Genomic DNA, 125894 nt, shown 5'->3' with positions numbered 1-125894 from the left:
CACAAATCTCCATCAACTGCAAGATGCTATCCTATCAATATGGGCCAACATTTCTAAAGAATGCTTTTAGCACCTTGTTGAATCAATGCCACGTAGAATTAAGGCAGTTCTGAATGCGAAAGGGGGTCAAACACAGTATTAGTATGGTGTTCCTAATAATCCTTTAGGTGAGTGTATAATCTCTCCCCCTAGTCCTGGGCCTACCCCGAGGTATCCTCCCAGCTGGGTGTGCCTGGAACACCTCCCTAGGGAGACTTCCTGGGGGGATGCATACCAGATGCCAGAACCACCTCAACTGGCTCCTTTTGATGCAAAGGAGCAGCGGCTCTACTCCCTGTTCTTCACGGATGGCTGAGCTTCTCACCCTCTCCCTAAGAGAGAAGCCAGCCACCCTTCTGAGAAAACCCATTTCAGCTGCTTGTACTCACAATCTATTCTTTCGGTCATGACCCAGCCTTCATGACCATAGGTGAGGGTAGGAACGAAAATTGACCGGTATATCGAGAGCTTTGCCTTCCGGCTCAGCTCTCTTTTCGTCACAAGGGTGCGGTAAAGCGAATGCAATACCGCCCCCGCTACTCCGATTCTCCGGCCAATCTCCCGCTCCATTGTCCCCTCACTCGCGAACAAAACCCTGAGATACTTGAACTCCTTTACTTGAGGTAACGCCTCATTCCTTACCCGAAGGAGGCACTCCATCAGTTTCCTGCTGAGAACCATGATCTGGGGAAGGTTATTTAAATAATTGCTAAAGCATTGAAAGTTCACAGGACCACAGTGTACTGTGTACTGTCACAGGTAATTTTGAAACAAGTGTCCTTGGCCAATCCCAATGAAAACAGCTAATTCAATAAGATTGAGTTCTCTACTGTTTTGAATGCCTTTGACTGGTCAACAAACAGAGCAACACAGCTTAATTTCTCATCCAAGGCTATGACAACATAATTCACAACCAGTGTAGTTGCGGCAATAGAACACAGGATTGAGTCCCAGGCTCTGACTGGGCCATTCCAGGAAATGTATCTTCCCTTTTGTAAGCCATTCCTTGGTTGATTTGGCTGTGTGCTTCAAATTGTCTTCATGTTTAAAGTGAGATTCTTCTTTAACGTCATATTTTGTTATTTGGAACTATTCATTGTCCCCCCTATCCTGGCCAGTACCCCTGTCCCTGTTAAAGAGAAGCTGCCCCATGGCATGATGCTGCCACCACTACACTTGACAGTTGGTACTTTGACTTTGGTTGAAGAGCCATGTGGACATATCAAATATATATTTTGGAGTTAAGGCCATCAGACCATAACACATTTTCCCACATTTCAGAATTCAGTCAATGGTTTCATTATGCAGTGTGGAATTATATAATAAATGTATGCATTGTTTTAAGTTAAACATCTGTTTGTATTTGTTCACAGGAAGTCACATTACTGTATTGTGGAATTCAGGGAAGCCATATCTATAAATTTGGGTGTAACTGGAAGTATGGCTGAGATAGACCGATAACGTAACATCAGACAACTCGGCTGCGGTGCATCTAACAAATAAAAGCTACTCTTTTTTTCCCTTGACTTACAGGAGACATTTCTTTAATATCAAAACACTATACGAACAGCTGGATTTCTACAGCAGGGTGTGGTTAATTCCTGCCAGAAATCCCTTTACCTCCTTTAAGGTTGGTGTTGGCCTCTTGGGAGCCTCCCCAATGAGTTTTCTCTTTGCGCTGTCGTTAATTTGGAAGGGCATCCTAATGTCCTGGCTGTGCCATCCTAAAACAGTGTCAGTCCTTCCTGGTCACAGACTTTTTTTATAGTGTATAATACAACTGGAGAAGACATTTGGAGGGTTGGTACAGCATAGCTGTACAAAATCTTATTTCAGACAGAAAACGCCACGTTTAACAATGCTCAACAGTACACACTGTCTTTGCGTTAGGTTCTGTTTCTTTGGAGTAACTCACCGCCATCACGATGGCGCATACAATGGTACTAATAACATTAACACTACAATATTTTAATAGCAATACCGATGGCAATGAACAAGGTATGCCGGACCAATCCTCTGCAAAAGGGAACAGAACCAATGGGTGGTGGCTGGGTTTAGCAACCGCATGCAAGACGACAAGCAGAGTAGGAGACAGTGTACCCTGATGATTGAAATAAACAGCCATACAGTATTAGATGAGGAATCATGAGGACGTGGTAGGCACAATGCTGAAATAGCTGTGCTCATGTTGAGTTTGTTCTGTCTGCATATTGAGATAGCCATGGCAAGATATTGATTTTGTGGTCATTTTGTGGATTTTGATGTGGGCTCAGATTTGCTATCTTGTTGGAATATCCACTTAGAAGATCCCTTCTGAATGAGGCAGCCACATTTTTGTGGTTTCTCGTGGAAGAAAAATAGCCCCCTGACATCAAAGTTCCCCCAACATAGTCTCTTTTACCAGGCAGGATTACCATGAGTGGCAGCTCCTGATTTTAAGTGTTTTTTCCTGTTATCTGCACTAAAATACTATACGCAAAATGCTTTTTTGTGATGACGATAGCACTACTGTAAAAGTCTTAGCACAACTTAGCAAATACAGTTTTTTGAAGCTGTTTATTAATGCACTAAGTGTGAACTTAGGCTTTCATTTGAAATTAAAACAGTATTTTTGGTTTGATGAGTCTTCAGATTTCCACATTCGGTAAACAAATAATTACACTTACAGGCTACTGGCAAATTAACAGCACACAGCATTTATCTACTTTGTGTGTAGTAGGCAGCTCCCCTCCTTACTGAAGTAACCCACTGCTCAACCTGCAAATTTCGCTAAGCAACCTTTATTTGCATACAATAAAACAGTGTTAACATAAATGTTGCATGTTGTCTGTGTGGGTCCAGTGGTCTTGTTGAAACAGGAGTGTGCTTCACCCACCAGAAAAGCAACAAAAGCTGCCAAACTATCATCAGAGGTCTGACAAGGTTCCCTCAATGCTTTAAGATGGGACTCCAGAGAAAGTGAAATTTAGTTTTTTTGCTATTTTAATTCTGTGCAGCAATAGTGGTCTTTTAACTTAGGCTAAGAAAAAAAGGTTAAGGAGGAAGAAAAGAAACGTATTCCATTAAGCCCATTTACACTCTAGCTGGGTCAGTCTGGTAGGTAATCACAAGCCTTTCAGCGGTCGTTATGTTAACAGGAGAAACAAGTGGCACAAGAAAGATTGTGAAACAGGCTTAGCAGTAAAATGTCCAATGACATTTAAGTCGAAGGTGGTTTTGGCACCACTCAGACACAGGAAACAGATGGCGGTGAAGTAGAGATCCTCAGGTGTCTGCCGCTGTAAGTTTGTGTTGTCTCTTATGAGTTCTAAACTGTTTACCATCTTCTCTGCACCAGATGGATTTCACTTGACATGCATCCTACTACCTGACAACTCTACATGCTTTATTTCCTCTCCTCCATCACAGCTTCCTGTGGATGTTTCAGGGGAAAGAATCCTAAAATTGCTTTGTCACGCTTGATGACTGCCCAAGTCCTCTTCACATGGGAAAGGCAAATTAAATTGGTAAAAGTGTCTCCCCAAGCCACAAGTATGGCGGCCGGCTTCTGAATCAAACTCTCTATGTATAATAGGGAGAGGCCATTTTAGCCTGATTCTGGCATGAGTAATAGCAGAGGTCAGTCACCCCTGAGACTGATGGAAATGCTCACAAGGAAACATGTTGTCCTTCTCTTATGGTGTCTTTTGTTTGGGGTGAAAAGATATTTTGGTTTTGTAAGTTGTTTTGAGGGTTGAGGTCGGTAGATTATTTCCAGAAATTGTGTGCAGTTTGATGTATTGTACATCTGAGTTTGAAGGTGATATAGCAATAGGTTTTTCAACAGTGCAAACAACTATTGTAAATATTTATATAAAAAAAACATTAGTATCCAGTTGTATCCATCAAAGTATTTTGTCATGAATAATCCAATGCAATGTAATTGTAATCTGATTTCATTGATTTGCTTCATCATAATTGGCCGCTATTTGTCATGTTTTATAGTGTAGAAATCAAGAGTGAATGAAGCTGCATACTGAATTATTCATTTACTTTACGTTTTCCAATGACGAGGCCCCCTTGCCATTCCCCTTAGAAACATTTCATCATCCATCTCTTAATGTTAAACATGAACCAAAACCATTCCTGAATGAATAGGTGTATGGCAGAACGTTCCATCAAAGGAAATTTAAATAAAAAAAGTACTTGCATGGAGGGAAAACAAACAGTGATGTTTTTTAAACAAATGCTGTAATGTGTAAGTTGAAGACTAGCCATTTGCTACTCAATTCATTTTGTTATCCTACTTTTGACTGTTCAACAGAAGATTAATAACTGTACCATCCATCAACAGATGTGGATCTGTAAAATAATCTAAATGGACCCAAATTAAATCACTACATTGCGAACCTATTCCTAACCTTGCTGTCAAATACTGTGTTATTTAACAATCTGTCATTGTGATGGTGAGTTGCCAGCTGTGCCTGAGGCTCTAATAAAGCTGCAGTTCGTTACTCTAAACAGACTTTAAAAATAACTTCCCTTGGGAGCTGCTGAACTCTTTACAGGCAAATTTCAAGTTGGGAATAGACAAGAACAGCAGCCCATATACCCATGACAGCCAATTGTACATAAAACTTTTTTTAGGTGCTTTGGACAAGCCAACTTCAATGAGCAAGATTTCTCAGGTGGCAGATGGTACTTTCAAACAAGGCGTATCATAATTTTAGATAAAAGAATATTAACAAAACATTGATCAAATACTCTACTTTTTCGCAAATTCATGCTTGTCAAGACCCCTTCATCATCATTTTTTGGTAATAAAAGAACAGAGAGAAGATAAATTAGTTGTTTAGGATGCATATATTTAACACAAAGTCAGGAAAATCAGGCGTTCAAGTTGCTCTGAAGATGGTAGCAAAAACAATGAACGCTATTCAAAGCACTTTTCTGTGGTTTGAAGCTATTAAAGGAATAATTGGGGATTTTGGTAATGAGGCCCCTTTATCTTTTCCCCAGCGTCAGGTGCGCTAATGAATAACAGTTGTATTTCTGCATGCAGAATGAATAAAGTTAAAGGAAGTTATTTATACTAATGCCAGCACATAGACCAGAAGTTTTTGGTGGCTGGAACCATATATTTCTAGTCATTGCACAAATGCTAGTTAGTAATTGCCCTAGGGCAGTGTTTCCCAATCCTGGTCCTGGGGAAACCAAGGGGTGTGTAAGTGTTTAAATTGATTGTATATTATTACACAAATCGCAATGGTTCCCATGTTTGATTTTAGTGCACATTCCATTTGTTGGGGTCAGTGTCCCTTTTAATGTTTCACACTTCTATTCTTGTTTTTCCCCCTCATGAATTTCCCCTGCCCCCCTTCCATTTCTAATCTCCATGTGGAAGAGGTAAGCAGTTAAGATATTGTCCCATGAAAATCCATGTCAATCATAAATGTCAAAGCATTTTTATTAAGTTTATACGGCCACAAGCAAGGCAATACAATTGTTTTACACAATTATATTGATATATGAATTTACGTTTTGTGTCATAAATGTATAGGAGGGGAGGACAACATTTCATGTATGGATGTTGTCGCTTATCTTATCAGGTATGTAATGTGTTTCGTTTAATTGATGTGTGATGTATTAAGACCGTTCGCAAATGCACATCTATTTGCTTGATACCTTATTTTGTTGACACAACATTACATTTGTCCCTGCCCCTTTCTACTCTTCATGTGGAAGAGAGAACTTTGCATGATTAGGGAAAGACACCATTTCCTGTATGGATGTTGTTGTTTCTTTTATCAGAGAGAATAAAACACAATTAGACCAACCTTGATCCTTGAGTCATCTGTATGCCTTAAACACAACACATCGGTCGCAAGTGCATATTTTAGTTTTTGCCCTAGCAATCCCATGATTCATGATTCAAATGTTGCCCTATCACTTAAACACTTGATCGATGTAATCAACCTATCATCAAGTATTTCATTTGAATCGGATGGAAAGTGGAGAGTTGGTTGGAACGATAAATGTTCTTGCTGCAATTCATCCATCTTCTACATGGTGAATAAATTCAACACATTGCTAACAAAGAATTACAGAACAGATCCCTTAACCAACATTTAAAAAGATATTGGATAATTTAACAAGATTCTTTAAGGAGCCCTTTGTAACATTCTCACCACACAAAAGCAAATAAAATAAAACAATTATAAACAGTATTGGGGAAAGATGTTATTTGGTATGGACGACTTCTCAAATAGTTTCTTGCTGTCAGTGTATTAACGCTCAGTATATTTAGCATCTTCCTGATGATTTTTGCTTATTAATTTTGCTCCACTTGTTGTGTAGTTGCAATTCAAAGGAACTGAAAGAAAGCTCTGTAGAAAACCAAAATATAAACATAACGTATTAATGATAGAAGAATACACAGGCCAACCTGGCCTCAGAGGACTACGCACACTATTTTACGCAAATCCATCGCACCCAATTTCGTACGATATGTAATGTTACGTTAAGTTACATTACAGTGCACAACCAAAATGTTGAATACATTACAAATTAGTTCAAACGTAACATATATTAACAACGCTATTAAAAAGTATAATATGTTACAAAAGCTATTAAAACAAAATTATATGACTGGTACAAAAATATATCATACATTATGCATTTGCATGAAATGTCCAAGTCATGAGTTAAGCCATCGACATTCAGCTCTGAAAGTGGGCACCCTACTCTCTGGTCCACACAGGAATTACAGATTTGGGGGGCGAGTATCGGCCTAACTAAGGTTGCAGCAATCTGTAATAAATGCATTTTAACGTTACAATTAGGTCATCATTAGGTATCACAGCACTGGGATTAAGGTTAGGGTTATGGTTTGATACCACAGCACTGGGATTAAGGTTAGGGTTATGGTTAGGTACCACAGCACTGGGGTTAAGGTTAGGGGTAAGGTTAGAAAATGAAAAATGTTAGGCTAAGGTTTGGTTAGGGTTATGTATCACAGCACTGGGGTTAAGGTTTGGTAGCACAGCACAGGTGTAAGGTTTGGGTTAGAAAGAAAATTACTTGTAACATATTGATGATGTAACAGCAATACTCGCTGCCTCTATCAGGAAGTTCCTATTTAGAGCAGTGGGTAGAGCACCTGCCAGCGAAGCGGAAAGACCATGTTTCAAATTACGGCCTGTCCCTTTTTTGGGGGGTAATTATTCTAACATTACTTTACCTAACGTAATCTTATGAATTTGTCCGTCAAAGATTTACATAAAATAGACTAGGTTGTCCTCTGAGGCCAGGTAGCAATGGCTGATATGGACCTGGAAAGCTAGCAGTTGGCGACTTTTCTCCTCAACACGTAAGCTATGCAGCCAAGTAGCATGGGAAACTATTTTGAAGATACAGTTAGATCCGGAAATAGTTGGACACTGACACAATTTTCATAATTCTGACTCTGTATGCCACCACAATGGATTTAAAATGAAACAACTAAGATGCAATTGAAGTGCAGGCTTTTAGCTTTAATACAAGGGATTGAACAAAAGAATTGTAGGAAACGTTTAGGAATTGCAACCATTTTCATAGACAGTCCCTTTACTTCAGGGGCTCAAATGTAATTGGAAAAAAATAACATTATAATTTTTTTAATACTTTGCCAAGAATCCTTTGCAGGCAAATGCATGGAATGTATGGACATCACCAAACACTGGGTTTCCTCCTTTGTGATACTTTGCCAGGCCTTTCCTGAACTGCCTTCAGTTTTTGTTTGTTCCTGAGGAAAAAAAGAGGGGGCTACACATTATAGAGCTGTAATTCCTAAACCCTTCCTCCAATTTGGATGAGAATACCCAAATTAAAGCCCATATTCATTATTTATCTGTAACTTTAATACATTTTTGGTTAACAGCCAAAATAACAAAACTTGTGTTACTGTCCAATTATATTCGGACCTAATTGTAAAAGTAGAATTTCATTATTGTGGCAAACTTAATATAGGTGACACTCTTACTCTATCTAATGGCACAGCCCTATTCCATGTATACATCATTTTTTTTCACTTGGTTAGATGTACCATATATAGAACAGGCAAAATCCTAAAGTTTGGGGATCAACGTGTTCACCATCGCCCCCCCCCCCCCCCTTAAATTCATCAGCAGTGCATTATGGTTAGAACAAGTACGGCTCTATCCCCGAAAAAATTTCTTCCTACTCGTATTTAGAGTCAGACATAATACACAGCTCTGGAAAAAATTTAGAGACAACTCCCGATTTTCCTTAAATCAGCATCTCTACATGTATGGCAGCCATTCCATTCCAGTGTTAAATTCCAACACAGGCACACCTCAATTTACTTAATGAGGCACTGATTAGGTGAAACAAATCTAATTTAACAAGGAAAAGTATAAAAACCACTGCTGTGGTCATCGCTATTCTCGTGCAATAGGACCAGTTGGATGGCAAATACAATGCAAGTAGTACCTCCGAGGTAATTTGAATAAAACTATTCAGCATGAAAAAATAGTTAAAAGGAAAAGCTTTGAGTGAGGAAAAGAAAGGTTCAATTCTGGCTTTACTGGCAGAGGGATACAGTGAGCGTCAGGTTGCTTCCATCCTGAAAATTTCAAAGATGGCACTTCATAAGAACAAGGTCAAGCAACAGACATTTGGGACAACAAAGCTACAGACTGGCAGAGGGCGAAAACCACTGTTCACTGACTGAGATGACCGTCAACTCATTCGAATGTCACTCAACAACCGCAGGATGACATCAAGTGACCTACAAAAGAATGTCAAACAGCAGATGGGGTGAAGAGCATGACGAGGACGGTTTGAAACAGTTGTGCAAAGCTAGAAAAAAAGCCCTTCATGAATGAGAAGCAAAGAAGAACCAGGCTGAAGTTTGCAAAGGACCATAAGAATTGGACTGTAGAGGAATAGAGTAAGTTAATCTTCTCTGACGAGTCATTTTTTTTTACAAACATTATATAAAAAAATCTAGCATGCAACGTGTCATAATTATTTCGTGCATAAATTGAAGTAATCCAAAAGTAATCATATATTTTTTTTACAAAAGTGTCTGTAATCCGATTACAATATTTCAGTTGGTAATGTTACTGATTAGAGTTACTGTATTTTTGTAATCTGTTACATGTAACTGATTACTTGTAACCTGTTACTCCCCAACTCTGAACATGAGTCAACAAACCTAGAGTTAGTTGACTCAGAGTTGATGGAAACTCTGGGTTTAATATTTCTCTGAGTCAGTTACTACGGTAACATAATCTGTGAAGCTAACCTGCTAGCAGGTTTTATCCAACTTACCCTGAGTTTGTCCTACTCTTTCACTGAAACCTGCCATCTGGGCGTGTCCTTTTCTCGAAGAGCCAGCAGAAGCACAAATACACTTCAGAAATGTTGTCGATAGAGAGTCATCAGACCCCATTTGGATGTTTATCTGTTAGAGAATTACAGTTTTTCTGCACAGAATTAGTTTTATCTGAAAAATATTCTCAGCTCACGTATCGTTCCTATGATACCTGGTGGACATGCCCTCAGTTGGGAACAAATTCTTTGTGTTGCAGTTTTCTGTATACCATCGGTGACGCTGAACATATGTCTAAGGCAACCGTCTCTTTCAGGCTGTCAGAGATGTGACTGTTGCACTGAAACGTTTTCTTTACACTTTAGTAGTGTTCCTAAGTCACAGACCCCCAAGACTTATCAAAAAAGCAGTAATCAGTTTCTATAGAATGAAGCTTTGCCGTCTGGTTGACACAACCGGAGCATCGGAGCACGCACTTCCAGACTGTTTTTTCCCTCAGGCCATAAGCCTCCTTAACCAGCCACACTGATCCATGATCATACTGATCACACATGAACATTCCAAATGCTCTGATGTCTTTCTATGTATATTTAATGTACATTAGAATATTCTTTTGTATGTACCATTCATAGGCATATTACACTCATATTATATTTAGAATATTCAATACTTCTACCCATATTGTTCATATTTCCCATCCTACTCTCTTTAAAATTGCTGCTAGTTTACACTTTTTATGTATATTATTGCTATATTTTTGCTTTATATATTTCTTAATTCTTACTACGTAGATGTGTGCCATGTCACAAGAATGTCACTTTTCAGAATGACGCTGTGTTATTCAGTGCATTTGATAAATAAACTCTGAACTTGATATTACACCCACACGCACACATTATATAAATGTTTAATGAGTGGAAGACTTGAGATGCGACGCATTGACTCGGTCAGCAATTTTCTACCACGCTAGCTGACGTTCTTTTGTTACTGATACTGTGTTGTTTTTTTCTTGAATATATACTCAAATTCTGCATGTGCATTCATTAATATATCTAACTCCACTGGGAAAAAGTAAGATATTTTTCTCCTGTTGCCATGATGAATCACATTATCTGTGTTTCATTGATGAGGGCTTTTTATCTCCCCGTGCACATGCTTAACTCAGAGTTGACTAAACTAATTGTTATTAGTATGTTAACCCTGCTTTCTGAAATACCCCCGTTGAGGTTGTTCAGCAGTGCAAGTACTTGGGAACAATAATTGATATTAAATTAAGCTTTGAACCAAATATGGGTGTTGTTTGTGCAAAGGCCCATCAGGACATGTATATTTAACGGAAGCTTAGATGTTCTAATGTCGACACCTCTTTAATGAGAATGTTTTATTCTTGTTTTATTGAGTCTATTTTAACCTTCTCTTTTACTTGCTGGTTTGGGTCATTGTCCATGAAAAATAGAAAGGTTGGAGGGAATTGTTAAGTTGTGCAGTATAATTGCAGGCATAAATCTAAATTACCTCTACCAACTGTGTCAAGTCAGAGTTACAAAGAAGGCCCTGTCAATCCTTACTGACCCTAGTCACACCCTGTTCAGTGAGTTCAGGTTGTTTCCATCTGGTTGCAGATACAACTTATCAAGATGCAGGACCAGTAGATTTAACTCCCCCAAGCACCACATAATTCACACACACAAAAAAACTAAAACATTGAATTAATTTGTGTAATTCAGTAGGCCGGGACAAAAAAAACAGCAGCAGGGACAAAAAAAAGTTCTTAACTGAGTTAATTGTGTTGATAGTTGATGTACTGCTGGTTGTGCAACAAATTGCCCCTTGGGGATAATAAAAACTGCTAACTAACTAACTAACCTGATGTGATTGGTCAAAAGACCAAATAGTGGAGAAAATATCAGAATTCAACTCTCAAACTAACATGAATGATAAGATGATGTAGTACTATTGAAAAGACATGCCAAAACTCCACAGTAATAATTTCCAAATTATTTACAAAGTTCAGGTAATAAAACCATTATAAACTACATTATAGTACATTTAGACACTTATCCTGAGCAACATACATCTAATACATTCATCTTTGATAGCTAGGAGGGAGAAGTACATCATCCAGTACATAGCTGGCCAAATGCTAAAACCATATGGCCAAAGGTGTTATCAGAAACCAAGTGCATCAGAACTTCTAAAACTTAAGAATCATTACATCATAACACTCTTCAATGTGTTATACAATCAGGTGAGATACTGTACATTCAGCATTCTAAAATATACAGGTATAAATCAGCCAATAATTGCTCCAGTAGTCAGAGCAATTTTACTGAAAAGGTACAGTAAAATCATCTGAAATTGGTAGTACAGTTTTAGCAAGGCAATGCCAAGGTCACAACTACACTAAACACACTTTGTATGCTTGTGCTACAGATGTCACAGTTGGCTTGGGTGGTAGGACACAGACATAGAGCATTCAAGAAACGAAAGTAGTTGAAAAGACTCACAAGCAGCACAGCCATTGACATGAACAAAAACACACACAATGACTAACAAGAAACTCTGGAGCACGAGGCACTTATAGGGACACAAGAGGGGAAAACAAGGCACAGGTGAAAACGTTAATACAATATCAATAATGTGATTTAATAATAATGTGATAATGTGTTCAAAATGAAAGGACAAAAACAAAGTAGAACAGGCCACAAAACCAAAAGCTAAATCTAAACCGAACCAAAACAGAACAGAACAAGTGGGTAATTTAACAACTATCATATATGTAAGCAGGAGTGCATGAGGTGGTGTGGTACATGGCCAAGATACTATAGCACAGAGTTGTTATTAGGCATGACACATCACTGAGTACAACAATGCATCTTGTGGTTTGTGATATACAGTATTGCCAATATAATACAGTTACAGTTAAGCTCTCAGCCCTTGTATATTGGCCATATACAACACCCCCTTATGCCTTATTACGTACTTATAAACCAGATGGTTTGATTCCTGAAAGCTCATTGGCTTACAGCCAAGTTATATGAGAGCATATCCCAAGGTTATCTCAACACTTTTTACTTCTCTTATTGGGTTGGTAACCGGTTTATAAGAGTAACAAAGAGGTCAGTAGTTGGTAATATATTGCAAATACACCTAGCGCTGTGTTGTCCATAAAAATAGGTCTCAGCCATTATGTATTGGCCATATACCACACTATACCTGTACCTTACTGCTTACATATACCACAGCTATCAGCCAATCATCATTCAGGATTATAATATTACATAATAAACATATTTTCCAGCAAATGGGTCAAAAAGGCTGTGTTTACAAACACAGACCATGTTTGATCTTTCTTCACTCTGTAAAAGATCTGATGTGACATGAACTATCAGAATTTAACTGCTTGTATAAATGTGTCCATATTGCTGTTAAATACAACATGCATATACCCACATTTGATTTGACTTAATAAGTTTGCAACATGCAACCTTACAGGATTATACAAAAGGAAAATCTGTCATAATTTATTTTCAGAATTTACTAAATGTTTCTGCCTACTACACTATGAACATTTTGATTATGTAAAAAAAATACTACAGACTGCACACTTCTGATCTCTCTCTCTCTCTCTCTCTCTCTCTCTCTGTCTCGCCCCACCTACCACAAGTGTCACCCACTCCTCTTTTCTTTCCCACTCACTCTCAGTAAACGGTTCGGTAATACTCCTACTGCCTAGGCTAACCTACCAAAGGGCTCGGACTGTCAACGGAGATGATATCAGTGGCACTAAAACAATTGAAGATAGACTACCTGTAGGCACTGAAAAGTGTCTCATGGGTTAAATATATATATATATATATTTATATATATATATATGTATATATATATATGAATATATATATATTTATATATATATAAATATATCTCGCTATATATATTTATTTATTTAGATAAATATGTATATATATTGGTATAGTTATATATATATACATATACACATTTAGAATACGCGTAGAAGTTATAGCCAAAACCATCTTGCTGTTGGATATGCTTACAAGCTTGTTATGATACGTCGCGTGTCGTTCGTCTGCAGTGGAGAAAAGAAAGTAACAAAGGGGACGCACATGATGAGAAGCGCGGGGATTTTGCTTGGATACTTTTGGATGAAAGTTCTTGTGTGCAACGCAGAGGGGGAGCCTGGGCAGAAGTTGAATGGTTTTATTATGGTACCAACGGGTACAAACGATTCAAAAGAGAATGGAGAGAATATAATTTCGGAGGGACCGCATACAAAGGACAACTGCTGGGGTTATTTCGATGTGATGGGCCAGTGGGATCCGCCGTTTGTGTGTCAGACCGGCAGTTATCTATACTGCTGCGGAACCTGTGGCTTCAGATTTTGCTGTGAGTTTACAAGCTCGCGACTGGACCAGACCACCTGCAAAAACTACGATTCCTCGCGGTGGGTGATGACACGCAAACCGCCGTCTAAGAAAAACGACCCCTCTCACGACCCCACAAAGGATAAGACAAACTTAATCGTATATATAATATGCGGAGTTGTGGCCATAATGGCCCTTGTTGGAATATTCACAAAACTTGGACTTGAAAAGGCGCACCGTCCACACAGAGAAAACATGTCGAGGTATGTGTGTAGCCAAAACAAACCCAACTGTCCCTCTGTACAGTTAGTGTGAGGCAATAATTTGGAGACCTATTAATCTAAAATAATTAATTGTAATTATAATATCGAGTTATCAATTGCCAGCATCAATCGATACAGTCCACTCTGAAAACGCTTACCCTCACCTATATATGGGATGCCTAAACCCCGGTCATACTGATGCGTGTTGGAGTTTATCATTTTCATATCAAGTTAAACGAATAGCCTCAGACCTTTTACTGCATTGTGTTGTACAACTCAGGGCGTTCACCCAATGACCTGTGCAATATGATAGTTTGCCGCTGTATTTCCTGTAGGTTGTTCGATTTCATTCGACAATTGATATTTGGTGACCTAAATTAATTGACATGCTAGCTAAACTAGCTAAAAGGGCGCTCAAGAAAAACTCGGTGGTTGAATTCGATAAACGTTTTAGAAAATGTATGAATTGCAGCACTTCTTGAAGGACTGCATAGAAAAAACGTAAACGTCTTCTGAATTTAACTTTATTTTTAAATAATCAAGTGATGAATCAGTGTTGTTGCTAGAAAGTAAATCAGTAACAAACCAATTAAAACCACTTATATGTTTGTGTAATTATAACGAATGAGCTGCGATGCTTATCCTCTATATTATAAAGGTCGAGCTGATTTATGCTCAATAGTCGAAGGTGGTCCTACCAACAACACCTTAAGTCATATTTCTTAAAATACACATGTATGTACCTATGTTTTTCCTGTACAGTCCTTCAGAAGAGAGCTCACAATTCATAGATATAAAATATAAAGGGAACACGTAATCATCACAGCATAACACCAAGTCAGTTAAACTTCTGGGATGTCAATATGTCCAGTTAGGAAGCATACGTTATTGTGAATCAGTTTTGGTGCAAATTAAAGTGACAACAGGTGCACTCAAGAGGCAACAGCAAGACAACCCCCAAAAAGGGAATGGTTTTGCAGGTGGTGGCAATTGCTCTCTCCTTGTCATTCCTGACTGATTCTTCCCTATAGTTTTTCATTTTGCTAGTGTCGTTGTCCCTAATGGTAGCAGGAAGCGGTACCTGCAGCACATTCAGTTTGCACAGGTAGTCCAGCTCCTTCAGGATAGCACATCCATACATGCCTTCGCATGAAGTTTTGCTGTGTCCCCAGTACAGTTTCAAGAGCATGGAGGAGATACTAGGAGATGGGCCATTACACAAGGAGAGCTGGACAGGGACGTAGAAGGTGTTAGATTCAGTCCAAGTTTGATCCATGAACAAAATAAATGCAACCGGAAGTCAGGGGAGAGCCATCTTTATTCAGCATGAGTCTATGATGTTGACCTTCCATTTCTCATTTCTATCTCTCTCCAATGATTACAAAGTGGACACAGTATTTATGCCACAGCACATCCCCTCCAATATCTGTCTGTCTTCCAATCACATACGTGTATTCTATATCCTAACCTTACATGGCCTAATAGTGTCCCCTCTTATTTTTCTTGGCTCCACAGCTTATCAGGTTGTGTGGGGACCCTCAGTAGTAGATACCAACTGCTTGTGATACGGTACCTCATATAGCACAAGATAACGAACCACTCCTCTAACAAGAGAATAGAACTAAAATACATGCATATCATCAGGTACAGACAGGTTTCCTCACAATGGTATGTGCCAACCTACGGTCCATGGGTCTATTCATAGAGTCTATGACAGTCAGATGGAAAATATCCTATCAGGATGTGTGGAAACCATCAGAAATCGGGCATCACATTTCCTACCTAGTGTCCTTCGTACAGAGATCATTAATACTCTCATACATTGTGTAATTCAGCTACTTTTCATGCCCAATATTTATCAAAGGGCATCAACCCAGCAGCAGGACTGGTATCTGCTCCTTTGTGCAAGGAGGAACAGGAGGAGCACTGCCAGAGCCCTACAAAATGACCTCCAGTGGGCTACTGGTGTGCATGTTTCTGACCAAACTGTCAGAAACAGACTCCATGAGGGTGGCATGAGGGCTTGTCATCCATCTAGTGGGACCTGTGCTCACAGCCCAGCACCGTGCAGCTCGATTGGGATTTGCCAGAGAAAACCAGAATATGCAGGTCTGCCATTGGCGCCTCGTTCTTTTCAAAGATGAGAACATGTTCACACTGAACTCGTGACAGATGTGAAAGAGTCTGGAAACGCTGTGGTGAATGTTATGCTGCCTGCACTGTAAAACCTAATAAGTTCAGAATACTCAAAACTTAAGTAAATAAGTAATTACTTAAAAATTACAATTTATTGGAACTTTACAGTTAAGATTTTTTTTATTTGTATTTCAAGTTTACTGTACATAAAAATATAGAAGAAAATTATTTCCCAATATGCATTGCCCTTTCAAGTGAACTCTAGAGTTACCATCCATGACTGTATTTGTTAATGACAGAGACATGGTTATTGAACACATTTATTATCTCTAAGTTCACTTTATTGACTGTAATGAAATAGTAAACTGTGAATACCTAACATATCCCAGAAATCCTCATTTTGAATTGAGATCCACCTAGCTCATGGACTATTCATTTCAAATGTCCTCAAAATACACTGTGCTGAAAGCCCTGGTTAAATAAACTTTCAGGAAATCCCCAGGTTTCCAAAAATGAAATAACTGCTTCAGCTGATATTTCTGGAAAACCTGGGAACTTAACTAGACTTGAGCAAAGCTACCCACAATGCACTGGCTTGCAAAGGAATGCAAAATTCCTATTGAAATCCAGCAAATGTTTTGACAGGAATATTTTTTATGTAATTGTTACAATCATTTCAGTAGTGGGTGCAAAATATATGTTTGACTAAATGATTGGATTACTTTAGACAAATGTATGTGTTTGATGTATGTGTAGCTAAGATGAATCAATCATTCAATGTCCATGCAAAAAAAGGATAATAAAACAATTCCAAGATCTCAACCTGAGGCAGAGCACACTGGGAATATTTTCATTTTTAAACGTAGTGAAAGTCAGTATAACACAAAACATTTTAAGTAATTGGGAACATTTCTCTTACTTTGAGCTACCTTTAGTAGAAACATTTGAGGAAGAAACACATTCGGGTTTACAGTGTGCAACATCCTCCAGCATGACTGGTTTGGCGGTGGGTCAGTGATGGTCTCAGGAGGCATATCCTTGGAGGTTCGCAGAGACCTGTGTTCCTCCTGGTGCAGGACAATGCCTGGCCTCCTGACCAGAGTGTATAGGCAGTTCCAGGATGACGACGGCATTGATTCCATTGACTAGCCCTCACATTCCCCAGACCTGAATCCAATTGAGAACCTCTGGGACGTTATGTATTGGTACACCTGATGCCGCCAAGTAGTGCCACAGATCCTCCAGGAGCTCACTGAGGCCCTGATCTAGGCCTGTCAGGAGATCTCCCGGGACTCCATCCTCCGTCTCATTTGGAGCATGCCCAGACATTGTCGGGAGTTCATACAGGCACATGGGGGCCACACACACCACTGAGTCACATTAAGATAGATCTTTTTATATCTTTTCCATGTTTATAAAGTTCTATTACCATGTTACGCAGGTCTTTTCCCAGTTCTTTTCTGCTCCCCATGGCTCAGTATCTAGCCTGCTCAGTGCATCCCCGTGAGAGCTAACAAACCTATTGACTATTTATACACAGACACTAATTGCAAGTTAAAAAGCCAGGTGTGGGAAATTCACCTTTAATTGCCATTTTCACCTTTGTGTCACCTTGTGTGTCTGTAACAAGGCCAAACATTCAAGGTTTTGTAAACTTTTGATCAGGGCCATTTGGGAGATTTCTGTTATCATTATGATTTAAAAAGGAGCCAAACAACCGTGTGATAATAAATGGCTTCATATGTTTTCTATCCTTAAATATGATCAGTCATATTTTCAGAATCAATGCCAAAATGTCACAATTTATGCCAGGGTATGCCAACGTATGAGCACAACTGTACGTTTGAGTGTCTAGTTTGAGAAACAGACTCCTCACAGTTCCTCAACTGGCATATTCATTAAATAGTTCCTGCAATACACCAGTCTGAAAGTCAACAGTGAAGGGGTGACTCCGTGAAGCTGGCCTTTAAGGCAGAGTTGCAAAGTTAAAGCCATTTCTCAGACTGGTCAATAAAAAGAAAATATTATGACAGGCAAAAGAACACAGACATTGGGCAGAGGAAGATTGTAAAAAAGTTTTATGGACAGACAATCTAAGTTTGAGGTATTCGGATCACAAAGAAGAACATACGTGAAACACAGACAAAATTAAAAAAATGCTGGAGGAGTGCTTGACACTATCTGTCACATGGTGGAGGCAATGTGATTGTCTGTGTTTCACCGTATTACTTACCATACGGCAGCTTCTTCAGATTACCTTTACAAATTGATATCTAGAATGCCAAAGGTCTGCAAGGCTTGTAATTGCTGCAAATGGAAGATTCTTTGACGAAAACAACATTTCTAGGACACAATTATTATTTCAATTACAAATCATTATTTTTAACCACAAACTTTTGAACGGTAGCGTATATAATGTTTTACAATGGCTAAAGTTATCAATGGAAAGTGAGCCCAGTAATCCACTGTTGAATACATGCTATATTAAACAATAACCTTTTAATTTAGTAAAAAAGCATGATATCAAATTTGATTGCATTATTCAAACATTAAGATCTGTAAGGAAATATTTAGTGTACAGTGGTAAACTATTTAAACTATTGTAATTTCTAAGCACTGTTGTAATTTCCTCAGGGCACTAGCACAGGTGATGCGCCCGCCGGGTCCAGGAGAACCCTCAGAAGACATCAGCGTGCACGGACAGCACTATGAGAACATGCAAGCCAACAGGGTACCTGCCAACAGTGTCCGTAAGTGGACCTCTATCTTACAATGTCGGATTTCAAAAATAATTACCACTATTTAATAATTTGATTCACAATGGAATGTACAACCACTTGTAAGGTATGTATTATGTGACCGCTATGGGGATTATATTGCATGATCTTGGCAATTCTTACAACATCCATCCATCAAATTGTTTTAAACAATTAAACCATATCATGGAAGAATATTGACATCTCATTCTGTGCCTATGCTAGAGTAGTATTGAAAGTCCCAACAAACTCTGATTGGTATTTGTGGTTTTAAGTGATACATCTGGAAAAACAAACATTTTAGGGATTTTGCAGACACTCTTGTACAAAGTGACTTATTTTTAACCTTGTTGGTTAGTATTTGAACGCGTAATGTTTTGGTTAGTTTAACCACTAGGGCTATCTGCTGCCCTCAATTCATATTCAAAGGCTTGTTCACTAACACCCTTTACCTTTCTGGCTCGCCTTATTTAGCTGCCCCAGATAAGGGGAGGTTGTGAAAGAAATCCATTTTGGAGAGTCCTTTGGGCTGCTAAAGCAATTACTCACAGCTTCAGTAATCATTTAACACACTGGGATAATTATCATCAACTGCTGCTGACTAATACTAGTACTGTATATCATTCTCGCTGCTCTTCACCTCTCTGCGTTTTGTTTCTCTTCACTCTTTTTCATCGGTTTGAAACATGCAGGCAAACATGCAAACACACACAGCTATACACAAGCATGATGATGGACAAGCTCACTCAGACTGCCTTTTACCATCATTCACGCTAGGCTTTAGTCATTTTTATGGATTTGGACTCATGATTTTCTTGTTTAGAAGTAGGTCTAATGCATGCCTTTTGTTGTTGAAGTGCAGTGGAATGACATGTTTACTTGTGGTAGTGCATATTTCAAGCTGAAAAAGACTGTCAAAATTTGACATGAAAAACAAGTTGGTTCTGTTCTTTGCAATGGACAAATCCATCAGGAATTATAATGATAATAGGAATGTTAGTTTTCTGTCGACAATGTAAGCATATTTCAGTAGTGTTTGCACTTTTTGTTGAAAAGAAGTGATTAAGCCATCTTTTGGTGAATTAAGAGCTTCAACTTTGACTCTTGAGTGTAGCTGCCACCATCACTCCTAGTCCAAAAAAAAAGTAAAAGGTAAAGCTTGGAGCCTTTTATTTGCATGAGGAGCCTCTATATTTGCACCAGCATTTTCTCCTACCCCATGGGCTTACCACACGGATTTGAGACCCAGTTAAGCAAAAAGTTGTGCTGCTTGATACTTTACATTCTAACTCCACACAGTAGGGATAGGATCCATAACATTTCACACAATGACACTATGGATTTGATGGTGTCCATAAGTGGAGAGGTGGATTCTGGGTTATCTCTTCATTCCTTTGTCAGTTGCCATCCCACCTCTCCCTAACACAACACAATCTCTCCCAGTCAATTACATCAAGTTGAATCACCAAGGAGCTTTCTAATCTCCACTGTCGGCTAAGAAAGTGTGATGTGTTATTTAGTGTGGCAGCTAAAAAATGACAAAACTCTGGCCCAGTCTCATCGCTGAACAGTGCTATGGGATAAATAGTCTCAAAGGTGCTTACTCATCTTTACATGATGCGTCCTGTTTGTCTGGTTGGCATGTATACTTAGGTATTTTCACACAACTTAAATCTCGTTGACATTTAGGGCTTAGCAAATAGTGAATCAGCAACACAATGTATAATCTACAGAGAGGGCAATAGGCTGACATCTGCTCCACATCAAAGCACTTAATGACAACCGGGTTAAGAAGTGTACAGGCAACCTTCCCAGGCCTAGGTCAGATGGACATTATTGGTATAAAGGACTTGCAAATCCTGCAATGTGTCATCAGCCAGTCAACCTCTCGACAATACAGATACTTAAACTTGAATAGCTAAACAGATGTGCTTTTGGGGGTCCAGTTATTTGTGTAAAGTGAGTAGAGGAGGGTTAAGAACATGCATCCTTGCGGTGCTCCAGTGCTTAGAGTCCAAAATGAGCTTGCTACCTTCTTTTGTTGAGTCCTATTGGTGAGGAAATCAGTTATCCTCTAAGTTAATCTTGGAAAGTTCATTTTGGAGAGTTGTAGTAGTTCTGGGATGATGGTGTCAAACACGAGGAGGGGGAGGTTGGGCGTAAGGTTGCCTGGGGACCTTTTGAGAGTCAAATCTGCGGTAGTATTGATAGCATTTGTTTGGCAGTGCTATGTCCACTGCAACCACAGGGGTTTTGATTTGTGTTTGCTCTTCCTAATGCCTTTCCAGATAGACAAAATATATCTGCTTGTGAATTGCTTTCCAGCCTGGTGCAGTACTTGTGTTGCAGATTACTAACTCAAACTTTTTTCTTGGCCTCTCTGAAGCTCTGGGCATCATTTATTTTGCAGATATACCTGAGATGCAGAGATACATGGCTTGTTGTTACTGCTCAACACAAATGTTTATGGAATGCACATTTCTTCAAATCCCTTGATTAAGGATGGCCCTGTCAGTGTATTTTTGTGTTTCATCTATGTTGTCCTTGAATATGTTCCAATAAATAGCTCTCCCATGGCCACATCAGTCCATTTCATGCAGTGCATGTTTTACAGGCTTTGCAGTTTCATGTTGCTGTCTGAATGCAGTGATGAGTGGGATAATAACATGGCCGGAGTTCTTGTTTCAAGGCTCACTGAGAGAAAAAGTAATGTATGAAAATAGTTTTTCAGTCAGCAGAGCAAAATGTAGTTAATTGTAGTGACATCCCCTGCACCTCTCATCTGTGATGCTGTCGAGTGAGCAAGAACTATCAAACCTGTGGAACGTTTCTACCACGTAGAATCAAAGCACTAAAGTATTCAGGCTGTTCTGGAGTAAAATTTTCCCAGATCAACACACTTCATCAACTTGTGACTAGGTGTAGAAACGCCAAAACATTTTAAACATCGTGATAATGAAAGTAGCACAACATATTAACATAGTCTAAATGCTCTTGAACCCAAAGTATGCTGACTTGGCAGAGTCGCCGGTTACTACAATACTAACTGTATCAAGTAACATTATTGGAATCAACAATGTATGTTCGTTTCTCTGTAATGGAATGTGCATGGCAAAACATTTCAGACAGCTTTTTGGGGACATTTTTACCATGGTTTTGTGTATAATCTACACAAAACCGGTTTGTTAAAAATAACCCAATTAAAGTTGCTTTGATAACCCAGCACTTGCTAACTATTGGCCAAATACAGAATTAATTCTAACCAGCAGGGTTGGTTTGTGCCTTCAATCCAGAGCTTTGGGTTGAGGGGTAGACCTAGCTGCTTGGTATATTACAATATATTGCTGGGTTCAAATAACCAGTTTGTTAGGTTCTGAAAGAAACTGAGCACATTGTGTTTGGGGAGCCAGCTGCTGGGTATTTTGTTTATGTAATCCTTGGGTTATTTTAACTGTCATTCTAATTTCATTTTTGCTTGCATGTATTTGCATCCCAGGGCATGCTTCTGTCAGCTGGCAAACCAAAGTAATTGTCTAAGGCAGGGAATTGCTAGGGACCTCATGATATGTATTGCCTGGATTCGCACAGCTCTATTTTTATTGTGATTTGACGTTCTAAACAAATAGCTGACCATATGTCTAGGGCTGTCACGATTAGGACATTTTAGTTGACAATTAATTGCAATTAACAATTTAATTGTCTACACTGTAAATATTATGCTACTTTTATAGTGTAAGCCTAATAATATTGTATAAATACATCTGATCTGGAGAGGATTGTTTGTGGTGTTTGCGCTTTTGAGTGCCACCTTTATGGAGCAAATCCAGCAACTTGCCTCAATAATTGGGCTCACCTTTTTCTATTTGGCTTAAAACCAAAATGTGCCCAGAGCTATGCAGTTGTGTTTGCCATTGGAACTACCAATGAATCAATGTTGTTAATGATTGCTGTTCACAAAACGCAACGGCAAAGCAATGACAATAAAATTTACCTGTGCATCGAAAATGTTTCACCACTTTCTCTGCTGCAAATACACTGCTCAATATTAAGGGAACCTGTAATCATCACAATATACAGGGTTTTCCCTGAATTCTAAACTCAAAGGCGACCGCCTTCTCAAAATCTTGCACCGCCTCTGTGTGTCAGGCATTGTAAAACATGATTTTTTGCTCATAAAATACCAGTGAAACACTGCAGCTAATGTGATAGTAGGAGTAAACTTTTTCCATATTGCCAGTGTTGCCAGGTTGGGTGTTTTCTAATAAATTTCTAATGAGTGGGGCAATATTTTTGTGGAGTCCTCCAGAGAATAGCAGTGTACTGTCAATGAAATCTGGCAACCTTGCATACAGGACCACATGGGTACTGACATTGCAGAGATGAGTAATGTTGGGACAACAAGTGGACTTTAGTTTTCTTTTACACCCCAAAATATTTCAGTTAAACGTAACCTTAAACTACATCCAATCCACATAATTTTTGTTTTTACGTTTCAGGTGACTTTATATAGCCTAGAATACAGGCTGTTGACAACCCCGCGGCTGCACCAATGAGGTGGCGCGTAGCCAAATTTAAAAATGTGTTACGATCGGCTATCATGTTGTGAAGAGGGAGAAACCATAAATGGACTATGTCCATGCTTTTATGTCACATCAGATAAGCAAGCATCTTCATGAGAAGATGATGATATTTATAGTATTTTGATATTTTGATAACCCTTTATAAAAAGTAATGATGTGTGTTTTATCATATTTATGTAAACAGCCATTGATTGGATCAGCTCGTATGTCTCATATCACATGCAAATATGTGGTATAAATCAATATTCTGATGATATTAAATTTACATAACTTATATCTGTAAAATCCAATTATATTGTATATATTTTAATTCAGTTCGGGCCAGTAAAAATACGGGTCAGAAGATTTTAGACCAAAGGGTCAGTGAGAAAAAAAGTTAGCTTTGGACCCTGGATTTGCATGTAAATATATTATTACAATATTTACTGTCATCCTCTGTCTGTTAAAGAGGCACTGAGAACCGTTCTATAGTTGTATCTATTAAAAATTGTTAGATTCTGTCCAAGTGTGATCCATGAACAAAATAAATGCAACCAGAAGTCAGGGGAGAGACATCTTTATTCAGCATGAGTCTATGATGTTGTCCTTCCATTTCTCATTTCTATCTCTTCCATAATTACAGAGGCAACACAGTCTTTTATGCAAGTATACATAGGAGGTTGCCAGTGGTCATAAACAACCATTACACATTCCAATACCCTCCAATAAGAAAGGTTTATCCTACAACAGACCCTTGTATGGTATGTTCCAACCTATGGTCAATGGACCTATCCATATAGCCTATGTCAGTCACATGGGCAACTCCTAGCAGGAGGAATGGACAGAATGTATGGACAGGATGTGTGGGTCCCTTCAGTAACAGGCAACACGTCCTGTCTATGGTCCCTTCTTTCAGAGTTAGTCAGCACATCTGTGTTGTGTTAAGCTTCTCATGCCCATTTGCACATAGTACCCTGGAAAAATCATACTGTACCTCAAGGTTTCTTTGATGAGAGCTTTCTAATTTTGTTGAAATAATTATTACTCACGTTAATGAATTCAGGTGGAGGTGCTGACATGACAGGCGAATAATGAATCATTCTTTAAACAGACCCTTTTTCCCTTCTGTGCCCGGCCCTCCTTGAATAATTATCAGTTCATTACCAACCGGCACACATTCTGACAGGTAGGTTGTGCAAATCAAGGGCTTTGGAGCAGCAAGTGATGGGATGAAATGGGAACTTCAATGTTGTGACCTATGGCTGCTTCACAGTTGGCTCATAGAATAGTTGTTAGTAAGACACTTCTAGTCCTACTGAAAAAATATAATCAGGGAAAGGACAATCATGAAGTCCCTCGCTGTACATTGAAATACAAAATGTCATCTAAGGAGCCCAATGTTTATAATATAATATGCTGATAAGACCAATACCCTCATGAATGGACAGTTTTAATCTTTTAATCAGACTGCCTAATGGAATTTTAGAGCAGGATAATAACTTTGGGGTTACTACGGAGATGGGTTTGACCACTTGTTCTGAATATCCTTATATCCAGGCTAGCTGTTGATTAGGAAATTACATGGAGGGTTTGTTGGGGGTTCCAACACATCCACTTTAATGTAATATTTATATTAAGGCCTGCAGGGAATGGTCACAGCTTCAAAGGGGTCTTTCTTCTTCGCTTACTCTTTTAAAGAGGATTCTTTGGTCATCGTTTCACTCTCACACACACACAATAGATATTGTTGTGAGAGAGATACTAACATACAAAGCTACTTTGTCAACTGGACATTAGGTAAAATATTTTACCTGCAGGAACAACACCATAATCAATCAATCAATCAATCAAATTTATTTATAAAGCCCTTTTTACAACAGCAGTTGTCACAAAGTGCTTTACAGAGACACCCGGCCTTAAATACATGTGACCGAGCTCTCTTGAATCTATTAGCGATTAATACACTTGTTAAGCTGTAGACGACCGTGAGACACAAAAACACAGGGCACTTATTTATAAAACTAGAGAAATTAAAGCACTATAGATGGATTTCTGAATTTAGACCAAGTGCTGAAACTGCAATGGACTATAAAACAACAAAGCCTGTTAGTATACAAAGAATATAACATGTCCATTCTTCAATAAATATAATACAACTTTGATAACATAATTGCTACAGTGGCCGTATTTTACTAAATCTCAGATAATCGCTTTGATAATCGTTTGAAGTTGTTTACATCAAATGTATGAGAAATGTATGAGAAATCATCTTAGTTTTCTGGCATTTTGCCTCTTGTGTCTTTGACTCACTTATTGGCAGGTGTCAGAATGTTGTCTCTATAGGGCCCAGTCCTGCCCTGGTTCTCCTGCCATTCTGGTTTGCCTAGGATGCTGCCTCTGTGCCAGGGGCTGTGGGTGCCTGGTTGGCATTGAGTGAAATGGTCCAGACATAGCTGTCACTTTGACATGTCACTCATCAAAGATCCACCAGCCGTCAATCCTCTCAAACAGAGAGGGCTGTGCTCTAGTTTCCTCTCTTCAGAGTAGGTGGCTTCTTGCTGCCTGTGCCCTATTCCTGTCCTGTCCTGTCCTATCTGCCGCTGGCACTGTCTTGACCACACACAGTCATATCCCTCTCCTACAGACCTAGCCTGTATGAGCAAAGGGCACCTGTGGCCGATTAGCCCATTTTCTGTCTTGGCAGCCAGCCGAAAAGAACAAAGTCCTCCCTTGCTGCCAACACAAGTGCGGAAAGGCCTGGCAAGCCATTTTCCCACCAGACACAGTGTCACAGCAAACTGTTTTCATATGGTTACTCCTACCTACAGCGATGAATGGAAAAACAACACCTTCATTACCAGTTACATTCCAGATTTCTACATCACTTTTTGTATTTTCTCTTTCTTATATCTTTAGAGTGGTACTAGAAAAAGAGAATGTTGTGATTATTTTCAGACTCAGTAGTTAAGCTTCTGCCTAAGGGCCACATTTCTCTAAAAACAAATGTACTGCATACTTAGATTGTAGGCTTATGTCTGTATTACCTGATCTGAATGATAAAACCTTGTCAATCTAGCACACACAGATGATAATATTTACTCCCACTACTAGCGTACAAATGGAATATTCTCTAGTCTAAACCTCTGCATTTACTGTACCATATAGGACATGGCAATTGGCAAGCATGTTAACAAGTGTATAGTAATTCTGTTTCACATAGCTGTTAACATTTAATTTTGTTGACCAGTCATATTTGTATCTGTGTTGTGTAGACACTTGAAGTGCATGAACACCATTGACCTACCTTGAGGCATAAAGAGTAACCCTTTCACGCAAACCCCCCTTTGCACACACTCCCTCATGCCAGACTTTAAATAGTTAATAATGGTGCACTTCACATATATTAATGCACAAAATGGTAAATATGTTTATGTATATTTATAACAAATATTTATTTATTTATAACAAATAATTATTCTGTGCTTTCTTTTCAATTTCTCCCTACAATTACTGAATTATACATCCTTAAATTGCTAAAAATGGGGATTCAGTAATTAATAAGTAATCATTATGTTGTCCATTTAATATTCACTTAGCATAAGGAAACATCAATTTAATTCAATAATACAAAAGAAAAAAGGTCATACAGTTAAATAAAGAGTATAATATAGAGTATAAAGAGTATAGAGTATAATGGAGGCATTTAAATGTATTACACTTTAATTTCATGCAGGCTTCTTATTAAAACTGATGCACTCCTCTCAAATCCCAGTTCATGAAACAGTGAATATGTTTTTGTATATTTAATGTACCTTATGTAAATCATTATTCTGTGCTCTCCTTTCACTAAAGTTACTGAATCATCTAATGCTTAGTGCTAACAACGAGGTCTCTTATGAATAAGTAATGCAACATCACTGTGTTGTCCATTTAATAGCGTAGGGCAATGTACATTTCTTTTAGTGATACAGAAGCAAAATGCTTATGAAATTGATTATTACATGCACTGTCATCATGTAAATAAATAGTATATGCACTGCAGTGTAGGCAAGTAAATTAATTATATTTTAATTAAATTCAGCCTATTCTCCCTCAGCAGATGAATGATGGGAATGCAAATGATTGCTCATCTGGATGTTGCTATATGGTTAATGTATAAACTATGAAAACAGAACCTTGTAATTTGGACATTCCATCACTTGAGAGAAGGAAAAAATATATATATCTCTTGAGAGTAACCTGTTTACCAAGTTTTCCAATCTAATCAAAACAAGTATTTATAGTGAATCGTCTGCCTCAACCGCACCCAGGGTCTGGCAGTGTAGGCTCCGTTCTACTAGAGGCAAATTCATGAATATGTATACTGTAAGTGCAACGTATTGAAAGCAGGTGGAGCCCAAAGGAATAAATACAAATGTTTTGAGACAAGAGAAGAGAGGAGGCGCTATTCTTTTGTTGATTTTATCCAGTTCACCTGTTGGACTGGAATTCAGTTTAGTTATTTACCCCATTTGGTCTTGTCTTTTTACATTTTGGTCTAAACTGCCTAGTTGAGCGAGCAGTGTAATAAAAACCAGAACAACAAGGACTGTTTGAGTCCGCTGGGTGATGCAGGAACTTAGTCACATATTGGATATCATGAAAATGGCTATTTAGTATCTCCTTAAGCATTATCAAGTTAAATATTTTTTAAACGAGTCAAACATTATGCTGTGGATGGTGTATTACAGCACCCAGTTCTGAGCTGCAGAACAGGAAGGAAAATGGTCAGGAATCCCCCCTGGGTGGTTTTAAAACAGATTTACATAGTCTTTGCATGAATACAGGATGGATCAACTACTGTTGTAAGTATAAAATCATGACATAAATTCATATATGAAACAAAGAACACCTCATATCTTTATTTCCTTAACTGCTTCATTTGTTTATTGATGATTTTACTGCGGATGGAAGTAACATAAATAGGCTAATTGTACAGTAACATCATACTGCAATAAATACTACTAGTAATAATACTTTTATTTATTGAACATGAGACTTAAGGTAAAAAGCTTCTTCACAAGAAACTACAAGGTGTTATTTATCAGAAAGGTGTCTGCAGTATAGGCCTGACAAAGATCATCTGAGAAGATACACAGTGTCAGCTGGGGGCATCCAAATACTAAATATAATAAGTGCTTAATTTGGACATTGCATTGATACTTTTGGTTCCTTGAAATACGGGGACAATCGGATCTGGGCATCTCAGGCTCTGCTCACTTGGATTGCATCCTACCTGGCAGGCCACTCCTACCAGGAAACGTGAAGTGAATCAGTGTCTGCCGTGCTAACTTTTCCAACTGGTGTTCCAGGCCCTCTCCTCTCCATACACCAAGTCTCTGGGCTCTGTCATATCCTCGCATGATCTGTCTTTCCTATTACTGCTAAGCAGACACCACTCAGCTTCTTTTCCCCCTTTCCACCTTCTAACACCCAAGTGACAATAAATATATTTGCGAGCCTGGCTGACATCTCTACTTGTATCTTTGCCCACCACCTCAACCTTAATCTTGACAAGACTTAGCTACTATTCTTTCTACAGGACTTGCCCATCATGGTTAACAACTGTGAGGTTTCCTCCTTCCAGAGTGTAAAGACCCTTTGTGTGACCGTAGACAACAGCCTGGCATTCTCTGCTAACACCACGGCAGCTTCATGCTCAACAATGTTTGTAGAGTACCCCAGCAACCATCATCTAGGTTTTAACTTTCCCATGTTCTACTGTCAACCCACTTCTTCGCACACTAACTTTACATATTATGTGTATGATGTTCTTTCCAGCAATTCTTTGATTAGAATGCACTCACTAGTAAGCTGTGTGGTTGCTTCAGGTTAAAGACTAAAATGTCAATGTAAAGTGTTCAATCAATCAAATTTATTTTACAAAGCCCTTTTTACCTTAGCAGCTGCCACAAAGTGCTTTTACAAAACAATCAGTCTGAAATCCCAAGGAGCAAGCAACAACAGTGTTAACAGTGGCTAGGAAAAAACTCCCTAAAAGGGGGCAAAACTTAGGAAGAAACATAAAGGGGAACCAGGCTCTGAAGGGTGGCCAGTAATTTTCTGGCTGTGCCGGGTGAACATTTTAAGAGTACAAATTGTAGTAGTTAATGAATGCATATAGGCTGTGTCCAGAGTCTATAAAACATAATCCAGGTCAGAAGCATGACCAGATGGACAAGGAAAGGGACAATTGGAGGAGAGGAATGGTCTGGAAACAACTGGGAACGTCAGGTATTGTCTTGATCTGCAACACAACCAGGAGGACTTTGGACGGGGACAGCTACGAGTCTTTTGAGCTGGGTACTCCAGAAGTGTGGTCCAAGATCTCTTGTCCTCCTTAGTTTAAACAGATCAGGAGACAAGGACAATATAGAGAGTGCATTCCTTAGATTCACAAGGATTTACAACTCCCCTGGATTTACTCCTCGGCATATATAATATAGAAATTCTCGGTACAATTAGAAGGGCTGCATCTTCAAACTTAGGTTACATTTAGGTTGGTATGGCTTGACCAATTCATCAAGGTAAGTAGGAGCAAGTCCATGAACTGCCTTACAGATTAACAAGAAAACCTTAAAATCAGCCCGAGTCTAAACAGGCAACCTGTGTAGAGAATCTAATACTGGAGTAATGTGTCCAAATTATTTCGTTCTAGTTAAGATTGATTGATTTATCAGGGCAGCCGGAAAGAAGAGCATTGTAGTAATCTATGTTTGAAGTAACAAAAGCATGGGTTAGCTTTTCTGCATCCGTTTTTGATAAAAGGTTTCAGATTTTTCATCCAAGGAGAGATCAGGGTCGGGGATCGATAATGCCGAGGTTTCTCACAGTTAGTTTTTTGGGATACGACCATACATCCGGTGAGGTTCACTGTGAGATCTGCCAACAAAACTCTTTATTTCTTGGGTCCTAAAATGAGCATTTTAAAGCAAAAAGTTCTCTGTCATTCACTTCCTAATATCTGAAACAAATGCTTCCAAAGTAGCAAATTTTGGGGCTTCTCCATGTTTCATCGAAATATACAACTGTGTGTCATCAGCATAACAGTGAAAATGGACATTGTGGTTCCAGATGACATCACCCAGAGGCAGCATATATAGAGAAAACAATAGTGGTCCCAATACCGAGCCTTGAGGTACACTAAAAAATACCTTTGATTTGTCAGATGACGTCATCCACACAATCAAAGATTTCAGTTTGTTTTTCAATTGAACTGTTCACATCATAGGTTATATTAAAGGTGGAAAAACTTCTGAAATGATTTATCTTTGTCTCATTCTTTTACATCACAAGAACCTGGCATATGTAGACCCAAAATGGCAAAATGTTCTATAACCTTGACAATTTGTATAAAACTGAAGAAATATTTCTCTCTGAAGCCAAGACAGGGCCATAAAAAACTTTGCATCAAGGTGGGGGCACTCACATTGAAATCTTGCATATGCTGTATTCCCACTGGTGCTTTACCCAGTGTTGAATGTCGACACTAAAAACTTTGGACAGGCACTTTGGACAGGGAAGAGAGGAGAAAACTTTCAAAAGCCTTTGTTTTTACCAAATTTCCAGTGATGAAAATAATCTACCTCTAGCTCAAGAAAGGTGGGACATTTTGTGTGCATACCATCTAAATAATTTGTTTAAAACTAGCTAGCTATTTCTGAAAAGAGCTACTAAATGATATTGTATTGTGTTTGTTATAACTGCCAGCAAAGCGCCTACATACAGTACATAAAAAAACTTGTGCATACTTTAGTGCAAATTAAACCATGCCAAGACCTTATTAATGTACAAGTAGAAGAAAATGGAAAACATTAAGAAGCATTACTATCATTGATGTGGGAATTTTCCTCACTCCTTAACCCTCCATCTCCTCCCCATCTTCTTTCTCTGCTGATGACTTTGTCAACCACTTTCAAAAGCATGGTGATAATATCCGTATCTCATTCAATTGTGGGCCCACGTGCCGGACCATGCATTAATAGATTTTTCCCCACTCTTACCAGATGATGTACTGTAACTAATGATGGCTGGCTATCTGACATGATCTTTTTCAGGGCACTGAAAAAAGCATTGTTGAACTTTACTTTCAGACTTTTGCAATACGATACATCTCTAGGTTATTGTCCGTGCACTGAAGGGAATCACGTGTTCATGTGGTAAAGTGACCGCTAGTTGTCCCAGGATGCTGAGGAGTCTCCTGTTGAATGTTCTACTCTACCAGCTCTTCCTCTGCTGACTTTTACTCTCTGGTATCCATCTCCTTTATAGACAGTAATGTTGTGTGGAAGTCAGATGGGCCTCCTATCTTGCTTTGCCTCTCATTCACATAAAATAAAAGTATATTATGTGTAATAATCTAAATGTGTAATAATCTGAGATACATTTTTGTGCCTTTAATTATTCACAGAGGCATACGTAAATTCAACATTAGAAAACCCTTTTGCGATTAGAAAACCCTGATTAAAGAAGCAATAAAACTGACTAGTTGAGTATCAGAACAGCGCAATCTCTCTCAAACCAGAATAGAAAGAGTACTTATACATTAGTGTCTAATTTGAGGAACAGATGCCTCACAGGTTCTCAACTGTCCTCAACAAATTGGAGATTTGTACTGGGTAAAATGGATCTTGAAGAATGAAGGTTATCACAGCATTATGTAACACCATGCCATACCCTGTGGACGTCGCTTAAATAGGGACAATTTCCTCCTACAACAGGACAACGACCCAAAGCACAGCTCCAAACTACGATTTAGGGAAAAATCTGATGGTATTCTCTCTATAATGGAGTGGCCTGCACAGTCACCGGATCTCCACCATATTGAGCTGTTGTGGGAGCAGCTTGACTGTGTGGTGTGTAAGAAGTGCCCATCAAGCCAATCCAACTTTGTTTGGAAAGGTCATTTTGTATCTTTCAGATATATTTGTGACAAATAATCAGATATGATCAACCTCGGATAAGACTGACAAATAATGTGTAGGATAAAAACATCAGAGATAAAGTTCAGCTTGGATATGCATTCTGTGAGCCATTGAAGACCTCTAGTTTGCGGAGCCTATCCAATTGATCTGCTTTTTTAGGGAGTGATTGGCTCTGCTGATGACATCTCCTGCTCCAGTGTGGTCGTTGCAGGTTCTCCTGTGGAGAGATAGCAGGCACTCACTGTTTCCAGTAAAGACATGCTTTTTGGTTGTCTCGGTCCCATCTCCTTGCACCTGACAAATGGGTGTTTGTAGAAGGACCTTTTTTTGTATATTATGGCGGTATTGACATTTTGTATTTCATGGTAGTAGCCTCGACATTCCTAGTCCTCCCTTTCAGCCTCTCCCTTTCTTCCTGTTGGTCAGGAGAGCTCTCCCTCCATTGAGCCTGATAGTGATCTGAGTGCTGGCCGTCATCCTTCTCTCTGCCAAGGATGTGGCTAGATCAGTGCTTCTGCTGGCTCATTGCCGGTAACACCACCTTCATTGGTTACTCACGGTGTTCCCATCATGCCTCAGGGCGCTGGCCCCTTGGAGTGATCCCCAGCAGTTTTTACAGGGGGCTTCATTGGGCTGTGTTTCACATCCTAACTTTGTAGCCATGGACCCCTCCCTTACAACTGGGGGCGGGGGGGGGGCTCTGTGTAATCACACACTGGTCTGTTTACAGAGAGCTTTTTGCTATTTGTCTAGCCGTCAGCAACTCTGATGATTTGTATTGGTCCAGTGTGTCTGGTCAGGACCGACAACAGGTTTGTGACGGTCAGTGTCGACAGAAATTGTATAATGCGCTCCCCCTCTCTGTTGATGGTGGCATGCTTGTTGTGGATTTGGAGCCATCACCACCTCCTGTCACAACATTTTATCTCAGTGGGGTTCTCAGCGTAGGTACAGGTGTTCTTTTGAGAGGTATTGTGATTGAGTAGATTGATGGCAAACAATTATGTTTAATTAAATATTTAAGTCTATTTAAGTATGTGAAGGGGACTGAATACCTTCTGAAGGTATTTGTGAAAGGCATTTGTAATTGTTTACTTGGTTTGTGGCTTAAATAAAACTATTTGAAACACTACACTTCTACCTGATTTGATGGATTAATGGTGCCTTTCAGTCTTGTCTACTTACTCCCGTCTTGGAAAATGATTATGTACCCATAATTTAAATTTCCTTTATTTATATTTTTATTCTGTCAATACCTTCTGTAGTATTGTGGCAGCTATTAAGTGGGCATTCACCATCCCTGAAACTGCCACCTGTGAGTTTTCTGTCTCCTGACCTCCTTTAGGTCCTTTGGGGCCCGTGGAAAATTATGCCCACATCTGCTTACTTTGCCATGCCAGAAGGCAGGGGGCCAGTCAATTTGCCACGGTTCCATGCAGTCCTCAATTAAGCAGATGTCTGGATGCTGGATTAGTACCATTTTACAACGAGCAGTCATCACTCTTTCCAGCTGGGACCCCAGAGAGGACCAACCACCATGGGGAGCAATGCTACCAAGGATCTGAAACTATTAGCTCTGTCCATTTTCATCCATCAATCAAATAGATTTTTATCAGGGTTATTGAGAGTCATATCAGCTGGGGATAAGCTATGCTGCTGTTGCTTCTGGCAGAGACTTGTTTGGAAGAAACTAAGTTCAAAGAGATTCGATTGAGAGGGGATTAGCCCAGTGGGGACCTAGCTAGTGTAGCTTTCTAGTTTGGAGTGTTCCACGGTTAATGATTTGTACCCCAGGGCTAACATTAAGAGATGCACTAACCAGAGACCATAAAACTTGGTGTAGGAGAGAACTCATCAACTCCATTTCCAATTAGGATGTGTAATGATAATTGTAAGTGTTTGTGTGTATATTCAACAATATATTAAACCATGGAAAATGTAGATTTGTAGAATGTGGAAATGTGCATTTGGCTAGTCCTCATAAAGGGAAATATATATTTAAGGCTTAAGGGTAAAGGTTTGAATTAGGGTTTAGGAGAAAAATATTTTGAATGCGAATACATTGTTTTTTACCAAAATGTTCTAGTAAAGCAACTGTCTGTGTGTATGTATGTCTGTGCTTTTTGAAGTATAAAATAAATATAACAGGCTAGATGACTCTGCTATACAGTGATAGTGAATCAATTAAGATGAAAGCTGATTCAGTGTCTGCAAGATTACATAATTATACCCGTGTTTTACATAACAGAACCAAAAATCCCCAGGGTGTCACAAGGGTGTGTGTGGAAGTAATGAGTCAAACGCAGGGAGGCGGTTAACGTAGCTTGTATTCATTCCTTTGAACGGCACGCCAAGAAACACAGTGAACAAGCTCAAAAAACAAGCGTATAGGAGCTTGTCAGAACAACACCAAAACATAGAACAATACCCCACAAAGACGCCCAGAAACACAGGAACTAATATAGGCAACCTAATGAGGGATTGGACACCAGGTGCGTGCAATAACAAGACATGACAGTGCCGTGGGAGGAGCAGCGGCGTGACTAGAAGGCCTGCGATGACGCAAGCCGAACAACACGCCGGGGGGAAGGCGTGCGTCTCCCACGCAGGTCGTCGTTACAGTACACCCCCCCTTAATGCACGGCTCTGGCACCGCGCCCCGCCAAGAACATCCACCGCTGGCACCCAGCAACGCTCCTCCGGGCCGTACCCCTCCTACTCCAACAGGTACTGCAGGCGCTCCTGAGGTCCATTGTACGCGCTCCTGAGGTCCAGTTTCGTGAAGAAGCGCGCCCCATGCATTGACTCGATGTATTGGGATATCAGGGGGATAGGATATGAATACCGGACCGTCAGTTTATTTAACTCCCTGTAGTCAATGCATGGACACAAACCCCAATCCTTCTTCCTCACGAAAAAAAAACTTGAGGAGGCGGGCGAGGTGGAATGGCCCTGCCGCAGGGATTCAGCCACATAGGTCTCCATCGCTGCTGTCTCTGCCTGCGACAGGGGATACACATGACAATAAGGCAGCACAGCATCTCCCTTTAGGTTTATCGCACAATCCCCTGGCTGATGTGGTGGCAAACGACTAGCCATGGTCTTAGAAAAGACCAGCGCTAAAGCTGCATTTTCCAAGGGAATGTGCACTGCGGAGACATTGTCTGGACTTTCCACCAAGGTCGCACCAACAGAAACACCTAGACACCTCTCCTGACACCCCTGAGACCACCCTGTCAACACCCTCTGCGACCAGGAAATCATTGGGTTGTGTACCGACAATCACGGGAGACCCAACACCACAGGGAAAGCAGGAGAATGAATAACGTGAAATTCAATCTGTTCTGTATAGTCATAGTGAGGGGCACCGTGACGTTCTCAACTAGACCAGTACCCAGTGGTTTGTTGTCTAAGCCCGCTGTCCATAAAATTCCCAGCTGCGCCTGAGTCTACGAGTGCCTTACACTGAGAATTAGCAAGGAAATCAGGGAAGGCCACCAAAAGTGTCATGCAAGTTGCAGCGAGCTCTGACAGTATGTGTGGTCTACTTACTCGGTGTAGGGGTGTCAGGCTTCCTCTGCTCAACCCTTCTCTGTTGGAAGCAGTGGGAGGCAGAGTGTCCCTTCCTCCCACAAAAGGAGCACTCCCTAGGCCGCACCGTCTCCCTATGTGCGGCGCCTCCCACCTCCATGGGTTCAGGTCTGACGACGGGGTGTGCCGGAGGGGGCAGATCATTCCCGGTGCGTCCGCGGGTGGCTAGTAGGTTGTCCAGCCGGATCACCATGTTGACAAGCTGGTCAAACGTCAACATGGCGTCCCAGCATGCCAGCTCCCTACGGACGTCAGGCTGTAAATGGCACCGGAAATTATCTATAAGTGCCCTCTGGCTAGGCCACTCCAGGATCTTATTGTGCTTCTTCTTGAGCCACTCCTTTGTTGCCTTGGCCGTGTGTTTTGGGTCATTGTCATGCTGGAATACCCATCCACAACCCACTTTCAATGCCCTGGCTGAGGGAAGGAGGTTCTCAAGATTTGACAGTACATCGTCCCTTTGATGCAGTGAAGTTGTCTGGTCTCCTTAGCAGAAAAACACCCCCAAAGCATAATGTTTCCACCTCCATGTTTGACGGTGGGGATGGTGTTCTCGGGGTCATAGGCAGCATTCCTCCTCCTCCAAACACGGCGAGTTGAGTTAATTCCAAAGAGCTCGATTTTGGTCTCATCTGACCACAACACTTTCACCCAGTTCTCCTCTGATTCAGATTCAGTTCATTGGCAAACTTCAGACAGGCCTGAACATGTGCTTTCTTGAGCAGGGGGACCTTGTGTGCGCTGCAGGATTTCAGTACTTCACGGCGTAGTGTGTTACCAATTGTTTTCTTGGTGACTATGGTCTCAGCTGCCCTTAGATCATTGACAAGATCCTCCTGTGTAGTTCTGGGCTGATTCCTCACCGTTCTTATGATCATTGCAACGAGGTGAGATCTTGCATGGAGCCCCCCAGACTGAGGGAGAATGACAGTTCTTTTGTGTTTCTTCCATTTACGAATAATCACACCAACTGTTGTCACCTTCTCACCAAGCTGCTTGGCGATGGTCTTGTATCCCATTCCAGCCTTGTGTACGTCTACAATCTTGTCCCTGACATCCTTGGACAGCTCTTTGGTCTTGGCCATGGTGGAGAGTTTGGAATCTGATTGATTGATTGCTTCTGTGGACAGATTTATTTTATACAGGTAACAAGCTGAAATTAGGAGCACTCCCTCTACCTGGGAGCCAGAAATCTGATTGAGAGGGGATGAAATACTTATTTCACTCATTAAAATGCAAACATTTTTGACATGCGTTTTTCTAGATTATTTTGTTTTTTGTTTGTTATTCTGTCTCTCACTGTTCAAATAAACCTACCATTAAAATTATAGACTGATCATTTCTTTGTCAGTGGGCAACCTACGCAAGGTAATGTCCATTTCAATGCACTGGGGCATTAGGATATTAAGACTAAAGAAAAGAGTGCCCCCTCATGTCAGTGGAGATGATTTTGAAAGGACTAAACTAATGTCTTCTGAAGGGGCAATTTATTTCTTCATATTAATTTACATTGCTTTCTTTTAGATCATTTAATCACAGCTGGGTTGCTGCACAGCATGTGTGCACCAAAATATATTTATATTGTTGTTAAATCATCACATCCAGTCGCCAGAGTTTTAATACTCTGACACAACTCAGAGTCCATCACTCTACTGCAGCAAGCTCAAATATGGTATTTAGCCAGACAAGTGCTCTCCTACAAGTCCATTGGTTCCGGTCTATTTTTGGGCTAGTGCTTAGAAACAGAACACTTCGTGGTTCAAAGGACGTGACCTGATCTTTGAATATTTTGAGTCCACTTGGAGTTGATTTGACAAGTTCATAATCAGAAATTGGTGGGGAGTTTTCAAGGTACTTTGAGGTGATATACTGTATTCTGCCATCTAAAATTATTTCTCTCTTTCCTGTAGAGGCTAACCAGATGAATAGTGTGGGTCCAGGTTCTTCACTAATGCAAGGCTTGGGGTCTCCAACCCAACCCTACCCCTCCCTGGGACAAATTCCTAGCCCCTATGAGCAACAGCAACCTGGGATAGAGCTCAACAAGTATGCCTCACTCAAGGCTGTAGGTAAGAGACTGACACTGAATTTTTCTGTAGAAATACGAATATGGGAGTCTGCTGCTTGTCTGATTAACTTTGTACTCAAAATAACTAATTTGACTAACAAAAGAAGGTAAAATATATTGGAATCATAATTTTCAATGCATGCATTTCACAGTAAATACCATGTATTATACATACCATGCAATTTCATTATTTGACTAAAAAAGCTCTTCTCAGATTGAGACTTGAATTTTGATTGATGACATCAAACACTGGAGGGTACAAGATAAACAATTGGGTGCTTACAGAACTGTGTTGTAAAATTAGGGGGCCTGCTTAGAGAATATAATTATTGCAATAAAGCAAATGTATCAAAAATGTCATTTTCTATTTTTTATTGTTATTTTACCAGGTAAGTTTTATAAGAACACCATTTACAGCAATGGCCTGTGAGCAATTATGCTTGCTCAGAAACAGGACAATAGTTTGATGGTGTTTTTTGTCAACCGCATGCATAATTGCTTTTACCAACATTTTACATAAACATAATTGAAAAATGTCACTAGAAAATATTTGTAGAAAGAATAGTTGTTGCCGTGCAAGCTAGTTAACATTCTTTACACTTGCTATAGTAAGCCATCTTAAGCTAACTCAGTCAAACATGCAACTGGAATGACAATGATTATTTTCTTTTGTTTGAGCTTTTCTTCTTTTGTCATTTAGTTTTAACTATCTGATAATAATGTGGGATTGTACTGTTTTCTGATCTGTACAATGCTCAATATTCACTCATGGTTGCGCACAAACATATTAGTTCTAATTTCAAAACCTAAATAAACCCTTGCAGAACTAAACTAATGTTAGGCTAGGATAAAAGGGAAATAATGTGCAAGTGAATTAATACAATTTATATTTCAGACAGCATTATTATTATAATATTGTTTTAACAATATTACGGTTGACAAAGCAAAATATAATGAAACATAACATAGTGGAGTGATACCATGTGATTTTACAAAAGGGATGCAGCAGGAGATCAGCTGTGCTCAGTGAAAACGGCTGGCGGGTAGCGGACAGTTAGGTAGTGGCTTGAGTCCCTAAGCCAGCAAGTTAACCCTACTTGCTCCCAGGTTGGTGCGGTGATGATACCAGGTATAATAAGGGTAAACACACATTGTGATATTTACGCGCAGTCGTATTATCCGTTTTTATTGGTGTATGTCTACCTATACAATTCTGCGCAAAAGTCTAGGTCCACTTCAGATTTTATTTTATGGTTTTTGTCTTGGTAGCAAGTCTTTAATTTCTCAGTAAAACACTAATATACTATTATTTATAAACCCAGGCAAACATGAATTGAGTAAAAAAAAAATATTAAGGATTTCTTCAATTGTCCAAAAGGTTATTGATAAATTGTGTGCAAGGTTGTATCTAGAATATTCCAGAAATAATGACCTAATGAGTCCCAGCAAATCCCCCATTTTACATATTGAAGCAGTTTCCACTAAACACAGTCATTGTATTGGTTAACCTAGTGGTTCCTTCAGTTTTCACTGAGCTAGGAGGTTTTGAGCATGATGGATATGTCTTTGGTAAATTTCAATGTCTCTTCCTTGGCAATAGCTGGTATTTTTCTCTCCTCCATCACCTTTTCTCTTTTAATTTCTCTGTGTTCCTCCTTATGTCTCTTGCTTTCTTAAAGTATAGCTTTGTTAGGCTGTATTTTTCCATTTGCCTCTGTTTTAGTCAAGGAATCTTAGGGTCAGTCACTGAATTGATTTATGGATATCGCTACATTTTTTATTCTACCCTATTTAATTGGCAGACAATCAACAATCATGATATAATGGATGGAATCTCAATATAAATATAGCTACACAATAAATGTAGGTTAATTATCACTTATTAATTTTTGTTGAGTGTGTGTAGCTTGGAAATTTGACAGGAATGAAATTAAGGCAATTTGATTCAGAGCATTGGCTCATGTTAGCTAGTCAGCTAAACAGCAAGCCAACGAAGCATAGCTTAGATGATAAAAAAAATATTACCAGATAGTTTAGATGATCTCCATTTTTTGGACATTGAGCTGGTTACAGAACAGTTATTGCCAATTAAGTACATATCTGTGATTGTTCTACTTATCTATCATGCTTGCTTTGATTCTTTATCGACAGTTTTTGTAGAAAATTACACAACTCCTCCCACATTGCAAATACAAGGCTTCATTACCTTAATCAACACTGTCAAAGGCCTGTGCATGAACATCTTTGCAAGCAAATATTTTATAAATACCACTAACACTCAAATGTGACCACTAGCTAGTTGACTGACGTTGTACACTAAGGTAAGCTAAGTAGGCAATGTGGTCAGCTGTTTAAACACACAGCTAACTTCAAACTAACTAACTGCAATAATTGCTAATTCAGGAGTATGTCAGCTATGAAGAACCACTCACAGTGGTGAGGTGATTCAAAACATTAGAAATGTGGATAGCGGTTTTCTGCTCCAGCAATCCCTGGTTTTCTAACAATTCACTAGTTTGTTAACTACTCCCAATACCTTGGGGATGGTCTGTTGCCTGTTCTTGTGCTGATTTTAGACAATAAATGTATTAAATAGTCACTAGGACTCCCAGGCATCAATTGTCTTTAGTAACATTGTAGTAAACAAACTGGAATATTACTTCCTGTCTAATATAGCTGGACAAGAGGGCATTTAACACATTTGTTATATTAACTACTTGTATAGCCGAAAATAAAACGCTATAGCTAGTGTGCCATGATTGACTGCATTTTCACTCTTTTCAGTGTAAATACAGCTTCCCTGTTGAAGTTGTCTGTGATCAAGAATGTTACAGCGACTTATGGATACCTGTAAGTTCTCAGCTTATAAACCTGCATCATGATTTTTTCTTCATCTAACCTAGCTTCTGCCTTTGATGCACGTGTTGCTGCGGCATGGGTTTGAATCTGGCCCAACTTTTTCAGCAAAAACTCTCCTCTACCTTTCCCCCCTCTTCTATCAAAGGAAGCATGAAATGCAAGAAAGAAAAAAACAAAACAAAAAACAGTTTGTCATCAAAATATGTTACATGTACAATAACCCAGTGTGCATATTGTTCCACGAGACCCGTCTCATAGATGCATTCTGTAGAAAAGGGTATTACAACTTTCTGTACTATATTTTTATGTTTTTTTCTCCAATAATGTTTTTTGAGGATTTCGTATGATATGTGACAAATCCAACTCATTATAGTAAGTTTTTTTTACATGTAATTGCTTTATTGCAGCGCTTAAATCGTTATGGCACATACATTTATAATGTAGAAAATTCTGCTAGTGGTAATTTTTTATTTCAATATTTAATCTCTATTGTTTTATAATATAAAAATAATTTCCTTGATGGATAAGGATTGTCCTGATTTTCATGTCATCCTACTGTTTACAAAATATTTTAAAAGTATTCTAAAATTGTGTATGTACTGTAACATCAAATCTGTAAAAAAAATTCTGCTACTACGTTTTTGTCCACCAAAGTGAATGGCCTTTAAAAAAACTTTAAGCACATTAAGCTATTGTATGTTCTGCTGCCTGCCACAGTTAGACTGATCTCCATCCTAGCATGCTGTGTGATTGTATACAGAGACACTATGTTTGTGTGATAATTTCTATTTATATAAATAGCTCAAAGGATAAAGATGCTCTCAAAACGGTTTGCCGTGTTGAGTTTATTATGAATTAGACAGGACAACAGATGCAGAATTCTGCCTTTAAGAAAGGGATGAAAATAGCTTATCATTAACGTAGGACAATTACTGTCAATAATTTGCATTTCAAAACCTTGTCTGATGGCTATATTTTGTCTTAAGGCTATATTTTATTTTACCTTTGTGTCAAACCAAGACAGGGGTGTCCTATTTCACCTATAGTTTTGTGACTGAAAATCCTAAATGAGGAACCTTTGAAATCAAACTACACTCACCTAAAGGATTATTAGGAACACCTGTTCAATTTCTCATTAATGCAATGATCTAATCAACCAATCACATGGCAGTTGCTTCAATGCATTTAAGGGTGTGGTCCTGGTCAAGACAATCTCCTGAACTCCAAACTGAATGTCAGAATGGGAAAGAAAGGTGATTTAAGCAATTTTGAGTGTGGCATGGTTGTTGGTGCCAGACGGGCCTGTCTGAGTATTTCACAATCTGCTCAGTTACTGGCATTTTCACGCACAACCATTTCTAGGGTTTACAAAGAATGTTGTGAAAAGGGAAAAACATCCAGTATGCGGCAGTCCTGTGGACGAAAATGCCTTGTTGATGCTAGAGGTCAGAGGAGAATGGGCCGACTGATTCAAGCTGATAGAAGAGCAACTTTGACTGAAATAACCACTTGTTACAACCGAGGTATGCAGCAAAGCATTCGTGAAGCCACAACACGCACAACCTTGAGGCGGATGGGCTACAACAGCAGAAGACCCCACCGGGTACCACTCATCTCCACTACAAATAGGAAAAAGAGGCTACAATTTGCACGAGCTCACCAAAATTGGACAGTTGAAGACTGGAAGAATGTTGCCTGGTCTGATGAGTCTCGATTTCTGTTGAGACATTCAGATGGTAGAGTCAGAATTTGGTGTAAACAGAATGAGAACATGGATCCATCATGCCTTGTTACCACTGTGCAGGCTGGTGGTGGTGGTGTAATGGTGTGGGGGATGTTTTCTTGGCACACTTTAGGCCCCTTAGTGCCAATTGTGCAACGTTTAAATGCCACAGCCTACCTAAGCATTGTTTCTGACCATGTCCATTCCTTTATCACCACTATGTACCCATCCTCTGATGGCTACTTCCAGCAGGATAATGCACCATGTCACAAAGCTCGAATCATTTCAAATTGGTTTCTTGAACATGACAATGAGTTCACTGTACTGAAATGGCCCCCACAGTCACCAGATCTCAACCCAATAGAGCATCTTTGGGATGTGGTGGAACGGGAGCTTCGTGCCCTGGATGTGCATCCCACAAATCTCCATCAACTGCAAGATGCTATCCTATCAATATGGGCCAACATTTCTAAAGAATGCTTTCAGCACCTTGTTGAATCAATGCCACACAGAATTAAGGCAGTTCTGAAGGCGAAAGGGGGTCAAACACAGTATTAGTATGGTGTTCCTAATAATCCTTTAGGTGAGTGTATAACATTTTGAGAGTGTGTATTTGTATACAGATACACACAGCTTTCCATCAGGGAAGACAAACCAAAAGTCTACCTATCAGATTTTCTGTCTTTGTTGCCCCAGTTATTTTGAATGGGTCTTGGTATTAGATCTGGCTATCTAATTAACAAGCCCCATTAAGGACTGGAGTCTGAAGATGTTTTGGAAATGTCGCTCTTCTGGCTGTTAGCATTAGGCAAATCTTTTTCATGCTATTCCCCGAAAAGCTGTAATTATAAACAAGTTGAACACAACCATTCAGTGAATATAATTCTCTTTGGTGCATTCATTTAGTATGGAAGACCACATGAATATCTACTATTTCAGAGCATTGTAGGTATGCCATAGATGGTTAATTGGATTGGGACTCAGACTTATGGCTGTCCTATACCTGGGGATTTTGTTGATTTCTTGATCATTTAGATAAGTCAGATACATTTCCTTTATATTTGCTTCTCCATTTGAAGCAAACTGCCATGGTGCTGAGTTAAGGTTTCTTAAATTTAGAAAAAGGGAATGATTAATTAGGCTTATAAACAAACAAGGCATTCAAGAACCCAACATCTGAGCATGTTGACTGTCTTTAATGTTTTTTACACTGAATGACAAACCCTGACAAAATTGCAAGGAAATGGCATCAGTTTATTTCTCCACAGATCAGTACTGATAAACTAGCAAAACTGATAATTGCTCTGAAAAATGTACAAGAGGGCCAGGCATCCGAAACCAACTATGTTTCTTTTTAGGAAGAAAAAGCATTAACGGATACACATTTGATAGCATTCATCACCCAACTGAAAAAAGGGGTCTTTCTACTGGTGCTCTCTGATTCAACTAAATTGTATTCAAAGCCCCTGGCCATAAAAGGGTTGGATGAGATTGCAGCTGTCAGGGTTGCGGAGGTGCAGTCACTTGAGCATGATGTGGCAGTGGGCATCTGAAACACTCACCAGATTTTCAGTGACAGCACAAACAAGCAGTCGAAACCTCTATGGCTGCTGCTGGTCTACTGAATAGGCATTAAGCTACAAATGGTTCATTATCAATCAATTAAATGTATTTCTAAAGCCCTTTTTACAACAGCAAAACCCTTTTTACAAAAACACCCGGCCTTAAACCCCAAGGAGCAAGCAACAGTAGTGTTGAATTTCAGTGGCTAGGAAAAACAGAATTTAGGAAGAAACCTAGAGAGGACCCAGGCTCAGAGGGGTGACCCGTTATTAAGGGATATGAAGACTGGAGTAAAAGGATCTGACGAGAGCAGCCTGGTCATAAGAGGATGGGAGGGAGGTCAAAGGAATGCCGGTTAGAAGACAGTTAACTGTTTGCATTGAGTCTATGTGAACCTCTGTGGTCCCTTCCCTCCTGTCCGATACTCTGATGGGTATACATTTGTGGGCCATTGATGAGTGCACTATAAATGTGCCTAGTTTAGTGGGGCTGCTGCACTGCACCTCTCTAATCTGTCTGATCCAAAGCATTGAAACAGTCAGCCTCTCCCTCCACTCTGTCTGACTGCTGGGACTCAACAATAAAATTACAAATATTCCACAGCATTCACATAAAACATTATAGAATGCTCAGGACATTCATTTGCATATTTCAATACAACTGTGCAAACAGACAAATTTCAAAAGAGAGCAAACTCCCAAACCCATCTGGAGGGGGTGTTTACTATTAGCAAATCCTGCATGTTTCCGGACAATAATTGCAAAGTTTGGAAAACTATGAAACTGCTGTGTTTTCGAATGGCATGATGACATACTGTACATATAAACAACACTCTCCGGAAAAATGAATTATTCACTAACTTCTTCCACCTCAGTATAACAACAAAAAAAACTTTTCTCAACCCACATAGAAATGCTTAATCTTCTATAGTTCATATTATGCATTATACCTTCACTATCTAAACAAATCTTAATTATTCTCATCAAAGCAAAGACTAGCAAATGTGCTAATCATTGTGCATGATATTATCAAAACAAAATGTGTTTTCACCGGTGTTTTTGGCTCTTGTGTATTTTCAGCTGATAAGGATAATGAAAACTTCTACGCCAACCGGCGGCACATGGTAGAGATGGCAGCCAAGGGCGGGCTCCCTATGAACCCGATTCATCGCATGGAGCAGGAGCCCAGCAACCCCTACAGCCCTCCTTTACAGTCCTCCCTGAAGCAGAACGGACACAAGTCCAAGAGCACCAAGGGCCACAGCAGTCACAGTAGCAGCTCCCACGCCCTGTCCTATGGCTCCAACACCATCACCAACCCAGGGATGCTGAAGAACTGGGATGGCACAGAAACGGTGGGCCGCCGGCAGAGCCATGGCACTAAAAAACACTGCACGATAGAGCAGGTGAATGAGATGCATGGCACCTCGCGCGGTCAGCACTACATGCCCACTCAGCCCTACTTTGTTACCAACAGCAAGACAGAAGTGACTGTCTGATCTGAGAGCCCGTCACATCACAACCACTACAGCCCCAGCTGCAAGAAATAATTAGAAGAGAATATACGAGAGAGAGAGAGAGATGGGGTCAGCATGCTGTAGAGGCTGAAGTAGGACAGCGATCCTGGATTGAGGGGTCCTTGTATGTGTCTATTAATGCGTGTGACTGACTGCATGTTACAGGCGTGTTTGGGAAACCTACCAATGCTGAAAAGTGATCAAGATAACATATGGCAAACCGTCATAGGTCTGTTTGTGTCATCACGGTACTGATGATTATATTGCAACTAATACAACCTAATCATATACTGTAAATCAGACATATAATGTGAATGAGCAGAGCATAGCAATGATGGGTCTCAGATGAATGGATAATCCAAGAACCTTGAGCCATGCATTGGAAGGCACTGGGACTATACAAATGCCTGTTCAAAAACAGACTTCTACTATTGTCCGTATTTACTAAAATCTCAAAGGGCCTGAAAATGTGTGTCAAATGTGTGCCACTGAATCCACCTTAGATTAGTCAATAGGTTTAGATCTAGCCCAGGGGTTGGCAATAGGTATGACTAAAAAGCACCATCCAGATTCAGTGGAGGGCCAGACAGATTGCTTTTTCCATCCAGTATCTTGTGAGCAATAGAAATGGCAGTTATTTGTACATATTTTTTTTTAATCTAGTTTTAGATGTTTAAAGTAATTGCCCAGGTTTTCTATATTTCTATATGACCTACAAATACTTATAAGTATGTAAATGGTCATTAAATATGTTACAAAGCATACACCAACAACAAATTGGTATAAAAAATACTAATATGAATAGCTAGCTGATTGGCTAGCTCATTGTCCCCTAGATTGCTAATTGGCCAGTTAGTCATCCTCATTAATTTGTATCTTATTTATCTTGGGGTTGTAAGTATTTTTTACTCCAATATAGGCTCTGTCCACTTATGAGTATAGGACAAGGAATTAACAGCAGTATTTATGTATGAGTTAACAGAATGTTCACTTTTAAAAGTGACATTTTCACTGGGCAGTTACTTTAAAAGTGGCCTGAAGTGTGTGATTTTCTTTTGCTTTTGCAGGTCAAATTAATTTGGCCACCCCTGATTTAGGAGTAGAGAAGATAAAGAATAGAGGTACATTCACACTCAGCAATGATTGAACGTTTCTTCAGATGTTTTGTAATATACTGTTGGGAAACATATTTGTAATACTCATGCACTTCGGCTTACAATTACATAATATACAGCCATATCAATAAGGAAGCAGTGGCCATTTCAAAGTGTCACGCATATATAATATACTCTTTCAGAGCCCACAGAGAATGCTGTAGCCAAAACCTCATACGTATCCTCTACGCTCGCTGTTAAGAATTCCTAATCTCGTCTCCAGGCTAATTTGTACAGCACTGCATATGAGACTGAGACATCAATGATTCAAAGCCGGCCTTTGTAGGAGTGACCATAGCATTTTATGGGAGTGATGAGTGACCTTACTGAAAACATTATTTGTCATCATTTAATTTGTACAAGTCACAGAACTAATGCCTATAGAAGACAGTTAGTGGAAAGATGCCGCAGGAGATGATTTTCTGGTAGTTTAAGCCAATTAAGCCAATGCCTAAGAGCTGCGAGTTTCTACTAGTCTTTCTGTTTGCTAACAAAGGCCAAGTTTGACACATTGGTCTACCAGACTCTTTGCAGATTTGGGCGGAAGTGTCTGGGAACAAGATTAGGGATGTTTCTTTCTCTCACAGATTCAATAGTATTCAAATCTTTGAGCTTGTCTTATAAACCAGTGTGTGTGGAATAAAACATTGATAAAATGTCTCCATCATGCTAACATTTCAACAGCTGTCAGTTAAAAATAATGATTAATATCATTTAGCTGTGTTTGTTTCCATTCAACAATGCTTTAAGTGTTTCAATATACCTTGGTACCTTAGAACAATGTAATAGAAATTGCAGAAGGAATGGTGTCCTTTCCATACATGTAACAGCAATGCCAATAAAGGAGTGGATATATTGCCTATATATCATCAGCAGCAAATGTATTTGCTTTGGAAAAATATTAGGGAGATCCTTACCCAACCTCCATCAATACCAACAAAGTGTTGAAAAAACTACTGAGGGTTCCTTTGTGAGTAAATTTAGAGTGGATTTATTAAGTTTAGTAAGACCTAAATAAAGACAGAGGGACCTCCCTCTGAAAGGTCAATCACATCGCATGCCCAAATCACACTTCAAGTATCTGTAAAAGAGAAATTGCTATACATTATGTACTAAAACATGTTATTTAATTCATATTTTTGAAACACCTTTTCCGACGGTTGCAACCACTTAATAAAATTTACTGTACTTATTTACAAATAAAATGTGTTCACTTTGAATGGCTGGAGTAGACTGCTAAAAAATTCTGAGAGTACTAATGCCTCTATTTTCCAGTGGGCTTGTGGTGCGTCATCAGATGAAAAATAGCTTTTTTTTCCTCCCAAAGCTCCATTCTGCGAAGCCCACATGAGCAGCACCGTGCATTAGCACATTGTGATGCATGACACGCTTACAAATAAATGCATTTTAAATAAAGGGCTTCTGATGCAATTTGCCATGTGTTGCGTTTATCCCTGCCAACTGATTCAAGTGCAGCCCACACTTTATCCACATGTCTTAATCATGGCTCTCAAGTTTCCTTGGCTTTCCTGTGTGCATTAGTCTGGCAGGCGGTGACAAAATGTCTCTAATGGTTGGGGGAGTTACAGACAGCATCTTGTCATTCTTTCAATCAACACGTGGTGCAAAAGGAATTGAGTCCAGCTCTGGCACATTTTCACATATGATTTATCCCAGTGATTTACCTAAAAGGCTCAAACATATGTTTTCATCTATGTAGGCCAGGGCCTGCATCTCATTGTGGGCAAAAAGTCAGGTAAGCATTTGCATAACAATTCCCTACTTTGAATTTAAACAATATTACCAAAAGGTCTGTGAGATTCTGCTCTTAACAAGATCTCATAGGTCGCACTAGATGTCTTAATATGTTTTGAAAAACATCAAAAAGATATTGGGAACTTTGGGAAAACATCAAGATAAAAAAAACAGCCTTGTGTAGAAAATGTATATTCTTTCTCTGAGTCTGATTTACTTCCTGGTGCTGGCCCCTCTTTCTGGAGCTGAGAGTCTTTGTAGCTGAAACCGTTAAACAGAAAATGCTGTTTATACAACCACATTTAGTGGCTACCAGAGGTTACTCACATAACTCTTCCATAGTTTCTCTCACAACCACATTTTCTAATTAGCTGAGTTTGGGAAACACTAGTTAGCGATGTAACGATTCACCAATGAATCAGTTCCTATTTCAAAAAGTGTAACCTAGGAGTACATTGATCCTCACAACGTGATACCTATCAAAATGTTTAATGGATAAGGAAAGAATTGCTCCAGACATCAGTAGTGATCAATAAAACAAAATTACTTTATTTCATCTTTTCGGAAAATACAATGAGCACCTTTTTTATTGCGTGCAATCAAAACACAAACAAATAAGCACAAATAGAATTACGCTACTGAACAATACTGATTGATCAAAATTCTGGAGTACCTTTAATGTGGTAACATCATGTAATATCCAAGGTTCCAATGTAAAAAGTAGACACTAACCAAAGTTAAAGCAGAAGATAACTCAATCCTCAGAAATCGGTAGAATCTTTCACATTTTGTAAGCTGCTTAGATCTCCAGTCTTCTCACACTAGTTGAAGCTCAGTAACTCCTTTTTTAATCGAGAAGCATAAATAGAAATTCACTGGGACTCAGTCAATAACGAACTAATGCAGATCATTACATATCATCCTCTCAATGTAAATTAGCTTGGTAGCGTAGTTGTTACCATCGCTGACCACAGATCATAGGAGTGGGTTTGTGTCCAACAACAAATACTTTGACAATGCTCTTTCCTGTATATGTTTGACACTCACATCTCAGTGCTTACATTCTTTTGTTATTTGGCTTAAAATAACCTTTGGGTTTGTTATCCGTCATTGAGTGGACATTGAGTGTTTAATTTGCTAGTATTTCTCTGCGTGTTGCTACCAAGGAGAGAATGGTGGAGCGACCAACTCTCATAATCTTGAGAAATAGGTTGCTGCCCATATCTGTGAGATGCTTCTTATTCCAACAGTACGGCCTATGGCAATCCAGCTCCATACCAGTGTGGTGGATTATGTGCATGCCCCTGTAGTGTGATAAAGAGAACACCAGATGGTTCAGAATGCGCCTGGCCTCCTCTATCTGCTAGTTGGTTTCCTTCTCCTACTAGAACATCCAACTGATGTATGTATGGATACAACAGTTCCCAGAAAACATTCTCATGACCACCTCCAAATCAGGACACATTTGCCACTGGCTTATGACCAAGAGCAGCGGCAGAGGCCTTCTATTGGTGTATAATGTGGTGTCTTATTCACTTGGATACCACAAGCCACTTAATGTGACAGTCTAGGAGGGACATCTTCCAATTGCACTGGCACACTCCTCCAACCAGCAACTCCACAATGTCTCTACAATTTCAGATTCCATATTTAATATTTCAGTGCATGGAGAAAGCATGTATTTCCCTGTAGCTTGTCAAGAGCAGAGTGGCTTTTGCAAAAATGTATCTAGGTTTCATCAGTGCAGTTCAACGTAATTATTCAATGAAATAATTGTTGGGAACATATTAACTATTTTTGTATATTCCAGGCTTACGTCATTGTCTTATTGAAGATCAGTAAAGAAAACAAATTTCTGCACGCCTGCAGATAGACCTGTATGTCAGAGAAGACCAGGCGTTGACTAAAGTAGAAGTCTGCGTTACTTGCAATATAAAAAAATATTTAATAGCAACAACATTTCAGTACAAGGACCTTCAACAGGCTATTTTACAAAACAGAAGAGGTGGACAAATTGAGTCTCATTCACGACAAACGTCACTCATTCAATCAAGAGTCATGATGTACACATAATCGCTTCATGTGAAAAATACAAGTTCTGCATTACACTAAATCTCCAATAGTCATAATAATGAACAATAAACATTCAGATAAAGCAACACTGCCATACCAAGAATAATAGAAAATATTAATATCCTATACAAATCTAATTGGAACTAGAAGAAATTCCTCCTAAAATCTGTCCCTGAAAAAAAAAGAAAGGGAGACGGTATTAGAGTAAAAATTTAAACAAATATATGAAGAAACTAAAAAAGGAAATACAGCAAAAACATCATAGCTTATCATAAGGTACCTTCAAGGTGAGTCTGAAATGACTGGAATGACAGACAAATGGAAAGCCTGTCATAGCATCCCATAAAGAATAGCTCATCATTCAAACACTTGGGTGCCAAGGTCTTTAAAGTGAAGATCCAGAAAGTGAAGATCCAGGTCATAATCGCTCCCTCTACGTGGTGGGCTGACTTTTTCAATGCCATTTAAGATTGCCTCAGTCCATCTTAAATGACCTCACGCCAATAGAAGGTGGCAGCATTTCTGGATCTTGTTTATATATGGTTTCTTCTTTGCATGGTAAAGTTTTAACTTGCATTTGTGGATGCAGTGACATAGTGTCTTCAAAGGATATGCCTACCCAGACCATCACTTACCCACCGCCAAACTGGTCCTGCTGTATGATCTTGCAAGGAGCATAACGTTCAAAACAGCATCGCCACACTTGTTCAAATCTGTGACATATACTCAGTGTGAACCTGCTCTCATCTGCAAAGAGAATGGGGCACCAATGGCGGAACTGCCAATTCTGGTGTTCTCTGGCGAATGCCAATCGAGCTGCGTGGTGCTGGGCTGTGAGCCCCACTAGAGGATGTCAGGCCCTCATGCCACCCTTATGAAGTCTGTTTCTGAAAGTTCTGTTAGAAACATGCACAACAGTGGCCTGCTGGAGGTCATTTTGTAGGGCTCTAGCAGTGCTCCTCCTGTTCCTCCTTGCACAAAGGAGCAGATACCAGTCCTGCTGCTGGATTGGTGCCCTTCTACGGCCCTATCCAGCTCTCCTCGTATAACGGCCCATCTCTTGATATCTCTGCCATGCTCTTGAGACTGTACTGGGAGACAGAACAAGCCTTGTTATGGCATGTATGCCATCATGGAGTAGCTGGACAGCCTGTGCAACCTAAATGGTCTGCAGGTACTGCCTCATGCTACCAGTAGTGACAAGGACACTAGCAAAAAGCAAAACTAGAGAAGAATCAGTTAGGAAGGATAAGGAAGGATAAGGACAGGGGAAGTGTCTGTGGCCACCACCTCCAAAACCATTCCCTTTTTGGGGGTTGTCTTGCTGTTGCCTCTCCAGTGCACCTGTTGTCACTTTCATTTACATCAAAACAGGTGACATTGATTCATAATCGCTTATGCTTCCTAACTGGACAGATTGATATCCCAGTGGTGTAATTGACTGGGTGTTCTATTGTGATGATTACGTGATGTGATGATTTGGAAACTGTGATAATAAAATATTATTATTCTTGGTATGGCAGTGCTGCGTTATCTGTATTGTTATTTTTCTTTATTATGACTATTGGGGATTTAAGCAAAGTGTAATTCACATTTTGTATTTTTCACATGACGCCCTTATCTTATCATCATGCATGACTCTTGATTCAATGACTGACATCTGTCATGAATGAAACCCAATTGGTCCACCTTAGCCAAATCTATTTAAGATTATATTTTGTTCTGTTTTGTAAAATAACCTGATGACGATCCTTGTACCGAAACATTGTTACTATTAAATATTTTTTTATATTGCAGGTGACTCAGACTGTGTGCAGGGATTTTTTGTTCTCCTTTGTTAAAGATCAGTGAAAATCATTCCAGTTTACTTAAATATTGGCTAAAATGGGTGTCTGGTTTTTCATTTTCCTCTAAAAAATCTGCTCAACAAACCCTTAGGGTTCATGATAAATAAAAAAGATTTACAAGATAAACCATTCCCTCAGTTTATATAACGGGTCCCAATTTTTTACATTCCCTGAATTTTAATTATTCATTCCCTCAATTAATGACATTGAGATTAAAATCATTGAGGAAACAGATTAGCCTGGGTTTTCTTTCTTTCATTTACTGTAAGGAGTTCAATTGTTGTTAAATAAATTTTTTTTATCACTATTTCTTGTGATATGGATTATTTTTGTCTTTATTATTTATAGTTTTCCCTAAATGTTTGTGCTTAATTTTAATCTTGTGTATACACCTTCTGGTGTAAAGATAAATAATACTTAAGCAAGATAAAAAATGTCCATCAAACTCAAAAACAGTCAGACATATGGTATGAAGCCAATAAATGAAGGAAATAAACATGAGCACAAAAAGGATATAGTTCACACACATTTCCAGCACATAGCTTTAACTTAATACATAAACAACAATTTGTAGTTATCTTGGTTAATTCAATTTTAAACATTAAGTAGCCTAATACATATTCTTAGACAAGTTTCTTACAGAAGGTTCTTTTTTTAAATATATAAATTATTTACCTTGCAAAAGTACTCTTACTTCATTTGCTTCCTATCTGAGAATGTGTGGCACTATTTGAAAACTGCATTCCACAAGCATCGTCTGACCAACCTGAAAAACCTGGTGCAAATCTGCCTAAAAGAATGGGCTGAAATCAATTTATGCGAAGTTGGTAAATATTTAGCAAAAGGTGTCTCTATTAAATTTGAATGTGTCAGTGTTCAAAAAAGAATAATATATATATATATATCTTCTTTGCAAAAACGCTCCAAATCTGTCAGATTGCGAGGACATCTCCTGTGCACAGCGCTTTTCAGATCACCCCGCAGTTTCACGTCTGGGCTCTGGCAGGGCCATTCCAAAACGTTAATCTTCTTCTGGTGAAGCTATGCTTTTGTGCATTTGGATGTGTGCTTTGGATCGTTGTCGTGCTGAAAGGTGAATTTCCTCTTCATCTTTAGCTTTCTAACGGATGCCTGAAGGTTTTGCGCCAAAATTGCCTGGAATTTGGAACTGTTCATAATTCCCTCCAGCCTGACGAAGGCCCCAGTTCCAGCTGAAGAAACAGCCCCAAAGGATGATGCTGCCACCACCATGCTTCACTGTGGGTATGGTGTTCTTTGGCTGATGTGCAGTGTTGTTTTTGCACCAAACATAACTTTTGGAATTATGGCCAAAAAGTTCAACTTTGGTTTCATCAGACCATAACACATTTTCCCACGTGCTTTTGGGGGACTTTATGATTCTTTTTTGCAAACTTCAGCCGGGCTTGGATGTTTTTCTTTGTAAGTAAAGGCTTCCTTTTTGCCACCCTACCCCATAGCCCATTCATATGAAGAATACGGGAGATTGTTGTCACATGAAGCACACAGCCAGCATTTTCCAGAAATTCCTGCAGTTCCTTTAATGTTGCTGTAGGCCTCTTGGAAGCCTTCCTGACCAGTTTTCTTCTCATCATTTTGGAGGGACGTCCAGTCCTTAGTAATGTCTCTGTTGTGCCATATTTTCTCCACTTGATGATGACTGTCTTCACTGTGTTCCATGGTATATATAATGCTTTGGAAATTATTTTGTACCATTCTCCTGACTGATATCTTTCAACAATGAGATCCCTCTGATACTTTGGAAGCTCTCTGCGGATCATGGCTTTTGCTCTTAGATGCAACTAAGAAAATGTCAGAGAAATCCTACTAGTACAGCTGAACTTTATTAGTGATAAATCAGAGTCACTTTAAATGATGACAGGTTTGTAATGAATTCTATTTAACATGAGTTTGAAAGTGATGGGTTAATTCTGAACACAGCCACATCCCCAGTTATAAGAGGGTGTGCACACATATGCAACCAGGTTATTGTAAGGTTTTTATTTAAAATGTTTCCCCCTCGAATATTTCAGTTTGTTTTTCAATTGAATTGTTCACATTATAGGTCAAATTTAAAGTTGAAAAGGTTCTGACATGATTTATCTTTGTCTCATTCTTCTATATATTTAAAGAAATTGACATAAAAGACATAAAAGTCTTCTTTTGGATAGGCTGTGTTTTCAGGAGGTGTGCCTCTGTAGTGTAATACATCCTCCCCTCCTTCTGGGAATGGGTGGATTCCCAAGTGGTCACACATCCATCTAATGGTACTAGTGAACATGTACTTTACTAAGTTTGCTTTGAACAGCATTAGCAATCAATCTTGTAGATTGAGTTACCATGCAGTACGCTCAGCTAATAAAACCCAAGACAGCACCATACCATGACTTCCACACTGTAATTACAGTTAACATTGCTTTAGAATGGGATAATTTAGCTGATCATGGAGGGACAAGAGCTCTGCCTTCCTCTTCATTTTGGGATGGTTATTCCAAGTCCAATCTGTGCCTAGACACAAAATCAGGCAAAAGCAGTCTCGTATTTGGTGTGTATGCAAAGGTTGGCAACAGAGCAGAAGGGCAAAGGGACACTGGGGCAGACAGGCTCGTTGGTCCGTGGGCAGGCAGAGGTCGGAGACTGGAGCAGAAGGGCAGAGGGACACTGGGGCAGACAGGCTCGTTGGTCCGTGGGCAGGCAGAGGTTGGAGACTGGAGCAGAAGGGCAGAGGGACACTGGAGCAGACAGGCTCGTTGGTCCGTGGGCAGGCAGAGGTTGGAGGCTGGAGCAGAAGGGCAGAGGGACACTGGGGCAGACAGGCTCGTTGGTCCGTGGGCAGGCAGAGGTCGGAGACTGGAGCAGAAGGGCAGAGGGACACTGGGGCAGACAGGCTCGTTGGTCCGTGGGCAGGCAGAGGTTGGAGACTGGAGCAGAAGGGCAGAGGGACACTGGAGCAGACAGGCTCGTTGGTCCGTGGGCAGGCAGAGGTTGGAGGCTGGAGCAGAAGGGCAGAGGGACACTGGGGCAGACAGGCTCGTTGGTCCGTGGGCAGGCAGAGGTCGGAGACTGGAGCAGAAGGGCAGAGGGACACTGGGGCAGACAGGCTCGTTGGTCCGTGGGCAGGCAGAGGTTGGAGACTGGAGCAGAAGGGCAGAGGGACACTGGAGCAGACAGGCTCGTTGGTCCGTGGGCAGGCAGAGGTTGGAGGCTGGAGCAGAAGGGCAGAGGGACACTGGGGCAGACAGGCTCGTTGGTCCGTGGGCAGGCAGAGGTTGGAGACTGGAGCAGAAGGGCAGAGGGACACTGGGGCAGACAGGCTCGTTGGTCCGTGGGCAGGCAGAGGTTGGAGACTGGAGCAGAAGGGCAGAGGGACACTGGAGCAGACAGGCTCGTTGGTCCGTGGGCAGGCAGAGGTCAGAGGCTGGAGCAGAAGGGCAGAGGGACACTGGGGCATGGATGCTCGTAGTCAGGAACAAAACAGGCAGAGATCACAGAAACCGGGAAGACTGAAACACAATATGGGTAAAGGGGAAACCACTTGTTACAAGGAACGCTGGAAACAATGGTACTGGACCAGACAATCTGGTGACTGCTAGAAAAGAGAACAGGGATGAAATGCACAAAGGGCTAATGGGGAACCATTACCGGGAACAGGTGAAACACATCAGGGCGTGACAACGCCAGAATACTAACTACCAGCATGAGAATGATGGCAGAGACACACCACACGCACACCAGATCCTCATTCACCTGATTGCACACACTATTTCTGTTGCCATTGTGGATTGTTTGTTTGTGTTGTATTTCACCGACGCCAGATGTATCACTGAAATGTTATTATGATTCTTTTGTTCATTTTTTTTCACCTCACTTCACTTTTTGCTCAACTCCCTCACTCCACACCAATCACATTCAAAATTATGTACAAAGGTTATTTGCCATCACCTGACATGAAAATAAGTGATTCTGATTGGCCATAAATAAAATCGAGAAAATTGCATACTGCTGAGATAACCGTGGTCCACAAGTGGCTAACAAAAGTTCCACACTATCTTTTAGTTGAAAGGTACAGGTCAGGAGAGGGATGTAAAATATTTTCCAAGGCATTACATTTATCACAGAACACTGTGGAGACCATCACTGAGAAGTGGAGGCAAGATGGTACCACTAGGATCTGCAAAGACAGGGAAAGGCGAACACTCTGGGAGGCTAACAAGTGGTCAACGGCAACCTTAAAGGAGCTGCAGGAATTTCTGTAAGGAACTGGGCACTCCCTGCATATTGCATTGTGGATATTCTCTGCAAGTCCGAGCCCTTGGGTATGGTGGCAAGGCAGAAGCCATTTCTCACAAAAAATAATCCAAGCTGGTACATACAGTCAAGCATGGTGACGGCAGTATCATGCTATGGGATGGCTTTTCTTAAGTAAGGACAGGCGCTCTGGTCAGGATAGAAGGGACAATGACTATCCACAGGATATCTGCCTGCAATTTTACATAGCTTGAATGCTTCTTCAAAGAAAACTGGGATAAAATCACACATCTGATGCTGTTCTGGTTCATATCACGATGCTTGATCAAGGAACAAGGTAGCATAGACCGTAGTCACTACACACTGAAAAAAACATTCTCCGATTTAGTCCATTTAGTCCATTTTAAAAGTGGTACTTTCCAGCCAAAATGGGCCCCCAGAAATGGTGCTATATATGTACTATGCCATGTACGTATGAGCCCAATGACACCAAAACCACTCACTTTTAAACTTGGAATTTCATGGGTAATTTAGGTATGATTAATAGACTCTGTGCACCAGCGTAGTGAAGAACTTCCGCTTTTGTCTAGAAGTCGGTATTGCAGTTTCCGGTTTACTTACTAATACTCATCCGCATTAGTAAACACCTAAACTCACAACAAGATGAGTGATGCTGTTGTACGGAGAAAAAAAAGAAATATAATGTACGTGACTCATTTAAGTTTCAAGGTACAAGTGGGGCATCATTTTAATCAGGAGAATGTCCTCTTTTTAATAAATATGGCTTGCGCCATTCAATGACTTCAAACGCTAGACTCGAAATAGTCAGAAAAGGCGATTTTTTTATATACTTCCACGTAACGCAGGTTTAAGCGCAATTAATACCATATAGGACCAGATGTTTACTTCCTATGCCGGTTGTTATTTTTCAGTTTCGTTGTGAAATTAGGTTACAGTAGTAAAATAAAAAAGGAGACCTGTTTTGGTGCTTTTTTGAGGCTATGGAATTTTAAGCTTCATTCAGGTTAGAAGAGGCTGAACAAAGGTTCGTTTCAATTCACTAGCTATAGGGACGCGCTAGCGTTCCAGCTCAGCCAGCGTTCTTTTGCCGTTTTTGAGGCTAGGGTGAATTTTTATGCGTTCTATTGTCCTGCCTAATACTACACTAAAAAGGAACACGTCGTAGTTGTGCAGAAAACTCGATACGTAGAGTTTGATTCCCTTGTTCCGCTTGCTTGTTGGAGCAGGGGACCAGGCATCAACAATTCAATGGACATCACTAATGCTTAATTTAGGCAGGTCTTGGAGACATCTACTAAAAACAGAAATTTTGGGCGACGCGGGTGATCGCCTTAAGTAAGCCGGAAAATGATATGCCGACATCTGGCCAAAGCGGAAGTTCGTCCATACGCTTGTGCACAGAGCCTATTCCAGCCCAAAGTGGAAGGTTTAGATATTTTTGGGGTTATTTTTCCCTTAGCACACATTTACTTCCCCTTGAGTCACTGCCATTCTTCTCTACCATGCAGACAGTCATTTGGGAGAATAGCCAATTGACTTGCTGACTGCTGTGTTATAGCATTTCAGAAGGTGTGGGTGTGTTTCTGTCATCGGTCAATACAATGTAATCGCCTGCTTTAGCTTGGATAAATAAAGACCTGGAATTGATTCTGTGGCCTCCAGCATATAATGATTCCGGGGATGTCACAATGTCTAGAGTAATTTAGTGCTGGAACTCTGTGTGCCTGACTAGTTGGTAAAGAACTTGGACTTGAGTAGTCTACACTAGGACAGCATGATACAATTAGCCAAAGGAAATCCATGTATCTGTAATTGGGTGCCATCATGCAGGATTGGGGCTCCCAGCAGCTATTAGCAGTTAGTGTCAGTAGCTACTAAAGGTAAATAAACCCACTGCATGGATTTTATTGTAATTTTCTCTTGCCCATAAACCGCTGTTAATGTAAGGAAACAAAATTACAATTTCAAATATAAAATCATAGTAATCCCTTCATCTCTCATGTTGTAAGAGGTTAGCTGTCCCCGTAAATTGGCTGCCCAGTCATTTCAACACAGTAAGTGGTTCTGTTTCAAGACAATCTAAAAAATGAATGAAATAAGGACATCTGCTCAAGAACCAGTATCTGGTCTCAGCAAGACCAAAGATGCTGCCAGTACTGTCCAGGTTTAGAATAATCCAGCCTGCTCATCGAATGAATCATTTCAATTCACTGTTCACAGAATGACTTGACTCATGCCAACACATTTAAGCAACATTTTAGAGTTTCACACATTTCTTTGTAATCACTTTTAGTTGTCTATAGATGAAGATGTAAATGCCTGTAGATGAAAGATGATACCAGCGTGAGTAGTTCACAGAGAGATTTTATGGAATTAAATGGAACCCAAACCATTTCAATAATTATTATGTGTAACTGATTAATCAGTTAGCTACAGTCCAAGAAAACACTGTAATAAGCTAAGCAAATTAAACTGCTGGTTTTTCTGCAAATATGATTTTCAAGGGTATTCTGTCCCAAAGCAATAAGCGATTTTCATTTAGTTTTGCAGGCCACTTGAGGATTAACCTAGAAACAAGACATTGTATATCAACAATAGCGTTTTTAAATGTACCCTCTTCTGTTGACATTTATATACCACATAACTGAGACAATTTCCTAACTGCCACTCTCACCTGCTGTGGGCTTGGTCTAATTTCAGTGGTATTGCAAGTTCTAGTTATAAAGTAACTCACTTAAGCAAGAGTTACAGTAAGAGAATGTAAATGCACATTTTCTGTGGGAGGCAGTCAGTGACTGTGAGCTCAGTGAAATCGATCTATGCAGATGCAGCAGAATAGAGTTCTCCTGTCAGAGATACAAAGAGAAAGAAATACCACAAAGCATTAATGAAACCCATGTGGTTCCAAGGAAAGAAAACTAAACTAAACAGTACGTTGACCTAGCACAAACATGCGTGATTTTGTTTTCTTGAACATACTGTTATAAAGCAACTTTCCAGAGGCTGACTAATAAAATGTCTCAATTTCAGTAAAAGAATGTCTGCCTGTCATTATTTTGGACAGAGAACTGTTAAAGCTAAAGCAAACTGAATGCAAATGGATTCGGAAATGGGCCAATGTCATTCACAATTGTTAATAGCCTATGTTATTGTAAGGAAACGTACATCCTGGGGAATCGTAAACCCAGGGGAAACCCGGCCTGAGGGGTGAGTAGGGCAGCGATAACGCATGTCACCTGTCAATTAGCCATTCTGTTCTTTGACCTATTTAAACACAGAAAGGTTAGGTGTACTACAGCTTAGAGCTTGCTCTTGGGAGCAGTTACGGGGGGAAAGCAGCGACGACTCGACATCTGTCCTCTTTGCCAACAGAACTGTTTGTTTAGAATAGTGCTAGGGTGTTAGAGGATTGTCCGCTTTAATCTGTTTTTCCGTGTTATAAGGTACAGGCCTTATTTAGCCGTAGGTACAATACCTATGGTTTTGTGTTTACAGAAATGGTTTCATCCCGGGGGGGTTCCATAATTTGCAAGCTTGGAACTTTTGTATCCTGTGCTAATGAAATTACTTTGTTGTTCAAAGAATGATTTCGACAATATACATCAGAAACATACAATAAGTATTTTATGCCATCCTACTTGTTTTTTATGTAATGGATGCTCAACCTGTCACAACTGGTTAAGGATGCTGGCAGGCAATGGCGAGGACAATTTTCGAAATCCCTTTTTTCTTTTAGTTTAAACGTTTGCTTTTTGTCACAATTGGTTTTGTTCTCGGCCGTGCCAGAAGAATGAGCAACAAAGACGGATGCTGAGCTGGGAAGCCTACATAAAAACTCAACAGGCGGTCTGGGATGGACGGCATGGCAGGCAACTCACTCTCCCCAGCAGGACGTTGGTGTATGTAAGTGCCCACAAACCCTGGTTGACCAAGGACAAAGAAATCGAAGCCTACCCGGTGGCGTTAAAAAAGAAGATTGGGCATACTACGACCATGTACAGGTGCTGGTCATAAAATTAGAATATCATCAAAAAGTGAAAATTGTATATTATATTCATTCATTACACACAGACTGATATATTTCACATGTTTATTTCTTTTAATTGTGATGATTGTAACTGACAACTAATGAAAATCCCAAATTCAGTATCTCCGAAAATTAGAATATTACTTAAGCCCAATACAAAATAAATATTTGTAGAATTGTTGGCCAACTGAAAAGTATGAACATGAAAAGTATGAGCATGAGTATGAGCACAGCACTCAATACTTAGTTGGGGCTCATTTTGCCTGTTGGAAAATGAAATCTGCATCTCCATAAAGTTGGTCAGCAGCAGGAAGCATGAAGTGCTCTAAAACATCCTGGTATACGGTTGCGTTGTCCTTGGACCTCAGAAAACACAGTGGACCAACACCAGCAGATGACATGGCACCCCAAACCATCACTGACTGTGGAAGCCTTACACTAGACTTCAAGCAATTTGGATTCTGTGCTCTCCTCTCTTCCTCTAGGACCTTGATTTCCAAAGGAAATGCAAAATTTACTTTCATCAGAGAACAACACAGCAGCAGTCCAGTCCTTTTTGTCTTTAGCCCAGGCGAGACGCTTCTGACACTGTGTCTTGTTCAAGAGTGGTTTGACACAAGGAATGCGACAGCTGAAACCAATGTCTTGCATACGTCTGTGCGTGGTGGTTCTTGAAGCACTGACTCCAGTTGCAATCCACTCTTTGTGAATCTCCCCCACATTTTTGAATGGGTTTTGTTTCACAATCCTCTCCAGGGTGCGGTTATCCCTATTGCTTGTACACTTTTTTCTACCACATCTTTTCCTTCCCTTCGCCTCTCTATTAATGTGCTTGGACACAGAGCTCTGTGAACAGCCAGCCTCTTTAGCTATGACCTTTTTTGTCTTGCCCTCCTTGTGCAAGGTGTCAATGGTCGTCTTTTGGACAGCTGTCAAGTCAGCAGTCTTCTCCATGATTGTGTAGCCTACAGAACTAGACTGAGAGACCATTTAAAGGCCTTTGAAAGGTGTTTTGGGTTAATTAGCTGATTAGAGTGTGGCACCAGGTGTCTTCAATATTGAACCTTTTCACAATATTCTAATTTTCTGAGATACTGAATTTGGGGTTTTCATTAGTTGTCAGTTATAATCATAAAAATTACAAGAAATAAACACTTGAAATATATCATTCTGTGTGGAATGAATGTATTCATTATACAAGTTTCACTTTTTGAATGGAATTACTGAAATAAATCAACTTTTTGATGATGACCAGCACCTGTATACCCTGGTAAAGATATGAAGGCATTCATGCTGGGCAAGGGCCAGCATGCACCGGGGCAGTAGACACCTGGTCTAGGACCCAGGTATGGCCGGAGTCTTGGGGCAGAGCTGCACATGCGCATGGTGACTACGGGGTCACCCATGGAGGAGTGAACCTACTCCTGCGCCCAGGTCGATCATCAGTCCATCATCAGGGGGGTCGAACAAAAGGACCACGACCTCGGAGCAAGGCCCCTCCCCAGGACATTTTCCAGTTGCTCGACAAGGGACCTCGGCCCAGGCCAAAATAAGGCCTAACCTAATCCCATCTTCATAGGAGCAGGAGTACAGAAGGGAGTGGAAGAACGCCCCACACCAGACATAACCCAGAGCCTCTCCTTAACCAACTGGTGACTAGTGCCGGCCTGCTGGGTCGAACCTGATGGGGGGCAGGTGTGTGAAGGTACGACATTCTGGGGACTAGCAGATACGGAAAAACGACTTATCTTACCTAGCATTGTATTCTTCTAGATCGGGGGTCGCCAACAGGTTGATCACGAGCAACCACTCACGATGGAAAGAAAGTGAAAAACAATTGCGCTTAAATTACTCACAAATCAGGCGACAGAAGCTCCCTGCTACAATCAAAGCCTTGTTATTATCCCACCTTGGGATGTCACAAGAACCTATAATTTGGTACCAACTTGATGCCAAAATTCTGAAAACATGATGGTACTCGTTTTTGTACAGTACCATTGGTACTTCAAGCACCTCAAAGACGGACATGCAGATTTATTTAAAGAATTTCAATTCACATTACAATGTATCTAAAGTATTATCCTTGTTATATCCTTATCCTGAAATTCACGGCACCATTATTTTTGTTTGAGACAGCTGGCATTGCTGTGTAGCCTAGACAACTATATTCCATGTGACGTTTGCAATGGCTTAGCTTCTTAAACCAGGCCTAGAATGTTGCTAGGAGGCCAGATGAGATTGGAGGTGTGGCCTCGTGAGGCTAGCAATGGCTAAAGGCTACCATAATGTAACCATAGCTACCGTCCTTACTGTTCAGTCTTTGTCATCTGTCATCAAAATATAATTAATGATGTCACATTCTGTCTGAACTTGAAGAAGTGAAAGTAGATTGTTAGGCTACATACAGTGGGGAGAACAAGTATTTGATACACTGCCGATTTTGCAGGTTTCCCCACTTACAAAGCATGTAGAGGTCTGTAATTTGTATCATAGGCACTCTTCAACTGTGAGTGATGGAAACTAAAACAAAAATCCCGAAAATCTCATTGTATGATTTTTAAGTAATTAATTTGCATTTTATTGCATGACATAAGTATTTGATCACCAACCAACCAGTAAGAATTCCGGCTCTCACAGACCTGTTAGTTTTTCTTTAAGAAGCCCTCCTGTTCTCCCCTCATTACCTGTATTAACTGCACCATGCTTTGTAAGTAGGAAAACCTGTAAAATTGGCAGTGTATCAAATACTTGTTCTCCCCACTGTATATAAAAATGATTTCCAAATCATGAGTTGGCGCACATTTTCGAAGAGTGCAGAAACCCGCAGTGCAACAGTGTTGGCTCAATGCTGAAAAACTGATATTTCAGGAATAATCTCAGGCCCCGTTTTTTGGATCCCTGTCAAAGAAGAATTCTTACCAATAAAATAATTCTTACCATTAAAATCTTTGACATAGTAAAGAATGAGCCTTTTCGCTGGACACTAAAAAGATAAATATATTCCTATCATATCAGTGATTTAATTACAACTAAGACAATTAGGTAAATTCAGTTTATTAAACATACGTTTGCTATCTACAACTTCTCTTTTACAGCAAAGGCGAGAGGCAAAGCAGATGAGAACAGGAGTCTACCCAAGTTGGAGAATAGAGGAGGATGAGGAGGAGAGCAGGAGAGAAGTATATAGAATTTGGAAAGTAAAGGATAGTAGGAGGAGGAGTCTATCCAAGTTGGAGAGTAGAGGAGTAGACAGGGACAAGAGCAGAAGGAGAGCAATATTGAGGAGTATAGGAGCAGAGCAGAGGATAGCAGGTGGAGAGGGATATAGGAAAGTAGGAGAGACAAGGATTAGGTGATGAGGACATCAGCGGATAGTAGCAGGAGAGGAATATATGGATGTAGGAGTGTAGAGGAATAGAGAACAGAGAATAGCAAGAGGAGAAGACATTAATAATATATGGATGTAGAAGTGTAGAGGAATAGAGAACAGAGAATAGCAAGAGGAGAAGACATATTGAAAATGTCCTTTAAAAACCGAGGATGGAATGTCAAGCAATAAAATAACTGTGACATTCCATTTTTATATAAGTAGCTCTCATTTAAATAAAGGTTGGGGACCCCTTTATTAGAGCTGTGGATGGGATTGCAGGTGTTCTAGAAATGTATGGACCTCATCCCAGAACTCCCATAAGTCTGTAATGTTTAGCATTACAGACTTATTTTTGTAACAATGTTCCCTTTTTAGTTCCAAAAAGGGCAGCAGAGTGGTCAAGAGCGTTGGGACAATAAACAACATTTCTAGTTCAAATCCCCATACTGACAAGAAAAAAACATGAATACCTGTCATTCTGGCCCTGAGTATGACTGTTAACTGCTCTCCTAAAAATAAAGGAGGAAACTCATCTTTAGCAGGACAATAACTCCAAGCACAAGGCCAAAGCAACAATGACTCTAACATAAAAAAATGTGAATGTCCTTCAGTGGCCCAGTTATAGGCTTGATCTCTGGCGTTATTTCAAAAACTATATCCAAGTGAGCTACATTCTAGCCAAATTATGATTTATGGTCACTCAAATATTTGTGAAACCAGCTATTTATAATTTTAGATCTTTTATCCACCACCCTAGCTACATGCCTGTGTTTGAGGATAACATTCTAATTATTCATATTTTCTCTGTCAGTTAAACTGTGAAAAAACTTTCAAGCTGCAAAACTTAAAATGTTTGCTTACTGTAAGTTCAATTAATGTGACAAAACCAGCAGTTTTTTTGCTAGTTTGAAATACCTGAAAGCAAAATATACAAAAATGTAAAATAAATTGCCTTTTTCACTTTTCAAAACCTTTGAGATCTTATCAATGCCAAGCTAATCCCCGTTGCTCGATATAGCGGTTTATTCACCTTAATATTTAACTATCCTCTAACTACTTACCAAGTTGTATTTAAATTTAAGGAAGTCCAATTATTGTAATATATCTGGATGTTGGTTTGCACTATGTTCTTGTTCTAGGTTAATCTCTTAGCTTCCTTTCAAAGAGCAGTCCAGTATGAGATAATATGCCCTAATAGGAATGCTGTATCTGTCCCACCTGTTGGTTAGTACATTCTGCAGCACTGAAAAGTAGAGTCAATGCATCTTGTTTTAGGAGGGTATTTATATTCATCCTTCTGCTTAATCTCAAAATATCTTTCTAGGTTGGTATTCACAGTCTGAAATACAATGCAGTAGGTTACATTTAATTAAAAAGTGAATTAAAACAATAATTGACCTGGTTATGTGTAGTCCCAAACTAAGTGGTGGTTAGGGTTAGGCCTTGTCCTTTTAGTGATGTATAAAGGGCGCCCCCACCCCCTTCCTTTCTCCCTTCCAGATTACTGCGATCTAAGTAAAGAACTCGGGTTATTGATCTTATGGTTATCTTGATTGGGACTGTAACAATCCTTAATCTTGATTCCACAGGCTCCTTATAAAAAAATAAATCACCCTTCTGTGTCAGATATAACTTCTTTAAATGTTGAACTAAGATAACAACCCCACATAGATTTGATTTGTAGTAAAACTGAAAGTCACTAACATCGGCCTAAAAAGCAGTGTCCAAATGTGATGTGTATTACACTGTAGCTGAAATGAAAAGTGTATCTAGGACTGCAAACTCTGGACATTTCTCCCAAGTTGTGGTGCCATGTGAATCAATGCAAATTAATTGGCCTGTTTAAGCCATCATTTGGCATGCTTGAGGTGTTTATTCGTGTGCAGTATAATAGTTACAAATACTTGCAGTTAGTGGTTGTGTTGAACTATAATCAAAATCAGCATCCACACATTCAAGGAAAGTGCGTATGTAGAGATTAGAGACCAGAAGGAATTTCTCCAATTATATTAAAATTGGACCGCCTGAGTAATTGTAGCCCTTTGATGAAAAATGTTTCATCAATAAAAATGATCACTTTTGAATGCAACAAAATGCTTAGGTTCTGGGGCGTAGTCCAGCTGCAATGACATGCCCACTGACTAATCTATTGAATAGTAGCTTTGCATATAGTGCCGCTGTTTGGCACCAGCAACTTGGGAGCCCAGAAGGAGCTGGAGAAGGACAGGTTGGGGAAGACGGGTGGAGAGGCAGCAGCCGCCGGAGGTCATACCTCCCAAACCACCACCGGGAGGCTGCCACAGACACGACCCCGCCTCCACAAATCACGGCGGTTTCTTTTCTGATTTCTCCCTCACCTCCTCCCTTCATCCTTCAATTCATTTTAATAATAATAATAAAAAAATATGACTGTGTATATATAATACTAGTACTAAAAACATTAATAATGCAATATTATTAATACAATATCTGTAGGCAAGGTACGCAGTGCCAAACCCAGAAGGAAAAATATAAATCAAACAGGCAGAGGCTGTGGTGTTTGCTGAGTATTAGCTAATTAGTATTGGTAAGACGACCTTCAAGAGCTGCAGAATTAAACAGACCACCATATTAGATCAAGGCAATCAAGGAAATCTTGATACTGCGGTAGAAATTTTCCCAACGTCAACATCAGCTGATGTATTCCAGAGCTAGTGGTGTTCTCAGGGTGATGTGCGTGTTTAGGCTTGCACCAAACATACAGTAGCACTTAAGGGTTGTGGCCAAAATGCTCCATTTAGGTTTCATCAGACCATAGAATATTCCTCCACTTGGTCTCAGACTCTCCCGAATGCCTTCTATCAAATTCTAACATTGATGTGAATTCCTATCTTTTTGCCACACTCTCATGAAGGCTTTGTGAAGCACCCAGGCCAACCGTGTCTCCCAGCTTATCCATGTACGACTTACCTCCTTTAGAGATGCCATAGGCCTCTTGACTAGTGCCCCTTCTCGCCCGGATAAACTATTTTCTAGACAGCTTCTCTCTATTTCTTAATGATAGACTTTACGGCACTCCGGGGGATATTCAGTGCCTTGGAAATGCTTGTATATCCTATCCCTGATTAGTGCTTTTGAAGAGTCAGATTTACTTTGAATATTTCTTCGACTTTAAGATGCTTTTGTCAGGAATTGTACAAAAAAGTTAATACTATTGAGCAAATTTGCTGTAAAGGGCAAATAAAAACAGAACGCAATGATGTGCAAGTCATAAATCCCTGTATTTAATTGAAAACAAAGACAATATATCAAATGTTGAAACTGAGAAATGCTATTGTTTTGGGAAAAATACATGCCCATTCTGAATTTGATGCCAGCAACACATTTCCAAAAAGTTGGGACAGGGGCATGTTTACCAATGTGTTGCATAACCTCTTCTTTTAACAATACTCTGTAAGCATTTGGGAAATGTTTTTAATGGGTGACAGGTCTGGACTGCAGGTAGGCCAGTTTAGCACCCAGACTCTTATACTACGGAGCCATGCTGTTGTAATACATGCAGAATGTGGTTTGGCATTGTCTTGCTGAAATATGCAAGGCCTGCCCTAAAGACATCTGGATGGCAGCATATGCTTCTCCAAAACCTGTATATATTGTTCAGCATTAATGGTGTCTTTCCATATGTGCAAGTCACCCATGCCATGTGCACTAAAGCACCCCCATACTATCATGGATGCTGGCTTTTGAACTGTGCAATAACAAGCCGGATAGTCCCGCTCCTCTTTAATCTGGAGGACACAGGGTCCATTATTCCCAGAAATAATTTCTGATTTTGATTTGTCAGACCACAGGACAGTTTTCCACTTCGACTCTGTCCGTCTTTATATGAGCTTGGGCCTAGAAAAGGCGATGGCGGGACTGGTTCTTGTTTATGATTTCTTCTTTGCATGGTAAAGTTTTAACTTATATTTGTGGATGCAGCGACATACTGTGTTCACAGACAGTGGTTTTCAGAAGTGTTCCTGAGCCCATGCAGTGATTTCCACTACAGAATCGTGTCTGTTTTTAAATACAGCTAAAATCCACAAACACTATCCCTACATGTGCAAGCAATTAAAAATGTCACCACCCTCACCCAATTTTAGAATGAAATGAAATTGGGCACCTTGGGCACCACTGCCACCATAACGCTGCACAAGAAAAAAAAAATCCTCAGGGACCCATTAGGTCCACCATGATGGACTTTCCTCCATTTTAAATGTTGTGGAAAACATTTGAAATGCTACTCCTTTGGCACCAAATCACCAAAATGCACAAAATATGATTTGCAGCATCTGTGGACAAAGGTACAGTAGCTCAGAGATAGCTTTGTGTTACTTGTTGTTGTACATACTATTGCTGAGATAATTCTATGAGTTGGGAGGGTGGGCAAAAAACATTTTGTAGTACAAGGAGTAGGTCATGTTAGGTTTTGGTATGATATCTCTAAACAAAACTAGGAAAGGTCAACTCACTATACTGTCAGTGGAACCAACAGATCATTCATCCTTAGCCAGCAGAACCGCTTTGGAATGCAGTACCATGTTCGGTGCCTGTTTGCATAGAGACATATAAAGAACAGTATGATTATAATCTCTAGCACCAATGTAAAGCTGGTTTAGCTGTGAGATTTCATGGTGTAGTGTTGTTGTTGTGGTCCTCTCTGGTCAACCTGGTTCTGCTTTGTGCCCGGAGGAGCGGGCCGCTGGCCAGCACACAGATGGCAGGGCGTGAAGACAAGCTGCTACGTCTGCGCTAAATGAATTATAAATGTGCTCATGGCCCTATAGCCATGTTTGACTATGCTCACATTAATTTGGAAACTTGTTGACTGCACAGTCTACAGTGCTCGGGTGGGTGTTGCATTGTTTTTGAAACTGAGAGACTTGTTCAGGTACCCCTGTGGGATAGTTTCATCATCTGAATAACTTTTGGGGAATGTAAGTTCAATGTTCTGTTCAGAGATTGTAATTGGTGGAGAGAGAGAGATTAGTATGATGGAATAGTACATGATCATTTTCAGACTAGGATCACATTTTGAACACACTATAGCTAATAGTCTTATATGTTCTATTTTAGTTTATTACCCTTCTAGTACTTTTGATCATCTTCTTTCCCCAAACATCCTTTAAAAGACAATGTAATCGGTTCCAAACCCCTTCTTGGGGACCCTCACTAATTTCACATTTGTTGGTGTAGCCCCACACTAGTTAACCTAATGATTAGGAACTTCTGGGGTACCCTAAGAAATTGTATGAAAACCCCTGTGATATACTGTATAGCTGCAACAAGCAAGGACCTATGTGTCTACTGTTCCTCTCCAGGCAGCTCCTATAACGGCAGTATCCTCATTTTTTCAGGCCCTGCAGGAACACTAAGGTTAGGGTTAGGTTTATTTTTTCTGGTCCTCACAAATACAAATGTTGAATGCACAGAGACAAAATCCTGAGGCCCATTGTCATACCATTGATCTACTGCCATCACCTCATGTTTCAGCATGATAATGTTTTACCACTCATCTACTGCCATCCCCTCATGTTTCAGCATGATAATGTTTTACCACTCATCTACTGCCATCACCTCATGTTTCAGCATGATAATGTTTTACCACTCATCTACTGCCATCACCTCATGTTTCAGCATGATAATTTTGTACCACTCATCTACTGCCATTGCCTCATGTTTCAGCATGATAATGTCATACTACTTATCTGCTCCCATCATATTTCACCGTAATAAGGCAAAACCCAACATCACAATGACCTGTAATTCCTGGAAGCTAAACATGCACCAGTTTTTCATGGCCTCCATATACTTACAAGGCATCAGGGCCAGCCCTCCCATTAGACAAGATTAGGCAGCCGCCTAAGGCATCACTTGAATTTGAGGCAGCATTTTGACAATTGGCTGTTTCCCTCCAGCATGACAATTGGCTGTTTCCCTTCAGCATGACAATTGGCTGTTTCCCTCCAGCATGACAATTGGCTGCCTCCCTTCATCATGACAATTGGCTGACGTCCTCCGGCGCCCGAGCCGCAGCCGCCGGCAGCACCTCAGCCTTCAGCTTGTAGCCTAGCTGCAGTTCCCGGACGCACCCCATTCGCACATCTGCCGTTGTTCACTTCCACTGTCCTTGGTAGTTAGAGGCCACTCTAGGCAGATACTAAATAAAGAAATAAATGCTGAAACTGATGTTGGACAATCAAATTCGATATGTAAATAAACTTTACATGAATCTTATTTTACACTGCTCCAGTGATACGAGGCCAGCCATGCATTTATGAAAGCACTGATTTCTAAAGATCAAGTGATCTCACTCTTTTTTTATAGTTTTATGGGAATACTTAAATATACAGTGGCGAGAACAAGTATTTAAAATACTGCCGATTTTGCAGGTTTTCCCACTTACAAAGCATATGGAAGTCTATAATTTGTATCATAGGTACTCTTCAACTCTGAGTGACGGAATCTAAAACAAAAATACAGAAAATCACATTTTATGATTTTTAAGTAATTAATTTGCATTTTATTGCATGACATATGTACTTGACACATCAGAAAAGCAGAACTTAATATTTGGTACAGAAACCTTTGTTTGCAATTACAGAGATCATACATTTCCTGTAGTTCTTGACCAGGTTTGCACACACTGCAGCAGGGATTTTGGCCCACTCCCCCATACAGACCTTCTCCCGATCCTTTAGGTTTTAGGGCTTGTCGCTGGGCAATACAGACTTTCAGCTCCCTCCAAAGACTTTCTATTGGGTTTAGGTCTGGAGACTGGCTAGGCCAATCCAGGACCTTGAGATGCGTCACTCCTTAGTTTCCCTGGCTGTGTGTTTCGGGTCGTTGTCATGCTGGAAGACCCAGCCATGACCCATCTTCAATGCTCTTACTGAGGGAAGGAGGTTGTTGGCCAACATCTCGCGATCCTTGACCCATCCATCCTCCCCTCAATACGGTGCAGTCGTCCTGTCCCCTTTGCAGAAAAGCATCCCCAAAGAATGATGTTTCCACCTCCATGCTTCACGGTTGGGATGGTGTTCTTGGGGTTGTACTCATCCTTCTTGTTCCTACAAACACGGAGAGTGGAGTTTAGAGCAAAAAGCTCAATTTTTGTCTGATCAGACCACATGACCTTCTCCCATTCCTCCTCTGGATCATCCAGATGGTCATTGGCAAACTTCAGACGGGCCTGGACATGCGCTGGCTTGAGCAGGGGGACCTTTATTAATTTTAATCCATGACGGCATAGTGTTACTAATGGTTTTCTTTGAGACTGTGGTCCCAGCTCTCTTCAGGTCATTGACCAGGTCCTGCCATTTAGTTCTGGGCTGATCACTCACCTTCCTCATGATCATTGATGCCCCACGAGGTGAGATCTTGGATGGAGCCCCAGACCAAGGGAGGTTGACTGTCATCTTGAACTTCTTCCATTTTCTAATAATTGCGCCAACAGTTGTTGCCTTCTCACAAAGCTGCTTGCCTATTGTCCTGTAGCCCATCCCAGCCTTGTGCAGGTCTACAATTTTATCCCTGATGTCCTTACACAGCTCTCTGGTCTTGGTCATTGTGGAGAGGTTGGAGTTTGTTTGATTGAGTGTGTGGACAGGTGTCTTTTATACAGTTCAAACAGGTGCACGAGCTCAAACAGGTGCAGTTAATACAGGTAATGAGTGGGGAACAGGAGGGCTTCTAAAAGAAAAACGAACATGTCTGTGAGAGCCGGAATTCTTACTGGTTGGTAGGTGATCAAATACTTATGTCATCATCATCATGATCATCTTCCGCTCATCCGGGGCCGGGTCGCGGGGAGACATAGTCCCTCCAGCGTGTCGTAGGTCTTCCCCGGGGTCTCCCCCCGGTGGGACGGGTTCCGGAACACCTTCCCAGGAAGGCGTTCCGGAGGCATCCGAAACAGATTCCCAAGCCACCTCAGCTGACCCCTCTCGATGTGGAGGAGCAGCGGCTCTACTCTGAGCTCCTCCCGGGTGACCGAGCTTCTCACCCTCTCTAAGGGATCGGCCAGCCACCCTGCGGAGAAAGCTAAATTCGGCCGCCTGTATCCGGGATCTTGTCCTTTCGGTCATGACCCAAAGCTCATGACCATAGGTGAGAGTAGGAACGTAGATTGACCGGTAAATCGAAAGCTTCGCCTTGCAGCTCAGCTCTTTCTTCACCACGACAGACCGATACATCGACCGCATTACTGCAGAAGCTGTACCGATCCGTCTGTCAATCTCCTGTTCCATCCTTCCCTCACTCGTGAACAAGACCCCTGGATACTTAAACTCCTCCACTTGAGGCAGGCACTCTCCACCAACCTGAAGTGGGCAAGCCACCCTTTTCCGTTTGAGGACCATGGCCTCGGATTTGGAGGTACTGATTCTCATCTCAACTGCTTCACACTCGGCTGCAAACCGTCCCAGTGCATGCTGAAGGTCCTGGTTTGAAGGGGCCAACACGACAACATCATCCGCAAAGAGCAGAGACGAAATCGTGTGGTCCCCAAACCTGACACCCTCCGGCCCCTGGCTGCGCCTACAAATTCTATCCATAAAAATTACGAACAGAACCGGCGACAAAGAGCAGCCCTGCCGGAGTCAAACATGCACTGGGAACAAGTTTGACTTACTGCCTGCAATGCAGACCAAGCTCCTGCTTCGGTCGTACAGGGACCTGACAGCCCTTAGCAAAGGACCCAGGACCCCATATTCCCGAAGCACTCTCCATAGGATGCTGCGAGGGACACAGTCGAATGCCTTCTCCAAATCCACAAAACACAAGTGGATTGGTTGGGCAAACTCCCATGAACCCTCCAACACCCCGTAGAGGGTATAGAGCTGGTCCAGTGTTCCACGGCCCGGAAGAAAACCACACTGTTCCTCCTGAATCCGAGGTTCTACTATCCAGAACCCTGGCATAGACTTTCCCTGGGAGGCTGAGAAGTGTGATCCCCCTATAGTTGGAACACACCCTCCGGTCCCTCTTCTTAAAAAGAGTGACCACCACCCCGGTCTGCCATCCCAGAGGCACTGTCCCAGACCGCCACGCGATGTTGCACAGGCGTGTCAACCAAGACAGCCCCACAACATCCAGAGACTTGAGGTACTCAGGGTGGATCTCATCCACCCCCGGTGCCTTGCCACCAAGGAGTTTCTTGACTACCTCTGTGACTTCTGCCCGGGTGATGGACGAGTCCACCTCTGAGCCCTCATCCTCTGGCGGCGGGATTGAGGAGATCCTTGAAGTACTCCTTCCACCACCCGACGACATCCCCAGTTGAGGTCAACAGCTGCCCACCTCTAATGTAAACAGTATTTTTAGGGCACTGTTTCCCTCTCCTGAGGCACCAGACGGTTTGCCAGAATCTCTTCGAAGCCAGCCGATAGTCCTTCTCCATGGCCTCACCGAACTCCTCCCAGGCCCAAGTTTTTGCTTCCACAACCACCCGGGCTGCAGTCCGCTTGGCCTGCCGGTACCCATCAGCTGCCTCAGGAGTCCCACAAGCCAACCTGGCCTGATAGGACTCCTTCTTCAGCTTGACGGCATCCCTTACTTCCGGTGTCCACCACCGGGTTCGAGGATTGCCGCCTCGACAGGCACCGGAGACCTTACGGCCACAGCTCAGAGCAGCCGCTTTGACAATGGCGGTGGAGAACATGGTCCACTCGGACTCAATATCTCCAGCCTCCCTCGGGATCCAGTCGAAGCTCTGCCGGAGGTGGGAGTTAAAGATCTCTCTGACAGAAGACTCGGCCAGACGTTCCCAGCAGACCCTTACAGTACGCTTGGGCCTGCCGAGTCTGTCCAGCTTCCTCCCCCACCATCGGATCCAACTCACCACCAGGTGGTGATCAGTTGACAGCTCCGCCCCTCTCTTCACCCGAATGTCCAAGACATACGGCTGCAGGTCAGATGAAACAACAACAAAGTCGATCATCGACCTGCGGCATAGGGTGTCCTGGTGCCACGTGCACTGATGGACACCCTTATGCTTGAACATGGTGTTGGTTATGGACAAACTGTGACTAGCACAGAAGTCCAATAACTGAACACCGCTCGGGTTCAGATCAGGGGGGGCCGTTCCTCCCAATCACGCCCCTCCAGGTGTCACTGTTGTTGCCCATGTGGGCGTTGAAGTCCCCCAGTAGAACGATAGAGTCCCCAGTTGCAGCACTTTCCAGCACCACTCCCAGAGACTCCAAGAATGTCAGGTACTCTGCACTGCTTTTCGGCCCGTAGGCACAAACAACAGTGAGAGACCTATCCCCGACCTGTAGGTGCAGGGAAACGACCCTCTCGTTCACCGGGGTAAACTCAAACACATGGCAACTCCAGAGTGGTGAAGAGTCCATCCTCTCTCAAGGACGTTCCACGTCCCTAGAGCTAGTTTCTGTGTCCAGGGATCGGGTTGTCTAGGCCCCCGCCTTCGACTGCCACCTGATCGGCCCCACATCCCTCCTTCGGGCTGAGCCAAATACTTGTTCAAATACTTGTTCTCCCCACTGTACGTTAAATAGGAAAAAGAGGCTAGAATTTGCACGAGCTCACCAAAATTGGACAGTTGAAGACTGGCAGAATGTTGCCTGGTGGCCCCCACAGTCACCAGATCTCTACCCAATAGAGCATCTTTGGGATGTGGTGGAACGGGAGCTTCGTGCCCTGGATGTGCATCCCACAAATCTCCATCAACTGCAAGATGCTATCCTATCAATATGGGCCAACATTTCTAAAGAATGCTTTCAGCACCTTGTTGAATCAATGCCAGGTAGAATTAAGGCAGTTCTGAAGGCGAAAGGGGGTCAAAAACAGTATTAGTATGGTGTTCCTAATAATCCTTTAGGTGAGTGTATATATATATATCCAATTATCTAATCAACCAATTACGTTGTAATTTCAATCCTATATATTATAAAACTGTAGAACTGAAGAAAACACAATAACTAATTATTTTGCACATATATGTCAACACTTAAATGTGCGTGTGTTCTTGAGTGTGCCTTGATTTCCAAATAAGAAAACATTGGTGAATGTCAGAATCTTCATGGAAACTGCATAAGTGGGTTTTAAGGAGGAATTTATTCTTAAAAAGGTTGGTGAATGAGGCCCATTGTTCATGTGTCCCTTAGAAGTGGTTACAGTACATACTTACGCATATGTAAAACAATATTATTTTGGGGGGAGGCTTACATGTTGTGACACTAAGAGACAGATATGGGCAATTGGATGGGGTCTTTGGCTGGGCCCCGAGTGGCTCCTCTCCCCATGGCTTCCACATGCCTCATTTAACCTGCCTAGATGCATTCATGCAGGGCTCAGTGTGTGATTCAGACCAAGATGAATGTTCTGCTCCATTTAGCACATATGCTGAGGAGTCACTCAGCATGTAATTGGCATCCCTGAGTGACATCTATCATCCCATCTAAGCTCAGACACTTTCTGCTGCCTATAACCTAACGTAGCAGGTCTAAAATAAATCCCTGGGAGACACTGCAGAAATGGAAGCTATGTTGACGATTATTGTAAACAAATGTTTTTAAAGACCCTGAATCGGTTATGATTCCTGTAAACCTTTAGGAACAAAGATGTACACAAACAGGGGCAATTGTTTATCAATTAAATATATTTATTAAAGCCCTTTCTATATCCGCAGTATTCGCAAGTACTTACACAGATACCCAGCCAAAAACCAAATGAGCAAGCAAGAACATGTTTAATCACAGAGGCTAGGGGACAATGTTGACCCAATAAAGGGCTAACGAAGCAGAAAAGGGATTCAACCAAATTAATAATGCCAATTAAATATATTCTATCACATTGCACAGCATAACAGCTGACCATCACAGAAAGATGTTGTCAGTGACAAACTCACTAGAATCTGATTTATGCAATGGCAACACCGACAGTACGGTGCATTAAGAAAGTATTCAGATCACTTCACTTAACAAAAATGTATAGCCTTATTGTAAAATGGATTATATGGATTTTTTTTCTCATCAATCTACACACAATACATTTAGCAAATTGATTAAAAAATGTAAATAACTGAAATATTACATTTACAAAAATAGTATTCAGACCCTTTGCGATGACACTAAAAATGTAGCTCATCTGCATCCTGTTTCCATTGATCATCCTTGAGTTGTTTCTACAACGTGAATGGAGTCCATCTATGGTAAATTCAAGTTGATTGGACATTCTGAAAGGCTCACACCTGTCTACAGTATATAATGTCCCACAGTTGATGATGCATGTCCGAGCAGAAATCAAGCCATGAGGATTTTTTTTTCCAGAATCAGGCTGTAACATAACAAATGTGGAAAAGATAGAGAAGTCGGAATACCCTGTCCAAATGCCCTGAAAGTTGGGAAACTAATAATTTTAATTATTTAAAAATCATACTATGTGATTTTCTGAATTTTTGTTTTAGTTTCTGTCTCTCACAGTTGAAGTGTACCTATGATAAAAATTACAGATACCTGCAAATTACAAAACCTGCCAAATCGGCAATGTATTAAATACTTGTTCTCCCCACTGTATATATGATTAAAAGTTTCTTTGAATAATGAAGACTGAAAAATATAATCAGGAATATGGAAGAAAAACTCTAGCTCAGCTCTGGGTAGAAATGACTATGGTGAGCCAGGGATATGGCATGAGGAGTAGCTATTTAGGGGCCAAAGCCATCTTTGTTGTGGGAACTGGCCAAGACTTGGTTCCTGTAGATTATGTGGTATGTGATATCATCATGTGTGGAGTTGTAGGGTCTGCTTCATTGTTAAAACAGGCATGCGCTAAATTTTCAAGGGAGACATGCACTAGTGTATACATGCCTCATATCAGTATTTGATTTTATTCAATTAGCTAACCAGCGGATCCAGCATTGTCTTTCTGAAACTTAAATCTTTACGTCATGCAGTTAGTCAGGGCAGACTGGAATGTGAATGTAGTTAGTGTAGGCCGACTGGATAGTGAATCCATTAAATAGCTAGTATGAGTGGGAGGTCTTAAGACATTTTGATGTTGCCATTTCAGGTATATAATTTGAAATTAAATCTTAAAATAATCATATTTGCAACTGATTTAGGTCTGGCTTGGTTTATTGCCACATGTGTTTTGTAACAGTGGACAGGGGGCTCATTAATGTTCAATGGAGCCTTGGAGGGGAACAGATTTCTACCTAGGTAGAGAAGCTAGCAGTGCCCATGAACCCCACTCGCCAAGCTGGGAAAATAGGATAAAAATGGGAGAGAAGCCAATTTTCTTTTGTCAGTGGGGGACAACTTGGACGATGCAGTCAACATGGGTATGCAGTTCATCCAGTTCAACACCTTGTTAATGCAGAACCAAATTAAATATCTTAACAGCATAGTTTATCAAGAACAATTTAAACAAGGATATTATATTAATCAAGATAAGCAATATTTGCTTTGAAATCAACCAAATTAAGACTATAAAAGGGATGATGATGACTATGATAAATGTTAGAATCATCAGGTGTACAAATGGCTGTCGGTATGCAGAAGAGGATGGTAAACAAAGCACAATATTTACAGGGCTGTCAGGAGCCTTTAATTATCTGCCCTTCACACTCCAGCAGCGCAGCAAAGATGCTCTGACAAGTACAAAAACAGAAAGATGACAAGCAATCCATAACATGGTTACACTGAAGATCTTTTCTCATGTCTGCATAGAACGATGAGTAAAATAAGTAGCTATAGCAACAGGGAAAAATATATTTGAACGTCATTGAATTGGTTTTTAGTTTGGGGTCATTATCAAATTGGGGGCCAGTTTAATCAGGCAAGAGTTAACTGTTTGAAAACATCGGTTGAAATTGTTCTGACATTGTTCTGACACATCTGCTTGGCTCCATTGCAGAGCTTTTGGTCTGCAGGTCCCAAATGTAAGCCATCACAGTATTTACGGTTGCTCAGAAATATGAAATAAAATCTGTTGGTGTAAAGAATGTTTGTTGGTGTATGTATGAAATTTGAAATAACATCTGTTGGTGTATGTATGAAATTTGAAATAAAATCTGTTGGTGTAAAGAATGTGTTTGTTGGTGTATGAATTAAATTTGAAAGAAAATCTGCTGGTGTAAAGAATGTGTTTGTTGGTGTAAATAATGTGTTGGTGTAAAGAATGTGTTTGTTGGTGTAATTAATGTGTTGGTGTAAAGAATGTGTTTGTTGGTGTAAATAATGTGTTGGTGTAAAGAATGTGTTTGTTGGTGTATGCGTCTCTCCCCATTTTCCCACAAGTTGTGTTTTTCTCCCCTCTTCTCACTCTGATCCTTACTTCAACCTCTCACTCTCGATTTCTCTTCCTCCTATCCCATCATTATTTTGTAATTTCCCCCCCTTCCCTTATTTCTTGCTCTCCCAACATCTTTCCTCTACATCATTCTCTCCTGTGGATGCATTGGCCCTCATTTATGAAACGTGCATACGATCAAATGTAACCGACCAAACTGGTATTGATCAATATTTTCTTTGACGTATCCTTATGACCCAACTCAGGTCTGGTGGGAGACCGTGTTAACCAATGTCGAAAAATAAGGTAATGCTTGATTCACAATAAGACTATCATTTTCAAGAAAAACAACAATCGTAACAGCCTCAGTAACAACAACCACAATTATAATCATAATAATAGGTAATACAAAATAAGATGACAAGGAATATAATACATACGAATGGGTGTGTCATACATTACGGGTGTGTCTTATGTAATTAAGGACAGGTGCAGCGTCTTCATGCGTTCCAGGCTTTATCCAATCAATCAATCTAACCTCAATGCTAATTTCAAGGTGCAACAATTCCGTAAATCACACTTGGAGCTGGTCACAAGTCTCTCTGGCCATAGACAATTGCTCTTTCCTTATCATTTCTGATAGATTCTTCTCTAGTTTTGCATTTTGCTAGTGTTCTTGTCACTACTGGTAGCATGAAGCGGTACCTGCAGCCCATTCAGCTGGCACAGGTAGTCCAGCTCCCCCAGGATGGCACATTCATATACATGCCGTCACATTTCTTTTTAATGTCTGTCAATATAGGTGACGATAACTGAGTTTGTCGTGAAGTGAAAAGAGGAGACAGTCATGGAAACAAGTGTTGTTATCTTAGCTGTTTACCAAAATATATCCAAGTTACAGTTAAATAATGAATATGGGCTAAAAGTGCAGTCTCTCAGCTTTAATTTCAGGGCATTCACATCCAAATTGGAGGAAGGATTTAGGAATAACAGCTCTTTAACATGTAGCTCCCTCTTTTTCAAGGGACCAAAAGTAATTGGACAGTAGACTCAACAGCTTTTTCATGGACAGGTTTGGTATTCGTTCATTATTTCTTCATCAATTAAGCAGGTAAAAGGTCTGGAGTTGGTTCCAGGTGTGGCATTCACATTTAGAAGTTGTTGCTGTGAACCCACAACATGTGGTCAAAAGAGCTCTCAAAGCAAATGAAACAGACCATCCTTAGGCTGCAAATACATTCTGCGAAAAAGGAACGCACTGGTGAGCTCTGCAACACAAAAAGGCCTGGACGTCTACTGAAGACAACAGTGGTGGATGATCGGAGGATCTTTTCCATGGTAAAGAAAAACCCCTTCACAACATCCAGCCAAGGGAAGAACACTTTCCAGGAGGTAGGCATATCCTTATCCAAGTCTACCTTAAAGAGAAGACTTCACGGGAGCAAATACAGAGGGTTCACCACAAGGGGCAAACCATTCATAAGCCTCAAGAATCAAAAGGTCAGATTTTGCCAAAAAACATCTAAAAAAGCCATTCCAGTTCTGGAACAACATTCTTTGGACAGATGGAACTAGATCAACCTGTACCGGAATGATGGGGGAAATAAGGCTTGGAAGGTTTGGAACGGCTCATGATCTGAAGCACACCACATCATCTGTAAAACACGGTGGAGGCAGTGTGATGGCTTGGCCATCTGGGTCATTAGTGTTTATTGATAATGTGACAGAAGACTGAAGACTGATGAATTTGGAAATATATCGGGATGTACTGTCTGCTCAGATTCAGCCAAATTCAGCAAAGTTGATTGGACTGTTGCTTCTCTTTACAGATGGACAATGACAGAAAACATATTGCAAAAGCAACTTAGGAGTTTCTTTTAAGGCAAAGAAGTGGAATATTCTGCAATGGCAGAGTCAATCACCTGATCTCAACCCGATCAAGGATGCATTTCAATTCTTGAAAACAAAACTTAAGGCAGAAGCAAGCAAAGCAAACAACAATTGAAGGCAGCTACAGTAAAGGCCTGGCAAAGCATCACAAAGAAGGAAACCCAGCGTTTGGTAATGTCCACACATTCAAGACTTCAAGCAGTCATTGCCTGCAAAGGATTCTCAACAAAGTATCGAAAATGAACATTTTATTTATGATAGTGTTAATTTGTCCAACTACATTTGAGCCCTTGAAATAAGGGTACTATGTATGAAAATGGTTGGAATTTCTTTGTTTCATACAATAATTTTGTTCAACCCCTTGAATTAAAGCTGAATGTCTGCACTTCAATTGCATCTTGGTTGTTTAATTTCAGTTCCATACAGAGCCAAAATTATGAATATCGTGTCAGTGTCCAAAAATGTCCAGACCTAACTGTATATAGTATGCCAGTAAGCAATTTGAGATTCAGCCTCTGTGTGATTTTTGTGTGCACATGGCCCTACAGTCTAATGCTATTTTTGGGGGATTGGCGGGGTGTTTACCTATGTTAATTAAGAATAATTGGCCTGCGCTTTCAGCTTATGAGGACAGTGGGATTCTTCATCATGAGGACATATGTGTGAACAATTCTGCGGTTTAAGAACAATCTGACATTCAGGACCTTTGTCAAGAACTAATTTAAGAAAAATTTAAGAAGATTTTGGTGAATGAGGCCTTGTACTCTGGAGTTGTGGGCCACAACCTCATGTCCTTCTAAGTTTAAAACAAGGAAGGAGACAGGGAAAATTCCTTAGAACTTAGAACTGACGCTACTCCACTACGCTACTGGCATTGGCTTAGTCTACCAAACAATGATCTCACACATTTTCTTGTTAGATATTTCACTGCCTTATGAATTAAAAAGACAGTTTTTGCTTCATTAAAATGTGGCTTGTGATAAAATTATGTCAGTACATTTGCTAGCTAACTGATGACATTGCATTTAGTATCACTGGAAGTGACTGACTCAGGTTGGAATGGCATATTGTACAGGTATTTATTAACGTTAAGGAACATTAGAAAGACCACTCCACTGCAATTCCTTTGTAGCTACGCCTCACAGTATTTGATTCAGTACAAGATAAAAAAAGAAATTATTTCCACAGGCTGTATGTCACTCCCAATGGTACTCCAAATAGCCTAGAGACAAGGTTACTTTATATTTTAGTGAAATGAAAAATATACACAGATATCTCCTTACGGTATTTAGATCTGTGAATATATTCATCCTCAATTACTCCCTAAGTCAGAGCCAGAGTATGTGAGCAATTAAATGAATCAAAGTGTAACCTTAGAATATATATATATATTTTTTTTTTTACTGTCTCAAGCTGGTCAGGGTCCAGAGCTGTATCATCACATCTAAATCCTTTCCAATCCTTCATGTGACACAGGATGAACAGGTATTTGGTGCAGGTAGTGGACAGATTGCCGTTACAACTCTCCCCAGGAAAAGAGTCTTGCTCTGATCTTTGGATGGCTGATGTAAGACTTTTAAACAGATTAACATTTGCAAGGCTGGAGGGCCAAAAGGTATACCAACGCACATTCTCAATGTAGTGACCCGCTAGCAAGTGTTTTCATAGACATTTTCAACATATTGCACATCCAGTCTGTAATACCAATGTGTTTCAAACAGAACCCCATAGTTCTGGTTCCCAAGAAAAATTATATTTGTTGGAAAATTGTATTTGATGGAACTTACATCTTTAGCCATGAAACGTTTTGAAATGCTGATCATCGAACACATCCAAATCATTATCTCCAAAAGATTATGACTCCCAATCCATTGCCTACTCTTAACTCCATTACATGTTGTGTTCATTGTATTGTTTTGATATTATAATTGTGTTCATTATTTCATTCAAATACTTATTTTTCTAAAATGCATTGTCGGTATTGGACTAGTAGACAAGAAGTACATGGTGATACTTGTTGTATGTGACAAATAACACCTGGTTTGTTTTGAAATTGGACTGCTATCAGCAGACCACAGAAAACATTTTGTAAAGATGCCCAGTAGGAGAGTGACCAATTTGACATCAAGTAAGCTCAATTTAAGCAGCCAACAGTCTCCTGTCGAGTCTGTGTAACAGTAAAGAATATAAATTTCTCTCAAAAAATGTTCTGGTTTGGTATACTGCTATAAATAGGGGGGGGGGGGGGGTCATTCATTTTCAATGGATCTGTGTGGGTGAGTGGAATTCTACCTGAGTGGAAATGTTGGCAGTGCCCATGAACCCTGCTAGCTAAGCAGGGAACATTTTCTGTAGGAAAAACGATTATGGAGATCCTAATCCTTGTTAGCTAGCTTTTGTCAGTGGGGGACAACTTGGCCGAAGCAGTCTACATGGGCATGCACTTCATTCTACAAAACCTGTCAGGAATCAGCCCTCCTGAGCCCTTCGGGCGTGTTTTTCCCTTTCCTTTTGTGTCTCTCCCTGCCTCTGGTTCCTTATGTGTGCGTTTTGTTTGTTTCTATGTTTGTCTGTCATTACATCTCCCCGAGTACCAGTCTCCTTGTTCCTGGTACTCCCTGAAGGCACCCCTGCACCAGAGCACCCGTAATCACCACTGATCCTGAGCACCTGCACCAGTCTACACATCTGGGGGGGCTGATTGCCACTCTGCCTATAAATGGGAGAGGTCTGCTTTCAGTCCCTGCCGGATTATTGTACAGCCACACCCTTGTTCTGAGACTCGTCCTGCACCTTCCTCCCAACTACTTGGATCACCTATCTGCTTTCCCGTTATCGACCTTCGCCTGGACTGACTCCCCGCTCTGTTGACCGAACCCTGCCTGACCCTCTGACCATTCTTGCCTCCCGGACTTCATACCACTGCTACCCATTATCCACCCTCCAACAATACACTCATACCCGTCTACGTATTTCTTACGTATCTCCACTGTCATCTCAGACTACTACAATAAACATCAACATTGTACTTTTTACCCCTGTTGTCTGTATCTGCTTTTGGATCCTTACCTCGGTCCTGAGTCCCAGGAGTCGTGACAAAACCTTGATAATGCAGAACCAAATTTAAAGCTTAAAGGGGCATTTCAAACTAGTGTGACCTTAGATGGTATGTATCATGTCTGACAGATTTCTCAGGCAGAAGGAGCAAGGTTTATTTTTTGCAAACCAAAAAGCACATACTATTACTTTCTTCTCTGCCATAGTCCCTCCTCTTCCTCTCTATTCAGCTGGCTTTTTAAATCTGCAGTAAACTGGATACTACTAGCTAGATACATTTACAATAAGGAGCACAATGGTGTGTCGCCATGACCTGAGTTTTTTAATTGAGATAAAATGAACAGATATAGTGGAGATTTAAGAGAGCATGAGTCCTTAAATATTTCTACTGGTAAAGTGTGTTTGTGTTAGCATTTTTGCAATGTAACTGCAAGGTAAATAATTAGCTTGTCAAAAGCAAATAACCAACAGAAACATGCCAACCCTCAGTCAGCCAAATTGCGCCCCACCATCTGTATGGCTTCTTTTTATCTTTTTTCATATAAAATTCTGTTTTCCACAAAAGTGCTAGAGCAGTCTGTAATCCCAGATTACTCCTGTCCACTTCCACTCCACCTAGAATTTTGGAATAATTCCTACTCGGGGCTGCAGTATCATCACTGCTTTCTGTGGTACTTGTCCCCCCTGGATTTGTATGTCCCACCCCTGAATGATTACTAGTTTTCCGCGGAAGAGCTACTAATATCTAATTGCTGCTGTGTTCCCATCAGACCTTCTAGCACACATTGGCCCCAGTGATCCAATGCTATTCTCCGTCATACCTCAAAGAATTCACTCATGGAAGCCTACATTTTTTAGATTGCTTTTCTGCCGACAGTGTGTAGAATTACATCCCTGCAAGCATCCATCTGCTTCCATCTGCTTCCCCTGCTCCCCTGTACCTGACTTCCCTACAGGCATGGATTTTCTGAGGAATGGATGCTTCATGCAATATGCCTGCAGGGTAATTATCCTCTATGACTACTCCACCCAGGCTTAGGTGCATAGACTCCATCAGCATATACTGGACTGTAGTGTGATCAAGTGTCATTGTCTATCATTCTGCCGTGGGGTATTTTTTACAAAAATGAAATAATGTATGTATGTTTTTGCTTTTGTCATTTGTTTTTCAATATCCCCTGTCGATAATAACTTGGGTACTGTCCATCTTCCCAATTCCCTAATATAATTCCCACACCTACATCTTGACTGTTACAGCTGATCAGGTTGTGATGCAGCTTGGGAGGCTTTGCCATAGCAAGGCGGCTGGGCCCAACAACATCACTCCTAGAGTGCTTAAGTTGTGTGCCCAAAATCTGGGCGGAGTATTGCAGAGGATCTTCAACTCGAATCTGAGATTGGAGAAGGTACCGGAGCTGTGGAAATCATCCTGCCTGGTCCCCGTGTCCAAAAAAGGAAACCTGAGCACCATGAATGATTATAGAACAGTGGTGCTGACATCTCACATCATGAAGAGCCTGGAGCAACTTGTTCTATCGCACACCAGAACCCTGGTCAGTGGAGACCTATACCCCCTGCAGTTTGCCTACCAGGCAAAGATTGGAGTAGATGATGCCATTGTTTACCTGCTACACAGAGCCCACTCTCATCTGGCCAGGACTGGGAATACTGTAGGGGTTTTCACACTGCTCCTAAGCCCTGGGCTAAGCAGGTTTTCACACTTGCATATTATGAAGTGGGCAAGCACCACCCTTAGCCTAAGGCTAGCTGGCCATGCTCTGGAGCAGGGTTAGCACAGACTTTTCTGTGCAAACCCCAGAAACATGGTGATAAAATAACCAGTGTGATACGCGGTCAAGAACAAAACCATAGAACGTTTATCGTCCAATCACAAAACCTGTCCTGCCCTTCACTTAATTTACATATGCTCTTGACGTGTGCTGTTACCAGCAGCTGCAAAATATTTATGTTTTGGTCCTTTCACTTTTGTTGGTTCATCATACCTGCTACATCTTAACGAAGTAGTTATTGCAGCTTGCTTTGGACATAAATCTAGCAAATTTGATGAAAGAATGAAGGTTGACTATAGTTTTTCTCTTTCGTTGCGTAGTTTTAACAAAGTTGTCAGAGCAAATACCGACAAGGTGGGCATCTTGTCATGAATTCGTTAATTGAAACCTGATACTGTAACATTATTCGCATGCCAGAAAGAACGTAACATTTGTACCTTATTGGAATGTAAAATGGTATTGTGTCGCATTGGTGTGTTAGCCCAGGGCTTAGGAATACAAGTGTCCTTAGCCTAGGGTTAAACCTTAGCCCAGGGTTAACAATCTCTTGTGTGAACACAGGGCCACTCTTAGTCTGGGACTAAGATAGCCCAGGGCTCTAGAAAACATAGTTTGAAAAGGCTTTGTGAGGATCATGTTCTTTGATTTCTCTAGTGCACTGGTTCTCAAACTATAGTACGTGTGCCACTGGTGGTACGCGGTGCTCCCTTTAGTGTATGAATATCCAATTAAGTATTTTCTGAGGTAGTACCCTGTGCAAAAAGTTTCATAACCATTTCTCTAGTGCATTCAACACCATACAGCCAATGCTCCTGAGAGACAAGCTACTGTCAATACAGGCGGACACGCCTTTGGCTAGCTGGGATATGGACTACTTTCGGGCAGACCACAGTGTGTGAAGCTTCAGGGCTGTGTATCAGAACAGGTGATCGGTAATACAGAGGCCCCCTGGTGACGGTCCTAGCCCCATTTCTTCTCACTCTCTACACATCAAAGGATGGAAAGAAGGAGGAGAATATAGGTCTGGTGGATGGCTTGGTTGAGTGGTGCTCTCAGAACCACTTGCAGCTCAAAGTGGGGAAAACAAGAGAGATTGTTGTTGACTTCCGGAGGAGGGTCCCACTAACTCCTCTGTCTATTAGAGGAGAGGATGTTGAGGTGGTCCAGTCCTGCAGGTATTTGGGAGTACATTTGGACCATCAATTGGAGTGGTTGGGTAATACAGAGGCTGTGTACAGAAGGGACAGAGTCAACTCAACCTTTTGAGGAGGCTCAGGTCTTCTGATGTACGCAGGTCCCTTCTGAACTTGTTCTACCAGTCAGTGGTGGCACGGGTCACCTTCTAAGCTGTTGACTGGTGGGGCAGCAGTAACAGAGCAGCTGATTCCAGTAGCCTGGGTACGCTGATCAGGAAGGCAGGAGCCAGGCTTGACTCTGTCTGGGAAGTTGTTGACAGGAGAATGTCGGCAGACATACTGTCCATATCGGACAACACCTCACACCCACTACATGACATCCTGGTCAAGCAGAGGAGTACCATCAGCTTCAGACCAAGACTCAAACTGCTTAGGTTCTCTACTGAGTGCTATAGGAGGTCTTTCCTGCTGACGGCCAAGTTGGCTGTGGTACGGGACACTGTCTGTGAGTGAGTGTGATGGTTAAACATTTTATTTTACATTTAACTTTTTCACATATTCTCAGTCTCTGCACACACATTGTGTCTTTGACTCGGTTAGGTGCTGTTGTGACATCTAAATATCCCTTTGGGATTAATACAGTTTCTCAGTAAATTGCCCAATAGTTGCTTCCTGTTTTCCTACATGCCTACTGTTCCTAACCCTTCCCCCTCATCTACCCAAGGTGCTGCGGTAAGTCTCGCATTGGAATGAAACTTCAGGTTTATACTCGATAATATCACTACCTGGTTTCTAGTGGTTCCCGTCTGGAAAATCCAGACCCTGTAAATTTTATTAGCAGTCTTGTATCAAAAACGCACAAACCTTGGAGTAATACATATTAACACCCAGACTCTCCCATCTAAGGTTGATGAGCTTACAGCATTAGTACTCACGTCAGATCCACGGCTAACTCAGAGGTTCTCAAATATAATATTTTCCACCAAGGCTGGCGCTGAGAATCTTCAATGCTCTGTTATTTTGTTAATAATGTTGCTGATACTGTAAGAGCTTTTGCTTGTAAATGTCAGATTCTCCAGAAACAACTCTCTTATTGTGGCAGCCTCCTGATTGTTTATTGCCCTGCACCTCAGATTTTACATTATGCAATTTAAAGTGGGACATGTTTACTACATGTTCTTTTGTACAGTTATGACTGAATGTACAAAATCATCTACTTAATGCTTTTTACTCAGGATATTGAGAGGAAACAATCACTACAGCCCTAGTTTTTCAACCAAACTGGCTGAGATATTCAGTGCAAAGAGCAGCTCTAGCATTAAGCAAAAGCCCCCAAAAGCACCTCTCACTAGCAACTCAGGGAATGTCCTGTAGGAACCAGAGCACTCAATCAATTAGTAAAGCAAAGGCATGCCTTTATAAACATAAATGTGCTGACTGTAGCTACACCTTCAGATTTGAGTAATTTCGCAGATGGTCGTATGGAGAGGTATAACAACAATGCATTTCAGTAGCATTTGTTCGGGTGCTTTTTCCTGTGTGAGAGTTCGGCGGCTGGTGAATTGAAATAAACATTGATGGGTTCACCATGTCCACTGCACTGTTCAAATACTGAAATGTTTTGAAACTACCTATCGAATGTAAAGTAATTATGTTTTGAAACTACCTATCAAATGTAAATTAAAGTAATTTGTTTGACTAAAACATTATGACTGGTCTTGTTAAAACCCTCTCAGGTTTTTAACAATTTCTATGAAATTGATCATTTTGCAATTGTGAAAGGTGGTTTTAGGACACACTACAATTGAATAGTTTGGGCCCAAAGTCCTCTAGTGGGACCTGTGCTCACAGCCCAGCAGCTTAATTGGCACTCACCACATAACATCAGAACTGGCAGGTCTGCCATTGGTGCCCCATTCTCTTCACAGAGAGCAGGTTCACACTGAGCACATTTGTCTGGAGATGCCGTGGTGAATGTTGTGCTGCCTGCAATACCTGACTCCTGTTAGGCACCAGTTGAAATCCTCAGACCCATCATTAGATCTTACACTGTTGCAATGGGCCCTGGGTTCCTCCTGTTGCAGGACAATGCCTGGCCTCATGTGACCAGAGTGTGTAGGTAGTTCCTGGATTACAAAGGCATTGTTGCCATTGGCTGGCCCTCATGTTCCCGAGACCTGAATCCAATTGAGAACCTCTGGGACATTATCTATCAGTGCATCCAACGCTGCCAAGTAGTGTCAGAGACTGTCCAAGAGCTCACTGATGTGCTGATCCAGGTCTGGGAGGAGATCCCCCTGGACACCATCCGCCGTCTCATCAGCAGCATGCTCAGATGTTGTCAGGAGTGCATACAGTCACACGAGGGCCAAATATACTACTGAGTCACATTATAAGTTGCCGCAAGTTGAAACAAGTTGTCAACTGTTAACTATGATTTTCCGTGTGTGGTTGAATCCAGCCCTCAATCGGTTGGTGATTTTGGTTTCCATTGACCGTTGTTACGTCATGTTGTTCTCAACAAATTACACAATGTACAGTAAAGAATTTGATCTTTTAATACATTTCCTTCATCGAGATTTTTTTGAGCAGTGTATTTTCCACATTGTAGAATAATAGTGAACACATCAAAACTATGAACAAACACACATATGAAATAAATTAGCAACCAAAAATAATGGTAGATCTTCCAGGGTAAGGTGCACTGTGTGTAATAGCCTGGGAACGAGGTGACAATAGTTTCTGAGAAAAGTATTTCCTTCATTCAGGTGTTAGGTTGGTGGTAGGTTTCAGAATATGTGAAGCTGCAGCTCTAATAAAAACATATGCTTCTACAAGAGAGGACTGGGGAGAGAAGATTTAGGATGAGCTTTTATGGAATGAGAATTCTCCTGTTACACATTTTCAAGGAGGCATATTTGACTTAGCAGTGTATTTTCACCCTCATGAGGCCTGAGTGAGGCTTAGAATTCTGGCAACTATTTAAATTAATTGTAAATCACATTTTAAAATTCAAATAGCAGTATAAAAAAGGAAAATTCTGAATGAAACTTTGTGAAAATCCCCAAAATAATTATATATTTTAATTTTGTATAGAATCACTCAGAGGTTTACATCCAAGGGACATGGCAAACTGAGTTGAGTTGATAAGTCCCATCCCATCAACACATCACACTTTCTTTAAAGGATTTGCCTGCTAAAGCTCCTAGAATGTTCATTTAATGGAACTAGAGAGGTGGGATTACACTGATATCTATCTCCCAAGTCCGTCAAATCCCTTGACCTGTCGTCTACACTACAGACATCGGTATGACATGTCAATGTGCTTTGGAGAGGTAGGTTAAGTGTTTCTTTCACTCTATATGTGTCAGAGCACTTTAAAATAGTGGTGTGAATTAGATTTTGAAATTATGAAGTTACCCATCAATAACATAAAAAACTGAAATGTGTTAATGGATTGGACTTAATGGACAGGCCAAAGTCAGAACACTCAAATTATTTTTAAAACCATACTATTAACCAATTGTACATAAGTAGATCTCCTGCACAGGCTTGACATTCCCATTTGCGAGGGCGCTTCCTGGAAATGCTCTGGGTCACTAATAATCCACATAAAAACATATTGTAACAATGCTATTCTTAAAACTATGCTTCCATTCATTCAAACACACAATGTAAATACAGAAAAAATACGGAAAAAAGTAAGAGACCAAAAAAGTTGAAAAGGAAGCTATTGAGTGAGGAATTTGCATTGGTCTCTTAATTTTAACCATTTGATATTCATACAACCACAAATATCAAAGTGCTCAGAATTCTTGGTTTTGACTTGGGCAGTGTAACATACAGTATGTTATGGCTCATCTTTAATAAATCTGATGAAAGCAGTGGGAACACATGCATATTTGTTTTTTTAGTATGACCCAATACAAATTTGGGAGGGAATGGTACTTTCATTTGTGTGGTTTAAAGTGATGTTCCAGAGCCTTTCCAGCCGATAGTTTTGAAAGTAGTGCTTAGAAGAAAAATAGGACACTGAATATTTAGCATTTTGCTTACTATTATATTAAAAAGGTTTGTATAGCACTAAAAAACAAATGTGAAATTTGTATGAAACATCCTAAGAGTCAAACTTAAAATGACCCCAGTGCAATGACTTGCCCCAACATAAAGTAACTTCAGGCTGATATACAGTATAAAAAATACAATCTCAGTGATCGAAAATGATCATTCGTTTATATTTTACATTCTGTATTTATTTATACATATTCTTAGGAACATTGCTGATGAGACTCAAATAAATGAATAGTTGTTTTTATAGCTATTCATATTTTTACAGTAGATTTGATTTCAATCCTCCTGGAATGAGAAATAAACAATTGTGATATAGCCATGTTTATGAAGGAGGCAATCCCCCATAAAATGCTACTGCCTATAAAAGAAGCAATAGCCATATTGCATCCTAAATGGCTCAGAGCAGAGCCCTGGGGAGGAGAGAAAATTGCACCACTCTGCCAGAAGGAAATGTGTGCAGGGGTTAGGGACTTATCAGCACTCCATTCAGCTACATACTCTTTACAGGACAATTTCACCACATTAAAGACAAAAATTCACCTGTTAGTAAATGTGCACAACTACAGTGGGTAGAACAAGTATTTGATACACTGCCGATTTTGCAGGTTTTCCTACTTACAAAGCATGTAGAGTTGTGTAATTATTATCATAGGCACACTTCAACTGTGAGAGATGGAAGAATTTTTTTCTCTCCTGAAAATCACATTGTTTTTAAATAATTAATTTGCATTTTATTGCATGACATAAGTATTTAAGAAGCCCTCCAGTTCTCCACTCATTACCTGTATTAACTGCACCTGTTTGAACCCGTTACCTGCCAATCAAACAGACTACAACCTCTCCACAATGGCCAAGACCAGAGTGCTGTGTTAGGACATCAGGGATAAAATAGACCTGCACAAGGCTGGGATGGGCTACAGGACAATAGGCAAGTAGCTTGGCGCAACTGTTGGCGCAATTATTAGAAAATGGAAGAGGTTCAAGATGACGGTCTGGGGCTCCATGCAAGATCTCACCTCGTGGGGCATCAATGATCATGAGGAAAGTGAGGGATCAGCACAGAACTACACGGCAGGACCTGGTCAATGACGTGAAGAGAGCTGGGACCACAGTCTCAAAGAAAACCATTGGTAACACACTATGCCGTCATGGATTAAAATCCTGCAGTGTATGCAAGGTCCCCCTGCTCAAGCCAGCGCATGTCCAGGCCTGTCTGAAGTTTGCCAATGACCATCTGGATGATCCAGAGGAGGAATGGGAGAAGGTCATGTGGTCTGATGAGAGAAAACTGGTGGCCAAAAGTTCATTTACATGCAATAATTTACATGTACATGCAAGCGTTTTCTTTTGTGGGAATGTTCCCATAATGATGCCCCAATGTTCCCAAAGGTTGCAATAAATGGTTGTCTATATGTTCTAAGAACTAAGAACTTTTTTTATGAGGTTGTATGAATGTTTGTTGAATGTTCTGGGAATGTTGCCTGAAGTTTACAAAGTTGCAAATATTCTGGGAGCACATTTGGTGAATGTTCTGTGAATGATCTCTGAAAGTTAAAATGATAAGAACATTCTGTACAGGTTTTCTGAATGTTTTCTAAATGTCCTCTTAATGACCCCAAAGGCTTCAACAGATTTTGTAAATATTTCTGGTAGGCTGGAAGGTTTTGGTTTGAATCCTAGGCCACAATCGGGCTTAAGAAATGTAAATTTGAAGGCAACTAATTTAAAATACTGTGCTTTCCTACTTGCACTGTATGAATAAATTCTTTATAGTAAATCTGCTCACTTTTATCTAGTACGTTTCTGGATGAAATGGCCCTGCAAATGAGACATAGAATCACACACACTTCATTACTTAGTATTTGCCGTAAGAAGGCTGCAGATTACTTATATTTGGCCTTGCTTAAGTGTGCCACTCCCCTCATTGCGGGTGTTATATCCCACATTCATGTATCTCTCATGAATAGGATTATTCCAAAAGCATGGAAGACAGCCTATGTTTTGCCACTTCACAAAAGAGGGGATAGTAGTTTTCTGGATAATTAAAGTCCTATCTATATGCTCCCTTTGTCTGACAAAAATTATTGAAACATTGGTCATCAATCAGCTTCAATGTCTAGAAATAATATTCTCAGTAGAAATCAGTCAGGGTTTAGACCTAAGCATAGCATTATTACCATCACATATTGTGAATGATATTTCTATGAGGCTATGAATGAAGGAATGTGTTGTGCTGCTATATTTGTTGACCTCTCAAGCTTTTGACACTGTGGATCATGATATTTTGTTGGGTTTGGTTCCTTTTTATGGATTAGAATCTAATGCCTGCAGGTGGTTTCACAATTATATTAAAGATAGAATCCAAGCTATCAAGAAAAATGGGGTTCAATCTAAGTTCCTAGAACCACACAAAGGTGTGCCACATGGTTCGATATAGGTCCTTTACTTTTCATGCTGTACATAAATAAAATAAATGTGCATGTACTATATTGTAAAATCCATTTATGATGGATTTTAGAGTAGAGTGATGATGAAACAGTGCTGTTTTCCATTGCCAAAACCGCTGAGCAAGCCTTCTCACATCTTAAAGCAGACTTCTTTGTACCACAACAGTCATTGGCAGACCTCATGTTGGTGTTTCATGAGAACAAGACAAAAGGCAGCAGTCATCGTGCCATCAATTTTCACAAGATTTCCCATGCATTTAGAGCTCACACACCCCCAAGATATCAGTGAGCCACCACCATGCTTCACAGTGGGAATGGTATACTGTTCACTATAGGCCTTGTTGACCCCTCTCCAAGGGACCATAAATCTCTATTTTGGTCTTGTCACATCATGGCTTTTTTGTGGCATTGGTGCAGTAAAGGCTTCTTTCTGGCAACTGGACCATGCAGCTCATTGTTTTTCAAGTATCGTCGTATTGTGCTCCTTGAAACAACCACACTGTCTTTTTCCAGAGCAGCCTGTATTTCTCCTGAGGTTACCTGTGGGTTTTTCTTTGTATTTTGGCTGAAATCTTTCTTGGTCTACCTGACCTTGGCTTGGTATCAAGAGATCCCCGAATTGTCCCTGAAAAAGTGATGGAACAGTACTGACTTGCATTTGCAAGGCTTTGGATATGTTTTTATATCCTTTTCCATCTTTATGAAGTTCCATTACCTTGTTACGCAGGGCTTTTGACAGTTATTTTCTGCTCCCCATGGCTCAGTCTCTACAGTGAGGGATTATGTGATCCCCTGCTGATTTTGTATGTTTGCCCTCTGACAAAGAAATTATCAGTCTATAATTGTAATGGTAGGTTTATTAGAACAGTGAGAGACAGAATAACAAAAAAATTATCCAGAAAAACACTATTATAAATTGATTTGCATTTTAATGAGTGAAATAAGTATTTGATCCCCTCTCAATCAGAAAGATTTCTGGCTCCCAGGTGTCTTTTATACAGGTAATGAGCTGAGATTAGGAGCACACTCTTAAAGGGAGTGCTCCTAATCTCAGTTTGTTACATGTATAAAAGACACCTGTCCACAGAAGCAATCAATCAATCAGATTCCAAACTCTCCACCATGGCCAAGACCAAAGAGCTGGCCCAGGATGTCAGGGACAAGATTGTAGACTTACACAAGGCTGGAATGGGCTACAAGACCATCGCCAAGCAGCTTGGTGAGAAGGTGAAATATCACCTTGTGGAGTTACAATGACACAAGAGGATCTTGTCAATGATCTCAAGGCAGCTGGGACCATAGTCACCAAGAAAACAATTGGTAACACACTACGCCGTGAAGGACTGAAACCCTGCAGTGCCTACAAGGTCTCCCTGCTCAAGAAAGCACATGTACAGGCCTGTCTGAAGTTTGCCAAGGAGCTATGACTCAGAGGAGACCTGGGTTAATGTGTTGTGGTCAGATGAGACCAAAATCAAGTTCTTTGGCATCAACTCAACTCGCAGTGTTTGGTGGAGGAGGAATGTTGCCTTTGACCCCAAGAACACCATCCCCACCATAGAAAATGGAGGCAGAAACATTATGCTTTGGGGAGGGGTTTTCTGCTAAGGGGACAGGACAACTTCACTGCATCAAAGGGACGATGGACAGGGCCATATACCGTCAAATCTTAGGTGAGGACATCCTTCCCTCAGCCAGGGCATTGAAAATGGGTTGTGGGTGGGTATTCCAGCATGACAATGACCCAAAACACACGGCCAAGGCAACAAAGCTGTGGCTCAAGAAGAAGTACATTAAGGTCCTGGAGTGGCCTAGCCAGTCTCCAGACCTTAATCCCATAGAAAATCTGTGGAGGGGACTGAAGGTTCGAGTTGCCAAACGTCAACCTCGAAACCTTAATGACTTGGAGAAGATCTGCAAAGAGGAGTGGGACAAAATCCCTCCTGTGCAAACCTGGTGGCCAACTACAAGAAACGTCTGACCTCTGTGATTGCCAACAAGGGTTTTGCCACCAAATACTAAGTCATGTTTTGCAGAGGGGTCGAATACTTATTTCACCCATTAAAATTATAGACTGATTATTTCTTTGTCAGTGGGCAAATGAACAAATCAGCAATAACTTTTTCCCCTCACTGTAGCCTGCTCAGTGCATCCACGTGAAAGCTAACAAACTCATTGACGATTTATACACTGACACTAATTGCAAGTTAAAAAACCAAGGTGTGAACAATTCACCTTTAATTGCTATTTTCACCTGTGTGTGTCACCTTGTGTCGGTAACAAGGCCAAATATTCAAGGGTATGTATACTTTTGGTTAAAAAAATCTGAATATTCATCTTATTATCTCTATGCATTTACAGAATGACTGTCAAAGTACTATTTCACATTTTGAGCAATTTTGTAAGGACTTGGTTCATGCTATGCGCTTAATGAAAACACCCAGTGTGAGCAAAACTGTAGATTTTTCATACAAATCTTGTAGACATCTTTTGTGTCTTTTTTTCTATTTTCTGTATCTGTGTCTCTATATAAAACTTCTAATAAAATCAATCTCCTTAAAAATATTCTGTGTCCTGCAAATACATTTGCTATAAACGGATAAAAGACCACCACAAATAAATCACTGGAACTGTGTGATCTTTAAAGTGTTGCCACATGAGTGACATATTTAGTAACAAGGAATAAAGCTTTCTAGTATGTTGCTTTATGTTTATATAATTGCTGCCAAAGAACTCCACTATTACAGAAAGGGAATTTCAGAATTCCTGGTCAACAAAGAATGTTTTCTCACTTGCAATGATATCCTTTCCTAACTCTGAGGGCCATAAAGTCCTATAGTACCACTAGCAATTTTGTAGAATTTGATGATTATGATGTCTTTTGCATATCAGATCTGTACAGTTCCGGGAAAAAGTAAGAGACCACTACACCTTTTTCTTTCCTTTCCAAAAAAGTTGAAAAGGTTTTGAGTGAAGAACAGAAGGATTAAAATTAAGAGACCACTGCAAATTTAACATTTCTGTTTCTCACTCAAAACTCCTTTTCAACTTTTTTGGAAAGGAAAGAAAAAGGTGCAGTTGTCATGGTACGGTGAGCAGCAGCGCCACCGTGCCGTGCACCTTCAGTTCCCATCACATACGAACGCATCCCTGACTTGTTTCGTGTCACATCTTTAATCGTTCACACTAGGTCCCTATCTACAGAAGAGGATTAGTGCCAAGCAATCTCGACATTAAAACCATCTCGACATTAAAGTCATTATAATGCGAGATTAAACTCGTAAAATTTCGAGAAAAAAGTTGAAATACAATCTTGAGAATGAACTCATTGTCAATGATTTGCCAAAAACAAACATCGTGAAAAGATCAACTTCTTAAAGGAAAGAGGCGTATGCTTTGGGTGTCTCAACACTGGGCATTCGAGCAAAAATTGCGATAAGCGTAAAACCTGTGAAAAATGCAAACAGAGCCATCCAACAGCAATACACATCCACGTTAAACAAGTGGACAAATCAATGAACATCAGCGGCATCTACCCCAATTAACCTAAACCAGCTGTAAACCATATGCTTGAGTCAACAAGGACGTTCCTATGTGAAACGTTATGGGGTCATCTTTACGTGCATGGCCAGCAGAGCAGTGCATTTAGAAGTGGCACACTCATTAAACACAGACTCCTGTATCAATGCTATTCGTCGATTCAAATGCCGAAGAGGACCCGTAGCACACTCTGGCTCAGACAATGGCACAAATTTCAATATTCTGGAAAAGGTGGACAAAAGAGTATCTCGTTACTCTACAGGAAAGACAAAAGTGGAACAAAACAAAACGTCATCTTACGACAGGAGATATCGTTTTAATTGCAGATGCTACAGCACCACGAAATTCTTGGATGATTGGAAGGATTATTAAACCGTTTCCAGACAAATCGGGTATAGTCCGATCGGTGCAAATCAGAACCAAAACAAACGTAACTGAAAGACCAGTGACAAAATTAGGCTTATTGGTAGAACAGTCAATGTAAAAGTTAAAAAACACACCAAGGAGGGGTTTGGTTATTTGTTTGTTGTTTTTGTTGTAAGATGTTCTTTGTTGTATTAATGTCTCCATACATTAATACGTTTGCATTGTTGTCTTGAAGTGCTATGAACAATTAGGGGCCGGTTGTGTTGGCGCCATTCCGTGTATTGGGATGGGTTGGCGCTGAGATCTGCCACAAGCCTTCTTAAGATGGGGGCTAATTAGTGCAGGTGTGGCGCACAGCGAGGTGCATGGTTTTTGACCGTGAGATACGGCGTGTAGGCAAATCATGGACACTGAAAGTTAAGTTTATTAGGTCAAATATTTTTTGCATTTAGACATTAAAGATATATGTTTATTTCACTTTCCATACAAGATGATAGATTTAAATAACTATTTTTGTTGTGAATTTGACTGCATATTTGTCCAGAATCTCTGTGGTAGCAAAACAATCCATGGCACTAATCCATGGTAGGAGTGTTAACCCCGGTGTTCTGGCAAGATTCCCGACTTGGCCCCATTCCCATCATAGCTACCTAATCATCCCACTCAGTCCTATACTAATTGGCGTATATCAGTAATCACCTCACAACTCTGATTTGTTGGGAGTGATCTTCTCCTATATATTTAAAATGATTTGGGGGGGACCAGAAAAGTGTCCAATCAAACACTATTTTTGGAACAGATACAACGTCTGCTTGTGACTCCAAAAATCTCATTTATGAAGCTGATGATCCGGATACATTCAGTGCATGTATTGATTTACACACATGTATGCTGTCCTCTTTACCTCACCATTTTGAACACTCAAACAGTTTCACCTACATAATGTCTATTGGTCGCCTATTGTTTTTGCCTCATATTTCTGAAAAGCTGAAATAATAACTCAACACTCGATTTAAACAAACATTCCAAAAATATTTTAGGAAGGCTATGTCTGTCTGTTGGAATGAGGATATTGCTGTGGCACAAGCAAAATGCAGTCTTTACATTGCAGCAAGCAAGCACTTCATGTTATAATGACGTCCTCTGTGTACACTGCTCAAAAAAATCAAGGGAACACTTGGATCTCGATGAACATAATATATTAAAGATACAAATATTTACTGTACATTGTGTCATTTGTTGTGAACAAAACAAATTAACATAAAACAATGGAAACCAAAATCGCCAAACAATTAAGGGCTGGATTCAAATGTACACCAGAAATCTAAGTAAACAATTGAAATCACTGGCTGTTCCAACTTGCTCGAATTTCATCACAGTAGCTTATAATGTGACTCAGTAATGTGTATGGCCCCCACGTGCTTGTATGCGCTCCTGAAAACCAGGCATACTCCTGATGAGACGGTGGATGGTGTCGAAGGGGATCTCCTCCCAGACCTGGATTAGGGCATCAGTTCCGGGACAGTCTCTGGCGCTACTTGGCAGTGTCGGATGCACTGATACATAATGTCCCAGGTTCTCAATTTAATTCAGGTCTGGGGAACGTGAGGGCCAGTCAGTGGCCTCAATGCCTTCGCCATCCAGGAACTGCCTATACACTCTGGCCACATGAGGCCAGGCATTGCCCTGCATCAGGAGGAACCCAGAGCCCATTGCATAAGCGATGGGTCTGAGGATTTCATCCCGGTACCTAACAGCAGTCAGGGTACAGTTGGGTCTGTGCGACCCTCCAAGGACATGCCTCCCCAGACCATTACTCATCCACCGCCAAACAGGGTCATGCTGGATGTTGTTGCAAGGAGCATATCGGAATCCATCAAGAAGGATAAGGAGAAAGCAATTATCTGCAGTTAATAATAGTCTGTTACATAGCTTTGTGTGAAATGGGACAATTAATGCTATTCTTCATAGTCTTTGCATATACATTACATGTATATTATACTCTATTTTCCTCATTCCTATCATCCCCAGTATCTTAATGATACAAAGGGTATGGTTGTTCTGTTGGGAAGCAGACCCAACAGAAGACATCCCACGGTCACTTGTCCAGTGAATAGCTTTCAAATGTGTAAAATGGAAGAAGGGTTTGCTAAAATGATCTGCCAGACATGCTCAAAATAAAACCAAATCTCCTTGCCAACACAGCACAATTTCCCCAGCTCTGCACCACAGCAAACCACAGCAAGGCAGAGCTGCCTGGTACACAATCTTTTTGGATCTGTGCAAATACATACAGGCACAGAGGGATTACCACGACTGCAGAGCCCTTTGGAGACAGAGAACCCTTCTATTGTCTCACACAGATAAAGGCTAGGGAAATCAAAAAGGGTGTGAGGCAGAGAATGTAACCAGGGTCTCTGTCATTTGGAGATGTATTTGGTTTGAATGGTTGCTGATCTGTGCGACTGCAATGATGTTCACAGCAATGTAGTCACTGTAAATGATCTGTCTCAAACAGGTCAAATCCCCACAGAAGTTGTCAAACATGTCATGATAGTGGTTAGCACAAATCCTCGATCCTGATTTAACATGTCTGTTCTAATCTAATCAATTATACACTACTGGTTTAAAAATTGGGGTCAGAAAAAGATAATCCATTAAAATAACATTGAATTGATCAGGAATACAACATTATTAATGTTGTAAATGACTATTGTCGCTGGAAATGTCCACAGAGGACCATTATCAGCAACCATCAGCAACCACGGCACGTTGTGTTTGGTAATCCACGTTTCTCATTTTAAAAGGCTAATTGATCACTAGAAAACCCTTTTGCGGTTATGTTCGCACAGCTGAAACCCATTGTGCGGATTTAAAGAAGCAATAAAACTGGCGTTCTTTAGACTAGTTCAGTATCTGGAGCATCAACAACTTTGAGTTTGATTACAGGCTCAAAATATCCAGAAACAAAGAACTTTCTGTCTATTCTTTTTCTGAGAAATGAAGCCTATTCCATGTGAGAAATTGCCAAGAAACTGAAGACCTCACACAACACTGTTTACTACTCTGTTCACAAACTCTCTCTAACCAGAACAGAATGAGGAGTGGGAGGCCCCGGTGCACAACTGAGCAAGACGACAAATACGTTTGAGTGTCTTGTTTGAGAAACAGACGTATCACAGGTCCTCATCTGGCAGCTTCAATTAAATAGTACCCCGCAAACACCAGTCTCAGCATTAACAGGGAAAAGGTGACTCCAGCGTGCTGGTCTTCTAGGCAGAGTTGCAAAGAAAAAGCCATCTCTCTGACAGGCCAATTAAAAGAAAATATTAAGACGGAAAAAAGAACACAAACACTGGACAGAGGGCGATCGGAAAAATGTCTCATGGACAGGTGTTCAGATCACAAAGAAGAACAATGAATGAGATGAAGACCAAATGAAGATGCTGGAGGAGTGCTTGACGCCATCTGTCAAGCATGGTGGAGGCAACGTGGGAGATTTGTACAGGCTAAAAAGGATATTGAAGAAGGAACGCTATCACTCCATTTTGCAACTGAATGTAGTTTGAAGTGTTGTGGAGTAGTTTTCTGCTTGCTACAGTATGAAGCTTTGCGACAGGGGTACGAACCGTTTACATTCATGAATTTGGACAATGGTAATAACGCTAATTACAGACTGGGACAGAGCTGAATAATGAATTGTTCGAAAAAATGACTCTAGATGTCTTCAGGATTATCTTTTTGGTGAGTGGACTTCAATCCCTTTAAGAGTTTCAGCATAATTTATACAGGAGAAAAATAAAGTTTGCCCAACTCCTAGCGACTGCATAAAGATAGTAAACACCTTCAAATTGAATAAGCATATAATAAAGTATTTTAGACACATCTGATTTTATACTCAAGTGTTTGAAAATCCCATAATGGTAACAGAAATGTTGGCATAAAAAATAAAGATGTAATATTTGATCCAAATTGTGTAGACAGTCTCCAAACTTGAATCCAATTGAAAAACTGTGGTCTGAATTGAAGAATGTAGTCCACAAGTGCAAACCTAACAATATCAAGAATCTTGAAATGTGTTGCATGGAGGAGTGGTCCAAGATCCTTCCAAAAGTGTACTCCAACCTTGTCAGACTTTAAAGGAAGTGGCTCAGTGCTGTCATCCACTCCGGGGGAGGCTTCCCACAGTATTGTTTGAGGGGGTGCTAATAATTTTGAAATATCAGTTTTTCAGAAAAATATCATGCTACTCATTGAAATGTTTTGTTATTAAAAAATGAGTTGAAATTAAAATATATGTCTCCCCGTTATTTTTGAATCCAGAATCTAACTCACTATACACATTGTTTATTTTTCGCATTCAGTTTTGCTAGATTTCATGAAGGGTGCCAATACTGGACTGTATGTTGACTCTGTATTTGACAGCTTGTGAGCTTCTATGTAAGTCCTGTTATGTTTATTTGGTCCTGTATCAATGACACTCAATGGTAATATATCCAATGTCAGTGTCTAATTTTTCCCTGCTGTTTAGAATGCTCGATATGGTTGCCCTTTATTTAAGTAATTCTTCCGCACATAATAACAACAGATGTCTCCCTCTCAAGTTTCACTCTTCTCCTACAAGCAGAGGCTGCCTGGTTTGGTCTGCATGCACAGAACAACGGAAAAGAAAGTTTAACCTAGAAAAGTCCAGACAGTTTTCAAATGCCTTTTGAAGAATGAAACTCTTGAGAATGAAATCTCTCTGAGTGGTTTTTAGCCATGAGCTTCCTTCTCAAGGTTCCCTTTCACTGCTACACTCAAGGACAACCTCGAGAACACTTACATGTGATGATGATTTTAAGTGTGATGTGCAATGAGAAGAGCTGCCAGAAGAACAATTTCCTTTGTTTATTTAAGGTGCAGTTTGACTCCGCTATAGCAATTTCTTAATCAAGTGTTGTCTAAAGACACCAGAGCTTATGAAAAAATCTCAGAGCTCTTGTGTAACATCTCTTCTGCAGGCATGTCGAACTCTATTGTAGATATAAAAGTGGGAAGAGGGACATTATCACATTCTGTTATCCATAGTTCCCTGTGTGTTTGTATTGATACTGTCTTCCCAAATGTATTTAATACCTTCAGAAACTTTGTTTAAAACACTCATAAGTTACTCAAATATATACAATGCATATAGAAATATGTTTAAAAACACTCCAGAGGTTCTGTAGTCATGTGGCAAAACCTTTATTGGTCTGACAAAACTTTTTTGTCTGAATTAAGTGTTACATTTATTACAAAACCAACATGACACATCACCCAAAGAACACAATTTCTACTGCGAAGCATGGTGGTGGTAGCAGAATGTTCTGTTTCTCATTGTTAGGGACTGGGCCACTGGTTTGGATAGCAGGGAACATGTACAGTATTGAACAATGAACATAAAATTATTTCATGGAAAACCTGCTGCCCTCAGAAAGAAAGCTGAAATTGGGACAGAAGTTCACTTTTCAGCATGACAGTGACTCAAATAACCCAGCCAAAGCTACTGTGGTGTGTCTAAGGTATAAACAGGAAATGTCCTTGAAAAACCCAGTCAAAGAACCAACCTAAATCCACTAAAAAATATAAAGGATCCTGAAGTGGCATGGCTTGAAGATTCCTGTCCATTGCGGGTCCCCAAACACCTTGAAGATTAATTTCCGTTGCCGGTCCCTAAACACCTTGAAGGTCCCCAAACACCTTGAAGATTCCTTTCCGTTGTCGGTCCCCAAACATCTAGAAGATTCCTGTCCGTTGTCGGTCCTCAAACACCTTGAAGGTCCCCAAACACCTTGAAGATTCCTGTCTGTTGTCGGTCCCTAAACACCTTGAAGGTCCCCAAACACCCTGAAGACTCCTGCCCGTTGCCGGTCCTCAAACACCTTGAAGATTCCTGTCCGTTGCCAGTCCCCAAACACCTTGAAGATTCCTGTCTGTTGCTGGTCCCCAAACCCCTTGAAAAGAGCTGAAACTATATGGTTAATAATAATTTTTACAGCTGTAATTACTACTAAAGTGCGCTTACTTAGGAGGGTGTATTGTTTAATTTCATTTTCTTAACTAGATAAGGTCCAAAAATGTGTTGCCCAATTTACAGTTTACATCATGCTGTGTGTGTTGTCTCAATAAAAGCAGTTGACATGATAATAATTGTAGTACATCGTGAGGCTACACATAATTTTATAATAGTTTCGAATAATCAGTTTTAGGTCATATTAAATGGATAATAAAAGTACATTTACAAAATGCTTAAAAATATGCTGAGTAACATAACATGTGACAATGACAAGTACATCCACACTTTGTACCAAAGTAATCCCACACCAGCTCAACAGCAAAATGTAAATACACAGTGAAGATAGGATGGATAGGCCTGGCATAACTTGATATATCTTCTTAATTATGACTAATTCCTACCACTGAGCATTATAATTTTCAGTACCTTTTGTTTCTGGTCCATTGAGACTGTTAGAACAGCATTGGCAACATATTTATTTGTAATGCATAAAATGGAGAGAATATGATTTTCTACACTTAATCTTGGTTGTTTAAACCACAGTCGGCCCACAGGGCAACTCTGCCTTTTTCAAGATTAACCAATAGGAACATAATGAGACTTCTCAGCAGTATATTGCTGGCTTGAGAGCTGTAGAAAATCTATTTCATCCTGCTTTATTCATGTAATGTAAATTTTCATTTCAAGCTGAGTGAATCTAGAATGTCTAACTGCAATGTTTCAATATGGACTGTGATCTTTCTCTGTACCCTAGCTTTCTTACATAGTGCACAATTCTTATTACGTTCTTTCCTTTATTCCATCTTCATCTGTGGGTCCTCGCCTTTATTTTGTCAACCTCTAAGAGGACCAGCATGTGAGTGGGGCTTCTCAACAATGGCCCCTGTCTCTGGATCTGGGACACAAATGCACCCCTGCACCACCATCACACACACACACACACACACACACACACACACACACACACACAGAGAACCAAAATCCCATCACCAGACACTGACCTATTTTAAAAAGTAAAGATATTTTAGAACAAAGTTCCACAGGCTTACCTCTGGCCCAGTAAAACACTACTAATCTAGAACATTCAAGAGGACATCATCATGGGCATTGCATGTCTGGTCATTCAGAACCTGGTTTGACATAATTTCATAGAATATTCTAAAGAAAGTTAGTTTCTGTTGATTAATCTTTAGTGAACCTAATATTAAACAGACATTTCATTGAGACATGGTGTTTTTACACTACCTTCACAACCAACCTTTTCCCTACAAAACAGGACATTAAGTGAATGAAAGTCAGTCTAAGTAGATCATTTGTAAGCCTAATTGCTGTCAATACATTGTGTTTAAACTGAAGTTGCCCATACATTCTGTGGTGTCACTATCTCTAACATGCCCAGGGGATGTAAGGAGATGACACAAAAATACTGTTGAATGTGCCCTTTAATATACACTTAATCAAAAAGTGGTATATGAATATACTTTCAGCATTATGACATGAATATGATGTCAATCCTGTCACTTCTATACATATTTCAGCCTTCAATCCAACAATTTATTTATGGATCACTGTTATGGGGGATATCTGGGTGGCATTGTGGTCTACAACAATACATCAAAGTGCAGCTGCATAATTACAATCTGGTTTCTTATCCTGGTCATGGTGAACACACATCACAATGTTTTTTTCAGGTTGTATTCAGTTGTCCTTTCCTGTTGTACACATCAACCTTCCATTCATTATTTTACGGTCAACTCGGTTGTGGTCTTCATAACAGAACGTTAACATTTAACTAAATTATTTTTCATGTTCAAAGGGTACACCAAATTGGTGGAACAATCCTCTTATTTACAATCCTTCAGAGCTGATGACTACAGAACCATTGCCAGAGAAACAGATGAGTAGTTGTTGTCATATGAAAACACATTTTAAGTATGTGAAGCCCTTGTGCAATTAAAGATATTTTTTTTCTGGAGGAGTAGATCAGCCATGAGCGAGCAGACATTATCTATCTGTGACCATCTATATTAGCATAATTTCAACTCAATGTTTTTTAATACGTGCACACCTACATTTGACAGGACAAACTAGTTTGGCAGTTTAAAGCTTGTACCTTCTAATGATCCAATATGTAATATAGTGCACTTATCAAAATTGGGGTTTAGATTGGTCGAGAAAGATTGGAAAAGCTATCTAGGCCCTCAGTGAGACAGCACAGTGATTATATTTTTTGAGAAAACTTGAGCAATATACATGCAGTGGATATAAATTCTACACAACCCTGTTTAAATGCCAAGTTTTTGTGATGTAAAATATTTTGACAAAGATAAATCATGTCAGAACCTTTTCCACTTTTAATGTGACCTATAATGTGAACAATTCAATTGAAAAAAACTAACTGAAATCTTCGAGGGGCAAAAATGAAAAATAAAGACCTTGCTATAACCTGTACATTCAGACCATTCGTTTTTAGCCCATGGATTTCTACACCTTTAAATGTATTATTTGCTCAGATTTTAATTGCTAACATTTTAATAATGAATAATGAATAAATATGGGGACAGTGGACATCCTTCTTTTATACCAGTTTAGAACTCTCTGAGAAATTGCCATTATGGGGTTACAGATGTAGTAAAGGTTCAGACATTTATATATATAATAGGTGTACTTTATCAAAGGCCTTTTCAAAATCTAAAGTTCAAACATGGTTAGGTAATTATTTTAGTCGTCTTTGCCAAGTATTCTTTTTTTATTTATTTTTTTATAGCTGAACATTGTATTGTGTACATTCGAAAGCATACGAGCCTTGGCTGTACTCATGTCATGTAGAAATAAGTTGGTTGTAAATTCTCGTCTTAGGAATCAACTTGTCGTCATGTAGCAGGCTTTGATTACTTTTCCAGTACCCTTGTCCACTTGGAAATTCAGTGGGATTAATGTGAATGCCAATAAAAATGATGACCAGTGTGCATTCTTTATTTTATCACTATTTTCTGATTTTCAGGACAAGCAAGAATGGGACAAGAAAGTAGTCCAGCCGGACATGTATTTCATATATTTGTCATTATGGCAACTCTGCCTAGAAGTGAGCGCACTTCCAAATATGCCCAAGAGTCACAAGAAAAGTATAATAAATCAGGTAAATGCCAACACAAACAAAACATCTGGTGATTTCAGACATCCCCTGGTGCATCTCAGGTTACTCTGCATGCTTCAACAATAAGAAAAACACTAAATTGCAATGGCATAAATGGGAAAGAACCAAACTGCTTGTCCTAAAATTGTCAGAGACCAACAAATGTTTCTGGAAGTCCTTTCCCTGGGCACAAGTCAGAAATTTGCCTTTTTGGTCACGATCAAAACGGCTATGTTTGATGAAAATCCAACACTGCTTACCAATCAATCAAATGTATTTATAGAGCCTTTTTTAAAACAGCAGTTGTCACAAAGTGCTTTCACAAAACACTGAGCCTGAAACCCCAAGGAGCAAACAATGTTGAATTTCAGTGGCAAGGAAAATATCAGTGGCCAGGACATTTAGGAAGAAACCTAGAGAGGAACCAGGCTCAGAGGGATGACCAATCCTCTTCTGGCTGTGCTGGGTGAACATTTTAAGAGTACAAGTTGTAATAATAAAAATATGCATGTAGGCTGAGTCCAGGGTGTATTAAACCTAATCAAGGTCGAAAGCATAGATGGAGAAGGACAGGAACAACCCACAATAATATAGCAACGTAAGACCTTGGGGCTGAGACAGGTGGGTAGAGTGACACATTGCCAACAGGCAGGAAATCAATCCACCCACATTGCCAAGCATCAACCAAAGAGACACCCATCAACCGCAATGACCGTGAAATGCAACGCCAGTTGCCAGTTCAACTTAATTGCATCACCAGAAGACACAAACAATCTTATCCCAACAGTCAAGCATGGTGGTGGAAATGTCAAGAACTGGGACTCTTCCTTGGGCGGAAATACCTAAAAAATAGATATTACTGACTGATTAGTGGTTATTGAAGGAGTTTATTCGCTACTAAAGGAGGTGCCACAAGCATTTGAATGAAGGGGTTCACATATTCTGAACATATGATATCTGTGGTTTTGGTAATGAAAACACTTTTGTTAAATAAACAATGAAATATATCATGTTTTTGTTTATTGCTATTATTTTGATTGACATTATTATGAATGGGGTTTAGATAAGGATTTTATGAGTTTATTTTAACATTTAATACGCAAATAATGTCCATCCCAGTGGTGTTCACATACTCTCAAGCAGCACTGTATTCATATGAACTATAATATCAGTGAAGCCAAAGGGAAAAACCAGTATAGCTTCCTGCTGCAGCTCATCGATGGTCCGGTAATCAGGCTGTGAGAGAAGGCTACCATGTAGTCCTGCATTCCACTGAGTCACTGCCAGTAGCAACACATTATTCGCCCACAGTTAGCCACAGTAAATCACCATTACATTTCCAATGAGAGACAGAGCGCATGGGGAATTCTACTGCCTAAAGAAATCAAATAGAATTTAAGGAGCATGCAACTCTCCAGAGGACCAGCCAAGCTGGTGTGGACTTTTTTGAAAGGCAGAGACAGGAACAGGGAGGGACAGAGTGAGTTACTGTACTGTCGGGCACATGCAGACTGATCTGCCATACTGATAATGACGAGGAGGACTGTGGCAGCAAAGGTACTGTAGGCCTGTTTAATAATTTACACCTCCATTTTCATATGAGGGGTGTGTCTGTGTGAGAGAGCAATAAAGAGAGACACAAATCCCAAAGCAAGTCCATCCATTTTGAGGAACTGGAGAAGGAACTCAATTCTTTCACAGTAAGGCTTTTTGAATAAATGTGAGCCCTAATAACATATCTGTTTGTGATCTGTAAATGTGAACACAAATGTGAAATCTCAAAACTTTGTTTAGACAAGAATAAAGTAAAATGTTATTCTATTGCCAGAAGTGAAGTGTGCTCTATACAGAAAATTTGACATATATTGTCATTTTGCTAAGATTTTATCTGTGATTAAAGAGGGAGGAAGAGCAAGAAAAAGTACCCATATTTGTACTTGTGGCCTGCAATTTGTTGCTGCCATAGGTTAGCTATCGTTAGCCTCACACAGCCACCTAATCCCGCAAGTATGCCATTTATCCAGGCCATTCAGTGCACTTCTATGAATTATGGGTGTGATCTAGGTAATGACAAGTGCTAATCCCAAATGTTAACCCAAATCCCAGCCAGACCGAAATCTGTGGAGCATATAAATGTAAGCTTGCGGGATCAGAAGGCTGCACAAGGCTAAGTTATCATACCATTTGGTACAGGTTCAAATCTATGTAAACAACAGTGCTAAACTCCATTTCGATGAAACCATACCCCACCTATTGTGTGCATGTTGTAGTTTACTCCTTCTCATGCAGGTAACTTTACCAACTTTACCAATTCCATTTGGAATTGACTAGAGATATCTCACTTCACCTGCAAGGACACAATCTGACTGTTGCACTGCTTTGATAAACAATATAAAGAAGCTTCTCATGAAACGTTCATATATTCGATGAATGATTAACTGTAATGATCCCTAGGAGAAAATTGTTCACATTTTGTCAGATCCCACAATGCTCACAAGCTATTTGAAACTTCAGCATTCAATTTCACATTCAGTTTAATACCAGCAAGGGGCCACTTTGAGTCTTTACTTCCCCACCTCTGTCCTGGTACTTCAGATGAGGAGGAGGAGCAAATCTCCATACCTGTCTGAATCAGCACATGGTGTTCCTACTGACATGATTATGACTGAGCAGATCGTGAAATGGCGATGCTCCCTAATACAGCCCATCTCAAAGTAAAACAGGGTCACACTGCAGCAGTCGATAGGCAAATACGAGTCATGTTTATGATTCAGTTCACACCAATTTCTAAATACTGTGCCGCTAATTCACATTTATTTTTCATAACAGATTTGATTTTTATTAGCTGTCAACACATGAATAATTATCTGGTATTCGTGTTCTGCCATTGACAGGATAATTGGTGTGAATTGATTAATGCATTTTTTTCTCTGCTTGTTATATTTATATTGCAATGCATCAGTGCAGCCAATGCGATCACATCACACCAGCAATTGTCTCTCAAAATTCCCTATAGTTTATTGTCAATACTTTATAGTCTACTGGGTAAAAACTCAGCAAGAAAGAGAATCAATTGATGTTCCTCTTCTCCTCATACTACAGTATTAATGTTGGTTGTCTATATATAAAATACTGTATACTATCTACTTGTCCAAGTGGGAAATTAAGAGGCCAATAGATAATGGTGAATTGCGCCAGAAGGGAACAAGTAGAAAAATATGTATGACTGATGATATCACATACTGTTTTGAAAGGCTTTATATATCTTTGTGATAGAACGTTTTACATTTATATCGATATCTATAAAAAAAGGCATGGTTAACTTTAGAGATACTTTCAACCTCCACTGAGTTATATGTAGATCAGCTTTTATCTTTTCAGCTCACCAAATTTGGAATAAATACCGTGATCATTTTTAAGCTGCAATATGTAGTTACGGGAGACAGCAAATCTTAGGCAGTGATAGGAATTTCAGTTAAATGTCTGACTGCCAGTTTCCACTTCTGCAGAGTCCAGTGGCGGCATGCTTTACAACAGCCCAGCCAACGCTTGGCATTGTGCGTGTTAATGTGAGGATCGCATACAGCTGCTCGGATATGGAAACCAATTTTGTGAAGCTCCCGGCACACTTTTCTTTTGCTCATGTTGATTGCGGAGGCAGTTTGGATCTCTGTGGTGAGTGATGCATAGATGACAGGCTACAGGTGCTTTTTTTAAGTGCCACACGCTTCAGGACTCGGCAGCCCAGCTCTTTGAGTTTGCTTGGTCTACTACTGGGCTGTTGCTTCTCCTAGACACCTTCACTTCACAATTACAGAATAGCACTTAAAGTTGACTAAGGCCGATCTAATAGAAATGTCACAAACGGACTTGTGTCAAAGGTGTAATCCTATGACAGTGCCATGTTTTAAGTCACTGAGCCCTTCAGTACAACCCATTGCCAGTGTCTATCGAGTGTGCTGCATTTTAATTTGAAGGGGTGTTCACATGCTTTTGGCTATAACAGTCTACAAATATACAGTATCAGTGAAACACTTGAACCCTTATTCACTTCAATGGATAAGTCGGTCCAAACCTTTGACTGGTACTGTGTATACAGCTCCGGAAAGAATGTAGAGACCAATGGACCATTTTTGTTCCTTTCCAAAAAAGTTATTTTTGAGTGAGGAACAGAAGGGTTAAAATTAAGAGACCACTGCAAATTGAACGCTTCTGGTTGCCAAACGTCAGACTCAAAACCTTAATTTCTTAGAGAAGATCTGCAAAGAGGAGTGGGACAAAATCCCTCCTGAGATGTGTGCAAACCTGGTGGCCAACTACAAGAAACGTCTGACCTCTGTGATTGCCAGAAAGGGTTTTGCCACCAAATACTAAGTCATGTTTTGCAGAGGGGTCGAATACTTATTTCACTCTTTAAAATGCAAATCAATTTATAAAATTTTTGACATGCGTTATTCTGTCTCACACTTTTCAAATAAACCTACCATTAATATTATAGACTGATCATTTCTTTGTCACTGGGCAAACGTACAGTAGAGGATAAAAAAAAAATCCCTCACTGAATATGTATATATATATATACCGATTGGCGATAACATTATGACCACTGACAGGTGAAGTGAATAAAATGGATAATCTCGTTATCATGGCACTTGTCAGTGGGTGGAATATATTAGGCAAGAAGTGAACATTCTGTCCTCAAAGTTGATGTGTTAGAAGCAGGAAAAATGGGCAAGCGTAAGGATCTGAGCGACTTCGACAAGGGCCAAATTGTGATGGCAAGACGACTGGGTCAGAGCGTCTCCAAAACTGCAGCCCTTGTGGGGTGTTCCCGGTCTGCAGTGGTCAGGACCTGTAAAAAGTGGTTCAAGGAAGGAAAAGCAGTGAACCGGCGACAGGGTCATGGGCGGCCAAGACTCACTGATGCACGTGTGGAGCGAAGGCTGGCCTGTGTGGTCCAATCCAACAGATGAGCTGCTGTAGCTCAAATTACTAAAAAAAGTTCATGCTGGTACTCATAGAAAGGTGTCAGAACACAGAGTGCATAGCAGTTTGTTGCGTATGGGGCTGCGTAGCCGCATACCAGTGAGGGTGTCCATGCTGACCCCTGCGAACTGCCGAAAGTACCTACAATGGGCATGTGAGCATCAGAACTGGACCACGGAGCAATGAAAAAAGGTGGCCTGGTCTGATGAATCACGTTTTCTGTTACATCACATTGATGGCAGGGTGCATGTGTATCGCTTACCTTAACACATGGCACCCGGATGAACTATGGGATGAAGGCAAGCCGGCAGAGGCAGTGTGATGCTTGAGCCAATGCTCTGCTGGGAAACCTTGGGTCCTGCCTTTCATGTGGATGTTACTTTGTACCACCAACCTAAGTATTGTTGCAGAACATGTGCACCCTTTCATGGCAATGGTATTCCCTGATGGCATTGGCCTCTTTCAGCAGGATAATGTACCCTGCCACACAGCAATATTAGTTCAAGGTGTTGACTCCAAATTCCCCAGATCTCAATCCAATCGAGCATCTGTGAGATGTGCTGGACAAACAAGTCTGATCCATGGAGGCCCCACCTCACAACTTACAGGACTTAATGGATCTGCTGCTAATGTCTTGGTGCCAGATACCACAGCACACCATCAGAGGTCTAGTGGAGTCTATGCCTCGATGGGTCAGGACTGTTTTGGCAGTAAAAGGGGGACCTACACAATATTAGTTAGATGGTCATGATGTTATGGCTAATTGGTATATATGTAAGGCCTGTGAAAGTTAACACGTTAACGCTTGCGATTATTAAAAAAGATTAATGCTGTTAATTGTTTTTGTCACAGTTAATGCATATTTAGTTTTTGAGCAAGAGTTAGAGGTTGACTTTAGCACAGGCTTTCAGGATTGCATGCACTTATTGTTTACCGGTAACTTTATTGGCGGTTGACTTGAGCATTTCAGGCATTTTTTCTAATAGATTGGAGAGTAGGCAATCATGTTGTGAATCATGTTTACTCTGCACTAGTTTAACAACAAAAGCCTAAAAACACTTTTGTAGGCTACACATCTGTTGTGAGAAACAAAATTTGATCTCTCTCCTCATGTCCTGCAGCCCAGTCTCACTCTAAAAACCCATCAAACAGGAATGCTAGCCGTGTCTCCCCTAACAACTGTTCCAGAGGCACAGTGTCACATGAATCCACCTGCTAACAATACTTGTAGCATGGTTATTTTTCATTAGGTTTTCCTAATCCATACTAAACATTCATGTTTCCACCAAAGCATATTCTAATAGTGGAAGTAACAAACAATATTTGTGTTCTACATAAATTACAGATGCCCCCTGAATAATGTTTGTAGATAACATCTCTAGCCACCATGACTACCTTATGCCATTGCCTGTTCAAGTACCCTACCTTATTAATTTGGTTTAATTTAGCAAACATTTAATATAGACGCAATTATTTGGTTGTGGCTAACCATCTTTCAGGAAATGTTATGTTTACAGATCCCCACCTGAACCCCATTCTAACCACATTTAAGCCTAAACATCAAAGGACAATAACTTGACAAGTTTAGGTGTGATTCAGTGGGTTAAATGGCTGCACATCCTGTAGCTGTCCAGATAAGAGGGGCTGACATGTATTTTAAACAGTAGCCTTACGTGACAGTTATAGTCCTTGGTGCATTAATTAAGAGAACAGTATGAGATGGTAGAATAATGGGATCATAGACAGCAACCGTCTATTTAAATATACATGGGCTACATTTAGATGCGACCAGTTATTGTGGTAAGTTATGGACTGACAATGTAAACTAAATTAAACTTGCATTTATTTAATTAAAGATAGTGTATCTGTAACATAATACACTGCTTTTTAAACAGAAAAGTGTGTAAGGGCAAAAGTTTAACACATACAAAAATTATGATTTATTGCGATAATTACAGATGATTATGCGATTGATCACAATGAATTATTTTATTTGTTTGACAGCACAAATACTTATTAGGCCTAACAAAAATAATACGTTAACGAATGCGATTAAATAAAAAGTGCTTAACACTGTTAATTATTTTGTTGTTGTTAATGCATTTTTTGAGCTTCAGGACCATAGTTCGTGCTTGATTTGAGTAGATATAGTCACTCTTTTCTTTGCAACAGTATACGAATAACTTTATTTGGCCTTTGACTTGTGCTGGAGGGGTCGAGAGCGCTTCACATTAGCTTTTTTCAATATAACAATGTAGAGTAGCCTACGCATTCATGTCGTGAATCATGTTTACTCGCCACTTGTCTGTGAATCCTGCCATTAAATGGAGTGCTTTCAATGACGACATGAGTTTGATGGGTGAACAGGGTGTAACAGCATGTTAGTACTCACATGTCAGAACACAGTCTGTGTTGTTCCAAGTTAGAGTTTGGAATATCTACATGCACAGCCGTGCCTCTCCAGTCATTGTGAAAATTTGAGAGGAGACATTTAAGGGCCATATCATACCCTAGCAGAAAAGTATAATTGCAGTTAATGTTGAATCTACTTTCTACCTCGATCCAAAAAATCTAATTACTAAATGACCCAAGCTATTTGCATCCTAAATTATTTTCCTGTGTAAGCTTAATACAAATTGGCACCTGAGGGCAACATCATGAGTTTAGCCCATAGACCTGTATTAGGCTAGATTACAATTACTATTTAATAGACCTACTTCTGTCAATCCAGGCGAAAGATCTTGTTATAGAACAGACAGACAGACCTCAAAGACAGAGACAAATATCCACCAGAGTATAGCCTCAGCAATTAGGTGGTTACACAGATTTAGCACTCACTCAAATTAAAATGTAGGCTGGTGTCAGCATAACCGTCACTGATTTACTAAAACATATCAGGGACGGAAAATGAAGCAGGAGCGATTAGACTGAATGTTTTTCTTTTTGTAATTATTGTCAGTTTCACCTTGAGCTACTGTCAAAGCTAGTATTACTCTCTCTTGTCGCAACTGCTTCATTGATAGATTATGTATTTGCAGATATAATTAACCTGCAACTGGCAAGGTAATGATTGTTGGGGTCATTTTAGCTTATTGTTCAAATAGCAGTTTTGTATACACAGATGGATCATACAAACTCAAATCTATCAAAAGTGTAAATGCTGATGGTATGACCATCGTAAAACCATTCCATATCAGAATAGTAATAATAATAACTGTATTTGTATAGCACTTTTCTAGTACAATTACACAAAGTGCGTTATACACCATAAAAATTGAAATACATTAAAAAAAGTATATATATATATATATATATTATAAAGCTCTGGAAAAAATTAAATGACCACTCCTGATTTTTCTTAATTCAGCATCTCTACATGTATGGCAGCCATTCCATTTCAGTGTCTGCTAAATTATTAGGTGATTACCTGAACCAAATCTAATTTAACAAGGAAAAGTATATTAAAAAAACATTGCTGTGGTCATCACTATCCTCTTGCAATAGGACCAGCTGGATGGCAAAAACAGTGCAAGTGGTACCTCCAAGGTAATTTGTATAAAGAAAATAACTAGCATGACAGCATGACAAATAGTTGAAAAGAAAAGCTTTGAGTGAGGAAAAGAAGGGTTCAATTCTGGCTTTACTGGCAGAGGGAAACAGTGAGCGTCAGGTTGCTTCCATCATGAAAATATCAAAGACTGTGGTTCATAAGAACAAGGTCAAATAACAGACATTGGGGACAACAAAGCTCCAGAGGGCGATAACGACAGTCCACTGACCAAGATGACCGTCAACTCATTCGAATGTCACTCAACAACCGTAGGATGACATCAAGTGACCTATATAAAGAATGTCAAACAGCAGCTGGGGTGAAGTGCACGGCAAGGACAGTTCGAAACAGGCTCCTAGGGGCAGGGCTGAAGTCATGCAAAGCTAGAAAAAAGCCCTTCATCAATGAGAAGCAAAAAAGAACCAGACTGAATTTGCGAAAGACCATAAGGATCGGACCGTAGAGGAATGGAGTAAGGTCATCTCAAATGTTCAGGTATGGTCGTCTAATGGTTAGACGGAGACCTGGAGAGGCCTACAAGCCCCAGTGTCTCGCACCCACTGTGAAATGTGGTGGAGGATTTGTTCAAAAAAGGTAAAAAAAAAAAGGTTTATTTGTCATTAGCAATAACATGTTACGGCAATGAAATGCTTGGTTTCACCTACTCTCGATAGTGCAGTTCAAAGTTCAAAAGTAACAGTAATTATAATAAAAATGTAAAATAAGATAACACAATCAATCAGTAGTAACACTGTACAAAAACACACATCAATAATAATAACTATACAACTATACAACCGTAGTGCAATGTAAAAGTGACAGGTGTGCATGATATAAGTGACAGATGTGCATGGACTATGGATGGAAGAGAAGATGGTTTCCCGAGTGGAGCAGCCTTACAGCCTGTGGAAAGAAGCTGTCCCATAGCCTGTTGGTTTTGGATTGAATACTCCTGTACCTTCTGCCTAACTGCAGCTTGGTAAACAGTCTGTGGCATGGGTGGCTGGGATCTGTAATGATCCATTTGCTCCTCCTCCTACACCTCTCTGTGTAGAGATCTTGCAGGGATGGCAGGTCAGACTTTGTGATGCTCTCTGCTGTTTTAATCACCCTCTGAAGTGCTTTGTGGTCAAGGGCGGTGATGCTGCCATACCAGGTGGTGACACAGCCAGTCAGGATAATCTCGATCGTGCATCTGAAGTTGGTGAGTATCCTGGAATCCATGCCAAACCTCCTTAATCGGCATAGCAAGAATCGGTCATGGCCAGCCCAATCTCCAGACCTGAACCCCATTGAAAACCTCTGGAATTTGATCAAGAGGAAGATGGATGGTCACAAGCCATCAAACAAAGCCGAGCTACTTGAAGTTTTGTGCCAGGAGTGGCATAAAGTCACCCAACAGCAATGTGACTGGTCAATCAATCAATCAAATTAATTTATAAAGCCCTTTTTACATCAGCAGATGTCACAGTGGTGACAGAAGTGCTTTCACAAAACACCTGGCCTTAAACCCCAAGGAGCAAACAACATTAGTGTTGAATTTGGTGGAGAACATGCCAAGCTTTTCATGCCAAGACGCATGAAAGCTGTGATTAAAAATCTGGGTTATTCCCCCAAATATTGATTTCTGAACTCTTCCTAAGTTAAAACATTAGTATTTTGTTGTTGAAAAATTAGTATGAATTTGTTTTCTTTGCATTATTTGAGGTCTGAAAACAATGTATCTTTTTGGGGTTATTTTGATCAGTTGTTCTTTTCTTCAAATAAAAACTTTAAATTACACAACAGCCCTGGAAAGAATTAAGAGACCACTGCAACTTTGTCTTTCCTTTCCAAAAAAGTAGAAAAGGAAGGTTTTGAGTGAGGAACAGAAGGATTAATATTAAGAGACCACTGCAAATTGAACACTTCTGTTCCTCACTCAGAACTTTCCTTTTCAACTTTTTTGCAGTGGTCTCTTAATTTTTTCCGGAGCTGCATTTTTATTTGGAATTTAGAAGTAATGTTGTCAGTAGTATATAGAATAAAAACTGTTCATTATACTCAAACTCATACCTATGAATAGTAAAACCAGAGAAACTGATAATTTTGCTGTGGTCTCTTAATTTTTTCCAGAGCTGTACATATATTATAAAAAAAAATAGGATGTAGAAAGACAAAAAAATAAGCAAAATATAAAATCACAATTATATAATATTAGTGAAAGCCATTTAAAAAATTTTTTTTTTTTAGGTAAGATTCAAAAGAATGCAATGACACAGCATCTCTTAAATTCTGTGGTAGGCTGTTCCAGAGTCTAGGGGCCCATATAGGAAAGACCCGGTTCCCTTTAGTGAAAGCCATTTAAAAAAAATGTTTTTTTTAGGTAAGATTCAAAAGAATGCAATGACACAGCATCTCTTAAATTCTGTGGTAGGCTGTTCCAGAGTCTAGGGGCCCATATAGGAAAGACCCGGTTCCCTTTAGTCTAGACTCTGGAACAGCCAGAAGTCTTTTTTTCAGCTCATCTGAGAGGCCTAACAGTGCAGTATGGGTTGAGCATGTCACTAATTTAATCAGGTGCCAGACCATGTAGTGCCTTAGAAGTGATAAGTAAGATTTTAGAATCGCCTCTGAACACCGGTAACCAATGTAGAGCAGCCAACACTGGGTTTATATGAGACCTTGATTTAGTTCTTGTAAGAAGTCTGGCAGCTGAATTCTGTACAACTTGGAGTTTACCTAGGGACTTATAGCTGTACCATGTAAACAAAGCATTACAGTAGTCTAGGCGAGATTAAATAAAAGCATGTATAATGTTCTCATTAAAATCGATCTTATTTATTATGTATTATTTATTTATTATTTATAAACTTAGTTTTTATTTAGTACCTAAGGAATCACTATTATTAGTACATTTACTTAATCCAAGAATGTGACGTGGTATAATGGGGCTGTAGACAACATAGAGGGACAGAGTGCACAAAAAGTTGGCATCTCTGCAAAGTTGGCATACAATTAAATACAACTGGTAGTGAGCGGTTGAGATAATGGTATATAAGTGGTGAGAACAACACCTTATCCTACAGCATATTATGCACACCCCAAAACCTTTATGTATTTGGTACATCATTTATACTCAAATATGAAATGAATAATAGCCTTTGAGTGTGTTATAATTATGCTGCACACTCCACCCTTTCTATCCATAAGGCTGTGAGAGAACGTAGATCTATGCTATAGATTCACAGATTGTGCAGCGTGACTTACTAATGTAAGAGTAATGGGGCCTTTTTATATTTTAACAATTAATAGGCTGACACATTACCTTAAGCTACAGTATGTCTCCCCTGACTCTAATTCCTTTCTGGAGCACAGAGAGAGAGAGTGGGTGTCTGTGAAACATGTTAGTATTGATGTTTCTGAACAGATTTAAATGGGTTTTCGATGTTGTGGCTACTGTCTGTTCCCAAATAAGCTAGCCTGGAGAAACAAGGTTGCATCCAGAGTTTTAGTAATAGTACCTGTCATGCAGCAAGAGGTAACAGCTAGTAGATGCATTTAATGAAATAAGTGTTCTTATATGTCTAGATATTTCAATATACAGTCCCATGTATTGAGATTTGACCACAGCTGCTGCAACAGGCCTATTGTGTTTTTTTTTCTTAAATTGTAATATTCAGTTCATTCCTCCCCTCCACAACTGGATTTGTCTAACTGACATGATTGGAACACAGACCAGTGGGAAAGCACATCCTCCATTTTCTATTTGAGTGCATGTAGAACAAAACGTATTTGGACAATTCTTTCTCAGCTGTCTCGTATTAGACATGTGTGTTTCTTTGCATAATTAGTAAGCTGTCACTAAGAGAGCTGTCGATGTCTAGTGTTGATTCAAGGTTTTGCATTTGCAGTTGGAGCTGGTTGCTGGAGCCTGACAACACAAGGACAAAAGTAGTGTCAATGCAAGTCAAAATGGCAAACAAGATTTTTCGATGACTGATGACAGCATCAGAAGGATGATTTCTAATGTGTACAGAAACATTTTATGTGCTAAGATCTACCCAAATGTCTTAACAGATTGAAAGGCATTTCAGACTGCAGAAGGAAAATGATCCTAAAACATACTGCTAAAGTAATTAGTTTTAAACTGTTCTTGATTGGCACCAAAAATATCCTTACTCCAATTGAGTCACTTGCTGAATGTAAGCCTGAAAGTAAAATTGCCCCCCAAAAAACTTGTGTTATTGCTGCAGCATAGTGAGTCGTTCATTAGCGATATGGGTTAAAGCCTTGGTCAGGGAAAGAACCCTAGGACTACTATGACAGCCTCTTAATGACATGTAGAAAGTCTGTATAGATTTTTTTCATTTGCAATGTCCCCATTTGTCTAGATATATACAGCTCCAGAAAACATTCTGATACCACTGCACCTTTTTCTTTCCTTTCCAAAAAAGTTGACAAGGAAAGTTTTGAGTGAGAACCAGAAGCGTTCAATTTGCAGTGGTCTCTTAATCTTAACCCTTCTGTTCCTCACTCAAAACGTTCCTCTTCGACTTTTTTGGAAAAGAAAAGATAAAGGAGCAGTGGTCTCTTAATTTTTTCCGGAAATGTATTTGTAATCTGACAATTTGGACAGATTTTTTTGTATTTGTAATCTGAGAATTGGGAAGGATTTTTTTCACGTTCATGATACATAAACTTGAAAAATAAATCTGTCCAAATTGTCAGATTAGCATAATGAGTGGCAGCATTGAGAGAACAAGAGTAGCCCCAGAACAGTGCCCTGTGGGACCTTTTGAGCGACTATGACAGGTTAAGATTTATAATTGCCAAGGGTAACCAATTCCTGTCTGTCAGTAAAAGAGAAGCAGACCCAGTGGGTTATAAATCCCTGCAAATGCTTTAGTGAGTTGATGAGCATATCATGTTCCTCTGTGTCAAAAGCATGATTTATGTACCTTAAGCCAAAACCTAAGCAATAGTGTCTCTGAAATGTTTCTACTGGCTAGAAAAGGCGTGTTTCATGCATTGGTCTACCAAATTCTCAGTGAATTTGTCAGGGGGTGTTTGACATCAGAATCAATTAAGTTTACAGTATTTTTTTGCATTAGAAGCCAAAGATGTTGTCCATTAACATGTTATTCAATCGATTGCGTTATAGATCAATCAGTCAATCACATTTATTTATAAAACCCTTTTTCAAGATGACAGCCTACGATTCCAGTTGTTGTTGCTTGCTCCTTGGGGTTTCAGGCTGGGTGTTTTGTAAAAGCACTTTGTGACAACTGCTGATGTAAAAAGAGCTTTATAAATAAATGTGTTTGATTGATTAAAGGTCTCATAAACCAATAATGTAAGTTGTATTTACTACCACTTGTTTGTCCCACCTATCTATCTTGCAATGAATGCACAGAACTGCATAGTGTCTGTAAATGTCTAATGTAAATGTTAATGAACATGTGACATCTATATCAGTAAAGATCCTACTGAGGTACTTTTTCCACATTGTTTTGTTGCTGCCTTATTCAAAAGGTTGATTGAATTTGTTTTTTTACCTCATCAATCTACACAAAACACATGCCAAACGATTTGCCTTCATGGTAGTAGAAGGATTCATGCACAGAGCTTCATTTCTTTGTTTCATTTTCTTTAATTGACTTTTCTTTCCCATAATCAAATGGAAAAACAAGCAAGAAGCAAAATAACAAAACAGCCGACAGAATCGAACTAAGGCAAGCAAACACACTGAAATAAAATAAACACAGGAAGCAAACAAGCTAAGTAACTTGTAGACAACAACTATAAACACACAACAGAATAACAATGCTTCTACAAGGCCTGAAGGGGCTTCATTACAGTTCTTCTAGCAGCAGGATATTATGCTTGCAGTGCTAACTCAGATTTTATTTTTCAAAATAAAAGCCATCATTGAACTATATAAGTTAATATAGTTAACAATCTTGTCTGTCCATTTTATGTTTAATGTCCGTTCCAATGTTATTCTTGTCTGTTCTTTTTCACAGACAAGATTGTTAACTATATTGCCTTATACATTTCAATTATGTCTTTTATTGTGATGAAGAAAATCTGAGTGCTGCTAAAATATCCTGCTGCTAAAATAACGCTAATGAAGCCTTGAATGGTCATCACTAGTTTTCGTCTCCTATATATATGTATTATAGATACTGTATCTGTCATTCACAAAGGGCTAATAACCTGTTAAAACGGCCAGTGGCAAAAGAGGATTTGTTCAGGTTAGACAAAAACCTCACTGGCTACAACCTTGAGTAGATACGTTATGGGAAGCCTAAAATTAAACTGTTTACTATATTGCGACTGTTTCTGGTGAATTTGCAAATTCTGTCTCAGGATTTGTTCAGGATAGACAAACACTTCGCTGGCTAAACGATTCTCTCATCTTTTCACTTGAAAAGAAAGTCTGTTATCGTCACCTATATGGATACAGTAGTTATTGAATCAATGTCATTCACGAATGGCTAATAAGCGGTTAAAACAGCCAGTGGGAAAAGCCATAAAGTTCATAGATGCTATTTGTGGTGGAGGTAAACTTAATATGAAACATTACTCAGTTTAACACAATATAATGGCGTTTAGCGACATATTACTGGCTAATAAGCTTTTAAAACAGCCATTGGCAAAACTCATACAGTTCATAGATACTATTTGTGGTGGATGAAAACTTAATAAGAAACGTTACTCAGTTTAACGCTAGTTAATGCTATACTAATGCACAGAAAATGTGCAGTTTGGTGGTGTAGTGATTAATAACAATGCCTTTCATGTGGGTGACCCCGGTTTGATTCTTGAGAGGGCAGCCATGATTAACATACTATTTTTTTTTAAGTTTACTTGTTCATTATGTGGTTTTGTGTGTAGATTGATGTGGGGGAAAAAAACTTTAGAATAAAACTGTAACATAAAAGTCAGAAAAGTGAAAGGGTCTGAATAATTTTCAAATGCACTGTATGTAGGTTTGAAAAATACATTATGGGTCACATCTGTGAAAGGTCTTGAAGCCAGTCCTGTACTGGCTTCATCTTGCTATGACGTGGGTCAATGAGTAACTAATTAACAGATCATAGTGCTCTCAGTAAATTAGTTGAAGAGATCTTGGTTTGACCCGAGTATAGCCTTGTATCTGTTCTTTGTTCTGTAACTATACAGCCCATCTGTCTTGAAAGAATAATTTACAATGGTCATTTAGTGCCCAGGGAATGGGGGGGAAAGGGATGTCAACTCCCATCCACAGGGTCCTTCTTAACCATGTCTAAAACTTAAATTAAAGTAGCGTGTTGCATAAGCTGTATTAATAAAGGTTCACTTTGGGTATTCAGATTTCTTTCCTTTATTTGTGGTAATTTCCACAACATAGGTGAAATGCATTTTCCATAATGTCCAACAGATCCAGAATATAGAGGTATAGTAACTTATTAAAAGAGCAAAATGTTCTATTCCAGTGAGAGCAGGCTAAATAATTTAACAGTGCAGGTGATGAATATTTGAAATTATTCAGTTCTCCTAGTTTTGAAAAAAATGTAATCACACACAGGCACTACAATATCATTTATCGAACTCCTTTAGCAACAGCGTATTGCATCGACTTTTTCACAAGTGTTGCCCTGCAGTGTGTGATTCAAATGGATCTCTTCAAAATATTTTGTCATGACAAAATTGAAGAAAAATCCAATGTATGATACTGTGATAAAGTTATAGACAACCAGAAGAATTCAGACACTCGCATTCTCCAAATTAAACTTTACAGCCTTAATCTAAACTTGATAAAAAATAAAAATTGCCAAACCGCGTAAGCGGAGAGCGAACAGCGTACAAGGCATTGTTGGTAGCGCGGCCGTTTGAGCTGTCTATTACAGTGTATTTACATTATTCGCGATGGCTCAATTCATTTCAATGAAGGGAAGCGTGGCGAGCGAGTGGCTTGTAGGGCGATGCTTAGAGAGGCAAAGAAAAAGTTCAGATTTTCCAACTTTATGCAAATCACCCGCGCCTATAGCTGGGGACTGACCAATCATGGCATTTTGCATAGGTGATTGTGAAATGCTCTCGGTACAATTAAAAGAACTTAAACAGAATTAAACATTTGCGGTCCAGATGGGTGACTTTTAGTAGCATTGAGGGGATTCCCTGAGTTGTAAGATTGCATGCTATTTGCCTACAGAGATGCAAACAAAAGAAAAAGCAGTGTGGAGACAGGTGGCCAAGAGTGCTTCTGGTGTCAATATTAGATACCTTAGCTGACTGGTGGCTACCTAATTCTAGCAAGCTGGTTGGCTAGCTAGCATTGCAGGTTGTAAGAATTACATCAATGAGGCATATCAATTCAGTAGAGATATATAAAATGTAAGAATTTTGTTAAAATACGTTTCAATTTCAACCATTGTAATAATCTGAAGTTCCTTCATACAAATGTGCTATTCTCAAACCTTAACACACAGTTTACCTGCTGTTATGATGCTAGTTCGCCCAAAGACACACAAGTATGCTACAGGCGAAGCACCCCGGGGCGATGCTAGCATTGGCTATGCAAAAATTTGCGAATAGTGTGAATGCACCATAAGCAGCCACCTGGAGCAAGGCGGCGTGTTTGCTGGTGAATTCACACCGGAACAGTGCTCATGCTGCCTTGGACGGATTCAATTCATTTTCTATTAACAGTGTCAAGGCGTTGTTGACTGTTGCCCAAAGCATCTCGGGAAGGCAGCGCGGCCGTTTGAGCTAGCGTGTCAATAAGTTGGGCCATAGTCAATATTATACAAATGAATCCGGCTAACGCAAGGCATTTATCCAATGGAAGTAGAGTATTTCATAAACAAGTGAGAGTCTTCCTTTTTGGTCCATTGTTGTACTGCAACTGCGTTCTGCTACCAAGGGGAGGAAAAGCAAATTATAGCGGTGGATAAGTGCAATAAGGATTGGAGGATGGTGGAAATTGTTGGAGTCTCGTGTCAGTTTTATAAATTCTCTCTGTGTTGTTAGCGTTGAGTTGTTTGTTTTATATGGCAGCACCCCAGAAATAGCATAGCGATCACTATAACGTGTTTTTATTTCGCCCACGAGTGAGAAAAATAATTTTGATCGGTTTCAAGTTAAATAAAAAAAGTTCACGAAGTGATGTCAACCTAGCCCTCCCCTGCCGAAAAACAAACACCCATAGTGGACATGCCCATAAGCAGCCATCTGGGGCAAGGCAGCACGTTTACAGGTATTATGGACATTTTGAACTAAGGTACATTTGAGAAATGTCTGCGTTTCTATTGCCTTGTATGTAACTATTTTCTTTGATTGTGACACGTCTATGACCATCTGTTCCTCTGCTTAAACCAAGAAGGGTATCAGTCCCTTGTTCCTTAGGAATGTAGGAGAGGGGGGTCTGGTATTTGCCTAGGGGGCATCATTGACTGGTATTGGCAGATTATTACTAATTAATCTGGGCATCTGTATAACTCATCAGGGCATTTATTGTCGGTCCGGACACTGTAAGAGCTCTTTAGTGTTTAAGACAGACAGCCTGCCGCTTGTGTGAAGCCTAGGTATTGACAGAACAAAGGGAATGTGTTTAATTGTCATAGGACAGGATCTTACCACACCCCTTTTAACTGTAACGAATATGGACTGTTCATGTATCTACTTCAGAGACTCCTCAGATGATTATCCTGTAAGCGTTTGATGCGTCTCTCTATTTGCAAATAAACATTTAATTGTGCCAAGATAATTTTGTCTCCGTACTTTAAATGTTTGATTGATGGAATTGCCATCACACAGGCAAATTTTCGCCGGAACAGTGGACATCCACCGTTAGTGGATGTGACAGTGGATGTCCACTGTTCCGGCTGTTTCTACAACTTCAATGGAGATGTTTCTACAACTTCAATGGAGATGTTTCTACAACTTCAATGGAATCCACCTGGGGTAAATCCAAATGATGGACATGATTTGAAAATAATTAGAATGAGAAACTTTCTATCAAAAACGGATGCAGAAAAATTTATCCATGCTTTCGTTACTTCTAGACTAGATTACTGCGATGCTCTTCTCTCTGGTTATCCAGACAAATTAATAAATAAACTTCATTTAGTGTTGCACACGGCTGCTAGAATCCTAACTAGAACAAAAATGTTTTAACACATTACTCCTGTCCTAGCATCCTTACACTGGCTGCCTGTTAGGGTTAGGGCTGATTTTAAGGTTTTTCTCTTCATCTATAAATCAATACATGGACTTGCTCCTACTTACCTTGCTGAAATGATCCAGCCATATATACCTACACGTAACCTACGATCGCAAGACGCAGGCCTTTTAATTATTCCTAGAATTTCTAAACAAACAGCTGGTGGCAGGGCCTTTTCTCATAGAGCTCCACTACTGTGGAATGATCTGCCAATTAAGATTAGAAATGCAAACTCAGTGCAAACTTTCAAGTGTCTACTAAAAACTAATCTCTACAGCACGATTTATAATTAGGTGTAGCCTGGCCTGGGGGCGTGAAGGTGACCAGTAGGCTTGATACTGTCTACACTTGCTGTCCTGCCAGGTGGGATCTCGTCGCCACTGGGATGCCCTCCCTCCAATGCCTTTCAGGGGAAGAGTAACTGGCTTGTTGTTGACTGTCTGTTGCGCACTTGTGCAATTGGGCTGTACGCTGCTGGCAATACTCGGCCCTCATTCAGGGGGGTTGCGGTTGGTGGGTGTCCCTTTGGTTGATGCCTGGCAATGTGGGTGGATTGATTTCTTGCTTGTTGGGCCCTGTCCGGGGCCTCCGCCGGATAGGGCCACAGTGTCGTCGGACCCCCCCGTCTCAGTTCCAAGGTGTTACGCTGCTATATTATTGTGCTGGGGGATATGAGGAATGCACTTTCAAACTTTTCTCAGTCTCCTCCAGTTTTACATTTTAGGAGGAGATGAGGTCCTGGTCCACACCTGCGGAGTACCTGGTTTGGGGGGCCTGTTGCTGTCCCTGTCCTTGTCCACCTGGTCATACTTTTGACCTAGTCAAAAATAAAATAGACTCTGGATTAAGCCCAGAGAAATTAATAAATTATTCCAATTGGACTCTTAATATCTCACCCGGCACAGCCAAATGAGGACTGGTCACCCCACTGAGCCTGGGTCCTCTCTAGGTTTCTTCCTAAAATTCGGCCTTCTTAGGGAGTTTTTCCTAGCCACTGAAATCCAACACTACTATTGTTGGCTCCTTGGGGTTTAAGGCCGGGTGTCTCTGTAAAGCACTTTGGGCAGAAAACCAAGCCATGATTGTGTTGAAGCACAGACCTGGGGAAGGGCCCAGAAATGTTAGCTGCATTGAAGATCCAAAAGAATACTGTGTCATATATCATTCATACATGGAAG

General features: G+C 40.2%; 1 protein-coding gene across 1 annotated transcript; it reads left to right on the top strand.

Moving 5' to 3' along the window:
* Nucleotides 1–13331: 13331 nt before the first annotated feature.
* On the top strand, nt 13332–48316 carry shisa9b (shisa family member 9b). Its single transcript, XM_010874891.5, has 4 exons — nt 13332–13997; nt 18768–18883; nt 37913–38071; nt 45295–48316. Exons 1-4 carry the CDS (start codon nt 13417–13419, stop codon nt 45711–45713), a joined length of 1275 nt encoding a protein of 424 aa, XP_010873193.1. The 5' UTR covers nt 13332–13416; the 3' UTR covers nt 45714–48316.
* Nucleotides 48317–125894: the final 77578 nt, after the last annotated feature.

The sequence above is a fragment of the Esox lucius genome, chromosome 11, assembly GCF_011004845.1.
Source record: "Esox lucius isolate fEsoLuc1 chromosome 11, fEsoLuc1.pri, whole genome shotgun sequence".
Lineage (NCBI taxonomy): Eukaryota > Metazoa > Chordata > Actinopteri > Esociformes > Esocidae > Esox > Esox lucius.
Note: the sequence above shows the minus strand (reverse complement) of the source record. Positions and strands in the feature narration are given on the sequence as shown.

What these genes read in the sequence shown, in the direction of transcription:
- shisa9b (XM_010874891.5), top strand. Translation starts at nt 13,417, where the DNA reads ATGATACGTCGCGTGTCGTTCGTCTGCAGTGGAGAAAAGAAAGTAACA. An exon ending in CACAGAGAAAACATGTCGAG is followed by an intron (nt 13,998 to 18,767) that starts GTATGTGTGTAG and finishes TAATTTCCTCAG; the next exon opens with GGCACTAGCACAGGTGATGC. An exon ending in TGCCTCACTCAAGGCTGTAG is followed by an intron (nt 38,072 to 45,294) that starts GTAAGAGACTGA and finishes GTGTATTTTCAG; the next exon opens with CTGATAAGGATAATGAAAAC.